The 121,896-nt window shown below is 49.0% G+C and overlaps 3 protein-coding genes across 3 annotated transcripts in view; 1 reads left to right on the plus strand and 2 right to left on the minus strand.

Moving 5' to 3' along the window:
* Positions 1-1,630, minus strand: part of DGAT2 (diacylglycerol O-acyltransferase 2) — a 23,590-nt gene extending 21,960 nt beyond the window's left edge. The window contains exon 1 of the mRNA XM_026097954.2: positions 1,497-1,630. Within this exon, the coding sequence (XP_025953739.2) occupies positions 1,497-1,536 (40 nt within the window). The 5' untranslated portion in view covers positions 1,537-1,630. The remainder of the gene's footprint in view (positions 1-1,496) is intronic.
* A 16,843-nt stretch (positions 1,631-18,473) lies between these two features.
* MOGAT2 (monoacylglycerol O-acyltransferase 2) lies at positions 18,474-43,613 on the minus strand. The gene is made up of 6 exons (XM_026097931.2): positions 42,996-43,613; positions 34,137-34,315; positions 22,583-22,787; positions 20,880-21,054; positions 20,527-20,726; positions 18,474-19,256 (listed from the first exon to the last, which is right to left on the minus strand). Exons 1-6 carry the CDS (start codon positions 43,159-43,161, stop codon positions 19,102-19,104), a joined length of 1,080 nt encoding a protein of 359 aa, XP_025953716.1. The 5' UTR covers positions 43,162-43,613; the 3' UTR covers positions 18,474-19,101.
* Positions 43,614-64,821: 21,208 nt separating this feature from the next.
* MAP6 (microtubule associated protein 6) lies at positions 64,822-114,247 on the plus strand. Its single transcript, XM_026097948.2, has 4 exons — positions 64,822-65,618; positions 98,831-99,044; positions 100,402-100,598; positions 114,070-114,247. The coding sequence occupies exons 1-4, from the start codon at positions 64,909-64,911 to the stop codon at positions 114,137-114,139; spliced, it is 1,191 nt and encodes a 396-aa protein (XP_025953733.2). The 5' UTR covers positions 64,822-64,908; the 3' UTR covers positions 114,140-114,247.
* Positions 114,248-121,896: the final 7,649 nt, after the last annotated feature.

A 121,896-nucleotide genomic window follows, 5' to 3' on the forward strand; every position in this document is an offset into this window, starting at 1 on the left:
GACCTGAAGAGAATTAAGACAGCTTTCCATCACTAAGCAGGATTAGCTAGAGATGAGGCCAGTCACTGTCCCTAAACCACACTCCATTTTGAATTATGCACATGTCCTAGATCCATCATTAACATGCCAGCTCAGACTGGGTGGCCACAGAGGTCTCAGGTCAGCCCTGCATATTTTATAGGTCCCATGAATGATTTATTCACCATCCTTGGATTGTAGTTCACTCTCAATTGAGCGGTTTGCACACTGTTAATTCAAACACCTTCACCTCAAAGCATTGTTTGGAAGTCTCACAGCTTTTGCTAGTTGTATAAACAAGCTTAAAAGACACACACACACACTCTACATGCCAGAGCTCAGTATAGGAAACTTATGTGGACCTTTTTCAATCAGTTCATGACTGATCCTACAATCAGGCCAGCTGGCACAGGTCTATAGTACTGGCAAATGCCACCTCTTCCTGACACAGATACCCACCAGCAGCTCTGCATGCAGGACTGGGTAGGACAGTGGAAAAGCAGGAGCTCAGGGGATACATTAACCAGGTTCAGGTCCTCTTAGCTCTGGTAATGATTTGCTTATTAACAGACTATTTCACAGGTTTCTTCACCTGACAAGAAACTAGCTATGTGCTCTTTGGGGGCAGAAAGCCTTTTGCAGCACAGGCATAGCATTCACTCAAGGACCTCCACAAGGCAGAGGGTAAATTGTTGTCCAAGTGCATTTTCATGCAAAGCCTCTGCTGTTGCAAGTCCTCCTGACGCACCTCTAGTCAAGCATCCTGGCAGGAGGGAGAGAAGGCTCTAGCAAGCGAATATTTACACTCGTTGGATTTATTTCTGCTAAATTGCCAGAGATGCTTTTACAATCATGCAAGGCAGCTGCAGCACCGGATTTCCCATACTGTCTCCAGCCTCTACAGCCCTAACCTGCATGTTTCAGCCCATAGGAGGAAGCGTTGAACAGCTCCGACCACAACAGGGTGTCAGCAGCTAAAAACCAACCTGCTCCTCTCACCAAGGAAGTGCCTCAGCAGGGCAGAGGGTCTGAAAAGCAGAGCCTCAACTGCACTTTCCAGCACAAAACCGCACTTTCAAACCGAGTCTTTAGCTTCCCTTTACAAAGCAAGCAGCAATACTTTTTTTTCCTGCTTTGGATGTCAGCGTGAGGACCACGGCATTACAAAGCCGGGCTGAATTCACTGCTGCAAACGACGCACGCAGCGCCGATATAACTCTTAGGCTTTCCTAGGCTTAGGCATTTCACCAGAGTGCAGACACCCGTAGGTCAAACAGCCCCAGCAAACCAGCCCCGACTTCCCAAAAGCAAAACCCGCCCGCAGCGCCGCAACCCTGCGCATGCAGGCAGAAACGGGGGAAGAAATAAAAATAAACCGAGCAGAGCTTTTTGCGGGGAGGCTCTTCCCGCCCTCCTCCACCTTGCAAGGCGGACGCTGAAGCTCTCCCCTTGCACCACCCCCCCGCGCCCCCCGGTACCTCGCAGGACCCCCGAGTAGGCGGCGATGATGGTCTTCATCGCGGTGGGGCGCCCGGCCCATGGGGCAGAGCCCGGCTCCGCAGCCCCGCTCCGGCGACTGGGGCAGGCACCGGCCGCGCCGCCCTATATAGCGCCGGGAGGAGGAGGAGGAGGAGGAAGAGGAGGAGGAGGAGGGCGGGCAGGACGCCTGGGTCCCGCCGCCCCCCTTCCCTCCGCGGAGCTTGGCAAGTCCGCGGCGTGGATGCGGCTCGCAGCGAAACTCCCCCTCCGCGACCCGCCGCGTATTTTTGGCACCGTAGAAAACATTTTCACCCCTGTTTTTGCTCAGGGGGTTTCACTGCTTGTTGCTAATCCGGGGCGGATTTGCGGCGGTGTTTAGACCTGTTTTTTTCCTCCCCCACGGTCTTCCAGCATCCCACAGCCTGGAAAGGACTGGGGAGCCAAGCCAGCTCCCCGAGCAAATTTTAGCTGCATTTCTGACACAAATGCAGCAGCCAGGTTTGTTTTAATCACCGTGCTTGTGTCAGCCTGTCCATCCGGTGACTTTTAACGTGCCGGCTCGTTTCATCCCAGCTTGACAGCAAGGCAGCGGTGGTGAAGCGGTCACATTCCTGGAAGCGTCACAAAATTAAGACAGAATGTAGAAAAGGGAAAATCCTAAGGGAAAATCCTAAAAATTATCAGAAAACCTAACAGAGCCCCAACGGCCGACAAAGCTGCATTTCGTTCTCCTGACTTGGACAGTCAAGCCCAAGAGAGATAAATCCGTTAACGAACCAGGTGTCATTAGGTTTGCTGCTTATGCATCAAGGTATTAAGGCAGCTGCGCTTGCCGAGAGATTTCTCTGTGTTTTTATGGATAAGCCAGATGGGTTTGTCCCAGCTCCCATGAAAGTAAACCACATTCTTTGCAACATGATTTGCCAGGCCCTGTGGTTAAAGGGGAGATTTGGCCATACTGCTGGGCAAAGGATCAGGCCTTCAAACCTCTCCAATCCCAATTTCATCTTCTGTAATTCGGAGAAAATACAAGGAACGTGCCTTTGAAGAGCACTTTGAGATCCAGCAAGAAAAGGCCCTTTGAAAGCAATGAGCATCTGGGGGCTCCCCATGTGTGGAGGACAGGTAGTAATCACCACCTAAGCACCCTCAAAAATGCTCCAACTCTCGCCTGACTTTCAGGGTGAGAGGGGGTTCGGGCCTTGCTGAGGCGGCAGTTTTTGCCCTTGCTCCTGGGGATGCCACTGCAACATCCGTTTTTTGGCCCAAGAGACATGTCTACTAGGCTCAGCCCACAGCATGTTTCGCAAAAGTTCCTATTTTCAGCTCACTATCAGCTGTGCGGAGCTTAAATTGGAGCTCCAGATGTGCAAGAGTAGTTTCTTTTTATCTTTTGTCAGTTCCCTGCAGCTTTATTGTACCAGTCTTTCAGAGTCATGCTGGCATCAGGGCTTGTTCCCTTCGCCTCTGGCCAAAGGGCTGTCTTCCAGCAGTTGTAGTGGCCTGTCGAAATACGTGTAAAAATGGAAAATTGCAAGAGTCTGTCTGAAGAATGTGTCTTGCCCAACAGCTCTTGGATATAAACTCCAAAGGGGAGCTCAGAATAGAAATAAATCGCGACTAAAATACTAGTGAGTGAAAGGGGAATGGTCTCCTGAATGTCTGTGTCCTCTGTTGGCTTAAAACAAGTTACCCAAAAGGGAAATAAGGACTGCAGAAGATTTTCTTACGGTCACTGGAATAATAACGTGCAAAATTATACTGCCAGGTCTTTGTGACAGGGAAAGATCGGTAAATACTAGATAGTTGAGCTGGTGGAGGGAGGTCAGAGGAGATCCATGGTCCTCAAAGGACAATGAGGTGTTGCGACCGAGCTGAGGGATTTACACCCATGGGTGCAACTCCATCGTCCTTCTCCTGAGCTATACCCGTCTGTTACGCCTCGCTGTACACTTTGGGTGCAATTTTTTGGGATCCTGATAGTTAGTCTTCTTGCTCTGTGTGTATATGGCGCCTGTCACAGTAGGGTCCCAAACTGGGAGGAAGCCTTACAAGTGCCCTGATACGCATTAATAAAGAATAATAATCAAAACTTTGGTGTTTAATGGAGGATCACAACTTGTAGGAATAGAAACACTACCACTATAGCTCCAGGCTGTGCAGTGGACTGAACCTGTGATTTGCAGGTACAAATTGTGACGCCGCATTCCTTGGGGGAAGTAAAAAATCCAGCCCCGGATCCAGCACGGCGTGCCTGAGCCCTGGGACGGCGTCTGTGTTCATGCAATCTGTGCGCTGGCAGGGAACTGGCCGCAAGCCAGAGCCGGTCTCACTCGCTTTACCAGGACTTGTCCTGCAACTTTGTCCTCTTCCTTTTGGCTCAGTGAAAGTCAGAAGGCAGAACGGGATAATGGGTGGGAAATATCTTGGCTCTGCTCCCTCCAGGATATTTTCCCCTCCACAGTGCTGCTTCAATAAATGTTTCTCCAAATTGCCGTGGTTTGTTTTGCTCGATGCTTATGCTCTTCCCTGGGCACAGGAGAAATACAGCCCTGTCTATTATTAACCTGCATGTCTGGCATGATTATCCTTGAACAATAACATCCTTTCGAATAACCTACTATTACTGCACTGGAGCCTGAAAAACACGGGTTGTGTACAGAATAATGCGGGCAGCCTTCCAGGTCCGTGCACCCAACAACAACTCACAATAGCTAAGGCTCCCTTATTTCTGTTTTTCTGAACTTCACTGCTGCCGTCCAAGAGAGCAACAATGCACTCCAAGGCCGTCACATTTCTTAGTGCATGTGCTGAATTTTTAAGACAATGCCTAGCGAATGCTAAACATCTAAAGCTCTGGAGGACACTGTTTTTTTTCCCTCATCCCAGTTCCATTTAGTGACTTCAGAAGTATTTGGAAGGCACGGGACTGGTATGTGGGGCTTTGACTCAGCAGGTGGTGTACAGCTCTTGCGATTTGTTTCCGTACAGAAATTCAGCAGTGGAAAATGCCATATTTTCAAAGCCTGGCAAGCATCGGTGTTCAGCACCTTCATCCAGGGATCACGTGTTTGGACATGTATATGAAACTTCCAGTATTCCACATATTGAGAGGCATGTGCTCAGGTTGAGCCTATCTGCTTTTATAATTCTCCTTCTCTAGCTTAAAAACATAGAGTTGTTTCCCTGCCTGTGGTAAACCTGCTATTTGTGGATTTTTAAGTTTTCTGTTTCTGAGCAGTATTATTTTTAGTAGACTTTTGCTTTCAGGACAGTCGCAAACCTTAAAGACAGACGGTTTACAGCTGCCAGGGCTGTCCATGTTAATCCAGGCCATCTCTCTCGGCCCAGACTACAACCATAGCATCTATAAAAGACCTTTTTATCTCCAATTTCTCCTCCTGGCTCCACTACCAAGAACATGCTGGGACTACCTCTACGGTGGCTATGAGACCGTAGCTCAGTTTGTCTCTCCTTGAGCTGGCCAGGCACCACGTCCCGGTCCAGCTCAGCATGTTTTTATTCTGACACATACAGTGCAGTGAATTCAGGTTGGAAATAAGAGGCTTCACCTGGTCCTATTGCAGAAGAGCACGTGTGGGGAGTCAGGAGCATCGTGGTGGAAAGGCAAAGCCTCGCACCCAACGGGAGGGCTCAGCAAGAGGTCTTTGCAAAGCTCGTGCTGCCAGATCACCGACGGGCTCCCACCAGCCCGCGGGCAACTCCAGATCATTGCTGCTTTCATCCCTGCATCTTTTCCTGAGCCATAACCATTCCCATACTTGGAATACTGCAAGCCTTACCGTCAGTGATGTAAGGGACAAACCGGATGATAAGAGCGGAGATCTAACGAGGAGTTTGGACCCGAGTCGGCCAGCCAGCAAGATTTGCTTTGTCAAATTGCCAAGCAGGTGAAAAAGGCAAAAGAACAGCTTGAACTGAGGCAAGGGCTGGTTTTCTACGTGCCGTGCGTGGGACTTGTCCTTTGCACAGCCTACCGCCATCTGCCCATGGCACCAACAGCCAGGGCTCTCTCTCCTCCCTCCAGGGCCTTGTGTCCTTCTCCTTCATGAGCAAATTTAGCCCTGAGAGCACAGGGGCTGCTCACATGAGCACGGATGTAACCGGAGCCCCCAGGTACCCCTTGGGAGGTACTTCCCAACGCTGGCTCGTAAGCCGCGGTGCTGGCCGAGCGCTTGGAGCTTGTCCGCACGTTCCCCAACAAAGGTCCATCCATCCACTGCCCCAAACGTATTTTTAGCATTTTGTGCAGAGGTAGTGGAAAGGCGCAGGAGGATTCATCTGCCTTTCAGCCCTTTCTTCACCTTGACACTTTATCCTTGGCGAAAGTTCGCAGTCCACGTAACTCCTCTGGAAGAGGTGTCACTGGCTCGCGTGCTGCCTGACTGATGGGCCTGGACTTTGAGCCAAGAGAGACACCCGTGCTGGGGAGACAGGGTGCATTTCCACACCCACATGTATCACACGCTCCTCCACAGAGCTCCAGGTCAAACCGAGAGCTGTGCAAGCCCTGGGTGTGGAGACGGAAACTGAGGCACAAGGGCAGCACTTGCTGTGGCACTCAACCATTCCCTTCATATTCCTTTGGAAAAATATTGCACTAAATTCAGGGGGATGCTGGAATGTCACACTTGTCCTTCATCCTTTTCCCTTGCACCCATCATCTTCGAAGATCCCCTCGGTCCCTCCCTCTTGCTGTTTGCAGCTTTTGGTGTGATCATATAGATCCTGTTTATAATGCACATTAGGAAATGTTTTGTGCCTGGATTAGATGTTCTGTGCATGCTTTCGAGTTAGGTGAATTTAGGAGACTCGTGTGGTCCTTTCCAATGCGCCATCTCCAGAGGAGTCTTTTTCACATGGGCTGAAACTGGCCATGGTTCAGACATGCAGAATGAACAGGGACCAGGGTATCTTTGGACCTGTCTGCAAACTTTTCACAGCCCGCCCCTCATTGCATGGGCTACAAACACGGAGCGTGTGTATCCAAAGACATGTGTCCAAGCCCCAAGGTATTTATCACGTTTGTCCTTCAGAAAATTTGCTTAGAAAAGGGGTATGGCAGAGTTTTGGAAAGCCTTTTCTGCAGGTGGCATGGATACCGCAGGTGCACATCATTGCATCCCCAGGACTTTTTTATTTAGCCGCCCCCAAGAAAGGCACCTTGAAACAGCACACATTTGGCAAATAGACAGCATTTATTCAGCCTGGGTTAAAAGCAAGTTTGAGCAAAGAGCAGCCCATAGGTGTGGGGACAGGGAGTGTGGAGGGCAAAGCCCAAAGGACAAGGGTTTTGCTCACAGCCTGGCCTCCCTCGTGGTGGTGCACCTGGGACAAATCTGGAAACCCCCCCGGTTCAATCTGAGCTGTGTTCACAGGGTTTTGCCTGGCCCTCGTTCCCCTATGGGCATCCCCCAGGTTTTCCTCGGTCCTTTCTGATTCTGTATGAACACCATGGTCCCCCATCCCATCTTCAGTATAGACACCGCCACTAATTTTGCTGCTATTACAGCAAAAAGTATGTCCTGCACGACTTGCTGGTTAATGGTACAACCTGAGCCCCCTTGGGCTCCTGCCCAAGCAGGAATCAGCTGTTTTCATTGCACTGGGTTTTTTTTGTTCACAGAGTTACAAGTTCTTTAACGTGACAGCAGTTTTGAAGTGGAGCCACTTCTTCTCCTTTTGAACTGCACTTGTACCTCTTTTTTCACAAGTGGAAGCAAAGTTCAGGCCAAAACTACAACAGATGCTTTACAATAAGCACTGTGTTGGAGGGCATTTTAAAAAAATAGTAAAAAAAACCAAATCCCCCCCCACCCCAACAAAGCAGAATTTATGCAAGCCCCTGGGCAAAGCCAGATTTTGGCTTTTGGCAGCTAGTCTGGGTCTAGCTGCCTAGTTACAGTCTAAAATTAGAGCACCTAAAAGTTAACTGTGCAGCTAACGAACTTTGGTCCTTGTGCTGAGCAATGGCTGGAGAATTACTGAGAGACACTTAACCAGCTCCACTTTTAATTCAATTGCAAGTTTCCTCAGAGCAAGACTGTGGAAAAAAAGAGAGGTGGTTTTAGTGTTTTTCTCAGTTATGCTTGCTTCTTTCTCCAAGTAGGGTGTGGGAAAAGGAGGCAAGGGGAAAATGGTTAAATATAAAGGGGGAAAAATGAAGTTTCACCATGTTGAAATTTGGGAAACTTCCATGTTCTTTTAGGAAGCATCTTATCAGCCTCATTTTACATTTAGCCCCCCCCCCCCCCAAAAAAAATGGAGCATTTTCAGTTCTCCCCAGTAACTAAGGCTGTATTTTTCTAGCAGTGTCAGAAAAGAGAGGCCAGAAAGGCAAAGAGAGCCCCAGCCATGTCCCTGGATTTGGCTGAGTGCAGCAATGACCGGACTCAGCTGCCCTGGTGGAGCTCAGCCCCTGGGAAATGAAGTTACTGCCTTTCACATGGGCTACCTCTGCTTTACAGGAAGAGTTTTCAGGCTTTCTCCTTGGACACAGACTCCCACCAGCCAATGGATCTCTGCTTCATGTGCTCCACTGCAGGTCCTTCCTTCTGCCTGGGGAAGAGCTGATGCTCCTTAGAAATTAAGAGGATGCTTCTAATCTTTCTAAGATCCAAGACATTTTTTAGAATTAGAAAGTAGGTTCTCACTGCTCAATGCAAGGGGATGCTCAACACTCTTGAGAGCTCAAGGATCCCAGCCCAGACATGTTGCAGCCGGAGTTTCCTCTGGCAGGGGGCTCTGGGAAGGGCACGAGCCAGCTCTGCCCATCCTCAGTCTGTGGGAAGAGGTGGGAGCTTGCATGAGCTGCTTTGCAACAGGGCAAGGTGGACAAGGAGATCTGCACGGCATCTGCCAAACAATTTTCCCTGCTATATGGCTGAACCCGCAGGATTAGGGATGCTCTGCTGTCCGCCTGGCTGGTCCTTGAGCCCAAGCTGGTCTGCCCAAACTCATCGGGAGGTCTTGAACCAAGTGGCTTCTGCTGATGAGTGGCTGGAGCTGACCAAAGGGACTCATGCGGAAGTCAGAGCAGGTGAGTCTCCTTTCTAAGGACGCCCCATGCTCACAGCACCAAACACGTTGGAGCTTCGGGCTCAGACCACGAGGATTCCCTGGCATGGGGAAACATCAGTGAGGTGGTCTTGCAGACCCCTCGGAGCTCAGCACCTCTGTTCATTGCAACACAGACAACAGGCGACTCTGTGTGCACGTGTCTGACATGAGTCCTCACAGGAAGCCTGCACTGCTGCTAAACCTGCTCTTCAGTGCTGGCAGGTCTCCCAGGCACGCAGCAAAGGGCTTTGGCCTCCTTTTCTACAGCAAATTTCACCATTTCTACCAGAGATCTATTATTTTCTCAATATTTTTAGAGGTTTTCCCACTTGACTAAAACTAGCTGCAACTTCTATTATTGGCTGCAAGTCAGAGTCAGCTTTTTTTTTTTCCCCAAAGAATCTCCAACTGACTGCGGTAGTCCTAAGACTACTGGTGTGTAGCTACTGCAACACAAATCAGTAATAACGAACTTGCACAAGACAGATCTTAAACTTACCAGGACTTTAAAAAGAGGCCAGATCTGCTGCAAATACTCATTTAGGAGCACTCACCTTTGAGAAAAGCTGCAGTCAGACTTGTGTGTGCTAATAATATCTTGCAAGCATAGTTTTGCCTCCTTTCACTCCTGTGCCAGAGTTTTTCCCCTGTGAAATGCAGAGAGAGCATCAAATACTGTTGGAAGTGCAGCAGAAGGCATGGATGCTCTTGCTCTAAGTGCCTCTGTGTGTCAAAAGCTGAAGTTTTTGCTTCTCTACACAGCTGAAATAGCTGAAGGAAGGCTTTAGGGGTTGTTTGCAATGTTTTGGGGCTGTTTGCAATGTTTTGGGGCTGTCTGCAATGTTTCAGTCTGCTGAATTAAAATGAGCGTGCTTACCAGCCACCAGATTTACATGAGTGAACAGTAAGCACAAAGTAAAATTAGAGTTGCTTTTGCAAAGAAAAGAGTTAAGTAAGTTCTCAATTACAAAATTGGAAATGCAGCTGCTAAGAGCAAAGGATAAAACCACTGGAGCAAAGACCCAGGACCTACCTGACATTTCCCCTCTTGCTCTTCATGCTACTTGGATTTTTCCTTAAGCACTTGTTAGCTAAGACAGCAGAGGACCCTGCTCAGCACTAGGGACACTAAACCATTTTTCTCTCTAGGACTTTTGACTCTCGTGTGTGCTTGGGTACTTTCTATTCACCCTTGAATTTCAAAGCACGTCTCCAGAATCCCATTGCTATTGATGCTTAGTTAAAAATACCTCCCTCTGATGGATGAATAAAGATCTTAGAATAGAAATTCATCTCCCTCCCTTGGGAAGCCAGTTGAATTGCATGGATAAACAATCTCTGCAGTGAGATGTAGGGCAGAAGGGGGTTGCAAACATCATGCAGGAGTCTGTCTTTTGATTGTTCTTGGCCCAGCCAATCTGAGTGATAACCTGAGCCTTTCCATGGTATTATAATAGCTTGCAATTTATGTGATAATGAAGAGCACATAATTTCTACAACACTTCCGACAGTCCTGCACTTCCAGGTATGCTCTGGGCTTTCTGTAGAGCTCCCACGTGACAGATCAATGGCCTAGAGGACTAGCTTCTCACCAGAGGTCCCAGTCCCCCATTGTGCTAAATTTAGGGGGTTGTATCACAGCCAAATATAGAATAACTCAGAATTAGCAAAGTCTGCAGGGAAAAGGTACCCGCCTTGTTTCATAACTCCTGCGGGTCCCGGAGGAGCCATTCCACAGATGCATGTGGCCAGTAGGCACCAGACAGACCCAGTCCTGCAACCCTTTCCTCACCCACGCAGTCCTGCTGACTTCAGCAAGACTGTTTGCACACACACACACATATAGAGAAAGAGAGAGAAGGAGAAACATCCATCTAGAAAGAAACAGTCCAAACGAAATTACTGATTATTTTAAAACAAGCAAGCAGAATTGCTAAGTTCCTATTTAAAAATGGGAAGTAAAGTGGTGATTACCAGGTTTGGCAGGTATTTAGTGTAAAACTTGCTTGCTTCCTTGACAAGTGCAAGTAATGCAGATAAAGCATGTTAGCCCTGTGGCTCGGTAGTTCCTGCAGTCTCCTCTCTTGTTTGGATGGGTGTCTCTCTTAGTCTCTATTTCCCCTCTCCCTCCTTCTTAACCTGCCAGTCTAGCTGGCATCAGCTCCCCTTGCAGAAGTGCTTGCAATCCTGTTGTGTCAGAGCTCCTTGTGTCAGGGCTGTCCACATCCTTTGGCTGAGGATGGAGATGGGATGGATTTCGGGTCTCACTCAGAGTGTCCGTGCTGCCCTGGCACACCATGTGGATGGTGTCAGATTCTGCTCCTCTTCCTCCCTCGCCAACCTTTAGGGCTGAATGTGGCTGACACAGCAGCACTGAGACGAGGAGGAGCACGGCCGCCTCTGCATCTCAGCCCAGATTCTTCATACAGACTTCTGACCATGCCCTGCCCAGAGCAGCGAGAGCAGGAGGCTCCTGCGATATGAAACCGGCAGTGGGGAGGGGTGTACGAAAAGAGGTAACGGAGAGCAGAGAATGGGCAGGTGAGTGTGGGATCCGCAGGAGTCAGGGCCTTGGGGTGATCCATGAGCGCTGCTCGGCTCTGCTGGTCACCTGGCCCTGTGCACAGAGATGTTTTCTCTTTCATTCTTTATTCCATTCCTAATAATTCCTATCATCCTATTTTCTTTTTTAACCAGCACTAGCCAGAGAGCTGACATTCTCAGAGAACAACCCACAAGAACCCTAAGATCTCTTTTCCACGTGGTGGAATAAAGTTTCTAACTTTGGAAATAGTACCAGGTGCCAACGTGAAAGATTTTGTAAAAGATGTTTTCTAAGAAAACTGGACAAAAGCATTCATGGGATTTACTGTTAAGTACAAAGATACCACCTGGTCAGGAAGATGTAGACTGTGAAATGCTGGGAAAGTGTTCTGGAAGAGCACTACACCATGCTTGTCCTTTCTTCCCAGACACACACTGTTGGTCACCAAGAGAGAAAAGATGCTGATGTAGATGGACTTCTGCTCTCAACCAATAAAATTGGTCTATGCTCCTAACCTGTGGATGGGAGGAGATTTTGGAGGAGAGAGCTGAAGCTGGAAATGCCCTGCATGTGCTGGAGAAGTAGCTTTTGAGTCAGTGTCGCCAACTCAGCTCATCAGTGGGTGGAGAACAGAGACTTGGACTCCAGACATTTTCTCTGTAGTCTTCAGAGAGCTGGGACCTGGGGCATAACTTTGAAAGACTTCAAACAGTTTATATCAGCCAAATCTTAGGGCAAGAGCTAGAGAGCTGAAGAGAGCAGTAAGTCCTCAAAGCCAGCTGCCTTCATCTCCCACACTGGGGCTGCCTGGAATCTGGCCCTCATTCCATAAGTAAACTCTTAAGTTTCACTGAAGGCCTTATCTTGGTGAGGTCACCTCACTTTCTTTCATATGCACCAGCCCAGAGCAGTAGAGGCACGCAAAACCCAGTGACAAGCAAAAATGTTGGATGTTGGTGTCAGTAGGAAGGAAGATGTATTGATCACTTCCTAGCAGGTCACGCTAAAGCCAGCCTCCGAAAGATCTGCCAAAGCATATTAGCTAAGGCACATCCTGGGGGAAATCCTCTTAGAGCAATGGAGGTGAGAATGCAGATGATATTACTGTTCCCAGTACTGCAATCATAGAAAAACAGAGCTGGGAAGGGATGTTAAGGGGTCAGCTGGGCCATGCTCTTTTTCACAGGAGAGGATCAAATCCATCTGGTTTTATAGTAACGGACACAATGCTAATACACTCTTAAAGACCATCGATCATGGAGATGCCACAGCCTTTCTAGCCAATATATTCCTGACCCAAATCTTCCTTGATGTAATTAGGCCCATGACGTTTTGTCCCATCCACCATGGACATGAAGATAAGATTATTCCCTTTTCTACAGCTTTCTGTTACCATTTCTCTTCTCAGTCCGCACTTTTGTAGACTGTACCATGTTCATTTGTTAAGCTGGATGCAGCATAACCTCCATAATCATCTATGCTAATATGTGTGTTTGTGTGTACATATGTGTGTGTGTGTGTGTGTGTGTGTGTGTGTTTGTGTGTGTGTGTATGTGTGTGTGTGTGTATCTGTATATTGATGATCATTTCAACTTCTGGAGCTGGGGAATATAGGGTTATCAGGACTGCCCTGAGTCAGAAAGCACTTCCAATAAGGAAGAACTGTTGGAAGTTGGCCCATCGGAGGAGTATGTACCTCTTCCTATTTATACCTATTATACCTATACGTAAGCTATTGGTCTGTTCTTGGGCATCCCAAAAAACACTAGTCCATTCTTGACCAAGAAATTTCCTATGTGGCAGATCATTGAAAAGACCTGCGACATAAAAATGCAGATGATGATTTCAGAAAATGACTAGGAAAGGATCAAGCAGGGCATACGGGGTCCAGTGGCATTTTTTCCACTTCCTTTCTTTGTATGTGTTTGTGAACCAAATCAATCCCCATCCTTGCTTAGAACAGCCTTGGGGTTGCTCTAATTTCCATCTTGCTCTCCCTTGCTCTCCTCTTCACCTGAGAAAATGAACAGCTGAAGCACAGCATGCTGCAGCTTTGCAGCTTTTCCTTCTCAGAGGACAGCCCAATACAAGTAAAAGAGCCTTATTACACAGGAAATAATAGAAACTAATTTATTAGTGTAAATTAACCTCCATCCTGGCTGCCTTGGAGTGACTTTCTTGCCAAGAAAACCTCTCTCTCTCTCTTAGGGCTCCATCCTGTAAGGGCGTAGGATCCAGATCCCCAGAGGACCTGGAAAAGCGCCTATCCTACCCATCTCATTTCTTTGCCAGGTCTTTGTAATTTGGGTGCCCTGGAGTCTGCGAACTGTGGTGCTCCCTTTGGCAGTGGAGGGAGCTAGGCTGATCAGCCACCATCAGGATGAGACCATAAAATCTCACTCAGGGCTAAGCAATGTCTCCTGCCAGAGCAGCCCAGAGCGGAGGATGCCTAAAGAGACGTATTTTGTAGTAGAAATGGGCCAGATCCCTGCCCCCAATCTTAGCTTTGGGGCTTAGCTGTAAGAGGGAGGTCAGTGCTGGCGTTAAGAGTCGGGGACACAGGATGTGGGATTCAGTTCTTAGCCGTGCTGCAGGCTTCCTGCGACCCAGAGAAGATCAATGGGGGCAAGATTCGCAGGGGATTTAAGCCATGGGGTCATGCTTATTTTTGCTTTCTGGCCCTGAGATGCCGCCGGTCTCAGGTTCATGGAAGCCCAGCATCAACAGAGGGGTTAAAGGAGCTCCTGCTCCCCAGCTCCAGGGATTATAGATCGTATTTACTTGTAGATTGCTTGGCAGTTCTTGGAAGCAAGATGCACCACGGGATTTGTAGGTATTGCCATGGGTCTGATATAAAATACAACATGAAAAAACTGTAACCTTGCTCACTCCTTCATCTGGGAGACAAACAGTGATGACGTGATGATATGGAGTCTCTGGAGTCAAGATTTTGGGTTACTAATGGGTAAAATGAGGTATCTAATCTTACTGAGAGATCTCACCACAAGGCAGCTTAAAGGATCACCTTTTTAGCTGATACGAGCTAAGCACTTTGTAAACTCTGTCTCAAATCCTGACCTTACAGTATTCCTCAGTGGAAGAACCCTATAGCTTTGTTTATGTGCTCTTGGCAATGCAGAGTTGCTTCTGGAGTTCAAAGTACTCCGTGATGTGGAGCTGAATTCCTCCAGGATGTACACACACCCTTGGCCATGAATCATTTGTTTGCAAAGAGTGCTGTTCTTGCTAATTCCCTGATGGTGGTGGAGATAAAAGCACTGCTTGCCTGCATTTGTTCCTCTTGAATTTTATATTATGGGAATAGGCTAGTAATGCAGATCAATGCCAGCCCTGCAAACTGGGCATGCACTGTTTTCTGGGCATGCAGGGTTGTTCTGTGCATTCATGTTTCCTCTGTGGATGCGTGTTTTTTCTGTGCATGCATTTTTCTGCAAGCATTTCTCACAAATGCGAGTTACTTCAGATCCCTTCTGTAACACTTTTAGTGCATAATTCTCAGCGCATGGCTTGCTCTCAAGGTGCTTATTGAAAAACAAGGAAGCTGCTGTCTGAAGCGTAGGAGACACCTTGGCATCCAAGGAGATGCGGTGGTTTAGCACAATTAAATGGCTTAGCTGCCGCCGAGCAATCCCCTGCCGGCTGGCTGCGATCTGGGGATGGGACATGGATAGGCATAAAAATGTCGCACGCCCCTGGATGCCGATCGTGCAAAGTGAGTCAGACATAGCCAGTATTTCTTCAAATCTGATATATACCCCCTTGCCTCGTGAAGTGTATTGGTCACCACAGGTTACATCAGACAGACCTAACTGATTACAAAGAAGTGTCCACATTCCTGGGGACACCTGTGCTTTTCAAAGTGATGGTTTTCAAAGCAATTTTATTTCTTTTCTTCAAAAGAAAAAAGCTCAGTAGCATAAGGGGGGGATGTTTAATGCACCACATATTGGGACTATCTTGAATTAAAAGCGGGAAGTCTTTCAGCGAGCCAAAAATCACAAATTTTCTAGTTGTTTGCCACAACGCCAAGCAACCTTTCAACCCTGTTCCCAAGGCAGTAAAACATTTTGCAGCCCTAGCATGGGAGAGCTACAGAAGGGCAAAAAAAACATTTTGTTCAGCTTTCCTTCTCCTGGGGAATTAGTCAGTATTTTGTATTCATCAGTTGTCGGAGGTTTTCTTCTGAGCCTCATGATCCGAACCTGCTAAGTATGGCAAATCCAGATTAAAGCCTCTCAAAGCAGAACTACTAGAGAGATGATGAGGGAGGTAGAGGAAGGAACAGACAAGCAGACAGGGAATGCTGAAGCATAACACTCATATTTCTTAGAGTATTTTCCAATTTTGAATTTCCAGAAGTACTGAAAAGACTTAAATCTGTTCATCCAACCTCTCTTGTTCTGGAAGAGAGGCATCGAATCCATCTGTTCTCATCAGGACTTTCTCAGATCAAAGCCAGCAGCAGAAATAGCAAGTGGAAATGCAGGAAGGAAACGTGCTCTGTCATTACAGCATTACATGGGCCTTGTTTTCTTTGGCTACAACTTGGTTGCCCCCAATTTCTAGTATTTGTGCTTCAGACTGAGCTGCCGCGTTCAAATCCAAATGTAGCTGCAGTCTGGGAGGGAACTGCCTGATTCGGGCCCTCCTCTGCATCCAGTTTGCTCTCCGTGTTTGTCTTCTCTTGTGTTTTAGCAGAGGAGTTTCAATCCTCCAAAAAGCTCTTCACAAGCCCAAAATAGCATAGAAACGGCTCTTCTTATGGTGTTTGGTTTGGAGGCAGCTCCGACCTCTTGAAAAAATGAGACTGTGCATTGCTCCGAGCCCCTGAATAGCTCCCAGCTGCAAGGGCATCTACAAATTATTATTAATGTCATAGTTAACAGAAGCCCAAGCAGTGATCTCTCCTAGTTTATATAGGTCCCTGCAGAATCAAGGGCACGTTCTGATCTTTGAGATTAAAAACTGACCTCTAATGAAGCTAATAATAGATAACCAATGCCCTCCTCTGATCTCTCGCCTCCAGCTGCAAGCCGCGCTCGCTCTGTCTGGTGCAATGCAATCGGCCAATGCAATGCTTTCATACTGAAATGGAGTTTACCCAATGAAAACGTGGCTTTTCCCCAGGAGAAGGGCTTTCTCAGAGGAGAGGTGGCTCTGCTATGGGTTTGGGGCTCTGGAGGGGTCTGCACCCACTTCTGGTTTATCAGCCAGCATCAGTGTTTCAGGAGCACGGGGAAAACCTGCCTGTGTGGCAATGTGGATGGCTCAGGGACCTCTGAAACACCTGAGGCACTAGGGCTTGGAAAAAGGCTCTTGAGATGATTTGCATCAAGCTGGGAAAATCACCCATATTCGGTTCAGGCTCCAGCAGCTGGGAGTGCCCAGTGGCATCAACCTTGGCAGGCAGGGACACCTCCACGCAGGGCCCGGCCCGGTCTAGGGAGCCTGAATTGGTGCTGGGGGCTGTGCTAGCAGCAGGGTCTTCCTCTGCCTTGGGTCTCGAGCTCCTGCTGGCCCCCGCTTTCGGCTGTCTCTCCCTCCCAGCCTGGCATCAGCTGTTGGGAAAGCAATGGGCCATCCCACCTCCCACGTAGCTCCTTCTCCAGCACGTGAGACAACTCCACTCAGGTCCCAAAAGGGGAAGACCAACGGGTCCATGGACAGTTATGGAGCCCATCTTCTACTGGGGCTCCTCCACCAAGCTGTGGCTGGGTCATGTCCCTCCAACAAATTTGATCCCGCTCCTCTTGTCTGTCCCAGGGCTTGTGATCCTTGTCCATGACCTGGAGAGGACTTTGAGTCCTGCTCCCTCCCATTCCTACGTCTACACCATGCAGTAGATGGTTTGGCTCCTCAAATCCTCTCCCTCTTGCACTGCCGATTTGTGCTCCAACAGTAGCACCTGGCTACTCTTCTCATTGCGAGAAGGCTGGGAGAGAATTATTTCTGTTTTCCTGACCCAGAAATCTCCCTCCTGCTTAGGCACCTCTGCTCTTAATTAAGGCCAAAGCAAAAAAATCTATTAATAGAAAGGAAGCAAGGAATGATGGCAGGCGACCTGCTTTATTTGACTGGGTTAAGCATGGGATTACAGGAGGAGCGCTTAGAAATGTCAAGAAGGGCTCCATCCTTTTTTTCCCTGTTGTTGCTTGTTCTCTGGGAATGGGAGAGATTTGCAGCGAGTCATCCAGACTGAGAAGCCTGTGGAGTAGTTTGATCGGGGCTGAACAGAGAGGAAAAGGAAACGAAAAAAAAGCATAGTAATGGAATTTGCAGTTTAGAAGCAGATCTATGTGTTTTCCCTCGCTACAGTAATAAAAACCCCGGATGCAAGAGATACGGTATGAGAAGTCCATAGGGACAAGGTAAAGCCGATCTGAGCAGATGGCTCCCAGCCACCTAAAACTTCCACGCTGCTAAATCCCATTAAGTGCAGAGTTTAATAAAGTTCTGGATATCAAGAAGCAGCTATTTAAAGCACTGATCACCTGCCAAATGGGGCTTTATGAGACATATTTCCTGTCCCAAATCACTTCTCCCATCTACCATCTTCTGACCGTGTTATCTACTTAAGAAATGGCCCAGTTTTTAAAACGATATAGCACTACCCCTTTTGTACCCTATTCTGCAGCCCATAACACTGGCTGAAACCAGGATAGGATGGTGGGAAGGGAAAGGAGAAGCACAGTTGTGGTTTCCCAGGATTTCTTCTAAAGCTACACAGGAAAGTGAGCTTCCTTTTTTCTTTAGGAAAGCGTATTTTCACGAAGCATCAGTGATGGTGTTGTGGTAGCTGGTCCAAAGCGTTCCCACGGAGACTGTCCGGGGTCAGATTAACAAAATTAGGAATCCTGAGTTCCAGCCATGCTTTGCCACAAAGCTTGGATTTATCTTTTTTGGTAGCAGTGTCGATGAGTTGAGGGGTGCCTAGTGCATGCACTAAAATACCAGGCCCTCAGTGCCTCAGCTAACCCAGTAATCCCTGTAATCCTCGCTATTTCACTAGGCCTGGAAAAATGAAGGTTGGTAAAGCCTGAGTCTGGGCACAGCTGTAACATGATGTGATGAAATGAGGGTAACGTGCAAGTCTGCGAGTGCTGCAAACACAGGGACTTTCTCCACCAGCCCAGAGAACCCTCTTGCAATAGCCCTTGCCTGTGATAAAGGTCTTTTCCTCTTCATTTTGGTGGAGTTCAGCATCAGCTGAGAGCCCTTTGTTCGGCTGCAGAGGGTGCAGGGAATATCAGCTTTCTAAAAAACTGTGGGGTTTTTTTTTGGGGGGGAGGGGGGGAAGCCTAGCTCCATTAAAGACACGAAGAGCAGCAAGCAGAGAAAACAGTGATCATTTAATCCAGACAAATGACATTTAAAATATATATATATATTCAACAGAAATTATGGCTTGTCATCCTGTTTCCATCAAGTGGCTTGAGCTGAGCGGTCAGATAGATATTCCCATCTGTTATATGGAAAAAAAAGCTGTGAATTTTTCTCTGAAGTCAGAGAATGGAGTGGGTAGCAAAGGCCTGGATATCCTGGTAGATATCTTTGAGGACTTTTCCCAGAGTGAACCTTTCCTTAGCCAGCCTGAGAAAATGGCACTTGAATTAAATGCAAAGGAAAGTTTTCATAATTCATTTCTATCTGGGAATAGCTTGGAAACCTGGCCTTTAAGCCAGACTCAAGTTTTAAGTTTTCTACAGGGGAGTTTTAATAGTGCTGGGTTGGGTTGGATGGGATTTTTTTTGTTGTTCTTTTCATTTTTGTGTGTGTCCTACAGAGAGAAAATGAAAACAGGCTCTAGACCCATGCAGACGCTGGGAAAATCAGGTCCTGCTCCCTCCACTGCATCAACCATATGTTGACTGTGACTAAGGTAAGGTTGTGAATTAGTCCCAGAGATAGAGAGAAAACTTGGAGCTTGAACCCTATGGCTTAAACTCACACGAGGAGCTCTAAATAAATTCGAGGTGTTTGTCTTCAGGGATGTTGTATTTTGCTTTATGCTCCTCAAAGAGCTTGGACAATTCATCTAAGTATTTTTGATGCATTTGATCAACATCTTCCTCGGAGGGGTTGTGCTTCTTCTGCACGGGAATCGGCTTCCCAACTGCAAAACAACAGACATTAAGAGGATCTGCAGCCTCAGCACTGGGCACATCTGGGTGCTTTGCACAACTTAGTACAGGTTTGGACCCATCTTTCCATGGGCAGATTAATATGACCAGTCATATTTGTTTGGGAGGCTGGAAGGCAGCAGATAAGGAGGTGGAAGCTCAAATCCCAGCTCTGCTGTTGGTGACCTTTCAACATCATCCTATCATCTGGGCTTGGTTTTCTGAGGCATTCCCATGTTGCCCTGGGAATCTCCATTGCGGATGGGGAAACTGAGGCACTGAGCCCTGAGTTATCTATCTTGCTCTGGATCTCACGTTAATCGTGTTTGTCAAGCGGCGATGGGTTTCATCACTGCCTAAGGCTGCTCTTCGTTGGACTAACGAAGAGCCCTTGTGACACTGTGCAGCTTGTAAAACCATCGAGACAAGGCAAACAGGTTATAAATTAGAAGTAATTGCTGGCTGTCAAACCTAATCAACAGGGATGAGCTCTGACCTTTCCAACCGGCCTCTTTAATTAGCTTCATTCAGAGCTCTGGCCACGCTCGTGCGCCAAGCAGAGCAGTGTTGAAGCCAGGTGAAACTTCTCTGAAACCAGTAAGTTTCGGGAAATTTGGTCTCCCCCAGGCATGGGAGCACATAGGAGTACATCTGCACCTCTGCTATGGGGAGACAGGTTTTATCCCCAGGGGTGGCAAGGCAGCTGCCTTTATGCTGGGCTTTCTCAGCCCTAAGCCGGGGTCCCAAACTGGCGCATGTGGGGGCCCACGTGTTGTCCACCCTCCGTGTTATCCCCTCTGCTTTAAACCAGCTCCCCTTCAGCTGATGTCCAGTTCTCGTGTTAAACTCAGCTTGTGAAGTCACCACACAGAGAGCTATGGTTTCAAGCTACCTGCAGGCTCAGGAAGTCATTTCCAGTCATATTCTTAAGTTTTTATTTGCATCTGCTGCCAGATAATATTGCTATCTTAATGAAAGCCAAGACCTTGCTCCGGGAGCCTTTAAACAGAGGCTATGTCTAGGCTGGTGAGCAAAAAAGGGCCAGGGCAGGGACACGGGCATATTGAAAGGAGGGAGAGGGTACAGATGCAAACCATGCTGTGCCGCTTGCCCTGGACCCTGAGAGCAATTTGTTTAATTTCCTGATGTGATCGTAGCCACGGCAGCAATTTAGCCAGGAGGAAAGCAACTCAAAACACATCTCTTCAGCTCCGCTTTCACGGTGGGGCCGCTCAAGCAACCCCGTGCCGAGGAGGGACTTACCCACAGTGCAGATGGGCCGGCGGTAGGGGATGAGCCCGAAGCTGTACTGGAAGATGCCTCGCGCGTGGAAGAGGGGAAGGGAGATGCGCATGATCTGCTGGAGCCGGTGCTGGAGCCGCCGCAGCCAGGAGCCCTTGGGGTTGCTGACCTGGTTGAAGAGCTCGTTCTCGCCGAAGGAGAAGACGGGGACCAGCGGGGTGCTGCAGGGAACGGGGGGCCAAGGTGTGAGAGCTCAGCCCCGGGGCGCAAGAATGGGTGCAAACACCTTCCCCCTCCCCAAATCAGCACGGTGACCCTCACTTTGACCAGCCTCACGCCAGAGGGTCCCTCCCCAGGTGCCCTCCCTGCGTCACCCGTGCTCGATGGCCAGGCGGACGAAGCCCTTCCTCTTCCTCAGCAGCAAGACGAAGGATCCCGGCCGGGCGTCCAGTGCCTCCTGCGCCCCGCCGACAATGATGACCAGCGCGTTGCCCCCCTCGGGCCACCGCAGCACGTGGGACGCGCTCTCCTTGTCAGAGGGCACCAGGCCTGGGTGGCAGGAGGAAGAAAAATGAAGATCTGTAAAACCCACAGGACGGTGGTTCGCTCGGTAACTTTTCCCCATTTCTCCAGCTCCGGAGAGATGTTTGACACCTCATTTTCACGGTTTTCCTGTGCTCTGGCAAGCTCAGCCCAGCTTCTCCGAGAGGTGCTGGGTTCATGCACAGCTGTGCTGTGTGCATATCCCGTTTACGCTTTGCTGTCTAGCAAGAAATGGGAAAGCAGAAACGGGAAAGAAGCAAGAAATGGCAAAAGTACAGGAAAAAAACTAAACTGAAAACTAGCTGCAGTCAGACCCTAGGGGAAATTTGTTTCTGTTTGTTGTCAGACAAAGCCATGTCCAGCCCTGAAGCAGTCCAGAGTGAAACATTTCGTTAGATCGAAACACACAGGGATTTCAGGAGATGTTACTGTTTTAAAGTGAAACTTAATGTAGATTTGGCCCCTTGGTGTTGTTTACTCAAAAACATTTGAAGTCTGTAATTCAGAAATGGCAAAGAAAAGTGGTTTTGATTTAAAAAAAATCCCTGTTTGGCGAGCTCCAATAATTTTATAAGTAACACCTCTGTGTCGAATGGATCCAATCAACCTGCAAATGAGCTATGCACCCAGCTCTCACATTAGGGATTAAACCTCAGTCAGTAACTGTAGTAACTGCAATAACTCTTTCACATCTCACTCTTTTGATTCTTCACCATCCGTGTAAATATTTTTGCAGCAGTGGGAGCCAGGGTTTAGGTGGAAAGCCGTGCGACAAAAGCCTGGGGGTATATCCGATGGAGCTTCATGCTGATATTTAGTCTCTTGAATCCTGCCTCCGTCTCTACCATGCAACTTAACAAGATCCCCATTCATTTTAGGCTAAAACAAAGCTTACCAGGGTTTATCTTTAGCATATGAATAGCCCCACAGTGTAGGGTTAGGTGCAGGCTTGGCTGCTCCAGGTCTGAAGATTTCTCTTTCTGGTTGCGAATAAATGAATAAAGGAGCAGCATTCCCAATGGAGAGATGATGGATGGTGGGAGGAATGCACCTCTGATCTCTCTGACGTCTCTTTCCCCTCTGTCTCTGTTTAATTTTTACCTACTCGTTTGCATTTCTTCTTCCTTTTCTACTATTTCCTTTGAAAAGCTGTGTTTTTGGCCTCAAGCATGCAACCTTGCTCTAATGCAAATGTTATATGGTGGAAAAGAAATAAGTACCGGGGGGCTGTAGGGGCTACACAGGCAATGCTGTTATACGATGTCTGGCACAGTGCTGCCCTCAGCTCTGTGGGGGTCTGGTATGTCAAACAGCAGAGAAAAAAGCTAGGAAGGCAGTTTTTAACATCAGCCTGAGTGTGTTCAGCCTCTGGTGCCACCTCCAGCAGCTGCGTCCATGCACTGAATTGGATCGGCCGCAGATGGAGGTGACCAGACCCTTGCTCCTCTTCCCAAGCCTCCCCTGGGGTGTTCAGTCTCCACTCCCCAAAAGGCATCCTGCTCCCCTGCCCTTCCCACGCGGCTGCCCTGCTTACCTCCACTCATCAAGTATTCCCTGAGGAAGGGGACGCGAAACCACAAGGAGAGCGTCATCAGGTGGGGGGTGATGCCTGGGAAGAGCGCGGAGAACCCCGATGCCTCTGTGCCAAAATTGAGGAAGGCTCCCGCCGCCAGGACGCCGTGGGGGTGACAGCCCAGCAGGTAGTTCTTCTGGGGGTCCAGCTCCGCTGTCTTCACCAGCTGGACACAGGGACAGGGCCAAGAAGGTGCAGCAGGTTAGTGCCAGCACCGGAGCATTGGCCATGAAGGGTTTCCCTGGCTCCTCGAAGGGAGGACTGGACCGACTCAAGTGTTTTTTACTGAAAGGCATTTCTTTGGCTCATTTCCCCCTCCCAAAATGGCGCAAAATGTCATTTCCAATGGCACAATTCTTTGTGTTGTTTTGAGCTGGCCTAGAGGCTGTGGGGAACCTAAAAAAAACCCCTCCAGTACATTTTCTAGTAAGAAAATCGCACATTGGTCAGCCATTCACTCCCCACCAGCAGCGAAGGCTTTGGGCAAGGGTAAAGGGAAGGGAAAGAGGGACAATGTTTGAATGTGACCCCTCCTGCCAAAAGTCTGCATTTGTACAATGCTGAATCAGACCAAGGCACTACCTAGCCCAGCACCCTGCCTTTCCTAGTAGCCATAAATGGACTCAGGGAAAAGTAACGCAAAAACATAAGAGAGATTTCTCCTACGACTGTCTTGAGGCTCCACATGTTTCCAGCTCTGCAGATTTGCTCAGCTGGACCTATTTCTGCCAGTTTAGCAGTCCTCAGCAGCTCTATCATTCAAGCACTCAGCCAGTCTCCTCCAGACCCCCTGTAAATTTTTAACAGCATCCTTTGTTAGGGAGCCCCATGGATCACTACCTGTTGTGTGAAAAGCTACCTTCCCGGTCCTTTTAGATCTGTCTCCTGCACAAGAGATGCTGTGATGCCCCCTGAGATCATCTATTGGAGGAGACAGTGAAGAACCAGCCTGACAACCCTCAGAGCAGCTGGTGTGACAAATCCAGCCTGACCTGCATGGCCGAGTAGACCTCAGCATGCAAATAGTGGCCAGCAAGCACACGACCCTAGCAGAAGCAGTCAAAAGTTGAACCCTAGCTGGTGCAGGTGCCTTTATACCCATCCTGTGGGTGCCGCGGACACTCACAGCACTGGGGAAGTCAGGACTTCTCCAAGACTGTTACGGAGCCAAACAGCTCAAAGGGGACTTCACAGAATCACAGAACAGTTGAGGTTGGAAGGAACCTCTGGAGATCATCTAGTTCAACCCTCCTGCTCAAATAGGGTCAGCTAAAGCTTGTTGCCCAGGACCCTATCCAGATGGCTTTTGAGTATCTCCAGAGATAGAGACTCCACAACCTCTCTGGGTGACCTTGAGCACATGAAGAAACAAGGCCTTGTGTATTTTAATGAGTTGCCCCATCCACTGGTGCCTACCATATTCAGGGAGCAGCTAATGGTGCATATGTTTTCCTAGAAGCCGCCAGAGCAGCAGGTTAATCACGAGGGTGTAATGTCTCATCTGTCCTAAGGCACTGTTGACTCTACACATGTGCCCATTCAAGCGCCTGTTGCTAATGAGGAGAACGGACAAACAGAAAGGCCCGACCTGGGTGCTGAGGTGCATGGCTGGAAAGAGGGGCAGATGGCTGAATTACAAAGTATCTGGGGCCCCTGCCACAATTTGCTCATTCTGCAGTAATCTCAGCTGGCATCAATGTTTCCTGCATTCATCTTCTGCTTCCAAGCAGCCTTTCATCTCTGTGTGATTTATAGCCAGGCAGGCGAGATGCTCGGAGGTGTCAGACGTCACTAAGTCTGAGAGCTTAGGTGGACTCTCAGAGCCGGACTGAGAATGGGCTGTGGGTTATGTTGGGTGAATGTGGACCCCAGATTTTTTCTGCATTTGCATTTTTGATCATTATGGCCATGCCGACTTGGAAGCAAACTGGAAGGGGAAGGAAAACATGTCTGGGGGATGTATTAAGAAAAGCTGTGCGGATGATGATTGAGCTAAATGGCAAGAGAAAGTCCTGAAAAAAATGTTCTATTCTGATTAATTCTGCCATTGGGCACAATTCTGGGTGAAAAATAACAGCCTACTGTGGCCATCTCTACCTTCCTCTGGCAGATCACAGCCAAGGGAGCTGTTGGCTTGGCGCTCACCTCAATGAAAGGAGAGGGAGGGCAGGAGAGGAAATAATGCAGAATTGCAGGAAGAGAAGAGGGAGGTTATTTTCCCTTAGAAAAGATTGGACACTCACAGACTAAGAATCTTCTCTATCAATTGACATTAAGGGTTCCTGTCTTCTTGCGGTCCTTTCATTATGCCGCTACCAAATTGGCTGCTTTGTAGCTATGCTCTGATTTATGCTGGCAGTGACAAACTAGCTTTTTAAACCATTTTTCAAATGAGCTTCTGGAGGCGCTTACAGGAGAAATAAGCAGCCTTTGCTTGGGCTACATATAATGAAACAATTCCTTTCCAGCTCTATTTCTGGTTGCTCATCATTTTCTCTTGACACTTGCCATTGAGATCACCCTGTAATGCATTTTGTTTGTTGCAGTGCACACCTCTTTCCAGCTACTGCATTTTTCGTCTTGCACAGCAGTGCCATATTATTTGCTGGACTTGTTTTTGTGTGTGTTTGTTTTGTTTTGTTTTGTTTTGCGTTTTTCTCCCAGGCTAATTCTGGCCACAGACAAAGCTAAATGCAACCCTAGGTGTTTTATGATGCCCCACATGGCGCATCTCTTTCTGATTAATGATTCCCTGTATCCCCCGTGGCCTTGATGCCACTGACGTCTAGATTCCTACCAACCTCAGTTGATCCTGGATTGGGCCTTTTGAATCAGACTCACAAATGCATTTTGAAGCTAAGGATGGTCTGTGCACCCAACTCCCTGCTCTAATCTATGGACAGTTACAGGTTTGGAGCCTGGCCACTCGAGAGTTGGTGGCTTTGGCCAATGCTTCTGCAAGGGTCGTCCCTGTGGCAACACTGACCTCATTCTACCAACATAATTGAATTCCAGGGCATAAGCAAAAGAGGGGAGGGAGGGCCCCAATCTTTGCCACAGTGTCTGTTCATGTTTGGGCAATACGGTCTGGGTGAGGGTTTTGCTGAGAAGTTCAGGTTGGAGCCACCTTGGCACGTTTTCCCAGCTAGCTTCAGCTACAGGTAGAGCTTTCGGCATGCACAGAGCTCCTTGTTTGGCTTGCACTTTCGTCTCTCTGCAATGCCTCTATTACCATGGGATCAAAGGCTCAGAGTCCTTCACAGGTTTGCTGTCACAACAACCCAAGGAGATAAGGCAGTGGTATTATCCCAATGTGGCAGGCATGAGACCAACACTCAGAGAAATCAAAGAACTTGAACAAGTCCAGCAAGGAAATCTGTAGCAGATAACAGACTTGAACAAAATCTCTTAAAACCTGGGTTAGGCCCCTGGTCACTAAACCACCCTTCTTCTGGAAACTGCTTAACGCAGTAACTCGATCCTCTGATCTAGATTGTTCCTGCTGTTTATTCATTCCTTTCCCCTCCTCTTGTCTGAGGTCAATTGGTCTATGAAGGGCTGCGAGTGCAGTGTTCCCAGACTGCGAGGAAAGTTAATACCTGACACTGCACAGCCCAGGTTTTTTAAAATCCAGCCTTGAACTACATAACTTCGCTGCTCCAAGGGCTGCAGGGCTGGGGCTGAGGTACAGTGGGGACGGACTCTCCTCCCTCCTGGATTGGCTGGGTTGTCACTTCCTCATCTGCGGGGTGGCATTTGCTGCTGTATTCTTTCTGGGTGAGTTGAACTTTTAATAATTATCAAAGCACTTAGGGGTCCAGCCAAGCAAATCTGCGCGTAAATGTCTAAGCAGGACAAGTTCTTGACCTAGAGTTTTCTTGGTAAAGTAAGACGAGCCTCTGATCTCAGAGGGGTCTGAGGGATGCCAAATTAATGTGAATGACCTGTGGCCTGAAAGCAAACAGCTGCTGTCTGCTCAGGTTAGGGCTGTGCTTTCCAAGCTGAGCTTTGGCTTTGCTGGCTTCCCCAAGCTTTCCCTTGGATGCGGGTTTGTGTCCTGGAGGCAGCTGCCAGCTCTTCAGTTCACCCTGAACCAAGAGCAGTGGTGGAGGGCACTGCAGGGAAAAGGGGGTGATGTGAGTCATGGATGGCCTGGAATCTCCTCCTCTTTTCTGTGCCCTTTTGCATTTGTGGGGTGCAGTGCAATTCAGAGATGGAGAGGGGATGAGATGGCTGCTGACAGAAGTAGTAGCCCCTCATCAATGGTGTTTTGAGGCCTGGCTGCAGGGTGCAAAGCCTTCCAGTTGGGTGACCTTGGCTCTCCTAACAAATAAATTTAACCTTGTATTTTAAAGGACAGGGTCTGCTTTTTGCTTGGACCCCAGTGCACGATTTAAAGTGTAACTCAAGGTTCATGAAGGGTGTCTGCAACGGGACAGAGAAATTCTGCCCTAAAGGGCTTGGTATGTCTCCACAGATGACAGTGGGAGCAGAGGGTAACTAACTTGAATACTGCTTTTTTGCACTGCAGGGGTAAAGGCTGGGTGGCATGAAGGTCTCCCTGGACACCAAAGGACTGTCCACTGCTGCAGGTTGGGAGGGACTGGGATACCCTCAGGGCTAGGTGCAGCTGTGATGTGGGGGAAACCTGGGAGAAAGCTTTCCTCTGATACATGCAAAAAAAGTGACGCAGACTCTGAAGAGGACAAGAAGGAAGCCACTGCTTGAGCCGTCACCAGAAACAGGCCAGAAACAAGGACACACTACAGCCTTGAGTGCCTTAGATGTCTAAATGTAGATGTAGAAATCTGGTCCTTCAAGGAGAGTTTGATATTTACATTTGTTTAGCCTTCCCAGTAGCTTCTTGGTAGCTGAAACACGCTTTGCGCTGTCTACTTAAAGTGTAGGTCCAAGACATGGTGAAACTCTGCCCAATTCCCCTGGCTACGCCCCATAGCGATGTGGATGAGGCCTGCTCCACGCGCTCATCAGCCGTGTTAGCAAAATGCACATGCCTGCTTTCAGGAGCTGTGATAAGAGCCCATGTACTGGTGAGGCTTTCAAGCAAATTAATCCAAATTAATTTTAAACTGGATTAGTTAAACCGCATTAACATCCCAAGTAGATGCTCTTAGCTGGAATTAAACCGGCCTTCGGTTGGTGTTTGTTTTGGTTTTTAATTCATTTTGGAGTGGAATTAAGCTAATTGGAATTAGGGCTTTGTCAGTTCTGGGTGAATATATCAGCACAGGAGTTCAACACCAATTTAACGAGGCTGCTTTAATTCACCCCTTGTGATGGTTAGGATTTGCTGGTTGTCTCCTGTGCACTGGTCTGTCCTGCCCCAAATCCTGGGGGAAAGGAGGAAGTGTCATTCCCTGCATAAGGCTGGTGCACAAACACTTGAAGAAAGTTAAATTCTCCCTGAATCTGAAGAGCTGGAGGGCTGCACACTCTACACCAGCATATCCAGGAGATGGAGCAATGGCCAGGCCCCAGCCAGCCTCATCTGTGGGGCTGGAGGGATTCAAAAGTGGCTAAGCAGGGAACTAGAGCCTCAGGTTGAGGTGCTATGGGCATCTCATGGTACCTGCATACCAGGGTGACCCACAGTCGGGGAGGGCATTGACATGCCATGGCATCACATCCATAGGGACGAATGACCGTGTTGTGATAGGACACAGGGGCTGCATGGAGTTACCCCAGCAGTCATTCACCGAGCAGAGGAGGATGTGGTCAGGACAGCTGGTCAACAGGCTTGTGGCTTCTTCATTTAGAGTCTCCCAAATTCAACTGCTATTGCATTTCTCTCTCCTTCTGGCCCCAAACTCCTTTTCCAATGATGTTATGTTCCTCAATCCACTCTTAAGTGATGGCTTGAGCTCCAGGCTGTGCTGTTCGCTGAAGCTGGGGTAGATGTCCTTTCAGTTATGTCCTAAGCAAGTCACTCAGATGCCTTGCCATTCACACAGGCATCTCCAAAAAGCATCTCAAGCAGGATAAAACACCCAGTTTCTCCATGGGAGAGCTCACCAGATGAGCCTGGTCCAAGGAAAGGGAAATTGCCCCTTGGAGCAAAGGGCTGTACTAAGGAGAAGGAAAGTTAACAACCCACTTAAGGGCCTATCTGGCCAGGACTCCAAAGGAAGGGCAAGTATCAGGGCACTGCCAGCAGCTGCCCATGGAAATGGGCTGCAGGTCTCAACAGTGGAAAGAATCTGAGAAGGACAGACAGAGAAAAAGAGAGCTCTGAGCACCGGAGTTTTCTCCAGGTGCAAAAATACCAGATTAGAGCTGTGTTTGCAGCAATTATGGGGCAGTCTGACCAGGCAGGTGGGGTTACATTGGGCAGAATGGCACTTCATCCCCTTCACTCCCCAAGCAGGGGAAGGATGGCAGCCCCAAACTACCTGAGTCTTTCCCAGTCTTGTGTACTGCTGCTTTGGGGATCTTGGAGGTTCTCCCTTATCCGGGAATTTAGCATGCTGCTTGGCAGCGCTGATGGTAAGACACAGCTCCTCAGGCCTCTGGTGGATCTGCCCTCAGCTATGGCCTACCTCTTACTCAAAGCAGATGGTAAAGTTACCCAAGTGCAGAGAAGTAAGGTCATGGGATGGAGAAACTCCTCAGGCGGAGAGAAGTGGCTTTGGGCCATTTGGCTATGTGCTGCTATTGCCCTAATAATCCCTCTGAAGTGAATAGTGAATAGCCAAGACTGTCAGAAATTAAAAGTCATATTTAACGTCATGGGCCATGGCACAAAATCCCCAGTTACAAATAATACTACTTTTCTATGAAAACAAACAAAATATCCCTGGCAGGGCTTGGTTCACGTGCACTTGAACCATCCCAGCTGTACAATGTCAGACGCTCCCCCAGAACCACAACACACTCAAATAACCTCAGTCATGGTTTATGCAATTTTGAGAATGAATGAGATATAGGATGGAGCCATCCCAAACTAGAACTTCTAGGGTTCAACTAATTCTCCAATGAGACATTTTATTTACGCTAACAAAAAAAAAATCCAGCAAGTCCCTAAGCACAATGACAGAGGTTGGGACTCTGCCAGCTGCTATAGATAAAAAGGTCCAGCTGGCACTTAGATAACCCCAAGGCTGGTGAGAAATGTCCTGTGACTCTTGACAAGGAGAAAACAGTGTGGTGAAGACCACAGGGACCTTTTCGACACAGTAGGCACTTTTCAGGTTGCCTTGGGTGAAGCTGGTAAGACAGTGCCTGCTGTAGCTTTTTGGGGTTGTTCTGGATGATCACAGCACCTGAACACAAGATTTGTCCTTCTACAACCCCAACTTTAGCTTCCTGTTGCTAGATTTAAGATGTAAACCTGCCTGAGGGATCTGAAGGTGAGATGTCTAGTCTAAGCCAAGCATCCAGCCTCCCTCTGTAGTCAGTGAGGGAGACATTAACTTCTATTTGGGACAAAAGTAGGGACAACTCTTGTCAAACTTATACCTTCCCCATTTCACCCCAGGCCTCACCTTCTACATTTCTATGGTGCTTCTCAGCTGAGGTCCCCAAAGCACCTGGGTTGTATGAGTAAGGTCAATGACAGCAGTCTTATACTGGCAGGAGAGGACAGGGATGGGGGAGAAGCTGTGAAGATGTGCAATCTCAGCCATGTGATGGATGAATTCGTGATAAGAAGCAGTCTCTTACCGTGATGTGGGGTGTACTGCTTCACACGCCACAATGATAAGTGATACTCCTTCCAGAGGGGAAGGAGCTGTGCGAATGCAGATAAGGGTTTGAGCAGAGATCTGACATTGGCAGATACACCATTAACTGCTTTCTGAACATAGCATAGGTAGAGCAGTCCAAAGTATCCAGATATCTCTCTGGAGGCACCATCTACCCACAGCAGACATCGCTGGATATCTGTTCAACCACAGTCTGCCCCGAACAAATTCATTCTTCACCTTTTGGGATGTTTTCCCCACTTCTAATACCCAGCTGAGCTCACCCATATATTGCAGGCCTATCATGAGGGTATGCAGAAGAAGACTTGAATAATGTTAAAATACAGGGAGATGAAGCAAAAATAGCTTTCCTGGGCAACGTGAAAGACTCCTCTTGGATTCTCTCTGCTTTCTTCTATCCCTTTTAAAGTCACCCAAATTCATCGCAACATTCCCAGGACCTGTCTGGCCCAATCCCTAATTAAAATAGGCTTAAGTCTAAGAGCAAAAAAAGAAAAGTGGTGGAGCGGTAACTCTGCAAGGGTGGTATCAGCAGAGGGTGCTCCTTGCACGCGCTGTGGAGGCGATGCTCGGAGGCTGTGTGCTCCCACATGACAGATATTTGCTGCAGCGAGCAGTGCCGTGAATTCACCCTGCCCAGTTCCCTGGAAAGCAGATGCTTATCCCATCCTCTTGCTGCTTCCACAGCACCAAACATGCCCAGGAGGCCTTTAAAGGCAGCATTTAAAAACCACTTCCTAAAATAACAGAGGGCAAAGCAGAGCAGGCAGCTCTTTCTGCCTCCTCACCCCCAAGCACTGGCACTTGAGCACGTTAAGTTTGGTGCAGGGAGCTGGGAGGATTAGGAGCCACATTTAATCTTCCCAGAATGACTAATCCTCCGAGGCTAAATGAACTCAACAAACACACAAATGCGGCTGATGGTGCCCACAGCAGCTGCCGTGCCGCTTTTCCCACCCCACGTGTCCCCCATTCCCAGCTCCACGGGCTCGTCCCAGCTCCCCTTGGTAATGCTTGGGGCAGAGGCTGCTTTTACTGGGCAGCAGGACGGCACCCAGCACAACAGGGCAATGCCCTGGCTGGGTCTTACCACGCTCCTGGACTACAACTATCATCCACCAGCTTCTTACATCTCCGGACTTGTGCCTCCTAATATATATATTTTTTAGTAAAACTCTTTTCTGCCTGGGGCTTTGGTCAAGTCCCCTCGTGGTCCAAACAAAAGCCCAGCTGAGCTCCTGAGGGCAGCATATAGCATGGAAAAAGAAGTATTTACAGAATTTAGCTTCCAAGATGCTACAAACACATCGGCTGGTGCCCAAGGTATGATAAGAAGTGCCTTCCACCCAAGGAACCAAGCAAAATTTGGTTTTTCAGTTGGGAAAAAAATGTAACTGATTGGGGATATAGCAAAGTATAAAATCATGCATGGCATGGAAGGAGGGACAGGATTTAGCTGGGCTGCCTAGGGAGGTTTCAAGTGAAACTAGCGGGTATTAGGTTAAATCGAGGCAGGGAGCTCTTTGTGAAGCTTGTGGCTCATCTGAGGGACTCCTTGCTGCAGGAAGCTGTGGATGCTAAAAGTTTGCCTGGGCTCATGTAGCGATAAAGCATAGCAGATACACTGATCAAGAGTTGTTAAATCCTAAAACATTATTCTGGCTCAGGAAGTCCCTAAGCAAACAAAGCATTAAAGATTGAAAAAATATTCTGGGAAAATTTTTACACTACATGATTGCTCAGTTCTCAAACCCTTTTTGTTATTTTTGCTTTCCGCAGTCCTTTTGTGGAGCCCCCTCCAATTTCTTTCAGACCAGCAGTGAGAAGAGCTCCTCCAAACCCTCCCTCAGTACCAGTGAGCTGCAACCAAAACCAGCAGTAATGCTCCCTCTACTGGTCTTACTGGTCCCTCACGTCCCTGCCTGGCAGTGACACCTTGCAAGGGAAGGAGGGATGGACAAACCAGGGTGGCCAGGGCTGCCCCTAACCTGGTCCAGATGCCACTGTGGCATTTAGGAGAAGGGGTTATGGCCTTATAGAGGGATAGGCAAAGAGGTGTTGCTGGATTTAGCTGTGTTTTAGCAGAGAGGTTGGTCCAGCACTGCCCAAGCTGAGACTTACAGCCACTGATTATTTATAGAATATATATAATATAAAATCATTATATCCATACAAACAGCTTATAGCAATAGCAGCATTTTCTATGGCAGTCTTGAGGCTGGAGAATATTTTCTTGGGAACCTGCTTGGTGTTTCCTATCAAACCTCATAAAATTTTACCTGTCCCTTACGGTAAAAGTCACCACTAACTTTGCTGGGATGTATTCCCATTCTTCCCCAGAAGACCATGATATATGTTTTGGAAGCCTTGCTTTGAAGGCCAGCCAGAAGCCCTTTAAATCACTGTGAAAGCTCTGTATTAGAGCTCCAGCAATGAGATAAGCTATGACATAACTCACTGCAGGAACTCGGCCTCCCTCTACTCCCAAAGAAAAGCGATGGGGCACTAGGACACACGGGGACAGGCAGTCTTGCTCTGGAAGATGACCTTGTAGAGGCTAAGGGAGATGCTGTTCACCCAGCTGAGACATGGGAATCTGTGAGAGCATTTGCTAGCTTTAAATAGATTTATTTAAATCATCTCCAGCGGTGGAGAGGTAGGGCAATGGTCTAGTTCAATCCAGCAGAGCACATTTATCTTCTCTGCCAGTTGCACCCAGGTCCAGCGAGGCCAAAATGTACAATGCCACTAACAGGACACAGTCGCAGCCGTCCCCAGCCAGGGCTCTGCAGCACTGCTTGTTGCTCCCTGGCCTCAGGTCTGAAATGAAGGTAGGATGCCCCTTGCAGCCCTCACTCTCTGCTTTGCACAGCAGGCTCTCCAATGCAATTCACTGCACCAATAGGTGCAGGGATGCAAAGACATTTCCAGTTCTGCGCATCTCTGGGGAAAAGTAAATCACGGTAGGCACTATGAGACCAAAATTCGCAAGCAACTCATTTTATGGCATCCTGGCGAAGTATGGGCTGATGTACAGGAACATGGCATGACAGGGATATACATGGAGTGTATTCCCACTCTGACGAAAAGGAGTAACAACTGCTGGGACACACTGCCTATGTAACAAGGTTGTGGCTTGGCAAAATCCCCATTTTGCCTGAAACATTAGGTTTTGCTGCATTGCTCAGATTTGCATTGACTTGCAACTCCTCTGAGGCAGAACTTCGTACCGGCCCATGCACCAATGCCACGCCAAGGGAGTACTAATCAGAGAATAAGGGCAAAGACCAGCCACATGCATTAAAGTATGCCGGACAATGTCACAGAACCCTTACTGGGGGACAGCATATCTGTGAGCCTGCCCAGTGCACAGTCAGCTTTACCCATCCAGCCTCTTCCCCAACAGAAGGAGATGCTAAGCTTGCAGGGAGCCAGGAACTCTTAGATTTTGGTCAAAACTCAGCTCTGTATCTGCTGGGCTAATGCCAGGCAATGTGAAGAACATTGCACATTGCAATATATGCATGGGAAATGGCAAGGGGAGGCTTCCCTAATTCCTGGAATGCGGCAAAGTTAAATGAATGCTTAAAAGGCAGATGATTAGAGGATGTGGTTGTGAAAATGCTGAACTATGTTTTTGCTGGGTCATGCAGTAATTTTGAGAGCTGGGCAGACAATCCTACCTCCTGTTCAGACATCCAGGCCTCCTCCCCATGAGAGTACCAGACCCACTTCCAAAACACAGAAGGCAAAACAGGTCCCTGGATCTCACAAGAGGGACTGGTGATACTTACCGTGATGGGGAAATAGTCCCTCATGTATCTCCAGATGACACTGTTCCGGACGATGTGAATCCGCCTCCCACCTTTGTGGGGTGTTTCCCTGTCTATTAGCCACCATGCTGCGTAGAGGACACTGACCAGCCAAAAACGTGTGAAGAAGAGGCAGATGAAGAGAGCTATGCAGCACAGTCCTGAGAAAAAAAGAAGATGGTCAGTTGGCAGCCTGGATTAGACAGGTGTTGGGAGAGGAAATATCTTTTTTGCCCTTGGATGGAGCCCAAGCCTTCATTGGGCTCACTGCTCAATTATGTTGTCAGTATAAAGGCACCCCTGCTACAAAGAGGTGGTTTCTTTCCTATCTGCCCCAGGAACCTGGAGCGCAGTTGAGCACCTTCCTCCTTGTAGCAACCATCTGCTTTCCCCAAGGCTGGTGCATCCCCCTCTTCCCTCAAGACTGATGGACCTTGCTCCCTGTGGAGGTTCCTCATGGATCACACCTTCATGCCTTTTCTTGTCTTTGCTTTTCTCTGGAGTCACTCTGACTTCTGCAATGATGCCCGTGTTTGACCCCTATACTCCTGTTCATGCTCCCTAGTGATACCTGCCATTCTGCAGCAGCAGCAAACTGTGTTCTCTCTGCAGAGTCTCCTGATCACTTTGTCCCTAGCTGCCCACCATCTGTTTTGAATTAGTGCTTTTGATTTTTAATTTTTTCTTTTCCCATGTGTAAGATTTTGCTCTTTATCGAGTTTTGTCTTATTGATTTGGGACCATTTCCTCCATTTCTCAGGTTCACTCTAAATTTTAGTCCTGGCATCTAGGCAATTTTCAATCCTTTCAACTTGGTGTCATCACAGATTTTATGAGCATGCTCTATTTCATTCCCTGAGTCATTAATGACTTGGGACATCACCAAGTCAAGGCTTACAGTCAAGGCTCAACTTTGTCCTTTACCTCCCCTCTCCCTCATGCACCGTGTTTTGGCAGGGGGAACAAGAGGAGAGAAGAAATGTCTGCATGAAAACACACAGCACCTGGCACATCAAATCCCACCCAAGCCCAGCATCGTCTGTCTGCACAGAAGCCGGGAAGCGCTGATGACCAGCAAGCTGCCACGTGGCAAAACAGATGCCTTAAAAAGCAACTTGGAAATAGCAGTCAGAGCTGTGTCTTCTCTATCTGTCCCTCTGGAAGCTGTGGCTGGCCCTAGTCCTCGGGGTGTTGTCCTCGGGTGGAAGGGGTGAGACTGACCGAAAAACACATTCATCCAGGCTCTTTGCCTTCCCCAGCTCATGGTTGTATCGTGTGTGGCAGGTTTTACTTTGCTCTTCTCGGGGTCCTCATCACAGATCCAGGACCAAGGGCTCGGGGACATGGGGCTGGAGATGCTTTTGTTCAGACTCCGCTCCGGTTGTGGGATAGACACATCAATGCCGTTATCTGAGACCTGGATTTTCATCTTTGTGGGCATCACGGGGCATCTACCATCTCCCATTCATCTCAGCTAAGGCTCATTAGAGAAGAGGCACATAGTGCCCTTATCTGAGACTTACTTATACCTCCTATTTGCTTTTATTTAACAAGAAAGCATTGCCTGGTCTGGAGTCTTTCTGTGTGCTAAACATGCCCACCTGCAATATGTCACCCTGACCCCAGAGCTTTGTGTTTGAAAACAAATCCCTGCCTCCTTTTTAAAACATTTATATGATGGCACTAAGAACTACTATGGAAAAAGCAATACTCTAGCAAAATCTTAAACCTCCTCAAAGCTGAAATAAAATCTCATGTCTTCATGCAGATAAACACGCTGTAGCAAGCAATATTTTAGCAGAAAGGCAAGGCAGCACTAGTACAGCTCATCGTAAAACACTGCAGCTCCCTGCATAGCAACAGGTCCAACGTGCCAGTGCTGTCCTCTGCAAACCTCCAGGTCAGAACAAACCACTGCGTCCAACTTGGCACCGCTCTTCTGATGTGCCACGGACAAGTCTTTCTAATCCTCAAGGAAAACAGCATCCAACATTAAAAAAGCTCCAGGGACCAGAAAAAAAATAATTGCTGCTTCAGGGAGCTCTACATAGGTTGGACTTTTACTGCACCTGTGAGCAAGGTCATCAAGTCTGCTGCAAAACTGTGCAATATCTAGTTCTTTTTTTATCACACCATGCAAAGCCCAAAGTACACTCTGAAAGGCGAAGGAATTGTTCTGGTCCAAATCCATGCACTCATCCTCCAAGAGAGGCTTTATCTTGTGATTATATAATTATTATTTTTTTCTTTTGACTCATTTGTAATTCAACTTTATGTGGGACACATAATGACCTTTTGCACATAATGACCTTCACGTATTGTGCTTTCAAAATCTTATGGTGGCCTGGCTGCTGTGGGACAGGAGTTCATTCCCGTCACAACACAGATCCTAAGTATGAAAGGCGCTGTGGATGGGATCAAAAAAGCGGGAGCATTTCAGAAAATGTACAGTTAAATCCTACTGCCTGCATCCAAGCCAATCCCAGTCCCATCTTCCCTGCAGACCTCTATGAGTCTTGCCCTCAGACTCTTAGATGAAAGCATAACAAAGGCAGTGTGATGCTACGGTTAGATAACGAGACTTTCCAGACCACCGGTCCAAGCACATTTGTCACGGAGCTGTATGGCTGCTTCCTAGGATCTGTGTCCAGTCCCCAGGCTGAGCTCCAGCATCAGACCTGCTACCTGAGACTTCTTCATGCTGACCGCAGGGTTCCCTTCACCGGTGCCATCTCGGCCTCTTTTAAGTTGCACAGATGACTTCTTAAGTCCTCGAGTCTCCCTGTTTTCCAAGCCAGTGAAAAAAGCCCCTCCCACCTGAGAAAGTGCCAAATCCTACATCCGTTTAAGTTAAGGGCTAGAGGGATGGATTCAGAAGCTTCAGGAGCTAAGGTCTGTTTGTATACATGTAAATCCCAAGTCCTTCCTGAACTGGTGTAAACAAGACCAGTATCTGGTGGGAAACACACTCTCCCTTCCCTCCATGGTTCATCTTTGTGTTCCCAAAGACAGAGCAGCAAAAACAGCTTAAAGCCATCTCCTTGCCCCTTCTGCTTCTTTTCTGCAGGACAAGGCAGAATGGATTGGTGACAAATAGAAAAATGTTCTGTGTCGTGAGCCTATTTCCAATAATCATTGTTTTATTCCTTCTTTTCTTTGCTTCTTGGTCCCTTTACAAGAGACCCTATGCACAGCTCAGCTTTAACGAAGAGACACAGAGCAACGTGGGTCTCTGACCAAAGATGTAATCCCCTGTGTCTCAAAGGCTTTGATGGAATAAAGCTGCTGTGGAGGAGATGAAGCAGGAAAATGCTGGGACCTCAAATTGCAAAACCATGGGCGTGCTTGGAAGGGTCCTTCTGGAGTATCAGTAGAAGAAACTGCCATGTCTGGGTCTTGTGAAAGCTCAGGGAGGACTAAGAGGCATGGAGATAGAGACCAAGCTGAAGGTAGTTTGGGCTCTTCCTCATGTAAGCTGCAGAGGAGAAAGGGTGAAGAGCAAACAGGAAGATGGGACTCCTTTGGATGAAGTGGCCCTTTTCTAGAGGCTTGAATATGTCACTTTCTGCCAAGGCATCTGCTGAGACCAAGGCAAGCTGCTCACAAAGCCACAGCTGATACAATAGTGTGGTGGTACCAGAATCTGGCCCCATGCTTGGGAGTGGAGTAAGCCCAGTGCAGAAAGATGAGAATTTCTTGTCTGTCCCTCTTTGGAATGGGGAACATTTCAGAGCTGCCCAAATGAGAGCCACATTTTCCTCAGCATCTTTCCTACAAACAACTGTCATTTTCTGGGCTACCTGCCAGACAAACACTTTAAAGGATATAAAGAACATGGCATTAGGCCCTTGGCTAGGGAAGCTCAGCACATCTCTCCCTTCTGAGGCCAAACCGCAGGCTATGTACAACCCACTGTGCCTGTGAAGCAATTCGTGAAGGGTTGTCGGGTCTCGGAAATGCCACTGGAATAGAGGACAGTCTGGGTCAGGAGGGGGAGAAATCTGCCAAGTCTATCGTTCATTAGAGACTGGTCTTTGAACACAATTAGCTGCCAGGTTTCTGCAGTGCTGAGAAACACAGGAACAACTGAGTTGTCACTTGACAGGCTCTATGTCATGGATGGGGACTGCAGGCTCATCAGACACACGAATGGCAGTGGGATGTGGTTATAATACTGCTTCGCCTCACTGCCTTTGCATTGCTGTTTAAGGGACCGGGAGGGGAGAAGTACCTGCAGTATTCAGTGGTAGCATCGCTACCATATCTGCCTTCCACCTTCGTGTCCCTATAACCCCTTGTTTCCAGTCCCAGACTGAAATCTCGCAGAGTGAAGTTGCATGTACAGGAGAAACAGTGAGGTTTGGGGGTGCAGGGGCATGCGGTGCAGCTGGAGCAAACAGACATGATCCTCATCTTCTCCCTGCAGAGGTCTGGACTCCAGTGAGGGAGCCCAGCCACGCATGCTGAATTGTTTAAAAAACTATGGTCTATGCAAATATTGCCTGGTGCTCAGTCAGAAGATTTAGTGTTAGAATATAATCTCCGTCCATGTCACAAGGAAGCCCAGAACTGACAGGGTACAGAAGAGGCTGAAGCTCTTACACTGAGCCTTTCCAAGGCAGAGGGCATTGCTATGGGCCATAAGAGAGAGTCTGAGGGAATCAGGCATGCCTTTGCAATCACATCAGTTCAGCTAGCTGAAAATGGCCAGATAGTCCCAGGCTGGGCTGGGACTGTCTGGTGCATTATCCACACTGCCATGGAAAGTGGAAAGAGACCCCCAACAAAACCAGAACGAAATGGCTCTTAACAAGAAGGAAAGTTCAATACAGACCCTAATCTTACACTTTCTGTTCAGGCAAGATGCCAGGAGCTTTCTCAGAGGTCATCCATGGTAAGGACTATGTGACTCTGGATGGGGCAGTCGTAGGATGCTCCTGGATTGCTGGGCTATGAAGGTTCATGCCCAGCTGTTGTCTGTGAGACCAACCAGCCTATCGACCAGGGATGCTCCTGAAGCATCTCACTGTTCTTCAGGACCTGGCACCTTGCATCTCCATGGCCATAAGAGAGACAGCAAAGACAAGACACATCTGTGTGTACACAATGGATTCCTTCACAGGCCAGACCATTTCCTGACAGCAAAAAGTAAAGCATCTTGTGGGAGATTCCTCCATTGAGTAGTTTCTTTTCAGGCTGCATTGTCTTTCCTGAATGAAAACAATCCAAGTGGTGGAGGATGCTCTCCAGGATGTGTCTGTTGAGTGGGTAGGCACAGCAGCTTTGGAATGCATGGGCCAGGGAGAGGAAGAGTTCCACAGACAGAGGAGATCCTTCATCTGGACAACCACTTGTGCCTTTTTTGCAGAGAGGTCAACCTTGCAGCACCAGTACCACGGGCATTTCACACACTACCCATGCCAGGGATTCCAGGTGAGCCGTGAGCTATGAGCACATGGAAGAGTCTTCTGGCCAGGTCAAAACAGGGAACATGTCCCATCAAAGGGGTGCTGAGCCCCAAAATTTCTGCTAACCCAGTGTTTGCTCATTCAACTTGAAGAAGGGAAAATAGCCTTTGAAAAGAGGTTTTTGCCTTGGCAGCAGCCCCAGAGCAGGGCAGACTCGCACTGCAGTTGTCAGGAGGGTTTGCAAGACGCAGGTTGCTGAGGCTGCCCACGCCAGCCTAGACCCTGGGGACAGTGAGAGCCAGCGCATATCCCGTACAACTCAGCACAGCCAAGTCCAGCAGCAAGGCCAGGCTGCCACAGGCTGTCGACTACACTCCATAGCCCAGGGGGACTGACTCACATTGGTACAGTGTGCCCTTTGAGCCAGCCCTATAGATCAGAAGGGTTCAAAGGGTGGGTGCCACATGCACTGGATAAGCTGGGTCTTCAAAGACAGTGTGCACATATCTCCTGCCCCTCCAAAGGACTCGATAGCATGGGCTCTGCCCAGATGCAACCAGATCCATCCCTACGCCTGAGCACACAGAGCCAAGGGGTGAGAGAGGCTGGGGGAAGCAGTGAACCAGGCACGGACACCAGCATGCTGATTTTGGTGCCTGCAGCAGCCCAGCCCCATTGCATCAGGAGGGGGCACCGCTCAGTCCTGAGATCCCACAGCAGATGGGGAAGGCGATGAGCTCGCTGCCCCATTGCCTGCATGCTCATCCTTGCGCCATGTGCTCTTCCAACCGCTGTCAGCATCTGAAGCAAACAGCACCTTTTGTTTCGGCCCTTTTCACTGGTGCCCTTGCCGGGGGCATCCTTGAGAAAACCGGCAGCGTGGATAACGCCTGCCTGCTGAGAGAGACAAGCGAGGTCGAGCTGCTGCATTCATCCAGCGCCCCGCGGAGAATGAACGAGCCCCTCACTCCGCACGCCCCAGCTGCCCCTTTCTCCTCTCGCCGGGACGCAATTGCACAACCATAGCAACAGCTGCCCGAAACGGCGGGGCCGAGCGGCTGCCAGCAGGCTCTTCAGCCAAAGACACTGTGTTTTCAAGAGCCTTTATCTAGCGGCAGAAACATGAGTCCCTCTCAGAAAGAGAAGAGCAGCTGGCGAGCAAACCCTGTTTGCAGAGGGTCTGATTTTTGAGCCTGAGGGTTGTCACCAGCTGCAGCACAGGGTGAGTGCTCAGCAGCTCGCAGGATAAAACCGAGGGCATCCCTTAGCACTGAGTTTTTTTAGTTGTTACAATTGAGAGCTTTCTGGTGGAAAGCTCCAGGCTTAAAGAAACTTTATAAAAAAAACAAACCAGATGGAATCACTCCACAATATTTGGTTATGACCTTGCTCATGCCTTTCCTATGGTATTTTGTAAAACTGCTTTTGGTTTCAAAATGTGCCACAAAAGCCAAAATCAAAGCGAAAATGTTCCAGAGGAAGACAGCAATCCCTGGGAGCCCACTCACCCAGGAAAGCTCATGTTGGGGGTTCATCCTTGCTCGCAGCAAGCTGCATCTCCCTGCAGGAGGCAAAGCCTGTGTCTTGAGCGGCTACATGTTACTATCTGACCATGGAGAAACTCCAGAGGATTCCTCTCTCCCGTTCATTTTCTACCTTTCAGCCAACTCCAACAGTCACTCCTTATTTTCGCCACTGAAAACTCAAGCAGCAACTTGACCCAGCACCAAGAAAGGACAAAACTGTGCCCGCCTGAAGTGCAAGTTGTTTTTCTGAAAAGCACCATTAAAACTCCTGAAGCCCAGGCTGCATCCATGCTGGGAACAGGGATGCGTTGTCGATGGCCTGGTTGAACACCATGGCCACATCTCAGCTGCACCCCATTGCTCCCAAGTGCTCCAGAAGGAAACCCAGGCACCAGGGCTGGGAGAGAGCCACAGGACACCCCGTGTGTCTCTGGTCTCTCCATCTGCTGATCCTGTGGGCTAACAGCATTGCTCAGCTCATGTCCATTTTGCTAATTCTCTTCTCACCTGCAAAGAGCAGCTTCACTCATCCTCACTATTAGCAATGGTCCCTGGCCTGTGCCAGGAACAGTTTGCAGAGTGTTACTCAGCATGGGCATGCAAACAGCCACACCATGATGGCCCAGCGCTCTAGCCCACCAGACACTGGTGCAGAGGTAGCCGTTCAGCCCCAGATCTGCAGCAAGGTTCACAAAGAGCCTTCTCAGAAACTTAATGAGGCTTCAAAAGCATAGCCTATGCTTTTTCTGCAGTTGTTGTCTTGGGAATACTTGTGTGCCAGGACCTGTATATGCCCAAAGACCTGCTGCCCTGATGTGTCCAGCACTAGTTAACAGCTGTCTCACGACAATAAGATGAAAGCTTTCCACGGACACTAAAGACCAAGTGCTCTCAGATTAAAAAGCCAGCTGGCATGAGTGGGGGGACAACAGCAACTTTGAGGATGTCACCTTCTAGCTTAGCTGTAAATCACCCTGGACAATTTGCACCCTCTGATAACCTGGCCCCAGATTTCCCATCTTCTGATTGCCTGGTGCCACCTATCCAAAACTGCTTCTCTCTCATTTCCACCAGCACTCACTCAATGCCCTCCATGCAGAAGCAAGTTTGTCAGGGTCCCAGTTTGCTGACCTGCTTGGGTTTTCCTGGAAAAGAACCCTTTTGGGGTGGGCAGTGGGGATCTGTGTAAAGGGAGTGTCTGTTCCCAAAGGTGCAGAGTGGAGTCTCCCGTGCTCTTCCCACCGCACCATCCCTCAGACATGGGAATGCCATTTCTCATGATGATGCCTGAGCAAGGCAGAGCCTTAGACCAGGAACAGATTAAACTTAAAGAGCAGGAGAAGCTGAACCTCCACCACGGGTTTAGCTTCTGCGTAAGACCCGCAGACGTGCCCAAGCACAGACACACAGACGCGCACTTCCCCACTGACACCGCAACCAAAGCAAGTGGTGGCAGATGAGGAGAAGGAGCTGCTTTAGTGAGACCGAGCCGCCCACACTGCTCTTCCTAAAAAAGGCACTATCATACAGCGAGACGAACAGGCACGTGAGAAGAACTCTGATCTGCACGGCTGATGCTAATTGCTTGTCCTAAAGTGGCCTGGGATTCACTGCAGTATCCTAGAAAATGCTTTTACTGCCATTTTCCTTCAGTCCTGGCTTGGGGTTGGGGCAAAAGCTGCTCTGATTTCTCCCCCAGGCCTCCAGCCATGCCCTGGCCTGGTACCAGTCCTAGTCTTGCATTGCACTAACCTCCTCTAGGGCATCAGGGACTGTTCACCCCCGACTCAGTTTCCCTCCTCAGTCCAAGCTCTTGTGGCTTTTGTGACACAAATATGTGGTGCAAGGGGGAAAATACTTCTATAAATAGCTAAAAAAATTAAAAAGCAAGTGAAGAAATCTCTTACCTAGAGCTAGGAAGCTGAAGACCCACTGAACCACCGATGCAGTCTGAAGCCTCCTTTGCAGTGGCAGAGAGAGTGGAGCAAACTCGACCTTCATCTTGGGCTCGGCGCGCGCGTCTTGCAAGGAGAAGGAAGCTCCACAAGTGGCAAATGCAAAGTACAAAGTCATCCGTCACTATTTACCCAGTCTTACAGTACAGGGGGTTGTGCAACATACAGTGCTGGCAGTGACTGTGCGCAGTGAACTTCCCACGCGGGGAGGAAAGGGACACTGTTAGGCAGTGTCAGTGATTTCATGCAAATGTGGCTCACAGCATGGTTTGGTGGTGAGGATTTCATGCTTTTACCTCCCGTATCTGGGAAGGAAGCTCCTTTTAGGACCCCAATTTGCCTTTACATGTGTGTCTCTTCACCATAGGCATTTCTCCCTTCAAATTTTTCAGTACTTGGATGCTCCCAGAGAGGATGGGGGCTCTTCGGCACTCCTGCGTGTGAGCCAGGCATGACCACAGCTGATTTATTCTTCCTGCTCCCCGAAAAACCACTCTGCACAGCAGGAAGGGACGAGCACGAGCAGGTCACTTGTATATGAAGACCAAATAGAGCTGAAAGTCCCCGTGAAAAGTCTCCTCCAGCATTGCAGCTTAGGAAGAAAAACCCAGCTGACCCTTGTGTTAAAGTAAGCACAGGGAGAGAGCAGTGCAGCAAGGCAAGGAAGGAGTTTTTTGGGAATGGTGCCTGCAGGGGAGGGAGCAAAAGGGCTTTGCTGAGGAGCGGCTTTGTGATTCAAAATGTGCAATGCATAGATAAGGCGCAAGGTTGGGCCTGCTGCTGTTTGCAAAGCTAGGGATGGAGTTCAGCCTGAGCGGAGGAGTGGCATGAAGAACACAGGGGTTTCAGGGCTGAGCCCAGGGGTGCACGAACCCCTCACACCTCTGTCGGGGCTGGATGGCGGGGGCAGACGATGTACGTGTGTCCTTGCAGACGTTTATGAGTGTATCTAGGGGCACATCAGAAAGTACCACCTCCCTTCTGCGTTTGGACCTCACCTCCGAGCAGATGCACGGGCTGCAGCTCTGCCTGGTCACATTTAAAAGGCTGCAATTTGCTGGTTGGCAAAAAATTCAGAAACTTGGGAAAAAAGTCCGCAGGGAAATAGCAAGCCACTCAGGTAAACAAAGAAATCATCTCGTGAGAGGCCTGAGGAAAGCAAGGGTCTCCTTGTAACCAGGCTGCAGAATAATACAACGACAGGCTGAATTAAACAATAAGCTGATCTAGTACAAAGGAGCCGGCATGCATACAAAGGCACTGCTCGCTTGTCCGAGGGGCATTTCAAATCCCTGAGCTCACCGTGGCCACGAATGGCAGAACAAAACTGAAGACAACCCTTGGCAAAAACAGATCAGAGGTGCTAGTCAAAAAATACTCCCTCCTCTTCATAAGGCTCTAGGAACACACCTGACTATATTAATTTACATTGGTTAGACTCCCTTTCCCCGAGTCACCAAAAACAAGCCAGCTTGGATGAAACCCCAGGGGTTCATTTCCTAAAGTTGCTTTAATTGGCGTAAAACTGGCTTAGATCCTTGCTACATCTCTCCCCATCACCACCCTTTGTGTTTGGCCTCAAATGTTGTGCTCCGCGCAAGCAAAGAAGGCTCTTAACTGTTTCAGCTCTGTTGCCTGGAGACACGCTGTTTCCTGGTGACGAGCTGCTAGTGATTTCCAAAATGCAGTGCGGAGGTGCGTGTCCTGGGCTCCTGGGTCCTCCTGGGCTGTGCAAGCCTTGGCATAGCCAGGGAGGCACACGGTGGGACCGAGGAGAGGAAAAACCTTGCAGGGGCATCTCTGATGCAGAAATGGTGGTTGGAGGAGGTGGTTCATTTTGCAGATGTGTCCTCACTGGAGGAAAGCCCTTACCTGGCCATGCCAGAGGCTCTGTCAGCTTTGTGCCAGTGGACAGGGTCACAGCTGAGCCTTGGGGAAACACCAGCACATGGGAAAAGTGTCTCACTCCCATAAATTTCAGGCTAAACTCTGGAGCAGCCGTTTCACGCCAAGACATGTTGCTGGCTCTTCTGAGCAGCTCTTCGCTTGTGGCAAGAAGTAAAATTGAGTGCTGCCAGACCTCCTGAAGCCGTTCAGGCTCCACAGGCCCCTTCCAGCTGCCCTCTGCTCTCCCCAGCCCTGGAAAGCATTCGGGGACCCCCGTTTTTATCTGCCTCCTCTCACACCTCGGAAATGAGTAAGGAAGCAACCGACTCCATTCCCACACCACAGCACCAGAGCTGATGCTGTAACAAATTCTCTGGGGTTGTCCAGCTTAAAACCTAGAAGAGAAAATGATTGCCACAGTGAGCAAAAAAGGTGATAAATATTGCAGTGGGGAGTGTGTCTAGCCATCTGCAAGACCCTGGAAGAGGACGGTCTCACTGGCTGCGAGGACCCATCAGGCTTGTGATGAAGGCTGCGGAGCAGCTGGACCCCTCTGCCAGCCTCCCGAAAAGCCTTTGCCATGCCGAAGTGCATCCCAAGGTACCGTATAACCCGGAACACAGCGGTACTGAGACACAGTAACCTGGTGGCTGGTGAGCTTGATGGGGAATCTACCAAGGCCGTCAACGCCTGCGCTGTCGTGGCATGGCCCAGGCATCTTACCCAGGGCTGTAACACGCATGGTGCTGTGAGTCCTTGCTGTGTCTCAGGGTGAGCTCAGGATATTAAGCAAGGAATAAATACTGGCGTCAAGTCCTCAGAAGTCATGAATTATGGACGTGCTCTCCAGCGGCAGGCTTGAGCTTTGGGACCTTACTCTGTATGAGGAGCTGAAAATGTTTGGAAGGAAAACATCAGCAGCAAAATCGTTGTTTATCTTCCATGGCCCCAGCCAAAAAGGACCCATCCTTCACCTCTGGCGCTGCTTGGCAGATAGGTCCCAGGTTAGCCATGGCCACCCCATCCTCACGAAAGGGTGTTTTTCCTACTGTTGAAGCACACTTCATAACTCTTAATAACCATGACATCATCTTTGAGGACTGGAAAACAGTTAAAACATATAACCCCAAAACAATCTTGTGGCGGAGTTGGGCTGGTATAAAACCCACCAGGTCAAAAGAGCAAGCAAGAGTTTAGCTTTAAAGTGGCTTGAGCCAAGTCTGGGTAGGAAATGGAGAGGTGAAGAGTCATCCTGCTGGGGCTGTGGAGGACCAATATGCTTCGCAGTGTCCATCTTCTAAAAAGGAGCATGCTTTGTCAATGCACACAATCCTGTAAATAAAAAAAATGAGTACAATCTTACACTGCACCTATCCATCCAGTATTGCAGGCCCCTCTGTCCTGCTCTGTGGGAAGCAATTATACGCTATAGGAAGAATGCTCTGCTTGGAAATGAGAAGATACATATCCATTTCCTGGCTTTCTGTGTGACCTTCAGCAAATCATTCAACCTCTTCACGCCTCAGCTCCCTGTCTGGACACGGGTGACGATTTGCTGTTTGTGGAGTACTGAGAGACCAGAGCAACGACAGTGGTAGAAAATCTTCCCTGGCCCTCAGGTGAACCTCCCCATGCTAGGAGCTACCTACCAAAAGGACCACCTCGCTTCTCCTGCTGCCACATGTTGCTCTGGCTCATTTTACATCTTCCTTTTCCTCTTGGTCTCTTTGCTGAGTTGGGTTTTGGCTGTGGGAAGGCTAGGGTAAGAGCTCTGGGAGCATCAGAGGAAGATCAGCGCTGAATTACCACTGCAGGCTTGGCACAGACCGCTGGGATCACCCAGCACTGCTCACTCGTAAACTCTGCAAACCCCAGAGTAGCACCTCCTGGGAAATTCTGGTGCTGCTCAGTTTATCCTTATTGTCTTAATTCTCCACCACCATGGCATTTAAACCCCAATTTTCTCCATTTTTGTAAGTTGCTCCCTATTTCTCCCTATTTCCTAGCATGCTCAGGCACTCACACACATGTGCTCCTTGATTGACCTCCACCTGTACTCTCCGTGGCCTTTTACTTCTCACGTATTTATAGCCATTTGTCCAATCTCCTATGGCTTGTGTTCGGTCTGGGAACACGAAGTTCCCTTAATCCCTCAGTAGGTCGTCCTCTCTAATCCTTTTATCAGCAGCCCTTGCAGCTCAGTTGATCAATGTTCACCTCTGAGTACAAGGAGGAACCCATAAAACACTGAGTCACGGAGCTGCAGGCTTTGTCAGGACCGCCAGGCCTTCCCAGGAAACCTCACGCTCGGAGCTGAGCAGGTTGCACATGGAGAACTGGCTACGCTTCAGTGTCGTGGCTGAGCAAGCCCGATGCTGAGGACCTGACGGGATGCATGCAAGGGGCCATGCCGGAGCGTGCAGGGGTGCTGAGGACACTGGCTAGCTGTTCTGATTTGTCCTGCTAGCAGAAGCTGGTCATGGCCTGGGTGGCCCTCATTGAGACCCTTGTTGAAGCCCCATCACACGTAGACCCTGTAGCATGAGGTGCCCCAATGGTAGAGCTGGAAGCAGAGCTGGGCTTCCTCCCCATCACTGCTCCTCTCTCCTAATCGTGAATAACCCTCTCTTTTTCTCTAAAACCACTCAGTCCTTCATATGTAATCCTAGAGCTCCCCACCAACCTAATTTCCACTTCAGGAGAAAAATGAAGGTATCTTTTCATAAATGTTCGGTGGCTTCCCCAGGTCACACTCCTTCCTGGCCCATCACTCTGTCAGCAGAGTGATGTTATCTCCTCTGTGAGGTCCCTCTTGCTGCGGAACTTCCCACCGCACCAAACCCACGCGGTGCCCTGGCACCAGCTCTGTCTTTGCCGGTCACCAGTTTCCCACTCCAATCCCTCCCCACACTTCTTGGTCAAAGTCTCCTCTGTCACATATTTCTGAGCTGGTTTTCCTCCTCAGAACCATTCATTTGTATTATGAGCCTGCTTCTACTCTCACTACAACCATCCAAGGACTCAGAATATATCTGCTCTACCCTACCTTTCCTGTCTCGGTCTCATCCAGAGGGATACATCCTAAAATCAGCACCCAAAAAAACTTGATATACAATAACTTGTGGCTTCCTGGAGCTTGGGATATTTATGGCAATAACAACTGCCCTCCCTAAAGGGAAGCATTCTCTGAAATGAGAGCAGTGGGAAGGCTGCTGACAGTTTTAACGTTATGACAGTTTTAAGCTATGCATATACACATGCATGCAGCTGTGTACACATGCTTTTCCGCGTGTTTGTGCAGCTGTGTATGTACCTGTGTGTGTACACGTGTGTGTGTGCATGTGCATATGTGCAAGTGCATGCAGGCGTATGTGCATGTTTGTATGCACACACGCATCTGCATATGTGTGCAGGTCTGAGTGCACACATTTATGCACGTGTTTTGCATGCGTGTGTAGGTGTGTGTGCATGTGTGGGCATGTGCATGCATGTTTGTGTGCATATGCGTGCACACTGGCGTGCATGTGCTGGGAGGCCTGTGTGCATATATGTGTGCACACGCGTGTGTGCCTATGCACAGAGCTGTGTGTAGACACGTGTGTGGACACTGATGTCCGGCCCCTGCACCTTCTCGGGGTTTACAGCCCACCCCTGCTCCTGTAGGGTCTGAATATCTCTCCCCAGTAATAAGTCGATCCCCAAGAGGTAATGAATTTTTTTTTTTTTTGGCCAATTGTTAACGTAACTACTGCCTGTACCGCTTGGGTGCCGATCCTTTCAACCCACATATACGGATAGTGGCCTCCCCGGAGCTACCGCACCATGTAGTACGGTAACTTCTGCCCCGGTATCTGCTGAAGCAAGCACAGCAATTTCTCCTCCAGAGCACCAGCGAATTCGCAGGGTGCATAAGGGCTTCGGTCCCCCGGACACCAAGCCACAACGGATGCTCGTATTGCAGGGGACCCGCCTCCCCCTCATTGTCTTTTGGCTGGCAGCTTACGCGCTGTGGCTGGAGCGGTAGGCTGGCTCTGATATTGCTGATTAGCAGGTAACTGCTGCTTAAATAAGTCAGCAGTAGAAAGACCATTTTTCTCATCATGTAATACCCCTACCTGCAGCAAATCAGTCCACATCTGTCACCTCGTTAGCTTTCCACTCAATTTAGTAGTCCCTGCCAAGCTTCTCACCTTGGAATTCCAAACTGCTCTCACTTGCTTAGTATCTGGTTCACCAACAAGTGCAAAATTCCTGATATTGTTTACCAAAGCCCCCACTGTAGCGGCTAACTCACCGGTGGACGGGTAAGCACCTACCACAGCAGCGCACAACCGTTGATATAATGTTGGAGCTACAATAACATTTCCTGCCCCATCCCCTGCAGAAGTTAATTGGGTAAGATAATATTGTAGTTGGGCATCAGTTGATAAGGGGCTCATTGAATTCAGCTCCTCTCTTACAAGAGTAAGCGATCCAGCACCTGCATCGCATGCTCTCACTAACCAGGCTAACAAAAACTCCCTGGGCTGCTGCTGGAAAGTAGTTAAAAACTCACATAACTCTTCTGGCGTATAAATCCTTGACTGCTCTGCAGTAGCCCTGTCTATTTGTCTCTCCTCCTTCAATTGCACAAGAGGTCAGAGCTGGGGAGTAGTCAGTTCTCCTTCTAATGCAAATTCAACCTCCAAGTCAGAGGAAGCACTCCAAACATTGCCATCCCACTCCTCTGGGTCCCAAGAGGGTCGAGTTAGAATCGCCCGCACCGGAGAAACAGTAGTGGGCACCTTCCTATAACGCCCACAGCGCCATCCGCAAAGCTAATCGCTCTACTCTATGGGTTAATTCCCGACTTTTCAGTTTGGGTCATAATCAGCTCCTGTGCTACCGCCTTTGCATCACGTAAACCTCCAGTCTCCTTCTCCAGATCCTTTACTCATTGCTGCAAAGACGATACCTCGTTATCTAAGGGACGGATACACAAACACAAGGCATACGACGGTCGATACGGAGCATTTATCACCTCTGCGTCTGAACGGGGGTTCCCCCGCGTTTTCCCGATGGAGGCAATAATGGAGCGGGGGATCCCTGGCACCGCTGAGCGTCGGTCCAGGCTGAGGAACACCGGCGGGGGCACTAGATGAAGTTTTTATGGACCACACACATGCGCAGTAAGCATGTTGAGCTGGCTGGTATTCTCTATCCAAAGCCCAGGTGCAGGGCCACCCTGGCACAGGCTCAGCTCCGTGACTAGGGGTCAACATGCCCTGATGATGCTCCTTTTCCCACGGAAGGGTCTGGCGAGCTTCCATCGTCTGTCTCCTCGACATTCTTCCGCACTTTCCCATACAGGGGGCTTGCCCGAGAAAAACCTGAGGAAGAAGCGAGGCGGGAAGGAGAATCCCTGTTGTGCGGATTACAAAATACCGGAGAGGTCTGAGTACTTCCTCCCGGGAAGTACTGGGAGTCCTCGTCTGTTCCTTCTGAAACCGGCTTCTCTGAGAGAGCTGGGAGGGAGAGCAGTGAGGAGCCAGTGCATCCCGTAGGTTTCATAGAGCAGCCTGGTGACGGAGCGTTCACCTGTGGGGTGGGAGACCCCAACAGCCTGGCCTGGTGAGGCTGGCAAGGGGCTGAGCAGGAAACTGAACAGGCAGGATTTCGCCCATGCGCTTTACTGCTCTTAGGTTCTCTTTGCTAAGCACCTTCTCAAAGTAATCCCAAGAGGTTTTCACCTCCAGAGCTGGAGACTCCAGGATCCCAGGGCAGCCAGCCACTTCCCTGCAAGATGTGTGTGCCACAGCCCACAGCTCTGGGCAAGGGGAGGCTGGAGGAAGGGCTTTGGTGTTCAGCCCCAGCACAAACAAGGTGGAGGGGGGGTCTCCCTTCACATGCTTCCTTGTGTCCAGCGCCGGGGCTGTCCCGAGCAGCAAGGACAGTGTTCTCTGAAGGGACTGGTAGAGAGCAAATGCGGGGCGCAGCCCTGCACCACCTCACGGCTGCAGAGATGACAGTCTGCCTGCCGGGCTGCTGCGCTGGGCACGGGCTGGGGACCTCTTCTCCGTCGCTGGGAGAGGCGCCCAGCCTGGGGCTCTGCGCGAGGGCTCTCACCGCAGGCACAGGAGGCTCTGCTGGCTTCTCGCAACGTTTCTTCCGCCAAAACAAGTCTACTGCGTGCAAAAAGCAAAGCCCTCCGTGACTGACACTGGCTCTCCCAGCTCCGACAGAAGCGTGCTACTCTCCCTGGCCCGCTCGGACGCTTGGACCAGGAATTCGATCCTGGCCGTTCAAGTGATTCCTTTCAGGAAGAGAGACGGCACCGTTCTCAGCTCCCCCAGCCTTCCTCTTCCAAGTGCTTGGATGACCACGTTGCGCTCACCCACGTGTGGGCTCTCTGCGCGCATGGAGACTGGAAGTGCCTCAGGGCACTCGGGACCACCTCTTGGCTTGTCATTTGCACAGCCCAGAGCACAGCCAGGTTCTGCTCTTTCAGAGGGGCTCCAAGGTGCCACAAAAAGACCAGTCAGAACACAAGCAGAAGAGGAGGATGTGGCCTAGCATCTGACTGTTATGCCATTCCAGCATAATGATGTAGCACTCCCTGTTCAGCTTAAAAAAAGAAAAAAAAAAGGTATCCTTAGCCGGCCCTGGAAATGGAACACTAGTGTGAAGTCAGTATAAATGAGAAACTTCTCACCTAATCCCATCAGTCCATGGAGTGCCAAGAAGGTCTTTGTGCTGACCACACTCGAGGACTTGTGGCAGCAGTGCAACTAACTAGCCAGTCTCTATCTCCAGTGTCTGTCTGGTTCTCTTCTGGTTGGACAAAGAGTGCAAACGTGTTGGAGGAGACAGAGAGAATGACCCAGCCAAGCACGCACAGGGGCAACGTGATGGTAGGTGGTTCTCCGGAGATCAGGACAGGAAGCAAAGACAGACAAGAGGCAGGCCAGCCACTTGAGAGCACTCCGTCTCTGGTGGCTGCAACATGCTAATTGAGCAGAAGAGGAGGGGTGAGGAGACCTTCAGACCAAGTCAAGAGTCCCCAGCATTCTAGCAGTGAGGCCCAAATAGGAGTGACTGGAGACCCGGGGACATTTGGCTTTCTTGGGGATGGATGGAGCCCCTCAGGGCTGTTTCCATAGATGGTGCTCTCCATCAGAGGGAGGGGCCGCAGGAGGCACAAGCCCTCATGGTCAGGACACCTTTGTGAGGTGTGCACGGGAGCCCTGGGTGTCACAGTAGCCTTGGCTCCCCTGGCCTGCGGTCTGTGCAGGTGGGGTCTGCAGTGCCTTGCTCCTCCAGCTGCGAGGAGGCTGTTGGAGAGAGCGTTGCTGCCTGCTAGGAATTACTTCCAAGATGAAGAGATTCCTGTTCTTCCGGGGTAAGGGCCACTCCTCAGTTCTGTAGGTCAAGTCTGCAGGACTCCTCACACGCAGGGTTGTCCTCTGCTGGCTTCCTATTTGACTAATTCCTAATTGATCTGGATCTGGGTCCTCCTGCTGTCAACTTCTCAGCCGAGGAACTCATCCACAAAATCCCACAGCAAAATAGGAAAGGAAGCAAGCAGTGCAGAGCCATTTCTCTGCTGCATGGCTCCAGAGTCCGTGGCAGACAGCTTGAGTGCTGTCTCAGCAGCCATCGGGCCTGCCTGCCTGATTCTGGGGGCTCCAATGCAGCCACAAGAGAGCCACCAGCTCTGAGCCAGCTGGTTGCTTGGTGTCAGTAGGGAGGGCAGGAATTTCTCTGAAGGCTGAGGAGCCCTTTGACCCTCCAACTGATGCTAGCACCGCAGGGCAGGTCATCCTCGGATTGTTTCCTTCCAGGTTGCTTGTCTAAAGCATCTTCCCGGGAGAGACCGGAGGAGCCGGAGGATGGAGGCAGGAGGACAGAGTCCCTCCCTGCAGCCACCATCCCCTTGGCTGCCTCCGTGGCCTCTCTGCTAAGCCGACTGCAGGAGCACGAGGTAAGGCGCTGGCAGTGTCCATGGACTCCGCCTGGATCCTAGTGCTGTGATTCCCAACGTGCCTGGCTCCCGTCAGGTGCCGTGGCACCGTGCTCTTGGCGAACGGAAAATGTGCTCTCGGGCAAGCACCGCATCGCAGAAACCCCAGCTGAGTTCTGAACTCGAGTAGATCCTACCATAGCAATAGGTGGCTCCTCCGCTGGGTGAAACACCTTCCAGTGCAGCTGCTCACTCACCTGCTTTCTAGGACTAGATCCTAGGAGTGGAGCTGTCTGCGGGATGCCATTTTGTAGGCTGGGTGCACCAAGTGCTCAGAGCTCTGAGACTTTGCGGACATCAAGGAGAAAGGAGCTCAGGTGTTCCCTTTTCTGACCGGTCCCCAGGGTAATGGAGTAGAAACTTACCGGACACTGGAGAGAGTCCTGCAGGAAGATGGTGACAATTTGGAGAGGCATCTTCTAAGGCAATTGATACTAGTGGCTTCAAGGGACATGAGAGGGCTGCAGGTAAGCTGCTTCTCTTGGAAGCTAGTCAGAGAAGCGTGCCTGGAGCCCAGCTCTTTGGCAAGCTAGAGGGCTCCCAAGATTGCCCCTTTGCCTGAAGAACTAGGGACGGTTCCCAGCTCCTGCTATGGCCACATGTCTGGCTGCCTCAGCCCTTCCCGTCTTGCTTGTTCTCCATCATGGCTTTTTTGCAGGGTGCAACGGAGGAATTGCAAAGAGCAGCGAGTGACATCCTGCTGTGCCTGGCCCAGTCCCACTTCCTGATTGTCATGGATGAGCTCCAGCATCACCTGAAGCCTTTGAATACAATGCCTGGGGAGTTTCTCTTCATCACCCTCGGCAAACTTGCCACAAGCCACGGTACCGCAACTTGTGCTTCATGCTTTGATGCTGGCTTGTTGGAGCAGTGGGAGGAGGCATTCTGCTGTGGAAGCGGAGGCCTCCAAGGTGGTGGCTGCTGTGTCTTTTGCTGCCTGGCAGCAGCTGGGAGCTGTGACTTCAGCTCCGGAGCGGAGTGCCCTAAGGAGGGGGCAGCAGGGAGACCCAACCCAGCGGAGGTCTGCTCCGCTGGGCTTCCAGGCCCACCCTGAAGTGCTTCCCAGCTCCCAGGCCTCTGGCGGAAGGTCAGCTAGCACGCTTGCGCCCTGGCAGGGCACTCTCCCACAGGCGCCAGCTGCCCAGGGACTTTCTGTGGCAGCTCTTGAATCCCCCTTGCCCTGCTCAGGGAGTCCCAAGTGGCCCGGCATCCCATAGGCCTGGCCCATCAGAGGTGCAAAGTGCTTGACTCCAAAGTCTCCCAAGAATCTCCCTGACGGCACCTTCTTTTCTCTCCCTCTGCCCCATCCCTTCTCGGTAGCTCTGAGCTGCATCCCTTTCGTGCAAATCACCTGGGCTGTCCTGCACGTGCTGCTGCCTCTCGCAGATGACAGCAGGATGAAGCGAGCTGTCTGTGGGGGTGAGTGTCACAGCTGAGTTCCGGGGCTCCATCGGCATGCAGAGGGAAGGGCAAGCGAGTGAGCACAGGTCCACAGCCGAGGCTCTTCTCTCCCAGGCTCTCACCGCAGGTTCTGAACCTCTAGGGAGCTCAGGCCCTTTTTAGCTCCAAACAGGCTGCGCAATGTCAAAGCAGCGTCTGAAGCTCGGGACACTGCTGTGGCCGGGAAAGGAAGGGAGTTGTGGGAATGTTGCTACTCAGCCTCCTGCAACAACCCTTGGAGGAGGAGAAGGGCTAGCGGGGACAAGGAGGAGAAGAGGGAGGAGAGAAACAGCTTAGCATTTCAAGGAAGACATTGGAAAACATTCCACACCGGCCCCAGAATCCCAAACTGCTCCAGAGCTGAGCACCCACGAGCCGGGCACTGCAGTTTGCGTCAGGCCGGCGTGATAATACAGGAGATTCCCCCGGCTGCACGCTTGACAGAGTGACCTTTCTGGCCTTCTTTTCTGCAGTTCTGGAAACATGGTCCAAAGCGGTAACGCTTTACTTCCAAGACTGGGCAAGATGCTCCTTCCGTCGCATAGAGGAAGCCCAGCTTTGTGACAGAACATTCCCGTTGTACCGCTTTGTGACCGAAACCTGGCTGCCCTGTGCAGAGCAGGAGGTAAGAACGGCTGCCTTTGCGGCCCTTTAGCAGCAGCTGCAATGCTGGAGCTCCTCTGCCTTCCTGGGTAATGGTGGAGTGTCAGGAGACGTGCTCTGGGAGGAAGCAGGTTGCCCAAGAAGGAGTCGAGAGCTGGAAGCCTGCTGTGCCTAAAGAGCATGGAAATGCTGTGGGCTCAGAGACAGTGTGCCTGGATTCCAGCTTTGCAACCCCGCAAGGAGCTAGTGAGGCCAGGCGGGGCCGGGAGAATCCCTGCTGGGAACCAGCCGGATGCCAGTGGCCTCTGAGCCAGGAGGGTTGTGGGCACAAAAGCAGGGAAATACAGTCCCTCTCTGCTCGAGGAAGACAGTCCCTGCAGAGGAAGAGGGGCAGTCACAGTCGTCGTGAAGAGGGAAGACTGTGTCTGGGGCACGCGGCGTAGCAGAGCAGAGCTTCACTTGGAGCAAACCGATGCCTTCTGCCTTCCCTGTGTACAGCTCAAGCAGGCCATCGTCAGGGCTGTGGCAGCTATGATGGGCCTCCTCCTGCACAAAGAAGAGTATCGGGAGCATGTGGGCAGCCAGCTGTCCTGGCTCCTGGGCCAATACGAAGAGGTCCAAGACGGTTCTCACGTGACCGAGGTGAGACATCCCCCAAGACACTCTGTGGCTCTGTAGGGCAGGGGGAGGGTGCGCGGAGAGGAGGGAGCTGCGCGAGTTCCTAGTGCAGCTGGGCATCTGCTAGGCAAGAAGCCTAGAGAGGTGCACAGAGATGGAGGGGGAGGTCTGATGCTTCCTGTTGCTTCCGAAAAGACACTAGCCAACTGTGGCGGCATGCAGTCCTGCGTTCAGGAGCTGCTCCAGGTCCCAAGCCACCCTCTTGTTTCCACTTCCTCTTGTAGAGCCTCAATCACTTCTTGGAAGCTGTGGCAAGAGCCCAGCTCTTCCTTCCCAAAGGAGCAGCGTCTGCCATCTGCGCTGCTGTGCACAGCCAGGTAAGGGCGGCTGAACGCCTCGCACTTCCCCTTGGCTTGAGCGCGTCTGCCTCGGGCTGGCAAGCAAGACCTATGGGGTGGCGGTGCAGAGCTTCCCCGTCCTGGGCTTTTCTCACCCCTTGCAGCCAGGTGCGTGCAGCTGTGGAGGAGCCCCACTCCACCAAAGTGCCCACAGACCTTCCCGGGCCGCAGTCTGCCTCCTTGGGAGGGACTGCAGGGGCAGCTGAGTTCACCAAGGAGTTTCCCTCTCAGGCAGGGAGCCGGAGGAATCTGGAGCCCAGAGATCTCCAGCTCAGCCTTGGAATCCTAGCCAGCCCTTGCATCCCAAGTGCCTTTTGCTGCTGCCGACCCCCTGCCTGCAACTGCAAGGCTGCCTGTTGCCTCCGGGCCAGAGCCTTAGTGCTGTCGGTGGGTCCTGTGCTGTGGGCTCAGGCTCCTCTGGAGGGTTGGAGGCGAGTAGGCAAGACACTCGGGAAGGTGTTCGCCTCTGACTCCCGGGTCCAGAATTGGTCTGTCTGAGCAGAAACACCTCTCCCTGGGCTCTCCGTCGAGCTGTAGAGAGAGAGAAGGGTGATGGAGAGCGGAAGGCGGCTCTGGGAGCAGCAAGCAATGTCCTTTTGGAACGGCATCTTTGTCTCCCTGGCAGTTCCCAGGGAGACAGGACCGGAGAGGAGAGCTTCTTTGCAGTGCCTCTGAAGACTCTTGCTAAAACGTACCTCCTTCCCACAGCTCTCGGATGAGACCAAGCAGCACAGCCTTGACCATAAAACAGAGCTGCACTACTGCATGCTGCTGCTGGGTAAGGAGAAGAAGGCCGAGCTGGGCTGTGGTTTCTCTGTCTCTCTCCTGCAAACCTCTGCAATGGGGGAAGAGGTTGATCGCTAACCCGGAACATGATTTCTTCCCTCCAGCCCAAAGTTTCCCTGAGGACACCATGCAGTTTCTCTTCTCACAGCTGGGGATGGAGAGCGAGGCTTGTAGAACAACGTCGCTGTATGTGCTCGGATCTTGGGTTCGCTGTGTCCGTAAGTAACACCCGGAAGAAAGGGTGAGGAGTGCTGTGGGTTTGACCGCATGCACGCTGAATGTGGCCCAGGCTCCTTTCCGTGTTTCACCTGAGAAAGGTCACTGCAGTGGTGATGCACAGAGGTGCGTGCGTGCTCACAAAGCTTATGTTACCCAGGTGAGCTGTGTTCTGCTGAACTGCACTGAAGCAGCTGAAGAATCTGTCTGGGTAGTTATAAACCACGCTGCCCCAGGGATGATGTTGGAGGCTCAGGAACGCTCCAAGCGCAAACAACAGCGAGTTCCAGGGCAGACCCCATTTCTCGAGCTCTCTGTGTGAGGCAGTCCCTGCCAAAGAGCGGTAGAAGTGGAGCTGCTCGCGGCTTCCGCTGCTTCTGCTGAAGCCAGACTTTTGCCCGTGCTTTCTGTCTAGTTGTGTGGGATAGGGCCACTTTGACCCCGTTGCTTTTGGGAGGGGACTCTGGGGCAATGTACCTGTATTTCTTCCAGCCCTGAGAATAAGAGAGAAAATGCACCTGGTTGTGAAGGCGGTGGAGTCTGTGTTTGGAGACCCCCGGAGGAAGGTGAGGTGGTTGGGGAGGGATGGTGGCAGAAAAAGCCTTTCCCTCTGTGTGGAGCCTGGCAAGGAAATAAGAGGAGGCTGCTAGTTTGGACCTAGCCGAGGTTCCCGGCTTGGTCCTGTTAGCAGCAGAGCTCCTGCCAGGAGGGGCCTTGGGGACTGTCTCCTTGCCATCTCGCCAAAGACCCAAAGTAGGGCCTCCCTGCATATGCCAGGGGCAGGCAGCTTTCCTTGAGCTTCCGCAGAGAAGGACTAATCGTTAGCCTCCTTTGCAATCGCCTCCCTGGCAGGTGAAGGCCGCGGTCCTCTGTTTCATCAAGGAACTGTTCGGCTCTGGTGTGGAGAACGGTTCGGCGTGGGGTATGGTGGCCTATACTTTCCGGGAGTTCAGCCGGGCCACCAGCAGACTGGTAAGGGGGCAACTTGGCATTTTGGACTGTGTCCTGTGCCCTGTGCATGTTGACCTCTCCACTGGACTTCCCCGAGGATGTGGAGGCCCCCGAACGGCAGCTCTTGCGCCCCTGGTGACCTCCCACTTTCTCCTCCTCCTCCTCCTCCACCCTGGGGCCAGTCATGCTGTATTCCCAGGGCAGGAAAGCAGCGTGACCCCTCTGAAGAACACAGTTCCTTGCATTTCCTTTGGTGTCATTGAAAGAGAGCTCGCGCCTTGGAGCACCTCCTGGGCTTAATGCACACTTTACGTGCGTGGGTTGCGCTCCCAAACGGGCAGTGGCTCTCGGGTGCCATTCTGTGTCGTTCTTCCTGCAGCCTGGGACCTGCCTCCAAGCCCCTGCCCCTCCCCATCCCCCCCACAACACCCTCCAAGGCTTCCCACTCTTGGCCTTTCTCAGCTGACCCGTGCTCCCAAAGCAAAAGCCAAGTCTCCTCCTGAAGCCTCGAGCCTCCTGGTGAAGAAGCAGGAACTGATGGCAGCGTTTGCAAACTTCTGTCTTGCAGGAGACAAGGAACCTCTCTGAGAGGGAAGTGCGGGAGGAAAGCACACTTCAAGCTCTGTGCTTGCAAGTCCTTCACTCCCTGGATGTCTCAGTGAGCGGGATGGCGAGAGTAAGTCATCCCCCCACCTGGTGCTCCTCGTTGCCTTGAGGATCCTTTCTTGTAGCCCTCCCGCTCTCCACTGACAAGCTCTGCAGAGCCCGAGGCTACCAGAATGTCGTGTCCGAGGAGAGGACTTGGAGGGATGGGAATAATGACGCCCTGCTTTGCTCTGTTGTCCTCTGCAGCTCACAGAGAGCCCACACCTGGAGCACAACGTGTTCATCCAAGCACTTGGAAGAGGAAGGCTGGGGGAGCTGAGAACGGTGCCGTCTCTCTTCCTGAAAGGAATCACTTGAACGGCCAGGATCGAATTCCTGGTCCAAGCGTCCGAGCGGGCCAGGGAGAGTAGCACGCTTCTGTCGGAGCTGGGAGAGCCAGTGTCAGTCACGGAGGGCTTTGCTTTTTGCACGCAGTAGACTTGTTTTGGCAGAAGAAACGTTGCGAGAAGCCAGCAGAGCCTCCTGTGCCTGCAGTGAGAGCCCTCGCGCAGAGCCCCAGGCTGGGCGCCTCTCCCAGCGACGGAGAAGAGGTCCCCAGCCCGTGCCCAGCGCAGCAGCCCGGCAGGCAGACTGTCGTCTCTGCAGCCGTGAGGTGGTGCAGGGCTGCGCCCCGCATTTGCTCTCTACCAGTCCCTTCAGAGAACACTGTCCTTGCTGCTCGGGACAGCCCCGGCGCTGGACACAAGGAAGCATGTGAAGGGAGACCCCCCCTCCACCTTGTTTGTGCTGGGGCTGAACACCAAAGCCCTTCCTCCAGCCTCCCCTTGCCCAGAGCTGTGGGCTGTGGCACACACATCTTGCAGGGAAGTGGCTGGCTGCCCTGGGATCCTGGAGTCTCCAGCTCTGGAGGTGAAAACCTCTTGGGATTACTTTGAGAAGGTGCTTAGCAAAGAGAACCTAAGAGCAGTAAAGCGCATGGGCGAAATCCTGCCTGTTCAGTTTCCTGCTCAGCCCCTTGCCAGCCTCACCAGGCCAGGCTGTTGGGGTCTCCCACCCCACAGGTGAACGCTCCATCACCAGGCTGCTCTGTGAAACCTACGGGATGCACTGGCTCCTCACTGCTCTCCCTCCCAGCTCTCTCAGAGAAGCCGGTTTCAGAAGGAACAGACGAGGACTCCCAGTACTTCCCGGGAGGAAGTGCTTAGACCTCTCCGGTATTCTGTAATCCGCACAACAGGGATTCTCCTTCCCGCCTCGCTTCTTCCTCAGGTTTTTCTCGGGCAAGCCCCCTCTATGGGAAAGTGCGGAAGAATGTCGAGGAGACAGACGATGGAAGCTCGCCAGACCCTTCCGTGGGAAAAGGAGCATCATCAGGGCATGTTGACCCCTAGTCACGGAGCTGAGCCTGTGCCAGGGTGGCCCTGCACCTGGGCTTTGGATAGAGAATACCAGCCAGCTCAGCATGCTTACTGCGCATGTGTGTGGTCCATAAAAACTTCATCTAGTGCCCCGCCGGTGTTCCTCAGCCTGGACCGACGCTCAGCGGTGCCAGGGATCCCCCGCTCCATTATTGACTCCATCGGGAAAACGCGGGGGAACCCCCGTTCAGACGCAGAGGCGACAAATGCTCCGTATCGACCGTCGTATGCCTTGTGTTTGTGTATCCGTCCCTGCCGGGAGTCCAGGCGGTGCCCCCGCCTCACCCTTACAACCGCTTTCGGCTTTCCTCTTCCCCACCCAATATTTCGTCAGCCTTGAAAATATGCGGCCACTTCGAATGGCTTCTGTGATTAACTCCTGGTTCTCCTTAGTTGAATCCATCTAAATCACTGGAGAGATGGGTCTAACCTCACCTTCTTTCCAAAATGTTGGTTCCCTGTTTTGCATCCCCCCTGCAGCACTTCCAGCATCGCAACAAACTTCCTGCTCACTCCCAGGAGCGCAGGATTGAGCCCCAAGCCGGCCCGAGCCCTGGCTAAATGCAGAGGGACACCTGAGCCCTTGGATGTCCCCAAGGTCACCGCTTCGCCCCCCCCCCCCCCCCCCACGCGGGGCCTGCTCCATGATGGCCTTTTCCCATAACAGGCTGGAGGAGCGGAAAGCTGCTCCTGCTTTCTGCCACGGTGGCCGTAATTTAAACACAGAGGCATTTTTATTTATTTAAACTCCTGTCCTCTCCGAGAGAGGCTGGTAGCCAGCAAATCAATTTGGCTGATTGGAGCTAATGGACTTTACTTGACGTAAGCGATGAAGTTATTTCCATAGTTGATTCCTGAAAGTGAATGGGCAGCCATGCTCCAAGGTTTATATATATATATGTGTGTGTGTGTGTGTGTGTGTGTATATATATTTCACTGCAGGAGACATTAAGCAATTTTTTCATTATGCAGCTTGTAACTCCATCCAGGGCTGCCTGGTACCTGCAGAGCAGCGAACGGATGCTCTCCCGATGCTGCAAAAGCTCACAGTGCTGTTTTGCCCCTATGTCATCTTCTAAAAGAAAGGTTTTGAGCCACGGAGGGTTTTACGCCCTGATAAATCACTGCAGCAGACTTCAGTGAAATGGAATTATAGAGAGTGTTTGGAAAAGAAAAAAAAAAAAAGGTTGCAGGCTTTGGGTGGCCTTTTCTTCTCGTATGGTCACAGGGTGGTGCCTCTCGAGCTGTGCTTGCTTCTTCCCCTTCATTTTTCTAACAGCAGATGCAAAAAGCCATTTGGTGTCACGCTGGGTGCTGCAAGGGGGGGCTGGAGACGGGCGGTCGGACGCGGGCGTTTAATTCAGCCGGCTGTGCTCACATGCCCCCTGTAAAATGGGCTAAAAACATATACCCGTGCAGGAATTACGTGGATGCGCTGAGCAAAGCCTGGAGACAACTCGGGGCTGGGAGGCGACGCAGGGACGTTGCGTGGATGAAGCAGCCCCATCACAAGCAATCCCGCTTTCCTCCGCATCCGCAGCAATCTCAGTCTCTGACTTCCTGGCAGAAAATCCTTTTTCTCATCATAATTCACTATTTAGCTGTAAAAATTCCTGACAAACCTGCTTTGCCATGTTTTTATGGGAGTTATTTTCCCAGTGGAAATGCTCACGGTACGGGGATGCTATTAAAGACCCGCTCACTTAAACGTTTGTGGGGTTATTAGTGTGCTTAGAGCAGAACGTGGATGCAACGAGGCTGAAAACGGATGTTATTGGGTTCGGTAGTACAAAAAGACCACAAAGAGATAAGATTTTGTTAAGATTTTGTGAGCTCACTTCTAGGATAAGAGTTAGGAGCCAGCTAACCCTGCTGCAAACACGGTTTCGGTGGGGTTTGGGGTTTTTGTTTTCTAGGGGGAGTTGGAGCCCCTGCAACCAAACATGAAAAAAAAATTAGCCAAAATAAAAGCAAAATAAATAAAATGCCCAACCACCCCCAAAATGCTGTATACAGCAGGGTTTCTCCGTTAGCTCCCAAGGGGACACAGCATGGGAGTGACATGGATTAATTCACTATTTCCTGCCTTTTGTGTGCGCATTTGGGGTGCGTATCTGTGGCTAGGTCTGTGTGCACATACGTGCGTGCATGTCCGTGTGCCTGTGTGTGCATGCGTGTACCCCTGTGTGCATACATGTGCACAGATATGTGTGCAGGTGTGTACATTTGTGCGTGTGTGTGCATACATGTGCATGCAAGCGTGTGTGCGCATGTGCATGTAATTGTGCATATACTGTGTGCACGTGTGCCAAAGTGCATGGGTGCATGTATGGGCATGCAATTATATGTGTGTGCATGTGTGTGCCAATGTGTGTGCAGGTGTGTTTATGCGTGTGAGCACATACGTGTGCATAAATGTGCATGCAACTGTGTGTACATGTGTGTGCGGATGTGTACATATGTACATGCAGGTGTGTGCATGTATGTGTTTCTGTGAATATATGTGCTTGCAAGCATGTGCACGTGTGTGCTTGTGTACATATATGTGTGCCTGCTTGCATATATGTGCGTGCAAGTATGTGCACATGGCTGTGCATGTGTGTGTGCCTGTATGTGCGTGTGTGTGTGAACATATGTATGGATATTTGTGTGCATTTGTGTTCCATGTGTGTGAACGTGTTTGTATTTGTGTGTGCCTGTGCGTTTGTGTGCACATGTATGAGTGTGCAGGTGCGTGTGTGCATGAATGTGCATGCATATGTGAGCATATATGATTGCATGTCTGTGTGCACATGGGTGTGCATGTGTGTGTGGTGTGTGTGCATGCATGTCTGTCTCTGTGCATTTGTGTACATGTGAGAAGCCGTGTGTGTGTGCATTTGTGCATGCATGTGCATGATCATGTGTGCCTGTGTGTGTGCCTGTGTGTTCATGTGTGCGTGCTTGTCAGTAGGTACGTTTGTGCACAAATGTGTGCGTGCATGTGTGTACATTTGTGTGTGAATGTGTACATGTGCCTGCGTGTGTGTATGTGTGTGCATTTCTGTGTGCACATGTATGTGCATGCATGTTTCTATGTGCATATGTGTGCATGTGTGTACATATGTTTGCAGATCTGTGTGCACGTGCATGCACGTGTGTTCACGTGTGTGCATCTGCATGTTTCTGCATAGGTGTTTGAATGTATGTCTACATTTGTGTGCATGTGTGCATGAGTGCAACGACGTGTGCATGCATGCTCATGTGTGTGCATGCAGGTGTGTGTTCATGTGTGTGTGCATATGTGGACATATGTGTGCATGCATGCATGTGTGTGCACATGTGTGTGCATGCCTGTGTGTGCATGTGTGCGCCGCTGTCTGCACATGTGTGCGCATGTGTCTGTGTGGGCAGGTATGTGTGCACATGTGCGTGGACGTGTGTGCGTGCATGTGCAGGCAGGTCTGTACGTGCAAGTGTACGCACATGTGTGTGCAGACATGTGCATATGCACATGTGTGCAGGTCCGCAAGTGCATGCCTGTGTGCACACATGTGCGGGCACGCATGTGCATGCAGCTGTATGTGCACGTGTGTGTGCATGTGCGTGCAGGTCTGTGTGCACATCTGTGCACAGACATCTGTGTGCGTGTGCACCCAGGGGCTTGTGCATATGTGTGCAGTGTGTGTATACACATGCGTACATGTGCATTTGTGCATAAGCGTGCAGCTGTGTATGTACCTGTCTGTGTACACGTGTGTGTGCGCGCCCGTGCATATGTTTGTATGCACACGCATATCTGCATACGTGTGCAGGTCTGAGTGCACACATTTATGCACGTGTTTTGCATATGCGTGCAGGTGTGCGCACATGTGTGGGCATGTACATGCATGTTTGTGTGCATGTGTGTACACACATGAGTGTGCATGTGCTGGGAGCCCTGTGTGCACATGTGTGTGCATGTGCCTGCAGCTGTGTGTGTACCTGTGTGGGCATATGTATGCGTGCATGTGCATGTAGGTGTGCGTGTGTATGTGTGTGCACGTGTGTATGTATGTGCATGCAAGTCTGTACGTTTGTGTGCAGGTGCATGTGCACATGTGTGTACGTGTGTGTGCAGGTGCACAGAGGTGCATGTGCTCGTGTGTGTGTGTGCATGTGCGTTTGTGCCTGCGTATGCAGATATGTGTGTGCACACGTGTGTGCCCATGTATGTGCCTGTGCATGTCGGCATCTGTGTGCAGGTGTGGGTGCAGAGCTGTGTGCACGTACCTGTGTGCAGGCGTGTACTTTCTGTGTGTACATGTTTATGCCCCTGTTTGCATGTGCCTGCACATGTCTGTACCCACGTGTGTGCATGCGTGCAGGTGTGGGTGCACTGACGTGCAGGTGTGTGCACAGGTGTGTGCACACGTGTGAATGTGCCTGCAGATTTGTGTGCACATGCGTGCATGCGTGTGCACGCATGTCCGTGCACAAGTGCATGCAAATGCGTGCATGTGTGTGCAGGTGTGTGTGCACGTGTAGATGCGCGTGCGCACATTCGTTTCAGCGCGTCCATTTGCACGCAGGGGTTTGCACAAGTGTGCACACGTGCGTTCACATGAGTGTTGCATGAGCATGCACGTGCGTGCGTGCATGTGCCTGCCGCTGTGTGTGCACGGGTGTGCACGGGTGTGCACGGGTGTGCACGCGGGAGTGCGCATGCGCATGCGGGTGCGTGTGCACCCCCGTCTCGGTGCGTACCTGCAGGCGGCTGCTTGCACACGCGCGTCCCCACGTGCGCGCCCCCGCGCAGGCCACGCCCCCTCGCCTGGCCCCGCCCCCTCGGGGCGGTGGAGCCGGGCGGCACCGCGGGGGCGGGCGCTGCCGCTCCCCCCCCCCCCCCCCCGCCCTCCCCGTCCGCGGTTCCCCGGCGGCAGCGGCGGCAGCGGCGGCGGCGGAGCCGCGCGGGTGCCGCCGCCATGGCGTGGCCGTGCATCACCCGCGCCTGCTGCATCGCCCGCTTCTGGAACCAGCTGGACAAGGCCGACATCGCGGTGCCGCTCGTCTTCGCCAAGTACTCGGAGGCCACCGAGCAGCAGCCGCCGCCGCGGCCCGTGGAGACGCAGCCGGGCGGCGAGGCGGCGCCCGCGGAGCGCGACCGGGAGCGCGACCGGGAGCGGGAGCGGGAGCGGGGCCCCAGCCCGGCGCGGCCCGGGCCGCCGCCGCCGCCGCACGCCTCGCCGCCCGCCGACTCGGTGATGCGGCACGACTACAAGCCGTGGAAGGTGCAGCGGCCCGAGCCGAGCTGCAAGCCCAAGAGCGAGTACCAGCCCTCGGACACCCCCTTCGAGAAGGAGACGCAGTACCAGAAGGATTTCCGCGCCTGGCCCATCCCCAAGCGCGGCGACCACCCCTGGATCCCCAAGCCGGGCCCTTCGCCGGCGCCGGGCCTCGACGGCGGCTTCGCGGAGCGGCGCAGGAAGGCGCAGCCGGGCGCCGAGCGCAGCCAGGGCGACGGCGAGGCCGGGCAGGAGCCGCCCAAGGGCGGCGAAGGCCGCGCGAAGGCGCCGCCGCCCGCGGAGCAGCCCGCGCCGACGGGCCCCGACGGCGGCCGGGGCCGCGCGGCCGCCGATGCCCTCAACCGGCAGATCAAGCAGGAGGCGGCGGCCGGCGTCAGCTCGTCCTACAGGTGAGGCCGGGCCGCGGGCGCTGCTCGCCGGGGCGCGTCTCGTTGGGGCAGACCCGGGCCGAGCTGTCCTCCCCTCCGCCCGGCCCGGCATCTCCGCGTCGCCTTCCCAAGCGCATCCCGGGGCGAGAGACAAAGCGGGATGCAGGGGATGCTCGGGATGCGCGGGATGCGCAAGATGCGCGGGATGCACAGGATCGATGGGATGCCCGGGATGCGCAGGATGCGTGGGTCCATGGGATGTGCGGATGCACGGGATGCACAGGGCGCATGGGATTCGCAGGATATACGGGATGCGCGGGATGTGTGGATGCACAGGAAGCGCGGGATGCGCAGGATGCACAGGATACACGGGATGCATGGGATGTGCGGGATGCGCATGGCGTGGGTCCAGCGCCGCTTGGGTGGGGCAGGTGCCGGATGCTGCCATGTTTAACATGATGGCGGGGGCCCTGCTGTCCCCAACCACCCCCGCCCCCGTCACACTCCCCCGTCTCCCTCCCTCCCTCCCCTGGCATGGGGCTGCAAAGAGGCGCCCTGATTTCATCCCGGAAAGGGTCACAAAAGCCTTCACTGTGGGATGCTCATTGCATCCCTCCAGGCACCCGCGCAGAAATCCAGGGATGGGGCGGCTGAAGCCAGGGCTTGCCGCGGTCGGGTTTTCCAGAGCTTTCGCCGGCAGAGCCCACCGCTGCGGGGCCGGGGTGGGGATGCTGGAGAGCAAACCCGGTTGCGCTTCATGTGACAAAAGTATAACGTGTTGTGCCGTGACAAGGGCGGTCAGTTTGCTTCCCGGGGGGGTTTCGGAGGTGACACCCCGCTGTCAAGCAGGTAGTAAATTTGTGTGGTTTTAAAATGCAGCTGTAATTTTACTCCTCTGGCCCACTGTTGACCGCGAGTCAAAGCCGAGCTGATAACCGTCTCCTTTCCCCCGTCTCCAGGTTTGGTGGGAGATGGTTTAAGCAATGAGAAGGTTTGGGGGGGGTTGCTTTGAGTCTCCATAATGGTGTGGGGGGGGAACCCACCCCTATCATGTCTTTGATTTTTGCTTGAGTTTGGGGCTGATTCGGCTTTTGGGGTGGACATGTGTGATGCTGTGGACTCCCTTGTGCATCCAGGTACCGCCAGCAGCTCTCGGCTAAGATGTGACAAAACAGCCTGTGATTTTCAGGGTGTCTGTCCTGCAAGGGCAGGGGACGTAGGGTGAGGTGGGGGCTCCCGAAAGGGCTGAGTTTTCCAAAAGTGTCACACGATCCTTTAATCTGCTTTGGAAAGCCGTGATCTTTGACCGTGAGGTTCTTCTCCAGTCGTCTCGCAAGGTCCGTGTTTTTATCCGTGATGGCAGGACTAAAGCAGAACGGTGGCCTGGACCTGGAGGACTGTTGTGTTGCTGTTGTGGGCATAACGTAGTGGGTCTGATGTGGTCCAACCCGAAAGGATGGGTCCGTGGCTGCCTGCCACGGAGGGAGGGCAGCCGCCAGCCGATGCATACTGCAGCCGCTGCAGCGGGGCAGGCTGGGCTGTGTTGGCTGTGCGGGGACGTGGCGAGGTTGATCGGAGCTGCCAGCTCACCCCAAACACGTCTAGCTGGTGCCCCAGAGGCTCTGTCTCTAATTTATTTGCGACCAGCGATATAACCTGGTTGGTCCAGGAGGAAGTCTGGGAGTGAGTCTGATGTTGTAGACCTGTGATCTCTGCTGGGAGATCAGCCCGAAGATGAATACCTGACTGCAGCTTTAAGCTGTGGCTTCTCTGTGGCTTCTCCCTCCGACGATATGATGCAGCCCATCAACCACGTCCACTGTCCTGGGACATCTTGGGGGGCCTCCTCTTTCTGTTAGGAAAGAAGCTTTTGGAGAGGTCCTCCAGCCTCCCTAAGGCACCCGGACATGCTCTGCTGAGCATCCTCCAGGTGCAATGAAACCCCATGCTTGGAAAGGTCATTTACTGTCTGAATTTTCTCACCTTTCTCATGGGAGTCCTGGGACCTTCCCACATGTGTCAGTGTCAGCAGAGAGCTCCGGTCCAGAGCCAGGCAGCATCTGGCCTGTGAATTTTAGCCTCCTTACTGCAGGTATTAAAAGCAAGAGGAACTCCAAGGCCTCAGTCTTCCCTGTCTTGCTCCTCACTTTCAGCCTTAGTGTATGAGGGTTTCTCCTTCCCCCGGGTCCTCATCTGCCCTCTCGCTTCCATGTTTTCCTTCTGTGCAGCATATTGTACAAGGAGTGTTTGCTCTAATGCTGAGCCCTGAAACATGAGCACCTCTTCATTAATGCCTAAGTGATGTTCTGGCTAATTGTTCTCATTCTCTGTTCAAATTAAGTATCTTTAAAATGTTACTTATTGTTTGGGTTGTTTTAAGAGCCAAATTCTCCGCATGCCTATTATCACTGAAAATCTTTCCTCTCACAGGAGTCCCCGCTGGGTGTATTTAATCCCCACCTTGTCCTGTGAGATGAAAGAGGAATGCAGCTTCCCCAGATACCTGAACAGCTGAGCTGTGGTGGCTCTGTCCACTTGAGGGCATCTGCTCAAAGTATCTATTTGTGGGCACAAAATGCTGATTTAGGATTAAATCTGCATAAAATTGCAGACTTAAAGAGTTGTTGATATTGGAAGGCACCTCCTGCATGCATCTAACCCTCGCTCAAGCAGGGTCAGCCAGGGCAGGTTGCCCAGGACAGTGTCCAGCTGGCTTTTGACTGTCTCCAAGGATGGAGACTCCACAGCCTCCCTGGAGACCCTGGTCCAGTGTTCAAAGTACGTAAAGAGATCAGGTTGGAGACTCTGCCAATGGTGAACTTCGCTTTCATGGGGCTAGGTGAGGAAAACTTAAAAACCAGGTTTACAGCAGGACCTAAGACCCTGGAGAGAGATTTAGGGTGCCTAAATCCAGGCACATGAACCTCATGACTTGCACCCCCAGAGCTGCAGTGCTGGCGGGACCCAAACTGCCCCCATAGTGTCCCTGTGTAGTGCACACGTGCCCTTTGCTTGGATTTCCCAAGCCAAGAGTCGCTCTGGTTGCACCTTCTGCAAGAACCCATCGCAGTGGACACGCTCTGAGCACAAGCTGAAGGCCTTAAGGCAGCTCAAAGTTGTGGTGATACAGAAATAACAGCGGGTGTTGGTACTACCAACCTTTTATGTGATCATCTGGAGGTTGGAGTCCTCTCCTGACCCTGAGGAGCTTATGGGGGTTCAAAACCTCCGCTCTTCCTGCAAAGGGTGCTCACATCCCAGCCTAGCCTGAAAGACACTCCATGGGTGATGGGAGGTTAGGGAGGACAGTGAGGAAGGAGGGAGGTCCCGTTTCCTATTCCCACACCCCACAGCCAGAATTATCTCCTCGTTACCATTTGCCAGAGCACAGCAAGGGTGGCTAACGTGGGGCTTGTCCTCCCTGCCCTTTGCTGCGCTTCTGCACCGGTGAAGGCTCCTGGCGAATGCTGGCTGCAGACGACGGGGGGAGATTTCCTTACAGCCCTTCACCACCGCTGCGGATCAGCGTAATGTGATGCCCTAGGGCCAGGGAAGTGATTCCCCAGCGAAACCGAAGAACACGCTGGTAATGGTTTTTAAACTCGCTCTGTCCCCGCGAAGCCAGGGAGTGTTATTTACAGGTGTGGAAACAGAGCATGGGATAGACTCAGCAACTAGCCCAAGGTCATCGGGGCAGCCTGCGCGAGAGTGAGGAATTCCCCTTTAAATCCCCTTTATACTGAGACAAGCGAGTATCGCAGAGCCCGTGTGCCTGTTACCTCCTCCCAGGTCTCCCAGGACCTGCGAAGCAGAGACGGTGCCTGGCAGCGATGGCCACGGAGGATGGAGGCTTCTCCCAGCTGGGGACGGATCCATTCGCGTGATCATTTTGGCCCCAAAAGCCTTCAGTGAGGTCAGGCCAGCTGTGCCAGGACTGTGCGTTTGTAAGACTGTCCGCACCCCAAAGAGCCTATAGAATAAGTGGACAAGACCAGGGAAAGGGTGGGAGGGCGTGCTTACTGCTCATGGCTTTCGGGTGCTAAGAGCCCTGTGGCTCCCAGGGCTGAGTGTGCTTTGAACCCCTTGGAAGCGAGTAGGTCTGAGGACGATCAAGTCATGCATGATGGAGCCTGCTTGGCAGCCCGTGCCCAGTGATTATTACTCCTCTTCTGCAGTGGGGAAACTGAGGCAGAGATGCTAAGTGACCTAGCTGAAATGATAGAGCATGTCGGGGTTGGGGTTAGAGCAGAACTCCGGGGAATCGTTCTCCTCCTGGTTGCGTGCAGGGCTAACTGCTGGCAACAAGGCGCTGGAAAGTCCCCGCTGCGACCAGTCAACACAGGTCCAGCATCAAGGTAGCCCTCCTTGCCTCGGTCTTCCTCCCCCAGGCACGTGCCACCCAAGCAGATTTAGGGGGGCAAGCTGCACCCACCTTCACCTCCTCTCCTCTCATGGCCTGCAGCCCCTGAGGGACTGAGGGAGGAGCAGAGCATCCCCGAGCAGCCCAACGTGCCAGTGCGAAGCTGGCGCAGGGACACCTGCTCAAGGTGTTTATTTGAGCTAATGAGCCCGTAGCCTGCAACGGCATCAACCAAATCGTAATCAGAGGGTAGGTGAGTGGAAAGCAGCTCTGCTCGTTCCTCCTCACGTCCCCTCCTGCAAGGCAACCGCAGAGAAACAAGTGAGCCGAAGGGGCTGGCGTAAGACAAGCCCATGACTGACGGTCCCAAATCTGGTAATCCGGCTCACAGGGAGATTATCCTTGATTTAGACCCAATTTTGATCACCAGCCGTGCAGAGAGCAGCATTTGTAGAGGGCGGAGAGTGATGGGGCCGTTTGGGGCTCCCTGCTGCCCAGCCTGCTGCGGAAAACTCGGTTTAGGTAGCTGATCTGATTTTTAGGAGTCAGGACCCAGCTTGGAGAGTTTTCAGCTCCTTGGAAAGCTGTTGCTGCTGGATGGAGCCCTTTCTTGTTCAGTTATACAGTGTCATGTAAGAGGATCTGGTAACATCGTTACAGGGTTTTACCTGTAGCAGGTACACGGGTGGCCACGGTGACCCTAGTGTCTGAGAGCTTGGAAGTGGGTTTTTTCCCCTAAACTCCTGGCACGGTTAGGTAGGGCTCTTCTCCCGCAGAAGGGTGGAGGGAGATGAATAAACCACACGGCCAACGTTGCCCAGGGGTTCTGGGAGCAGAGAGAGCAGGTGATTTAATGGGCAGACATTGGTGTTTCCTAGTGTACGTGGAACAATTAGAAGCATGTTTGGCAAAAATGCAAAAAGGGATGAATGGTTTTCACTTCTGTTTGGAAAATCATGGAAAATGTTAGAATTAAGGGTCTTCTGTTTTCTCTTTGTCTTGCTTTCTTCTCCTTTCATTACATTTTTCTGCAGGAGATAGGTAAAAAGCAAGGGAGAGATTTTGCGCCCTTTTTAGTGTCCGAATGAGTAATAATGGGACGAATTTTCCCCAGACAAGTAGTATTAGTTTGAATTTCTGTATCCAAAAGGTATGTTTTCTGACCAAAGCAATTACTTTTTAACCAAGGAAATCGCTTTGGTTGACAAGCCGTTTCCTATCAGTGGAAGCAAAACAAGAAAGGCTTCAATGGAAAATTTTGGACTGCATCTAGTATTAATGAAATGCCTGTTGCTAATGTTATGTCATTCATCTCAAGCCCTAGAGGTAGTAAAGATGTGGAACAAATGGGAATTCGTAGTAGCTATAGAGATGAATGACTCAGGGCTGGGGACTCGCTGTGTGTTTCTCTGAGAAACAGAGGAACCGATTCTGAGAGGGATGTTTGCAACACATCCATGCGCGAGCGCTGGAGCAAGCTACACTGGGGTGGTGAATTCATCTTCCATCGTGGAAGTCATGGAAATGCAGGGCAGGATGACCTCCAAGGTCATCTAACCCAAATCCTTATTTTGAGGCAAGGGAGGGTATATCTAGACCACCCCTGGTAGGTGCGTATCTAACCTGTTCGTGAAGATCTCCAGTGAAGGATACGTCCCACCTTGCTGAGATACCTGGTATTCTGCTCCTGTCAAGCGTGGAGGTTGGTTTGACGTCCAGCTATTGCCTGGAGCAGAGTTAGTGAAATCTCCTGGGTTTACATTCATATGGCTGGGTTGTAGATCCTTATTGAAACTGTTTGATTGAACTGTTCTGCAGTGTCTCTCCTGCAGATTAGGCGGGGTGGAGGGCTAGTACCTAATTCTTTTTCTTCATGGTGGAATAAGCAACTGATACTCAGTTGGATAGATGCCAACGTTATCTGGCGTGCCTGTCAGCCTGAAATTTTCCATTGTCGCCTGAGATTTCTGATCGGATCCATAGGCTGGGTCTGTATTAGTAGATCAGTTATTAAAATGGTCCCTAGTACACTTCCCGGGCTCGTTTTGGGAGCGGGTACGAGCCAAGGGCTGATACCAACAAGCACATTGGGTACAACCACCTTGTCTTGGGGGTTAAAAGAGTTCAATAGCGTGAACGAGGGCTGTTCCAGGCCTCAGTGCAAGAGAACAGTCCTAGGCATATTTAATTTATCAGTATAGTTGTAGTTACTAACTCTCTTTTTTGGATGTTAGTGTTATTAAAGTAACCCATATAGGCAAATAGATCCAATTTTGCTCCCTGGTGCAAGGAAGGGAAAGGTGCAGCAAGTTTTCTTCCACTCAGAAAAGGATGTTCAAAAAGATGTTTGGCAGCTTTAGCTAAGGAGTGAGTGCTCAGCAGTTACCTGATAGGTACCTTTGGTGGCAGGAAGAGACACTATGAGTCTGCCGATACCACAAGGACCTGTCGTATGAGTATATAGTAACTGTGCGTGCATGAAACTCTCGTATTTACTAAGACATGAAGAGGACGGAGATGGGTGTTGCACAGATAGCCTAAGGAATGATGATTATTAGGAAATATAAACCTTCCACACAGTAATTTCAGAGGGGTGCTCAGACAGAAGACCCTTTTGAGAAGACCATTTCAGTGTCAGCCAGACTTTATGTTGATGAATTTTCACAAAGGTATGGAGGTGTGAGCTTCGCATGAAAAAGCTGCAGAATAGCTTTTCCAGGAAAATTTGTTCCAGAGTAACTCTTCCTCTGTCTGGGGGACTTATTCCTCCCAACTGAAACCAGATTGAGTTGAAGCAAAGCAAGGGATCATGTTGCACGAGGAGCACCTACATTAGTATAGGAATAGCTGTTGCACTTTATATTTGCTTAATGCAAATGAACTTCCAGTTATAGATGAGTTTTTGAGTTCCAGAGAAGAGACGGAGCTGGGTGTCAGGTGCAGAAATAGTTTCCATACTTTAGCAATTTTTCCTCTGCTCCTGCTCTGCAGGAGTCTCTGTGACCTTAGCAAGGATCTTTAGGCACACAGGACTGGAAGGGACCCTCTGAACCACTAGGTCCTATCATGGGCACCCTGTTACTTGGTCTTATTCAGTAATGCATGAGACCCTGTCTCAGAAACAGGGGATTTTTAGTTGCACGGCTGCAGCTCGAGGCATTCCTAGACCTCAGTCTCCAGTGGTTTGCATCCATCTTCTTACTATGTTCCTGGCCAGCCTATAGCTGCCATCAGGTTAGTTAATGGTTTTCTCCTCCCTGGTGGCCACTGCCCAGTGTCTCTAGTCACAGTGTCCATGTCCAACTCCTTGGCTCTGTAGCTAGCGAGTCAAAGTTTTTCAGCCTGGTGATTAGTACCCAATTTGGTACTAATATTTTTCATGCCATTTCAAACACCGCAGTCAAGGTCAATCGCTTTCTTCCTCTGTGATATCCCGATCCTCCTATGTACTGGTTCTGCTTACAACTTTGTGTCATTAGCAGATCTCATCAGCGTTGTCCTACTTTCTGTGCCAAAGTCAACCTTAAAAATGTTAAACACTGCTAACCTCCTTCCAGCCTGCGGCTCAGCCTTTCAGCACCCGGCATTTTCATTTCCCTCGCCCAGCTTCCAGCTCTGCTGATGCCCGTGTTCCACTGGCTTAATTAATAATTTCCCACGTGGCCCTGTATCAGATGCTTTGCTGGAGTCCGGATAGATTTTCCCATTTCCTTTGTCTGCAACGTCAGGTGTCTAAATAGAGGATGTGTCAGATGTTTCTCCTCCCCTCCCCGTCATTGCCTGGTCTATTTAGACCACCAGCTTCTTGGGCAGAGACTTGCTTTTTCCAGATGCAGGAGCGGAGGCACAGAACAGACCCCAGTTTCACCTGGCAGCTTCAAGGTACTGCTGCAACACAAACCATGAATAAAGATAAGAGGAGAGGGATCGGCTAATTTAGACAGCAGGACTCTCCCTCTCCTTCCTTTGCCAAGTAAATCATGAACAGCCACTGTAAATTTGTCTTCTCTCACATTCAGAGCGTGACCTTTGCTTTTCCTGTCTCCCACCAGCTGAACAAGCCTTCGCTTTCTGAGTACTTCTGCACTTTATCTAACATGAATCTTGCTTCTCTTTGCTTTTAGCTGGACGTATTCGTAGCACTGATGCTGATGTTCAGATAAGTCTTGCTGCCTTGGTCCAAGAATATGGATGCCCTCCTCCTGCAGTGGCAGCCAGGAGTGGAAGGGCAGTCTTAGGGGAGCTTTATAGGATATAGCAAGTTTTATCTCTCTTGATTTGTAGCTCCGTGTTCTGGATATCCTTCCGATGTCCTTTACGAGTGTGCGTGCAGGGCTCTTAACCAAGTAACTGCTGTAATCTCTGACTCTCCTCCCCTCCTCAAGTACAACATTGCAGGTATTGTATAGAGAATACATTTTACGTTCCAAATATAGCTCCTTTTGCTTAAATGGCACCTTCACCTGAAAAGACCCCACAGCACTTTGCAAACAGGGTGTGCGTGCAGAAAGGATCGAGCAACGAGCAGCAGCTGCTTCTCTGGGGAATCAATTGAAAGCTTTGCTGCTGAGACTACAAAACAGGATTTTTTGGTGCTGGCAAGGTGGGGAAGCTGCTTCTTATTCAGAGGAGCTGTAATTCAGTTTTGCAAGGGAGGATATATTTGAGGGAGGCAGATGATGTTCTCTGGTTGATCGAAGAGGTAGTGAATGCTATAGAGGGGCTTTCTGATGCTCTGCCAGATGTCCAGCAATGTCCCTGTGAAATGTTCATGCCTGGCAATAAAGGGGCTGGATCCAGTGGTAAAAATCACTGCAGTCCCTGTGACAGTCCCGTGGGGGAGGATGTGGCCCTTGGAAGTTGTCCCCATCCATGAGGATGCTAGTCACGCGGAAAGACGCCCTGGGGAGGGGGATCGAGCTGGTGGTCCCCGAGTGCCCCGTGACGTCCAGTGAAGTGGCTCCTTTCGGAAAGTGCCGTGCGCTCAACGCTGCTGCGATTTGGAGCGGGGATGCAAACATTCCCGCTTCACAGCATGTCCGGGATGCAAAATGAACCGGGCACCTGGGCAATGGGCTGTCCCTTGCGCAGGGCTGGCGGAGGATGCAGCAGGGACCCCGGCATCCCCGGCCAGCCGCGTCTGCGGGGACTCACCATGGTTCCTCTCCCAGGCCATGCTTAAAGAGCACAAAATAAAATCCCTCGCGGCTGCGGGACAGGAGCATCTCCCGACTCGTCGTTGCTGCCAGAGGATTTGTAGAGCCTTGCTGTTTGGGTGGCGCGCGACTGCTTAACGCCGGGCTTTGCATTTGTATGTTTTTAAGGCTAAAAATATCCCCCCCCGAGACAGACGGAAGCTGAGAGCGAAGCGAACCGTTTTGGCATCTGTTACTCCATCTCCGTTGTAACGACTCGGGAAAGGAGGCTGCCGCTTCCCGTGCTCCGCGGGAGCCGCGCAGCCGGAGGACTCCCGCTGACTGCAGTCGGACTCTGCCCGCATAGCAACGTCCTTCCCATGCCAATTAGCGCTTGCACGTTGTGCGGCCGTCCAACGTTGCAGGTGTTTTCTTGGAAGCTGGCCAGAGATTTCTTGCCTAAATGCTTTGCAAGGTCGTTGTTGCTCTGCTAACGTTGTTTTGCTGCTGCTCTTCTGTTATTATTCTTTAAGAGGGCTGAAGGTGTGTGCGTCTGCTCAGGTGTTTTGCTGCTCCTCTAGCTCAGAAGAGGAAAAATGAAGGTGTTTACAGAAAACAGTGGCCTTTTGGAGAGGGGGGAAAGGGTTCTGGGGCTATTTTAACTACAAGGGCAAGGTTATCTCCTCGGGTTGGGAGCAGCCCTGATATGTCGTCGCAGCAGAGACATGAAGGGTCCAGGTCTTCTGCTTGTATAAATCAATAGAGCTATTCCTGAGAGTGCCGGGGGTGGAACTGTGTTTTTAACTTAGCCCAAACCCCTGATTCGATCTCCTTTCTCTCCCCGGAGCTCTGGAGAGCAAGTCTTCCTGCAGGATCCCTGCTCTCCCGCGGGTTTGCCAGGGGATTAAATGCTCGTGTCCTGGCATTAATGTCTCAGATTTCCTTCTCCTGATCTTGCTCCCCTTGGTGGAAGGGGTAAGCAGCGTGACTGTTGCGGGACTTCTGGGTATAAGGGTTAATTGTCAAATAAATGATGTTTATCTGCAGTTACTTATTAGGGGATTAATTATCCAGTATTAATGCCGTCCTCCACTTTGTCCTTTTTCTCCCGATTCCGTCCCATTAATCAGGCTGCAGGCGGTATTGTGACCACACATGCAGAGGGGGAGATTGGCAGAGAGCTAATATCCCCAGAGAAGGGGATGCAAAATTTTTCTTCCAAAACAAAGACAAGCAACCTTCTTAGCACAAGTTTTTGGATAGCTGTATAGCTCTGGACCTGTCAGAAATCCATTTATACCAGCTAAAAGCTGGCCTTGGGAAGGCTGGAGCTGGCCAGGTCAGTGCGTATCAGTAAAGAAGCCTCAATTTTGTGTATAGGTACCGGATGAATGACAAGGGGAGAAGTTATCCAGATATAGCAGGGATGGTGCTGGATCTGGATGGCTCCAGCCATTCATTGGGAAATGCTTCTCCATAGGTGCTTTTCTCCTAACGCCTGCACACCCATCGTGAGCATGTCCGTGGTAGGTTGAAAGCAAAGATCGTCACCGCTGTTGAAATTCCTCCTTGCTTTCACGGGCACTGGAGGCAAGCGTGGTTTTCCCCCTGGGTTGCAGAGGAGAGCACTGTGATGACGCCTGAGGTCCCTGGGACACGTCGGTGCCTGGAAGGTCTCATGTTGGTGAACCTGGGGGCTTTGGAAGGCTGAGGAAGAGAATTCCCCAATTCCCCCTTTTACCCTGTCCTGAGTTGTGGCAGCAAACGCCACTGAAATCCTTCAGGATTGGCCTCGACTGATAAGCTTCAGCTCAACCTGAGCCCCCAGTGTGAGACTGAAATGAGGCTCAGTGTCTTGCAAACGCTTTTGCAAGCCTGAGCTGCCCTTTAGTACCAGTGTAATTGAGCAGCATCTCTGCTGGTGGAGCTAGTAAAACTGGGGAGGGGAGGAACTAGATGCAAGGGTCTGATTTTTCCACCACTTTGTTGGACAAGGGAATTGTGGAGGCCTGCACACTGTGAACCATCCGGATGGTGAGATCATGCTTTGTGCTCTCTTTGGGTATAAAATGGATGCATGGAAGGTGTGAGAGATGGGGAAAAAGGGGGAGATCTGAGGTTGCCAAGCTGGATACCCACGAATGTCTGTCCTATAAAGGTTAGTCACTACTGGGGAGCACAGGGAAGAAAAAATGGGCATGAAAAGAAAAGAGCAGAGAGGGTGAAGTGCTGCCAGGAACCCAGGACAAGATGCTATCAGGGTACCAAAAGCACTGGGCCAGATTTGCATGGGGCTGACGTGCACTTGCTGGGAGACGGCCCAGCACGCCAGGTACGCTGCGCGTCGGGGGGATAAATGTGCCCGTCTGAGCCGAGCGTCGGAGCTTGTCACGGAGTCGGCGAGTAGCTATGGCAACTCGCGCTGAGGTTCCCGAGAGCGGGTTGCTGTTGGCAGGCGGCCAGAGGGAGAGATGACACAGTGGCATGGAAGGAAGGAGAGGAAACCACGTGGTCCCGCCGGGGTGCCGAGGAGGGTTTCTGCAGGGCAGTCATGCCGAGAGGCTGCAACTCCCTGATCCCAAGCAACTGGGGCCCATCACAGCCAAAAGGTGCTGTGCTCTCTCCTCCATCTGTTGCGATAAATGCTCCTAGATGCTAAAATAGCAGTCGCTCTGGAAGCACCGGTACCTGCTGCGGCACCAGGATGGATCAGTGCCACGCGGTTACGACGCACAGCGGCTCTGCTCTGCTCCTCACCCATCGCGGAGGCTTGGGGCTGAGCCCCGTCTCCCAGGAAGGGATGAGGTTGTTGGATGCGACATTGCAGCAATGTTGTTGCAAAGCTCAGCACCAGATGCTGTAAGAGGGGAGGTGATTTCCTTCCTTGAGGGTCTCACACCTGCATACTTGCCAGCACTAAAATGTTTCTCTCGGAGTGTTTTCCCAAGGGCTCCTTCCCAGAGGAGAAGGCATGCCAGCAGAGATGCCTCCTCATGTCTCTGAGGCTCCACTTAGGTTGGTGACCTTGTGCTGCCTGTGGGTGAGCCTTTCGTTCCTTAGGAGCTGACAGTGATTGATCTCTCTGTCCGGTCCCACCTTTATATTTGTCAGGAGTTCACTCACTGTCCCTGGTCTGGGTGTCCCAAGCAGCAGCACGTAGCTGTGCTCGGCTCTCGCTGACCTGCCCATCCAGGTGTCATCGACACCTGCCTCTCCTACAGCCCTTCTTCTGCCGTTCACGTTTCCTGGTGCCTCCATGCCTGACGTCTCATCCATTCCCCACTCACACCAGTGCTGTCATTCCTCTTGCAGTTCTCTGCAGAAGGGTGGAGAGGTGACCTCCCTCTGGCGTTGGTGCCTTCTTGATAACCAGGCAGCTGTGCTTCTGAAAAAGGCGGAATTGGGGAAATGCTCCCAAGGCTCCTTATAACCTTCAATCCAGTGGGAGGGGACTGCTGGACTCAGTCAGTCTGATCCGTGGTAGTGCATAGGGCGGATTACTTCAGCCATCGTCTGGCTATAGCACCTCCAGAAGGGTAGCCAGCCGCCAGAGGAGATGCAAAGAGACTGGTGGCCCGTCCCTTGACCCTGCCCCAGAGCATGGGTTGCATTCGATGTTTTCTGAGATCCTTCCCAGACCCCATTTGCCGTAATTCCTCTTCTTGCCTGTTCCAGGTGTAGTAACTAACCTGCTAATCCCTGTCCTCTGAGGAGAAAAAGGGTTCCGTTTTCTGACCATTTGTGATTTGTCTCTCTCCCTGGCCAGCTCTGTGCATCTGTCCCCACTCGGAGATGGAAACCCTCAGAAAACACAGGCGGCTCTGTTGGCTGTGAGAATGGTTTTGCCTTTTGGACTTCTGCTGATGTCTCTAGATGCATCTGACATCTTGACAGCCCTTATGGTCAGCTTTTGCAAAGCCTAGCTCCTGCAGATAAGTGGTTGTGGGAGGCAGTCAGCTTTGTTTAGGCCAAGGTCTCACAGTATAGTGCAGTGCTCGCTGTGATGGGTGAAGCTCACAGTGAACAACTAAAAGAAGTTTCTTTAAATTTGGCATGACATTGCTGTGATTTGCAGCCTGACAAGTCTGCCCAGCCTTTCCTTTCTCAAAAGTTTGGTCTTCTAGTGCCTCTACAGGTAAGTCTAATGGTCTTTCAGCAGCAACATACATATTTTCATCTTTTTCACACCCTCATGAGGAGGAAGGATGCTCCCATGAGTTCATGCTGGAATTGAGAAACTGGGATTTTGACTGTGTCACACTGAGGTGTGAAGTAAAGCATCACCAAGTACTTTGTTTACTGAGTTGTGTGGGAAGTCAAGCTAGGTGATCAGTGGAAATTGGAAGGGTGTGAGAACGTGGTGCTTTTAGAAAATTGGGGAAAACGGAGGCCTCCACTGTCATTATGGTGTAGGAATGGCTAGGATGTCTGAAGGTGGTCACCTGCGTTATGGGCTGTTTTCATAGCCTTTTTGCTCTAACGTCATGGAGAAGTATAAGCACTTGAAATACAAGTTAGTGGATTGTTTTATATTAAGCTCTCAAAATGCAGGCAAACAATTTTAACTAATTTAACTTGGTCCCAGTTCTGGATTTCATCAGACAGCGTGTTCAAGCCCATTATTGCCCAATGCGAGACTGGAGCCTTGTAGCATCCAGGTTTGGGGATATGCCCTTGGTATAAAAACTGTATGGATGCATTATGCAGAAGGTCAGATGAGGGGAATCAGAGCAGTCCTTGATTGCCATGAACACTGCATCCCTCTTCTGCATTTGCAGGAGTGGAGATATCACTCAGGAAGCCCTTAGAGGTGCTGCAGGTGTGTTCAGGACTTCTGCAGTGATAAATGAACATGCCTCAGCGCACTAGAAAGCAAAAGCACAGCTCTTGTGCTGCAGCTGCATGGCCCAGGTGATCATATACTTGTGAAATAGGATACTGTAGGAAATTAGTGTAATAATACTCAGTGTAAGACCATATGGAAGACCCTTTATCTCTAAGAAAGTTGGTTTTATATGCTCTCTTTCTGTCATAGATTTCTTTGCCTTACGCGCTCAAACCCCGTACTGACAAGCACCAAGGTGTACACGTTCAGGTGGCCTGGCCATGATCAGTTATGTGCTGCACAGGCTAAGAGACACCAGCTACGGAGTCTCCATTTCATCTCTTGGGTTCTTCCAGGCTGGTGACAACAAACTCAATTTTGGACAGATCTTTTATATTGTTTAGGAGTCAACAGTTGTTATGGGTGGGCCTTTACTATAGTCCATCTTCCTGGTGGGATAACAAAAAAAGGACTGGCATATGTGATAAGCTGCAGCCTCCGTGCTAGCCTCCTTTTGTAAGCGTGCAGGGTCTTCTGCTGGAGACTCAGCTGTCCTTGGTCCTACCAGAGCCTTTGGGCTTGGAGGAAACAGCCCATTCCTCTCTGATCGACTGGCAAAGGTGACCTCTGTTATCAATACAGGCCATTCTTGTAGCTTCCTTCTAGTGCTTCTTCTGGTACTTACACACACATTTCCATTTGTATGTTATTCACACCAATCTTAACATTCTTATTACAATTCTAGTGGTGTCATCCTTGATAGCCTGTTGATAGGGCTCTCTGGAGCTCTAGAGACATCTCCCAAGAGCTTGATCCAAACCTCAGTGGAGTCATAAAGAAATACTATGCTCAGCTTGGAGCCTGGATCAGTCTCTGCATGAAAATCACGGTTTCAGCTTGGCAATACTGTTCACTTATCTAGGCCTCCTGCATCACACTGACCCGGCGTTGCAAGGTAGAAGGGCTCAGGTCTTCTTGAGCTCACACATCCTTTTTGTGTATAATGTGACCTCGCTAAAGATCTCACAGGCAGTTTAAATTTACAGCACTGCTTCCCTCCACTTTTTGTAACTGGTACCCTATTGCACAGAGATTTTTAAGGGCAGAATAGGGCATTAGGACCATCTCATGTGGCTGCCTGTACAATGCCGCATTTCATCCGTGTGCTCCTGTGTTGAGTCCATTACTTGTGTTTGGTTAAATCATTCTGCTTGCTGGAATTGGCATTCAAAGACATCTTGACAAATTGGAAAAACAGCCTGAGATAAATAGGATGCAGTTCAGGAGAGGTGAGGGCAGAGTATGACATACAGGTAGAAATCATCAGCTGTACCAGTGCAAGATGGGAACAGCCGGTGTAATAGCAATTCTGCAGTGAATCACAAGTCAGATGTCAACTGAACTGCCAGAAAACAAAAGCAGATTTTTGTGTCAAGTTACATGCTATAAAGTATGTAGAGCAAAGTTACGTATAAGAAGTGACATCCTTCCACATTAGGAAAGCCTCAGGTAGAGTCTTGTGTTGATTTTTTGGCTTTGTGCCTCAGTAGAGTTGTGGACCAAATGGTGAAAGTCCTGAGGAGACACCTCAGAGAGGCCAGAAATGTAGAAAACATGATCACTGCAAAAAGCTGTAAAGTACTGAATTGTTTTGTTAGTGAATAGAGCACCACAGAGAAATGGATACTTGTCTTTGCATATATGAAATATAATGGTCCGTTGGGATGCTCCAACCCACTGTGGTCACAGTCAAGAGGAGCAAGGCTTCGATGTTTAAAGTTAAAAATGTAAAGTTAAAAACGTACTAAGTGCTTTGCTGGAGCAAGTCCGAGGTCTCAGGGATAGTGTGCATCTCTGGAGATGCCAGCCTGATAGCTCCACAGTCCCTCTCTATGAAACTAGAGAAAAATAAATAGATTGCCATTCATTCCCTGCATCGATTTTCTGTCTGAAGTGACCTTGGTACAACTTGCTTTTTTTTATGCTCCCCAGGGCACAGGTTGGATCAAGCAATTACAGTTTTAATAAACAGTGTCTCGGTGTATGCGTGGTGATATTTGATTCATATTATCTTTATGCCTCCTGCTGATCCTCAGTCCTTACCCCACTGCCCTCTCTCCTTCCCTGCCACGCTCACGGTCCTGTAGCACATCTCCGAGTCCGAGTGTCTCTCATCCAGGCGAAAGTCAGGCACGTTCCCTTGGCTCAGGAATTGGTCTGAGGCACCACGTCTGGCCCTCGTGTGCTGGCGGGAAGTCATGACTCATAACTGTCCGTGGTTGGCATTTTCAGACGTGCTTAGTGGATTTGGTCATCTCTCTTTTGTGAGACCCAGCTAGGGACTCCTTTGAGGGACCCGCTGGGTTTTTTCTTTTCTCATGACGACAGGATGGATGGATGCATGCCACTTGCCCAAATCCACCCTGTTAGGGCGACTTGAAAGAGCATCTAGAAATGTAGAGACGCAAAGTGAGACAGGAGCATTTAGCAGCTCTGTGCACCCTTAGGATGAGGCGGGACATTAGCGCAAGGGACCAAGCCATGGTGATGTGAAGTGAAAATGGCCATGGAGGTGCAAAGCCTGAGTGATCCAGGGAGTTAGCCTCTCCCAAGTGCACAGCGAAGGAAATAGGGCTGTGGATGCAAAGAAGAACCCCTCTGCCCTGCAGAGCTTGAGACTCACCATAGCTCAATGGCAGAGGTTGAAAGGAGACCCCTGACCCTGCCCTGCATGCCTAAAAAGCACACCATGGTTGCATGGAGAGAGGGAAAAACCCAGTGTACTTCCACACGCAAAAGCAGACTCCATGCTCATCTTGCCGAGCTTGATAGAAAGCGACCTATGGTTTGGGGTCAGACAGGGATTTGAAGAGACAGAGCAGAGGGAAGACGTGGAGTAGCAAAGAACCGCATCTTTTAACTGCTTTTGCTTTGAGTTGTTTTCAGCAGAGAAAATCTTCTTCCCCACCCTCATTTGGGATGATATTTTTCTCTTGGCTGCAATGCTCGTTTTTTTTTTTAAAGCAATATTTAATTATTACTTAATATAAACATTTTATGAACTGTTACAAGGAGTGAATTATTTATGGGAGAGGAAGGAGTGCTTCTTCTGAGCCTTTCTGCTCTGTCGGTTGCAATAAATATCAATCTAGGAGTGTGTTTAAAACATGCATGCTTTGCCTGGGAGACAAGAAAAGCGTTGTCTTCTCCCATCTCCTCTCTCAATTAAGTACCTGTTTAATACATTTGTCCCTAGCATGTTTTATTTCTCGATTAAGATTGGAACGGCTCCAAAGGCAGAAGCATCTGCAGAGCAACTCATTTTTAAATGCATATTATTTACCCAGTGGCTAGAAACAGCTCAGAGAGGCTGTAAACATTTGCTGTGCCTACAAAAATGCATAATAATAAGTCCTCCATCTAGTTCTTTACAGATGAATTGCAGAACTTGTGCTTTTTATTTTTATGCCCTAAATTTAATACCTGGGAGGCGGGTTTTTTTGCTTTAGACAAGGGATTGCAATGCACACTTGCATGTGCTGGCAACCTGGCCTGAGTTTTGGCAGGTAGGTCTGTGATTGCAGATCCTTGCAGAGAGAGTGGGGGGTTGCTGGTAGTAGAGTGAGGACAGAGATGCCAACAGAAACAAGGCACATAATTGGGGATATTTCTGTTCAGTTCTAAATTAACAGTATCCTTTTCGAGAAGCAGGTTTCTGTGATCCAGGTGGGGTTTTTTAGGGCCGCTATGGCTTATTATGATTTTTTTTTAGGGAAAAGACATTGCTATGCTTGTGAAACAGTCAGGACAACTTCGATACCTAGCTGAGGAGAGGATAGAGTGTTTCTCCATCACTCTCAAAGCCAAGGGGACACAAACCTGGCCTGGTCCAGGAGCCGCGCGGCCACATTATGACAGCACTGTCCTCTGTGCTCTGTGTCTTCAGACACATTAGCTTTGGCGTTAAAGCCCCCAGGCTATTTACAGGCTCCATCAGATGCCCAAGGCTGGGTCTGGAGGTGCCTGCAGACCCCTGGACGTCAGGCCCTTGGGTAGCCGTGTCCCACTGGCTTCCAAAACCACGTCAATGCAAGACACGTCTGAAGGTGGGAAGAGGCTCCAAGTCTTGCAGGCGTTTCTGCAGTTTTGCCTGCAGCTCCTAGGGCTTTGCTTTTCTGTGTACAGCATCAGTAAATCCTCTCTGCTGGCACAGGCAGCCATTTCGTGTCTCTCGAAGGAGACGCTCACACCCCGTGGTCTCCTGGGGTTTTTCTTGCATCTGGTCTTGTTTTAGCTCCTACTACATCACACACAGGCTTTTTGTGCATGGAAACAGAAAACTACATCTCTACTACATTAAATCCTACTCTGTATTCATCGAGGCCTTTTGGCTTCATGCCTCCACCCCGTAGTGGAGCACCAGCCTCGATCACTCGGGGCTACGTTGCACGTGTGAGAACGGGGTATTTCCGTGATAGTTTCACTGTGCGTAATCCCGGGGGCAGATGCTCAGAGTGACACTTCCCATCAAACGCTGGAAGGGGCCTCTGTGAACGTGAGCACCTTTGATGTAAAGAGACAACCCGTTTTGTCTGTGCTTCGGTTTCAAAGCTTTCCCCTCCTTGCGGTGCAAGCTTTGGAGAAGCCCTTGAAAGCAGCAAATTCATTATAAAATAACCTTCTTCCAAAAGCTACTTTTGCACTGTCTCCTGTATAAAGCTTTCCAACAGTTCTGCTCTTTTATTTCGTAGCTGGTTTTGTATGGGCAGCATCCATGTCTCTGGTACCAGCAGCAACCAGTAATTGCTTCATGCACTTACATCGTGCGTTACCTAATTAGGAAGAGATCTCACAATATAGCCATCTGCTCCTGTGTCTTGTGCTGCCTCTTTCCCAGACACCCCTGAGACAGCTTTGATGGTCCCAGTGTTTACTGGTTTGGTACCGTGGGACTAATCCAGTTGTTTGGGAGCCAGAGTCGGTGAGTCCTCCCCGTTAAATAATTACTGATGCACAGGTGATGCTGATGGTTTCCAAAGCTTGCAGAGACGGGGTGGTGAAGTGGAGGGAAAAGGAAAATTACTCTTTTTTTCTACAGTTCATCTCCTTTTGTGCCTTCTGCAGGCCTGGGTAGCTTCTAAAGAAAGCAGAGTCAACTGGAGGCAGAGTAGGCAGAGTAGTACTCTGTTGTGTTAAATGTGATATACTTGAATGGACCTAATTCTGCTCTTGTTTGCACCCATGTAGCCCCAGTGAGTTGCTGTGATAGGTTTTATGGTTTCCTAAAGAGCCACATAGGCGTATTACTAAACTCTGTACTGTTCTCATGCCCTTTTCAAAGAGGCCTTTTTACCTTCCCGTTCTTCCATGCTGTCTAAATCGTCTGTCTGCTTAGCCCAGTTCACGCTTTCTGTTGTCCTTTCAATCAGCCTTCAGCACATCACCCAGTGTAGTTTCAGTGTAATGCCCTTACATTTCCTCCCCAATAATTCTGCGTATCTTATGCAAAGTCTCCCCTGATGTGTTAACTCTGCACCTTCCTGTGGAGCACAAATCAAATTTACTTCTAGATTTTGCTGCCCTGAAGTAAGACAGCATTAAGGATAGAGGTAAAGAAGTGGGAAAAAACAACTCGGCATTTCATTGCTTTTTCTAAGCTCAATAATCCTTTAAGTCAAGATCCTTGCTCAAGACTCAACTCTTTTCTTCCATATATGCAGTTCACACCCATCTCTATCAGTTCTTCTAGTTAAAAATAATTACAACCTTGTAATTTCAACCTAAGAAGGCTTCAGTGGGTGCATTTCTTGGTGGTAATGAACGCAGAATTTGGCCTTCTCTGCCAAAGCCAGCAGCTGTCTAGTCACTTTTGCTTGCTAAAAAAAAATGCCTTAGTTTCATTATATATAATCTTGTAAATAAATATCACAAGCTTGAATACATATAGACATGCGTAGGCACAGCAGAGACAAGTGATCAGACCAAATCTGGGTTAATCTTGGCTTCATCCACTTTCTGGGCTGCATTACTTGAAGTGGCATTGCTGTCAGGCTGCGTATGCCGTGTACAGCCTGTCTCCCTACGCCTGACTTCACTCCCTTGTTTAACACACTTGGGGCATGGTGGAAACGCAGCTTATCAAACCCCAGAACCAGTCAGGATGAAACATTCATCATACTGGATCTAGCACCCTGTGCTGCCAGCTGAGGGATTCAGGGGTTTTCTGCTGGAGCAGTTCTTGCAAAATATCTGCACAGGTCGGTGGGAGACTGCAAACCAAGCCACAGAACTGCACACCGCATCCGGCAAGGATGCCCCTCCAGAGTTTGCACCATAATAAAATGTGGACATGGATGGATGAAGGATAAGGTGTCATTGGTTCGAATTTCCTTTCCCTTTCTGAGAATATGGTGTTACGCATCCAAACGTGTACATATATATATACATATATATATAACATGTATATATATAAAAGACATTTGGATTATTTATTATATTTTACTTTGTAGATTGAAGTAGGTGACATAGGAGCCATGTGGCTAAGCGTATGCATGTGCTTAGGTCTTGCAGATATTTGAGCTTGGAGGAGCTGAGCTGTGGAAGTGTAAGATCACTTAGGAGCTCAACATGCTTGTTACTACACACAGGTTTCAGTGGTCTAATAAAAAATAAGAGGGCATCCAGATTACAGCTTGTCCTCAAAGCTGGGCTACAGGTTTCCCTATCCCATATGCATCCAGGAAAGCTATCCATTAGTGTGAGCGGCAGTTCAGGCTGTGACCTTGCGTCAGTGTCTCCATCAGCTCTACTGGAGCTTTGAAGGCAGAGGGGATACTGTCAGGAGACTGCAGGGTCAGACACGACGTGTTTGGCTGCCATGAGCAGTATAGACGGAAGAAATATGTATTTTCTTTGCACTAGACTTTTGTCAGTCTGTTACTGATCCAGCTTTAGTACTGACGGGGATTGACCACGTTGGAATGGCAGGTCTGGCCACAGGAAGGATGTGGAACAGCTGGCTGGCTGGAGAGGATGGAAAATGCTGAGCAGATTGATGCATTCAGTTATTATCTACACTGAGAGTGAAATGCCTACCTTGTCGATAACAGATTAAGGACACTATCCCGCTCCCACTGAAATCAATAGGCATTTTCTCATTGACTCCAGCAGGGTAGGGAAGGGGCTGAGAGCATCCCACCTCCGTGCAAACCAAACCTGACTGCACTGAGTCCCTGCTGCCATGGAAAAAAGGCTCCATGGTGTTCAGGCTTTTGGGTGAACTTCAAGTCTATCTAGTAGAAAACTGTCTTCAGCGATGCCATAAATGTTCTTCTTTTACCGTGATCTTTTTCGTTAATGTTTTGCAATGCATGCTACAGCGAGGTGGAGCGGTGTTAGCCCAGTGTGTGTGCATGGGGAGAGGGTACATTTGCACTGAGCAGGATGGGAGGAAGGTATAAAACTCCTGCTCTGCCGAACAAGAGCAACCAATTCAGCAACGAGTGCTAGCAGGAGGCTGTAACCACAGCCAGCAGCAGTGCACCTTCTTGGGGCTAAATTCACTATAGGTCTTGGTTTACTGCTCTTCCACTTAGTGGCCAGGGTCCTTGTTCCTCAATGACTCCTCCATGAATGTGCAAGGAGACCCTGATCCAAGCTCTCCCTTTTCCTAGGATTGGCACACAGCAGTTGATTTTGCCTTATTACCGTCTTGGTCATGTAAACCTTTTGAAATCAGGTGACTAGGTCTTATATTAGAGCCCACACCAGTATTGCATTCTTATATGAACTGAAGCTGAGAACATGCCTAACTAGTTTCTTAATTTTTCATGTGTATGTTTAAGCGTTAGAATACCTGGTGCCCAATCAGTGTATGCAAGAAAGTCAGACATACAGTAGACACTACGGTGATGAGTATATAGTAATGACCCAGGTCATCGATGCAATGGCAAAACAATATCTACTATTTAAGTTTCACCATGTTCCTCCTCTGCCCCCTTTACTGCCGATGCTATTTCTACTCTGGTGTCAGGGCGAGCAATTACACTGTTGTGCAGGCTAGAAAGGAAATCAAAGAGCAACATTTATTTTTTTAAGCTCCATTAGAAACACAGAAAGGAGAGAAAGTAATGAGTCCCTAAAGGGAGTAGAAAAATACATCCTGGAAAATCATATTGCAACAACAGAGAGCCAAGGCTTCTGTTTTATGTCAGCCAACCATTTCCTGACCTTGCTTTGGAGAGGTGCATCGTTCTGCATCTGTGATTTGGATGACAGTTTGAACAAATTTGGACAAAATCTTACCTGTCATCTCCATCTTATGCCTAAAGGACAAACCTTGCGGTTCGTATGCAGCTAAACTGCAGTATCATTAAAGCATCCCCCCACCTTGGACCGGGGCCAGGATCTGGGGAATGAGAGCTGGCAACAAGCTTAAGCTGCTTCACGTCAGAGCGTCCAGGAAAGTCGAGACAGTGGGTTTTTCCCCAGCAGTCACTGCGCTCACTATGAGGGTAAATGGTGTTTGTGAAAACGCCTGAGAACAGGGTTATTACAGCAGAGCAAATGGAGCAATTTGGACCAGAAAGCCTGCCAGCTCTTTCGGGGATGTTGATCAGAGAGCAGCACCGTCCTCTATCTCCTTGGGCAGCATTTCTTCATTTCTGTCGTTCATGAAAGGCGATGCCTTTGGATGCTCTCCCTATCCTGCTGTCGCATCCCTGGGGTAGTCTGATTGAACTAGGAGTTTGTGAAACATAATTGCTTCGTTTGACCTAAAAAGCTTCATTTTCCTCAGCCTTAGTTAGTGCACCTTGCTGTGCTGGATTCTCCTCTTAAAATCACGTTGTCAGTTCATGTATAGCTTTTTCAAAGTGGTCAGTCCAGCTCTGACTGAGGAAGACATTAATGCCTATATTTACATGGGAGGAGCTGCTAAGAGGGAGCGTTATGCATATGCTGAAGTGTTTTACTGAACTGGACTAACACAATTCTTAATTCATCTCTCGTTCACGCCTTCAGACCCTCGAAGCTAGATGCTGAAATCATCTGTCCGCAAAGAATCCCACTGAATCCCAAGGCAGGGCTCACAAGGCCACCTCCTGAACACGGCTTTGACGTGCTGCTTTGCATGGGGATGGGCACAGAGAAACTTTAGCTGGAGACAGATCCAGCATGCAGCATCACTGCAGGTGGCTGCCAGTGTCTGTGTATCCCATTAGATGTCTGAATAAATTCATTGCACTTGATAAGAATTGCACTGAAGAATATTTGCACTTGAATAAAAGCAGAATTTTCTGTGTTATGTTGTCATTGCAAGTTGTTCCAGCTTTTCCTAATATGAAAGCTGCTTCTTACGGGTTTTTCCCTGGGACCTTAAGATGTGTTAGTGGGTGAACCTCATTGCTTCATGTGTCTGTACCTTGCTAGTGCACTGGTAGTTGTGCGTGTGCTCTTGTGAGGCAGTCAGACACATAGTGCTCTGTAGCCCAACAAATCCTTGCAGGAGCAGTTGGGCTCCCCTAGCTCTGTTCAGATTTCTGCAGCCTGTTCAGATCAGGCTATGACAGCTCTTTTCCCAACCCTTATCTTCCTACAGTGCCTCATCAATAAAGATTTTCCTCTACCAAAGCATCCATGTGATGAGCTGTTTTGTTTGTTTAACTTTGTGGCAAATTTTACAGTCATCTGCCCATTTTGGAGGATGATGGTGCTCTTTCTCCAGCCAAGTGGAGAATAGACATACAGGACATTAAATGGGGTGTTAACAGAGGTTCAGGTTGGCCCTGACCCATTTCCCAGAGGTGAACATGACATTTGCCGATAGGTTATTTCTGCAGACACGCTCAGAAATGTCAGGCTGTGATCACCCTGGGAGTTTCCGAGCATCAGTGACACTGGTGTTGCGCTCACCAGCGTTGCAGGCTCAAGCCTGTACAAAGACAGCACAGCAGCTTCCATATGGTATCGCATACATAGGTCCCACTAGCTTATAACATCAAGGGAAATTCAGAGAGGTAGTCTCAAAGGCTGTGGCAAGTCACGACAGTAAGGATTTGGTTCCTGAGGTCTCACTGCCATTGTGTTTAACCTCTCTCCGGATCTCCGCATGCACCTTTCCCTAATTTCTGGCATTTCTGCACCAGGAGGAAGGCAGTGGTCATGGGGGTGTTTACCCTAAGGTCCACAATTAGGTGGACCGTGGCTGCCAGTGGTGGCCAGATGTGCCACCTATTCCAGGTGTGGGAATTTATCTCACCCTTTCCTTTCACAGATGGACCTCTCCAAACTGCTTCATGCATGTGGAGCCTCCAGAGAGGACTATTGCATTATGCTTCATAGTGCAGCTGGTACACCTTCATAGTGGACCATTGAAGACAACCCTGAGTCTACAACTAATGCAAAATAGCTCACTGGGAATAGCTGCAGGGGCATGTTGTATGCCCTGGACATTGCCTTTGTTTCCTCTTTGATGCCGGTATTATTAAGGCCACTTTCAGTCAACCTTCAATGTTATAGCACTGCTCCAGTAGCTGGATGCTACTTCTCCTCACACAATACTGTTTCAGCTGTTGAGATCAACACAAGCACGGTTACTGCAGCTCCCTCAGCCTCAGTATCCCAGTGGATGGCTATTCCTTATGGATGGTCCCCATATCTCTTCTATTTCTCTGTCCTGAGACAGGAGCCCTGGCAGAGCTGGTATTCTTGGGAATGCTATTCCACAACTCCATTGCTCTCTCGCCTACTTGGACCCCTGTCATATTCACCATCACCTTCATTCATGTATCTGTGATGCTTTGGGCATAAAAGCATGTGCAGTAGTTCTGCATCCTTAGAAAGCTACATGGGTAACACTGACCCTAAGGCGATGCAACATCCATGTTTTATGGGCAGCTGATTCGAGCACCTTTCAGAAATAAATCGTGATGTGGGATCTTCTTGCCAAATGACTAGACTCCATCCCTTTCAGCATCTTAATCACATCTCGCTTATAGCCTGGTTGAATCAGTGCTGCAGCCACCCTGTTGAAGGCTCAACACATTCCTCCTTTTTACACCACTGCTATACTTGATGGGCCCCAGCTAGAAGTGTCCATAGCTACTGTGTCCATCCCCTGCCTGCTCGCACATGGTCCATTGTGCATTGTTGAAGTTTCAGATTCATACATAAATATATCAAATTGTTTTAGTCTCTGTGCACGACTCATTAGGTATTGGCTCATTGATTTGCTCTGTGTGTGTGTGTGTGTGTGTGTGTGTGTGTATGTGGGCTAGAGTTTGCTTATTAATGTTTGGAAGAAAATAGTCGTGGGCACCAGGAACTTCATCACACCATTCACAGCCTCAATACAGCTTTACAGTAAATTACTGTTTACAAAATAATAACAAGGGCGTTAGAGAATAAAGCTGTCTTTAAGCATATACATTGGAGTCAGAGACAGGAGCACTTCTGTTGAATGTAGCAGAGAAAGAGGGGTAGTTCTTGTGCTTGTGCTGGCAGATCTTATATGTCAACAAGACAATTGCAGTAGAGTTGGTTGGAATTGACGTTTTTATTCAAAGAGGGTTGGGAGATGTGCTGAAGTGTTGAAATCCACGTCTTAGGGTGCAGAGGACACGCTACGTGCCAGTAACATGCCAGGCTTTCAAAAGCAGCAAGGAATCATCTGGGTCCAGGACTTCAGACTGATCTCTCTGGAAGGCAATAACATATTGTGCCATTTGTTGTTGAACGCCCGAGATTGCTGGTGATTTTTTCACGCAGCAGCCAGACTGGAAAATTGGAGGGGTTTTATCCATTTGATATGAACTAAGCAAAACACTGTGGCTTGTCTTTTTTCCTCCCCCAAATTAAAAGATAAATATTCCAGCCTGGGAAGCATTGTGGGGGCAGCTTTGATTCTTTTATGGATGCTATTTCAGTTTGTTTATTCGCTAACTCAGGGACTGAAAACAGCAAATCACCAGGTACAGGTATCGCTGTGGTACATGGCATACGTTGCCGTAGGGTCATAGGACAATTTGGGTGAGAGGGACCTCAACATGGGGCACGAGTCATATGTTGTCTCTTGCTGAGCAATATCCTTTGATTTGGCTTATCTTCAAAATCAGTTGTACTTGTAGGAGGATACAGGGACTGTTTATATTAAATCCAAGTGGAATTTTACCATTAGAAAAGAGTGAAGAGACTTAGGATCAAAACGTGTGTATGTTCCTCATATGATCCTCAAAGGCTGCACCAAGCTTTGCTCATGGTCCAGTTAGTCTAATATGTTCTGTCTGATCATGGCCAGCACCAGACAACTTGAGACGGGAGATGCCCACAGTGTCGATAGCTCTTTCTTTAGCCCATAGTTTTGAGAGAACAGCTAAATGCTGAAGAGTGGTGTTAATTATTATCTCAAGACTGCTGCAATTGCTGCAGTTTCCTTTGACAACTCTGAATATTCTCAATATCCATCAAATAGCCATGACTTAATTAAATTTCACTGTATGCTGGACTTCAGTGACCTCTTTTAGAGGAGTTCCAGAGCTTGACCAGGCATTATCATTGATTTTGGGTCTCCCACTGTTTCATTTCATTGAATATCTCTGTTCATATGTTAAGAGAGAGAAGGGAGCTGGAGAATATTTGGGAGCAAATAATACATTCTCAGAAACAGTAATTCCAGAAAGTAATAAGTTGTCTGAAAATTCCAGTCAAAAGCACTATATAGTTTCACCAAAGTGTATTTATATTTTCATTTTTGGTTTTTTTGGAGGAGTATTAAAGAGGAATATGATGTTTTGAAATATTCCTTCTAAAGCGGTTTGACTTTTTGCTTCATAAGGGGAGTTCATAGTCCTTTCAGATTGTCGTAAGTAGAATAAGGAAAAAGTTAACTTTTCATTTTAGAATGAATGAAACATTTCAGGCCAACCCCAAGCATTTCCTAAGTTTTTTTATTATTATTATTTTCTCTGAAAAATATGAATATTTTCCTTCTTTTGTTTGACCCATCTTTTTTCAGATTAAGCTAGAAATATCCCTTCTGTGCAGAGCTCCACCATGAAACTCCCAGTTTCCCTTTTCTGCAGCATTCATTATTTCATACTTGTACATCAGGATCAGGGAATCAGGCTCGGCTGGTGCCAGTAAAACTGCCGTCAGCAGAATTCGTTTAATGTCCTATGCTGATTCTGAACAAAAGTAACCTCTCTTTAAAGTCCTTTAAAGTAGATGGAAGCTTTGAAGTGGTAAAAGCTGGCTGCAGCTCCCCCTCAGCTCTGCCCTGGCTGCAAGAGATGAAGGCAATCAATGCCTAAGCGAGTGTCCGTGAGCATCTCCAGAGATGGCTGCACACCATAGCTCGGAGCTCACATTAACCCCATGTGCCCCAGCTGGGGTGAAGGAGGATGTGGAAGACAGCATTCAGGTCACCTTCACCTGCAGCCACCTGTAACTATCCTCTGCCAAGGAGAAGGCACAATTAAAGTAAAATAACCAGGATGAATTCAGTCCCATGCAAAGCCTCTGATGCACATGGAGAGCAACTCGTGCCTTTGATATTTATAGATCATCTTGCAAAAGGTCTGATGTTACAAGGAGAACGCACACGTCTGGTACCTATTGATTCACAAAACATCTACCCATCCTATGCAGCCCTATGTTCTGGTCAGGTCTGTATCTGGCCAAATTCCCGTTATCTTCAGTCCGAATTTTTCCTGGGTGACTTGGTTTGCAAAAGGTCATCAGACCTTTTGCAAGATTCAGCAGAGAATCAGGAAACCTGTAATTTGCTTGTATGACAGCCCGGTTTCTCCCTGTCATGCCAAGACAGCGAGTCTTAAAATCTTTTGCAGCAAAACTAAGAGCAATGAAAATCTCTTGGATAAGAAATACAGAGCTAGACTAAGCTGTGCGTGTTGAGTATGTCCATGCTGGTGCTAGTCCAGACTCGTGACTCACTCGGGCAGTGTGAGCGAAGACTTCTGCTCAGGTTTTAGGTGAGCTTTGAGGCTGAGCTCTTTCGCTCTCCGGTATGGAAGAACAGGCTGGGCTATACCACACTCCTGAAATACTTTCAGGGCTAATTTTGTGCGGAACAGACTGGGAACGGTGGTCCAGAGCCCTCTCTGACTCTTTCTTCTCAAAACACACGGCAACAAGTTTTACCAGCCTCATTTCAGATTGTAGCCAGAATTTTTGACTTTCTGGCACCTTCCCTTAAGGTTGGCCTTAAGTAATAGGAATGTTAAATAGTAATGGGGGAGGTTTCAGAACTGCAGGGCCTTTTTCCAAGACAGGATTAGTTTTGGTGTTACAGGAGCAACCGATACGGTACCTTAGAGAGCAGACATCTTTGCTAGTCCAAGAATACCAAAAAAATCAACTCTTAAATGTGTGGCCTTCTCTCTCGCTTCTCTACTGGGTGCAATTGGTGTATAATTTTACAGAACAGCATCCTTGAGAGACATAAATATCCTAGAGCATGAGACCATTTCCAAATAGCACGGCACAACTGCTAAGAGGGTTTAGCTGTGCTGTACGCTGTTTGGAGAACATGAGCTTGTGCTCTCATAGGACTGTGTCAGACAAACTGAATATTTGACAGTCACCAGGCTTGGCAGGGGGATTTAGATCACCTTCTTGAGATGTTCCCCTCTCCATACAGTCAGTAGAGAAACAGACCTGCAGCAAAGCACCTGCCTCCTTCTGTGGGACGAGGCTGCCTTTCTGTTAGGAAATTCAACGTGCCTGGCACTGTAATGTGATGATCCAGGCTGTTAAATTGCTAGCATACTCCTGCTTGCATTTTTGGCCCAGGCTAACTAGTATTTTTTCAAACTGCTGCTAGGCTTGGTTCAGGAGGTAGCATATTCCAAGGGCCGTTCCCAAGAAGCAGTTTTCCCTCACTCATCTGTGGTGGAGGCTAGGAGATTTAGGAACCTTACGCTACCTTCATATTGAGGAAACCAGCACAGAGAAGCCCGTGTCTTTTCTAGTACCCCATTTTACAATTTATATGTTGCCTAAATGCCAAAAATAGGCACTGAGATCAGCCTGCCACATCAGACATGGCTTTAGTAAAAGGTCTACGTTTCTTTCCTCCTTCCATTGCCTCTGGAGGCTCTGGATAGTGGATGTGCAGAACTGAGCACATGGAGCCCTTGAGTGTGATCACAGCAGAGAGTAGCTGGGTCCGTCTCAGGTATGGCAGGCCACCATACGAACGTGGCCCGTGCTTGCTCTTGCTCTAAGGGACTGGCTCTCGTGTAGTAGCTGGGGATGTGAAATCAAGCACTTTGGCCTAATAAAGATTTCAAGATGTTCAGCAAATCCCTGTGCTGTTCTAGTTCTTCACACATCTGGTGTCTATAACTTGTTCGTCAGCACTGAAAAGTATTTCAAGATCAATAGCTTTTTAATGTCTGTTTCCGGAGAAGATCCTGGCTGAGCTATTGAAGAGCTGTTAGACATAGTATGTCAGCGTGCATTTGCCCAAGAGCAGCTACCAGTCTGTTCTTTGGCTGCAAAGCCAGGCTCATCTCAGGAGATGCAGGGAAATCAAGGGTCCTTTTGCAAAGTACCATGGAGCTGAGTACTCACAGAATTGTTACTTCTGCATTAAGACCAGCAAAGCACATCAAAGATAGAGAACAACAGAGGAATTCACATTCATTTTTAACTGCCAGATGAGATTTGTTGTTGTGTCAACAGGTATTAGAGCCCAGCTCTATTGCACGATCTCTTCTGTTCACATTTTGGGGACCAGCGCAAGGGGGTTCTGAGCGCCCACTGCTCTCGAGGGGAGCGCAGAAATGCATTTTCTGCCAGCCCACAGGTAGCAGGAGGCTGTTTTTCCTCCCTTTTTTTCTGCCTCATGTGTCTGTCTCATCTACAGAGATCACAGGATTCTCAGGGACTAGCCCATCTCTTGCTGCACGTTCGCATAATGCCGCACGTAATGAGGTTGCTCGGCACTACGCTAACAAATATTGCTTCAAAGCTCACCTCCATATAAACGAGCATTTTATGAGCAGCGGAATGAACAAATCTTGATTTGTGTCCTCCGTCTTTAAAGTCCAGCCCCTGCACGTGCAGTACTCCAGGCTCCATCCTTTGTTGCTATTTGTTTGGCTGCCTAAATGATGGCTTGTGCTTATAACTTGACTCTGGTTTGCAGGTTGGCCTGTCAGCAATGTGGCTGGTGGGGCAGCTAGCTGTGGCCTAGAGTGATTAAAAAAATGTATTGTATCTGGCTTTCCCTTAGGTGAAGAACACCATTTGGTTGTTCCTCCTCTACCCAGTCGCTGATTTTGAGGGAGTGTGTTGGAAGTTTTACCTGCAACAAATCTGACTGAAAACAGCAAATGGGTTCAGAAGTTGCTAGGGAGGGATCCAAGTGACAGATAGGCATGGACAGAGAGAATAATTGCATAATCTTGTTTTCTTTGGAAAGCAGTTGAGAATATAGAGTCTACCTAAGGAACAAAACTGGATCCTAGGAAGATGCCTCCTGTCTTCTGACAAACTTGGGATGAGCTTTGAGTTTATCAGTATTATGTCCCAGTGAAAAAGCATATATTTGCATCTTTAATCCAGGTCTTTAAAGATATTTCCAATTCCTTTTTCTCAAGTCTTCATACAGAGGGGATATTTTAACGATGGACAGCAGAGAAATTTCTATGGAAGAATGGGTGACATTTGGTGAATAGCAACCAAGGGGACACAGATAAGCCTGTTCATGTATTGCCCATTCAGTGCAACACAGTCAGGAAGAATAGCATCCCTCAAACAGGCAGCATCCCTGGGTCCTTGACAGAATTATTTAAGCCCACAAAGGGCTGAATCGTAAATGAGGGGGAGGGAAATGAAGAAATATGGGGAAAAGGAAAAGTAGATGTAGCTGGGATCAACACGAAGGAAGGATAGAGAGATGGAGGTGGTATTCAGCTCACAGATTGAGATACCTACATCTGGATGTGTATGTGTGAGGGTCTTCGCGTAGGCTGTGTTCCCTTTAGGGGAGATCTAGTTGGTCAGCAGAGCCCAAAGAGCCATTCAGCTCACCGTAAAGCAGTCACCTGCTCTCTAGGCTCCACTGACCGTGTTGATTAGGTCTGCATTGAGTGCAGTGATGGGAGCATAATCACATGGCATAAAAAGTGAGAACTAAGTATAATTGTCTTGGTGTCTTGGGAGTACAGACACACCCAGGAGACTATTGCAACCAGCGGTTACCTCAAAAAAGACAGCTTTTCCATCACTTGTAGTGGGACTAGTAGGTGGACAAAATGTGGTACTAGATGGGCAGGGAGACTCACTGATCCTGCACATGAAGGGTGCAATTTATTACTGATCCCTGGGGACAGCAGCTGAACTTCTGCAGCCTGGCCTGCCTGTCCAAGTGGATCATCTGGTGACTAATGAAGTGTGCATGCCCAAACTGGAGCTTTCCTGAGCCTCTGGCTTTTGTCTGACTGCCTGTTTTCATAAAAGTAAAAACTGAGTGTCTTTGAGATCTTTGCCCTTTGTCAAATCTGACTGATACTCAATCAAGATGTTCAAAGCTATTACAAGAGGGAATTGGCTGGCAGATACATAGCACCCTCACAGGAGGTTCAATTCCCTAATAACCCAAGCTAAAAATGAGTAACACAACCCAAAGGTGGTTGGGTAAAACAAGGCAGGAGGGAGAGGGACTGCAGACCTCCCATTGCCTCCAAGGTCCCAAAATCCAGACAAGGGCGTTGTTCCCTGAGGAAAATTCATCCCTTTGCAAAGGTCTTGCATCAGCATTGTTAGGATAACTCCTGGCTTGCGTTGGAGTGTTTAGGATCTAAACTCCACCCAGGGCTATGTCTGAAAACGAGACAACCCGTCTAAGGTAGCAACACACATGGGGTTTCTTCTCCATTTCCATTCTCATCAAATAGAGGTTTTTTTCTCAGATGAATGGCAATTTTCAGTGAGGAAATGAAACATTTTGCTTCAAATCTAGAAATATGTTGGTTCTCTGTTGGGAGGAACTAAAAAAATCAAGCCTTGGATTCTGTGGATGGGAAGCCAAATGTGTCCATCAGGTGCCGAAAATCTTTAAAATATATCTTTTTCAAGAAGTCACTGCTCTGGACAAAAGAAAAGAAAGGTAGTGTCATTTTTTTTCAGTAACTCTGAAATTCACCATCAGCAGCTAATAAAGACAGACCATAGCTTGATACTTGATAAACACTGCGTTTCCCAGTCTGTTTGGGTTTAACTCTAAGACAGCTTTATTTTAAATTGTTCCTTTACAGAATTAACAAAGCTGTTGTGCATGATTTGGTGCATTAAAGGAGGAACGATATAATTCACTACTTACAGGCAAGGGTGGGGGGTGCCTATGGGGAATCTTGGCTCTTTGCATCTCCGAATCGCCCAGCTCACTTGCATACGAATAAGTTTGCTGTCAGGCATGTGCCTAGTGTTGAGCTATCAGGCGCCTACTGTGGAACATAAATTTCCTTTCTAAATATTCACTTCTACCCCTAATTGCGAGAGTCAGGAGCTGTGTGCAAGTAGTTTCAGCACTGAGGTGAAGCTGTACAGCCAAGAAAGGACCTATGCTTTCAAAAAGGCTTTATAACGACATCTGAGGCCAGCTTTTCAAAGGGTACCTGACCATTGACACAGAAGGAGAAGGCTGTCTGGTGCCCAGGACTGGCTGATTTTGATAGATTTCATTTGAACCTTTCTTAATGTGTTAGATGGTTTTGGATGAGGTCGAAAATAAGCTGTTGGCAGTCAGGGCTTTTTGTAAACCTGATTGGATAGAGACAAAAGCCCTTCCTATAAGACCTTGTTGACTAATGGGGGTGAGTTTCATTCCTGTATTGCCTCTACTCTCCTGTTGGTTTAATTCCTCAACTCTTTTTCTTTTTTTCTTCAGAAACGAGTTCAGACCTTGGATAGATGTCAAGCCTGTGAAAGCTATAAAAGCTAAGGCCCAGTACAAGCCGCCAGAGGAGAAAATGACCCACGAAACCAGTTACAGCGCTCAGTTCAAGGGGGAAACCAGTAAGCCTGCTCCAGCCGATAACAAATTCCTGGAACGCAGAAGGATACGCACTCTCTACAGCGAACCCTACAAAGAACCTCCAAAGGTGAGAAACGCAGGGCAAGGAAACGAGGGCCACATCATGGGATCCCTCCTTGTGGTGGGATGTGTCTAAGGCAAAAAGGCTGGGCTGAACACTGCCTGCTTTCATTTCCCTTACGTGCTATCTTCATTGCCAACCAGTGGGCACATCTAGGGATGCACCTTGGAGATGGACTTTAGTACAGGTTGATGTACTTTGGAGTGCCCTACATCAAACTGTCAACAGGTGAGGGTAGGGCCCACATTAAGAGGGGTTTTTGCGTCGTCATTTCCCAGGTCATTTTTCTAGACTGCTATCTCTTTACAACTCCAAAAGTATACACCTCCCATATCATTACACTTTATCCCAGGAACAACATGGTGAGAACCATATCTTCATCTGCAGTTAATTCAGAGAGCTCCACAGGTTTTGGCAGTAAGCTCTTTTGGCTTTGATTAAATGGACATGTGTCAAGAATGGCCTGGACTGAAATCTCTACTAGCCTTGTTTTCTAGGAGCAGCTGAGGATCTGCATCTAAATGGAGCCAGTCTGTGCAGTTTTTGAACTTAGGACCTTCAGCTTTCCTAGAGTTTGTAACTGCTTAGATTTGTGAAGTCTCAGAGGGATGGGAGGGCCGGCAGGGAGGAGCTGAAGGCTTCTTTTCTGCCTAAAGCAGTCCTCTATTTTGGGGGCTACAGAAACAGGTGGATGCAAGACACCATTCTGGACTTTCCTCAGGTGCCACTCAGTGTCCTGGGCCTCAGCTATCCCCAAGTAATTTTCCTCCATTGTAGCCATCCATTAAGGAAGAGCAGGCTGAGGAGTCATGTCCTACAAGAAGGAGGGGGATTTGTACCAGCCTCTTTGTCCTGAGCATCATTTCTCAGCTTTTAATCCAGAGAGATACAATCTCACTTGGGCTTGCAAAGCCCCTCCTGAAAGCAGAGAAAGATGGAGGAACTGATAAAATGTTATTTATCCTATTGTATCCTGGTCCCAAATCTGCATTCGGAGATGTTAGGACCAGAACAATTCACGCTATTTTATTTAAGCCCCTATAAGTGTGAGTCAGAGGCCAGCTTCTTACCAAGAGTATGCCTTAGGTTTCGATCTCAGCTGATGTACATGGGCATGGCTCTGCTGGCTTCAGGGGCACCGTGTCCATCACCACTGTGAAGGAGTTGGCCATTTGCAACTCAGCATGTACCCTCTGCTCCCTTCCCTTCATGGCAGAGCATAGCTAAGTAAAGAAGTAACATTCACTGGCTCTTGGATGATGATTCTGATCTAAATCCTATTTTCCACCTGTCCTTGTGTGTGTCTCTCTCTCTTTCTCTCTCTCTCTCCCTTTTGGTGTTTTGCCTGTTGCCCTCCATGCAGGTGGAAAAGCCTAGCGTAAAGCCTTCTAAACCAAAAAAGACCACAACAAGCCATAAACCCCTGAAAAAGGCCAAAGACAAGCAGATTGCATCTGGCCGGGCTGCCAAGAAAAAGAGCGCCGAGACCTCCAACACAGCAAAGCCAGAGGACAAGGAGAAAAGTAAAGAGATGAACAATAAACTGGCTGAGGCAAAAGAGTAAATGTCACTGCACTTTCCTTTCTTTCTCTTTTATTTTCCTTTTCTTTCTTTCTTTCTTTCCTTCCTTTTTTTTTTCTTTGATTAAATAAAGGCCACAAAATTAATTAGAGGCTTCTAATCTGCTTTTTGTTCTGACTGTATTAGAAGCTTTTCTGTTTTATTTCCAAGGAGGATTAGGAAATCCTTTTTTCTGAGGTCAGGTTATTCTGCTTTGCCTGCACAACACAGCTCTACACAGAGTGAGGGGGATCGCAGAAGGGCGGTGGGAATGCACAGAAGAGGTCATAGGATACGGAGGTTTGGATTAACTGTGCGCTGTGAATGTGTTAAACAGCCCGTCCCTTTCCTTGGGCTTGATCCTCTGGTGCTTTGACGGCGTGGAATTGCCCGTCGATCCAAGGATGCCGGGGATGGGCTGTTTTCTCATCCTACGAGGCCCTTTTGGGGGTTGCCGTGTTCGGTCACCTCCCACTGGTGTCAGCAGGCCGAGGGAAAGGCTTCAGAGGCGGAAAGGATCAGAGGTTAATTCACAGTGCCGTGGATGTGCCATAAATCCACCAGCATCAGTGGTGTGATTGAGAGCAGAATTTCTCCTGGTGACACCAGTGGGAGTTTTGCTTCAGGAAGGGACATGGAATGAGATCCCATGTAAATAAAGATGTCGAGCCAAATCCTCTACAAGGGTAGCTCTATTCGCATCAGGGCAGCTTCACCCATCAGCATCACTCAAAGGCCTTGATTCCAGAATAATAAGGAGTGAAGGAAGGCACAAGGACTTCCCAAGCATGCAGCAGGTCAGGCTAGGTTATCTGCAGGCTGTTCTTCCCTATTGTTTCCCCTAGGATATTCATCTTTTTAATTACTCCTGATTTGTTTTGAATCTTGGTCTTTTTTCTTCACTTCTGGGGTGCCAGTAGGCAAGAGTGTGCAACAAGAGCTAGATTTCAGAAGGAGCTTCAGTTTGCAGATGTTGCCTTCCAGGGGGTAGAAGGAGGTGAGCCACCAGGGTTGGCTAGAGTTGTCAGCCCCCGTTGTTTCGATTCCAAAGCTTTGGAGTTCATATTGGTTCATAAGCATGGTAACGGGGCCATAAACCAGTTGTCGGGATCCCCAGACTCCCATTCAGGCAAGATCTCAGGGTTTCAACGCTATTTACTGTGCTCTACGAAATCCCCATGTTCAGCAAGATCATTTTGGAGGCTGTATTTGAAGGCTGTAAATGGAGAGGAACCATTTGTCAGCGAGTATAACTGGCCCAAAACCCATACATGATGGGATTGGGCAGATTTCCATGAGCTGACAGGCCAGGCTGGCGTGCACACTTCAGAATTTGGCTCATTGATTCAATGGGAGCTGGGAGAGTTACGGTCCCAAACCAAAATTAGGTGCCCAGCTCTTGGATCTAGACCTAAATATATCAGGTTAGTCCTGGTCTGACCAAACCGAGCTGTTAAACTCTCCTGTGTTAATTGTGAAGATGCAGGGTCCTTCTTTATTAATATTTCTGTCCCAACACACTGTCCAGCTTGATTCTTTCAGAGAGCAGACAATTGGGAAGAACGAGAGAGAGATGGGAAGTAGGGTAGGGAGGTGATGTAAGAGGAGAGTTTCAGAACTGTGTTGCCGTAGAGATGTTTGAATGAAGAATGTCTTGCTGCTAGGATATTTTAGAGATGTGGAACTATATAATAGAAAAGAGATGAGCTGGGAGGGTGAAGAGCCTTATTGTTGGAATCTCACCCCATTATAACTGGGTCTCTTGGAAACATAAATGAGTGCCGGACTATAAGGCTGAGAGAAAGTTTCCAAAGATGAGGAAAGCTCTGTGGTATACAGATAGTGACATTTGCTGGCCTTAGTAATGAATAAATGCCAAGTTCAGTGTATTGTGTAATGTGTCCTGTTTGCCTTGCGCTAACAGCCTAAAGCTTTGAGTATAAGTAAGTGTAGTGTTCTGAATTCAGTGGTGTATTTCCAAGCTTAGCTGTGTTAGAACTGTGTGCTATGAGCTAGTCAGGTTGTGTATGTGGAAAATATATATTCATATATAGAAATATATATATTTAAACCTCCGATGTTTAGGAGGAAACCAGGGAAATCCTCCAGGAAGTAAAACTGTGGAAATCTTTGCGAATGTAATGCATTTTTGATGTGCATGCTCCATGGAGACGCTGACCTGTCCATAGTGACCATTGCTTTTCTGAGTGCTCAGAAGCCCCTGCAGCACTGCTTGAGTGCAAAGCTCAGCTCTGTCTCCAGAGTAGCTCAGCGAAAGGCTTGCGCTGAACTCGCAAAGGGGAATGCCACTCACAGCTCTTCCTGCCCCATTGCACAAGGGGTAACCGTCCAGAGAGACCTGAGCTTCCAAGCTGTGTGATTTCTTGGAATTTGGATGCTTCATCCATCTTCACATTCATCAGTAATGTCCTTTCTTATCTCAGGATATAGCAACAGCCAAGAAGATGACATGTCACAGCAGGTAGAAGATGTCAGGAAGGCACATAGACAGTTAACAATAGCCCAACACACCGATCTCAGTGTAGTGGAAGACCATGCAAAACCATTCTCCCAGTCGTTTTTGGCCCTAAGCTTTGCATTCTAAGAAACAGTGCACTTAACACCGTATCGCCTTGAGTTCAATGGGAATTTAGCCCTTGACTTCAGTGGGAACCAAATTTGGCCCAAGCAATGTCAGTAGGAGCCATGCTCAGACCACCTGCTCTAGGCATCTCAGCAACTCCGGATCAACCAGCCACTATCCACAGCTGCAGGATTGCTTCTTCTCAAAGGAGAGCATCCATCAGGGTGTTTGAATCAGCCACACACAGTGAGTGGTCAGAATATGGCCTTATATGTCCTTAATACATCAAATTTTAGATGGCATCTAACTACAAAGCTAGATATGGAGTGCTAGCCAGTGGTTTAAGCTCCCACTTCAGTGGGAAGAGAGAGGAACCTCCTAAGGACCATTTATCTACCTGTTTTTAGACACTACCCTTAGGATGGGATGAACATTCCTTGGAAGGTTTCACTTTCTTCAGAGAGAACCTAGGAGACTGGCAGGATCTGGAGGCCTCCCTCCTACATAGCCAAAGTCAAGGGAAATAAATTCTGGCCTTTGCTCCATGTGAGCCGTGCCCTTGGCCTATATCTAAGTGCACATTTTAGCCTTGCATTTAATGCCAGGAACAGCTGTAGAGTCAGGCCTTAGGGTGAAATCCTGCATTGCTGTATGTTCCACAGACTTTATGCCCACCCAACCCACTCAGGTTATCAGAAAGGAGACAAAAATCTCTGCTGTTTCAAGTTCACTTTGGACTCTGAGCTTGTCAATCCCATTGGGAAAGAGTGCTCTGCTGTTCTGTGTTTTCAGCTACCACAGTGCTGATTCTGTTTCACCGCAAACTTGTAACATGTTTTGCTTTCCTTGTAAAAAGAAAAAGAATGATGTTTTGCTTTTTACCCTGTCAAAGTTCCTATGCTGTCAATTGCTTGCTTTCTCATTTTCACTGTATTGTATTGTTACTCCTTTCTGCAAAATGGTGCTAATTGCTTACTGAGCTCCTATTTTCTGACTGCTTTGCACACCGATCACCTGCTTCCTCATTTGCAATGCGTCTGTTGTAAATACATGGCTCCCATGAATTCCACAAACTCTTGCCTCTTGGAGGCAGATAGGAAGTGTCTAATTAATATTTTGTGGCCTGGGTTTGGTTGCATATCACAGATTGTCTCTTGTAATGTGTTAAGCACACCTCCTCGTGGTGCTTTTTCATTCTTGCTGTTCGTATGAGAATGACACACACCCACACATACACACACGCACACACACACACACACACACACACAGATTAATGTATAGCCAATTGATTGTGACGTGCTTGTGATCTTTGCTTGCTCAAAGGGTTTTTTTTCCAATGATAAATAAATGCTAAAGACGAATACCACCTCCTTGATCTTGTTTTCTCGATAAGAAGCATATTTAAGTGAAAAAAATACCCTTCCAAGTGTAATCAGATTTGTGTTGCTAGAGCCGCCAGTTCCATGCCTACCATAGGGACAACTGAGCTGTCACAGTCTGACTACCTTTAGATGGCTGCTCACCTAAGACTAGCCTGACGTGAGAGCTAAGCCTTTGCAAATGTGAAGATGGACAGTGAAGTCATGTGAGCGGAGCAGGTAGTTTGATTTTATTTTCTATATACGATGTGTTGAGCAGAGGGTTCGTGCGGTGAGTTCCCTGCATGCAGGCTGCTGCTGAACCAGCTTCTGCACCTTGCTAGTGTCCACGTTGCACTTGATCAGGGAGCAGAAACTGGGCCCCGTGAAGAGCTGGAAGGAGGCAAGGTGCTGTGGCCCGAGGTGGTTTAGTTACACTCCCTGTCCCAATTACCTACAGCTTTTGCTTTTAACCAAAACCACCTTAAAGGCCCATTAGGGGTCACGAGACTCTAAATCCTCCCTGAAAAGAGGTGACAAACGCTTGGGTTGACTATTTTCATCGTAGAGCAAGCCTAGCCACCTTTGAACAAGCACTTGGAGTCTTTGTGTGGCAGTGTCTGTGGAAGTGGAAAGCACTGATTTATATATTAATGAAAATGTTTGCTATCTGGAGAAAATGATGGCTGAGAAGAAAGCAGGGCTGAGGGTACAATTTGGTTTCAAATGGTGAACCATAATCTTAGTTTGGTCTCTTTTTTGTTTTACCCAGCTTGTAAGCTCCTACCTTCAATTGTTATTTTTAATTATGTTTTCTCTTTTAATGAGTATTCCAATAACATCCCCACCAAGTCCTTATCTGGAAAAAAAACTGTCTGTCTTTGGGTTATATCTTTTAATTTCTCCTCCAGCATAGCTCTGTTGACTTCCATGTGGCATTAACCTTTTTTTGCCTTATTGTTTCTGGGTGCTATTTCTCATCCCTGCCTGAATTTATTATTAATCATCCACTTTCTGAATTTATTCCATCTACGACTACATGCCAATAACAGTGCTGCATCCTGACAGCCTGCCATATCACTCTGCCTTCTCTGTCCCTTCCCCACCAGCTTCATCCATCCATACGCCACTCATAACAACTGTACAAGTTTTAAAATGTTTTAGCTGAGCTATAGGTCCTGGGATTTGTCTTTTGACCCATCCGTAGCTGGTATTGGAGAAAATGTTCATTGTTAAAAGACTGGGCATAGATTGGGCTTATCTGTGAGAATCCACACTGGCCAAGAAAATGTTTCCCACAAGGACACAAAGGTACCAGGTCTTTTCCATAGTTCAGCATGGACATGTGCTCCACCTGGTCCCACCCAGCTGCTCACCCTCAGCGCTGGAAAACATGCCATTGCGTACTATTGCTCTTTGAACCGGCTCTAAATTGCAAAGCCTAAACACCCAGAGGGACAAGATGCATTTCTAAGAGACAGTAGAGCCTAACGGGTTGATTACAGTCTTAGGATCCTGGGCTCCCTGCTCTTTAACCGTCACTGCACAAATCCTCTTCTATGACTCTATAATCTCAGCCAAGTCATCTGTGACTGGCAGTGCCCGCCCAATTCCAAGGGCTGTTGTGACAATGATGTCTGTACAAAGCGCTGAAGGTGAGTTACTAAAAATGAAAGGGTTTGTTTTATAAGAGCACTTAGTGTGGAGGAGCTGGCTGGATTAACAATAGTCTTAATGTTCACTGTTATCGTCTGGGTGAGGGGAAAAAGGAGAGAGAGAAAATACTGAAATGTTGAAGTTAAAGTGTTGAGTCTGCTTCTTGCACTCCTAGTAACTGAGCATCTGAGCATGACTTTGCATAGGTGTTGCCTTGACCACATAGACTGTGAGCAGACAGATGATGGGTGGCTTGCAGGTTTCCGATTTTAATCAATTGTTTTCAAATGCATTGTTTGCTGAGGGCTTCAGCACTCATACCCTGGAGAATTGTGCATGGGTGGATGAAGAGGTTCATGCCTGATGCTCTCCATCCCTCCTTTTGTGGGAAGTTATCATTCCCTGCATCAGATGGGAACTCGGAGCCAGGCAGTGCTGAATGTCCCAGCTTAAGCAGCTTGGGCATTGGACTGAGATTTACCTTTTGGCACTTCCAAATCTCCGAGCTTCCTTTGAAAACCTCAGTTACCATTATTACATCCCTGACTGGTAAACCAAGATGCAAGGATGTGCAGGGACATTTCAGTCAGCTGATGTGTCAGCCCTTATCATATGAATGCAGCCTCTTGCATCACGATATCCTTTGGACTTAGAATTTATTTAGGGATGTGCCAATGCAGGAGAGAAAGGGACTTTCTAGGAAGATGCCTCTGCTGGTACCTCCCAGCATCCTAGGAATAACCGCTACCCCCAGCAACAGCTGCAACATGAAATAATGAAGAGGATCTGTATGGGAAGAAGAAAAATTTCCCTAGTGTGAATGTGAAGACGTGGCCATGTTCAGCACTAAGAACAACTCACTTTTGTGTTGCAAAATATTGCAATTTTCAGACATCGACTTCAACTCTCCCCATTTCCAGCAGTGTCTTGGTAAGTCTGATTCTGTTGGGGATTTAGCAGCTACTTTTATTTGTCCTTATTTATGTGAGCCTTCTGGGTTGGGAGCAATTCCACTAATACAACTGGGTCTACTCAAAAGCCCAGATGTCTGCAATGAGGAGTAACACAGCTCTGAGTACTTCAGGATGGGTGGTTTATCATGAGCTATGGAGATTGCTTGTAAACAGTCTTAATTTCTGTTGCAGGATGCCTTGGAAACAGCTCCCTAATCATGACCATCAGTGTGGAGGAGATGTGAGCCCAAGCGTACAAGAAAAGCCTGCTAATGGATTGAAGAGATCGTTATGCATTCTAGATGCCAGCTTCCCTGCAGGGAGCCTGCTGCGCAAAGCCAACAGCAAAGACCAGACACCAGCAAATGATGGCTAAGGATTAGTGACAGATATCAGGGATGTGTCAGTGCACTGACAAGTAATGACCGTTCCTTCAATGTCAACAGTTCAATGGTGTGAGAAATGGACAAGGAGAAACATTTCTGAAAAAACACTGTTGTCATCTGCCCACCTTCCATCCCACCCTAGTCCGAGCCTTGCTGAAACCTCAAGTCCCTGAGGAAAGCTGTTTCTTCACATATTTCCCTTGAGTAGCCTGAGACCTACATGTCCTGCCTGGCTTTTTCATCAGGAGGAGCATTGCCTGGGTGGCCATGTGCTGCTCCTACTTCCTTTTAGACAGTGTCTCAGCCGTGGGTGAGTATATAGCTGGGGTCAGCAAGCAGCTCTCAACAGGGGTGGCTGTAGAGAGAAATGGCCTGGTGCAGGTAGCTAAATGCAGGGCATTGCACTGAGGAACGGGGTCTTCTTCCTGCTGTCACATAGCAGGAGGAGATGGGCCTGGAGCCTGGGTCACAGGAGAGGGTGAGGACTATATGCTCCATGGCACATGGTAGAGGGGAGCTCACAGCACAGTGCTTGGGACAGGCTGGTGTGTCCTAGTCTGTTAACAGCACCCAGGAATGGTGGTCAGTGTTGGGACCTGATCATCCAGACCAGGAAATTCTCAGGTCAGTGCAGGCCATGGGACTGAACTGCTCCCTGCCTGGTTCAGGAATTATCACCCAACTGAGGACCATTCCCAAGGGCAGTTTATCTGTGGCCACCTTGTTTTGAGCTAAGAGATCTTAGGGATATGACGCAGCAGGCATCCACCACAGGCATATTTAATTTACTAAACAGAGCTTTGGAGTTCAGGGCTGGAGAACCAAACTGGCCCTGCTGCCTCTGCCTCCTACCCCGTCCCCAGGTCCCATCACTGATCTGACCTTTCTGTCCATGTCGGCTCCTTCCCACATGTCCCTGTGGGTTCACTGCAAAACGCAAGGGCTGCCCTCACTGCCCCACCAGCTCGCCCATCTCCACCTGCCACACTGCTCTTCCTTTTGGCCTTCCAAACCATTCATTTTCCTTCCATCTTCCCTGTCAGTTTTCAAGTGTCTGTCCCGTAGCCCCTTTCCCAACCATTTGCTTTCTCCCCCCTCCTCCCCCTTTATCACCTTTTCCTTCAGAGTCATCCTAAAAAGCCAGTTCTACCAGGAATCTTCTCTTTCCCATCATCCCCGAGTTGCTGTCTCATGTCAGGTCCTGTCTCTCTTGGACTGTAAGCCTTTTCTTTGCCTGTACTGTGCTATAACACTCACTGTTTAGAATAAACAATATCTCACCTATCGACTGTTCTTTCTCTCTCTTTTCTTTGTATTGCTTCAGTAGCTGTGTCCTGTCTGCAAGTGCACTGTGTGTCTGTCCTCATTGCCAATTCAGCAGTTGGTCTTGCTGCCACAGCTCTATCTATAGTCTTTTGGGATGGCTCTGCTCTTGTTTTTGTTCCCCAGTACCCTTCTTTCTTTTTTACAGCCACAGAAACAAGCTTTATTGTCTAAGTAGGAGCTGAGCATATTCAGAGCTACACGACCTCCTGTCCTTTGCAATTCTGGTGCGTCTCATAAAAGGCTGGCCTTTCTCCAGCTTCATGCAGAGATGTCCTGGGCTGGCAAGTGGCTGAACAAATGCGGCAGCTGAGGAGAATGAAGGAGAAATCTTGTAGCCAAGAATGGAAGCAGATGATGTTAAAAGATCTGCATTTCCTAGTGCAATACAGAAAACATGGGCAGAAGTGTGTCAGTGGAAATCCAAGCAGATGCACCTCTGAGGGGAAAGCACAGAAGCTGGCTTAGCAGCAGGACACACTTCAGAGATGGATGCCCAGGAGACTTCTTCAAGTTGAGAAGGTGCCCTGAACATGTCCATCCCTTGCTAGGACTAGACCTGCCCATGGTCCTTTCATCCTGTGAGTACAGCAGGGCCTCAGTTCTGACTGACCAAGTCCCAGGTGGGTCCTTACTCCTTCCTGGCTCACTGTCAGCCATTCTCATCCTAATTTTTTGCTTGAAAGTGCTAGCTTGGTCTGTGTTGGTTGGTGCTATCAGTGTACATGGTGACCATGCTTCTTCCCAGCTGCTCCACAGTCATGTGGAAGTTACAGGCTGAGCTCAGTTTCTCCACCCTTACCGTGACCCTCGCTGCAGGTGGTGCGACACCACCCTGCCAGAAAGCAAAGGAGACTCCTTTCCATGCTGGATGAGCAGCTAAGGTCACATTGTTTTCGTGGGGCATTTGCAGAAGTTAGGTCTGGAGACAAAGCTAAGGCCAAATTGTGGCTGGCTGGTGGACAAGCCTGGGAGGAGGATCAAACAGGTCTCAATCCCTTGGGCTTCCTGCAGTGATACTGTGCCTGCCCTTGGGTGTGCAAGAGCAGACGGAAGAGAGGAAATGGGTGGGGAAGGCCAGTCCTCCTCAATGAGGAGCCTGGAGTTTTCTTTAAAGACAAGCGAGACCTGCTTCTGGGTTGTGCTTGACATCTCTGGGCTCTAATAATTTGAGTGTAGATACTGGAAAGAAGAGGTGGGAAAGAGGGTCACATAGTGTAGGTAAAGGCTTTCATCCCTTTCCATGTGTCACCACAACCTGCTCCCGCCTGCCATGCTTCCATGGTGCCTCCTCCTCCTCCGAACTCTTATTTTAGCTCTAGAACAACCTAAAATAACACCCCATATCTCGACTGCAGAGTGTTAAGGACTGAATAATATTTAAGACAAGATTCCTGTATGCCGCTGGTGTCCCTAGCTGACCTTGGAGGTGCCTTGAAGTCTTTTATCATCTAGCAAAGTCTTCTGAGTGCTTGTATATCTGCTGTTTGGCAGATGGGCAGTTTTTAGGTTCTGAAGTGCTGAGCTGCTTGTTGCTCATCTGAGGCCTAAATCGGGTCAGATTTCACCACCAAACTTTCTTCTCCTTAGGCCCTTGCTGGCCCCTAGCTGGTGCACATTTCCAGGACATATCCAACCTACGCAAGTGATAACAACCCCTCTGCTTGCTTAGATCCAGACCCAGGCTGAGAGCCTTCATTTGGCTGAGGGAGGCTGAAGCTTGCATTTGCCGGTCTCATGGGAATGCACTAATTCGTCACTTCTTTTTGGAAGACACAAGGCTAAGCTATAACGTACAGCTTTCACTGTTTAATGCTGGTGCCTTTTCCAAGGAATGTAACTGAGAATAGTTTTTGAGTATAATGTTAAGGCCATTTACCAGGGCAAAGAAGACTTGTATTTCTGTCTCTATTATCACAGAAAGCAAACTTTGGTGCACAAAGGGCAATAATACATTCAGAAGAGAGAAGTGACTCAACATATCCTATAACTTAATTGTTAAAGCATTTGCCAAGAAATGGATGAATTCATATCTTCTGAGGAATGTGAACTTGCCATTGTCCTTCTGGGTGATTGTCATCACTGTGAAGGTCACTTCCCCCAAGGAGGAGAGCCGTGTCCTCACTGGAATTTTATGGAAAAGAAAGGACAGATTTCTTGTGTTTCTTTGTGAAAAATGGTCTTTTGGTGCTGAACTTCAAAGCTAAGGAGCCTATCCAGGGCTGGGTTGCTTTTCCTGAGCCACCAGAAGATTCCTGCTGCTTCTAGTTGCTCTTGAAGGCAACTTTTTATTTTCCTTACACCAGAAGTTGGCTCTGTCTATTCTGATTCATAGCAGCTCCCAAACAGTTAAACTGCTTTGAATGAAGGTAATTTTGCACAGAAGGGTAAATATTATCAGCCATGTTTTGATATGAGGCTGCCAGCAAACAGAGTCCTAAATCCACAGAGGAACTGGGATCAGAGACGAGCAGGTCCTGGGCATCTGTGAGGAACAGGGTAAACACTGCTAAGGCCCATTGCCATCAGAGGCAAGTTTAGACCTCAAGTCACAGGACCACAATCCTGGTGCAGGGAGTCACCCATAAGCACTAGTCTGAGCTGGTTGGAGTATGCACTGGGATCAGCAGTGTGCTCCCTGCTTTTGCACCAAGACGAGAGAAGAGGAGGCTGTGTTTCATGTGCTTACGATGCACAGAGCATCAGCCAGTCATTTCGAGACGCCAGATGCTGTCTGTGAAAAACAAACCCCTGCTGAATTTTTTATCATGACTCTTTCTGCAATCCTCTCTCAGCTGTAACCTGAGTAATGATCTGTCACCTCCAATCCATCCATTCTCCGTTTTTCACCTTGTCACGCCATGTAATTAACCTCTCCTACACACAAGTTGAGACCTGCGTTTCATCAAGTCAATGATTTGCCACCGACAGTCTTTTTGAGTGCAAAGATCTACAAATTCACTCCTTGCTTGACTAAGACAACAATTTGTGAATGCTGCTACTTATGCGCTAAGACTTGTTATGCTTCAGGATCCAACTTTCCTTTCAATCCTCTGATTGCCCTGGCAATAGATGCTGCATCCTCCCACCTCCCTTCTCGCAGTGCTGCTGTGTGCAGGCAGACCTTTCTGGGCAGCTCTGGCGGGGGACAGCTGGGGCTGGTCCTTTCCTGGTGAGAGGCTGTGCAATGCTGCTTTGTCCCTAGGTTCCAATTTCAGGGGGAAATAATGTAATTACCTCCCTCCCACCCCCTCCAGTTTAAAAGAGGTTCTGAATGAGCTTTACTGGGAAGGACAATCACACAATTATCTTTACCCCGGTCTCTCCTGAAATGCAAACAAAGAAGAAGCCAGGGGATGGGGGTGGCACACAGCTTCTTTCTCCTCCAAGAGGCTGGCTCATAGCCAGCCTGCGTTACGTGGCTGGAAGATGCGCACACTCATAAGAAAAGAGCCTGTATGTATCCACCATACAAATATGCACCAGCTTTCATGGCTGTCTCAACAGTGACATACTGCACTGAGGCTGCTGAAAAGGGTTAATTCCCCTGATGATTTTAGCAGGGGCTAAGGGAAATGTTGGTGAAGGGCAATTTCAAAGAGTTTGTGTTGCTCTGGGGAGAAAAGACTTTGGCTTTCAAGCTCAATATTCTGAGATGCAGAGCAGCAGCAAGAGCAGGATTGGACACCAAGCTCAGAGAACTGCTGGAATTAGTCTGGTCTTGACCTGCCTACAGCTTGGGAGCATCACGTCCACACTGTGCCCAGGAAGACCTGAGTACCCCGTAGGTACTGCATCATCCCTTACTAGATATGGAGGCCTGCTTGGAGAGTGCATGTAGCCTTGGGCATGTCTCTGCTGGTGAGGACATGCAGGCATCTCCAGCCCTCTCCAGAGACCACTATAAGCATGAAGGGCAGGAAGAGGGTGAGTATTTGAGCAAAAGTGGTCCTGCCATGGCTCTCCACACTGTCCTGTCCCACGAGCCTTTCAACAAGGAAGGTTAATCTCACATGTCTGGGTTGCCCTTGTTTTACGAGCCAGGGAAATGGTAACTTGCATCTGTTCTCCTGGTCAGGCTGACTGTTCTTTCCTCCTGTCCTTTAAGCTCTGAGCTGGAATCATTCCTGACATAAAGCCAAGGCCAGGCTGGGGGAGGAAAGTTATCTCCACAGCCCCTTAATGCAACTGCCATACAAAACTGCCGTTTCAAAGCTGAGCAGGTTTCTCTTGCCTCTCCATCTGCTTTCTGCAGCCTTACAGATCCCTCTCCATCCATCACACTTTTCTCCTCAGCCCTGGAGATCTTCCTTCTCTATCTTCTGATGAAGGTGGATTCCTTCACAACCCACAGACCTTTCCTTCATGGTCTCTGCTGCTCTCCGACAAGATCCATCCTTCTCTCCAGCACTCATCCAGAGATCCTCCTAAGAGCACCCACCCTAACTCCAGGGCTCTGTCCTCTTGTGCTCCCACCCAAGCCTAAGCCAGATCTCCTCTACAGGAGTTGTAGTTTCCCTGTAGCGTGTGAAGCTAGATCCTCAGCGATTGAAATGTGGTGCTTACACTGATGCACGTCTGCTTGTTTGCCCTGGGAAGAGAACTAGCCCCAGAGCTGATCCCAACAGGGATCCAGTGCTTTGGTTCCACCATCACCTCCTGGTGTCCCCTGGGGACACTGAGCAGGAGGGGTGCTCTCGAGTGAGACCTCAGCATGTGTTAGCTGGGCTCTCTGTCCTCTCGGTTGCTTTAATAGGCACCGGGCACTTCCTGAGCAGCAGGACGCAGCTCTCCTGGGTTGTAGGGCATTGACCACCTGCCTTGAGGGAAACAAACTGCTTCTTTTTGAGACAATTTTACAGCGAGGTGCTCTTTCGATGCAGGTTATAATCAATTGGCAAGCATTTTTCATAGCTGACCAGTGGGCCTGATCCTGGTCCCGGATGAACGAGGGACTGAGGAAAAAGCCAAGAGCTTCAGCTCTGTGGACTTCAGCCCCACGGCTTCCATGGGTTTTGGACTAGTTCCTCATGGGGACCAGAACCAGGCTCACTGACCATCCTGAGAACATACCAACATGTATGGGCTGCATGGGGAGCGTTCCACAGAGCGTGCCACGGGGCAAATTCCAGCTCGGGAGATGCATTTTGCTGTCTTGCGCCAGCTGATTGCTCTAACAGCTTTGCAATAATGCTCTTTCTCTGCTTACAGAACCCCTGAGAAAACCACTGGTGCTACAGACCAAGAACCGAGTACCTTAGAGCAGGACCAGCGCACATGAAGTCGAGCATTTTCTTCTGAGTGGTGGTTGGAACAAACGTATAGTCTGCATGAAATGTGTATCGTCTGGCTGGCATACAATAAAGCTGATGATCAGAGTTGAACAATATTTTCTCTTGTCTCAAGCACTGAGAAAGTTATTGTCACCAGGATCTGTATGATGCAGTTAGCATGACTGTGCCTTGATTTATATTCAGTAAAGTCAGACAAAGAAAATGGGTCCAATTCTCCCTTTTATTCATAGCTGTGAAACGCCACCAATTTCAATGGTCTCTCTCATGTGCTCTGGCAACAGGGAGATCAGATTCATGTCCATAACTCATGGAAGTATCATATTGGATTTCATAGCTTATCCTGGATGCCTAACTGATAGGATCAGCAGCTCTTTTCAAAATCCTTGGAAGGTTTAAATGCACTATCTTAACCACCATCAGGAACACACATTTGGATATCACAAAGTTAAGCATGCCCTGTGCAATATTTGTCAAAGAAACTGATCTCCTTGTCTTCATATGGTAGCTAAGAGCACCTCAGGCATTTTTTCTGAGGCATTTAACAGTCAATTTTTTCTGCCACTTAAAGCAAATCCCAGGCAAGACACCAACACTTGCTGGAAAGTTAGTATTTCTCCTCCATATTTTTCAAAAATGTTTGGTTGAAAAATTGTAAAATACAAACTAGAAATGTCTCAGGAGACATGCAGCCAATTCATGGGATTAGTTAGTCTGATTGTTTTATACCATCCTCTTTTCTGGGGGAGGCTTCTTGTGTCCATACAACGTATGCAGCACATTATGGGAGATGTAGTCCAGCCCTACTCTCTGTTCCCTGTAGACGGACACAGGCATGAGGCATCCAGACTACAGTTCCAGCAAAGCACTAGCCCAGCACACTCCAATAAATATTTCTAGGTTTAGTTTGAAGTGTTGTAACACTTAGTGCAGAGATTTGCTCTACTTTCAGCAAATGCTAACGCTAAGCAGAAGGCTGCTTTTCTCTCCCAAATCGATTACACAAGGCAGCTCTTTACTGAGTTGGGGAGTGCTGGGCAGCTTCGATGGACCATAATGGTGGTGGGATCCAAAACTAGAGGGTCTGGTTTTCTGGATCTAGTTTACAAGGAAACTACCTTGGGTCTGGAGAAGTTCCAAGTATTTCAAAGTGAGAATGCAAGGCCATGGGTCTGATATATCCCCTCCTCCTATATATGTACTCCTCATATACATAGATTCCTGATATATACAGGTGAAAATCAAGAGTGATTCCAGCCATGGCTGGACCCATTTTAAAATGAGTGCATCTTTTAGAAGATTCAATCTCCTTCACTTGCAGAAACCCTTGATTACTGCCTCCATTTGTTATTCATATTGTACCATTGCTAAGGTGCCCTGTGATGGCCAGAATCCAAGGGGTGCTAGGAGCTGTACAGACACAGGACAAAAAAGCTGAGTCCCACCCAAAGGACCTTGAAGCCAAAGTAGGAACCAAAAAATCCCTCAAGCTTTTGGCGATTGCAATGTAGTGATTTCTCTCTGAAAATGGGAAGGCTGGAAAGAATCTCCTCTTCTTGTTAAAGGGATAAAATACAGTGCAATATTTGTAATGACAGAGTTTGTACAAGCCAAGAAGAAATTAGAACAAATCCAATCACTGAACCATTGCAAAGCACCCCCCAAGAAGATGTGAATTGTAACTAATGAAATATTCAATACAAAGGGAAGTAGATTATATGCCTGTGAATAATTGGACTGAGTGTGTGCCTAGCTTAGTAGCTAAAGGGTCCTTGTTACACACAATTAAGTAATTAACTTTTTTTTGTGTATAATTACCACAATTGCACAATTATTAGAGAGGAGCGCGGTCCAAAGCTCCAGAGCCAGACACTCGTGGCCTGCAGGAGTCTTGCTGCAGATTCTGGAGCTGCCCATGCCCTGGCGAAGTGTGGCCTCGCGGGCATCTGGCTGTTGCTTCTCTGATGTCTCAGGGCCAATGGCTTGTCTCTGAATCAGAGGCTCCCGAGGAAAAGATTCAGTCTGCCAAGGACCCCTTCTATAAGCACTTGTTCATAGCAACCCAGATATCCATAGGGGAAATAATAAGAAAAAAGGCTTGTTCTGCAGTAGATATCCATAGCACTACCCACATTCCTGAGCCACTCTGGATCAAGAAAACAGACTCCTGTCCAGTCTGCAGAGGAGCTGTGATATGGTTTTGGTCTGACAGCTTAGTTTGCTCTGCTTTGCACTGCTCTGCAGAGCCTTCTCCTCCCTTCAACTGGCACGAATGCACTTCTGGCTTCCAGGAGGGGTGTGCTGGCAGAAAACCCAATGCTATCGTTCACCAAAGCTCTGATTTGTTTTCTGCCTGTTCAGCCCCCCCAAACCAGCTCAGCACACGGTGAGAGGAGGAATAAGTGTCCTGGGCAGGAACAGAAGCGGGACCATGCATTTGGGCAGCTGCTAGCTCCTAGATTAGCTTAGCCATCTCATAAAAATCACACCCTAATAAAAGCGTCCAAGAAACTAGAAAGTGCAGTGCTCTGCATATTTTAAAAATGTATGCATTGCATATGGATCCAAAAACTAGAGTTGGAGTTTGGACGGACTAAAAGTACCTGTGAAATCAGACTGCAATTAAAACCGAGAGGAAATGTTTCCAAAATGGGAATGCAAAATTTCACAGAGATTGGTTTTGAAACAGCAGAGTGGATTTCCGCGCTGATCCAGATCAAAGCAGAAGATGCCCACTTTAGAAAATACGCATGTAACTCATAAATAACCACGTTTTTTAACCAGACTGGGCAAAATATTTCAGACTGACCAAAGTGATTTTTTCTTTTTCATATAAAAATGCATTCTTCTGATTTAACTCAGCATCTCCCCCTTCTCATTCCCAATTTCTCACTTTGCCACAAGCTGGAATATTTACTGTTTATTAAGAAATGCTAATAAATCTCTGTATCCTCACAGATTCTGTTCTGCATTGCTAATATTCCCCTCTTCTTCCTCCCTAAGTCATCAACTGCTGCCCTCCAATTCCTGCTGCCTTTTATGTCTCTTTGCATTTAGCCTTTCTTCCCCTATATAATTCCTCCCATTCAAATTCCTCCCACTTTCACAAATAATACTACCAGCCATCGTATTGCCCACCCAGTGCATTATACATGATTTCCTACCCACTTTCGATTGCAAAGTGTTTGGGGCAGCGAGTTTCCCTCTTTCTTGCTATTCACCACCCTGCCTGTCTTTAGCTTATCCTGATGTATTACTTCAATAGACGTGATTAATGGGTATTATCCTCTCACCAGCAAGACTCATTCAGTGCAGCTGAATTTCACATAACTCCTTTCATCCATAGCATGCTTTATACATCATTAAAGCCTTGCCCGCAATGTGTACCAGCAATGGTGCAAATCTGTTTGCAAGGCTGAGGGAGGGAATCCTCTACGCAAGCAAAGCCAAGGCTGAAACAGGAGGAACGTGGGACGCCACGAATTAGAGCAAGATAGGAAATGAAATATTTGCAAATCAGAAATGAAACACAATGGAGGGAGATAGAGGCAGGGGGGACTTTTTGTCCCCCCGGGAGCTGGGTAACAAAAGCAGGCCAGGGAGGACGTTTCTCCCAGAGAGAGGAGGAACAGTATTGGAAGAGAAGAGGAAGATTCACAGAAGTGTGTTTTGAACTGGATTTCACCCTTTGTAGGTCCCAGGCTTCACAGCTTTGAGGGCTTCCACTGATTTTCAGGGAAAAGCATGCCCAGAGCTCAGGAGAGCTGCAAAATTCATGGGAGGAGCTTTGCCCACTGGAGGCACTGACTGCATTAACATCAATTAATGCTGCAAAACTCCTGATGTGACAGGTTATTTCCATTTAATGAGTTAGCGACTGAAGGAGCTCGGTGGCTGGGGAGAGCTCCCAGACAAAGCCATCAAGCATCTGCAGACCCGCCTGGTAGTCTGAACCAAGGGGAGATTCAAATCGGATTTGAGACCGACAATGCCCTTGGTGTAAAGTGGGCAAAACTGCTGGAGTTACAGCAGCTGGATTTGCCTCTTTGATTTCTTTCATGGGACACTTTTTCAGGAGAACATAAATACACTCAACTGTACTCACTCCTTACTCATTTACACAAGTGGGGGTCTGGCTGAAGAAAATCGAGTAGATCTTTCTAACGCTATGAATAGACAGCTTTGTTTTGGTTCCCCCCCCTCTCCCCAAATTCCTAGGTGACTTACGCTCCCTTGCTTCTTCAAGACTCTTGAAAATCCTGACCTGAATTATTTAACCTCCATTCACTCCCTCTTTCCTCCACTGTCTCTTCTCTTTTGCTTCCTTTGCCTTGATCTGTTTATCACCCACTCTGTCATTCCAGTCACTTAATTTCTCCTTCCATCCTCATGCATCTTTCATAGCTTACCCCTCTTTGCTCTGGTGAGGGGCAAGATTTCCTATTTGGTGGCAATCAGTTTTTGTGACATATCTGGGTTACTGTCAGGACGCCTGTCTGTGTAAAATATCTTTCATTTTTTATGAATCTGCTTTAATAATTTATCCCCCATCAATGATGTATAATGAAACCACCGTCCTGAAATGGCTTTTCTATGTCGAGTTAATGGAACAGAGGTGGGCTGGAAGGTAGTATTCCCAGATGGGATTTTGATGCAAGAGAAGCCACAAATTTCAGGGGAAGGAGAGGGCTGAAATAGCTGAGAAGACCTTATAGTTTGGGGTCTGGGCCAGAAATGAAAGGAATGGACCTGCTTCTCCTTTGTCTAGAGTGGAAAATGTCAGGAATCAAGTGAAGTGAGTTGTGATATTCTCACTGGTGATTAGCAGCTTTTGGCTCAGAATTGACAGCCATGAATCTGGACCACCACAAATACCAAGACTAGAAACAACCTTTCCATGGAGTCATAGCATCACATCTCAGGATGCTCAATCTCTTACCTCCCTGGGCTGCAAACCTCCCCACCACTGTGGCCCAAATCAGGTCACCAGATGTAGCTGAGGCTTGTGCCCTCACCATATCGTGAATTAACAGTGGCAGGAGAGCTGAGGTAGCTCTGGTGGTCTAGGGATACTCATAAGGCAAGATTGGTGGGAGATGTATTATCTTTTATTAGACCACCTGAGACTGCTGGAAAGAACAAGCACCCGTTTTCAGCAAAGAGACAGTAGAGAGAAACAGAGACTTTGTAAATACGGCTCTTTTGTCCTGTGCTAGGTGTCTACAGTAGGAGGAGATAAGTCACACCCTGAGAGTACTTGTTACCCTCTGTGAGTGGTGAGGGGAGCTTGGGGTGAATAGCTCAGGTTTAGGTGTCTGTGCATGGTCTGTACACTATTTCCCACCAAATGGCACTGGATGCCTGAACCTAGATACCTGCCCTTGGCCAGATGAAGGCCACCCCATGCCTAGATCTTCAGAAGCACTGAGGCGTCTACCGCACGTCTGCAGGCAGTGAGGACGACATACATGTGAGGGGCTCTTCCCCAGGTCGCAAGGGAGGGCTGCGGAGAGCATGAACCTTGAGGCACTGCCAGGCCAGTGAGGTGGCTGCTAGATGGTCTTTCAGTTGGCTGCAAATCCGCACAACATCCTGCCTTTTAGTCCTAATTTATATTTCCATATAGTAGAACAATTTACCATGGTCCTGAGCACACAGCATGGATGGATTAATTAAGGAGCTGAATACGCACATGCAATATTCAATAACCACAACCAACTACATGTAAGGTGCAGCCAAAGTCCTCCTAAGCTCCAGAGGACGTGACAAGAAAGTGTGGGGGCCAAATCCTGGTGTAAAATAGCACAGTTAGCTTGTTTTGGAACTTGGATTTGGAGCAGTGCTGATGGCTTAACGCAGCAGAGGGCCTGGGGGTGTCCAGCCGTAGATCCAAATGGTGCAGCCGGTTCCTTCCTGACGTTCAATAAAACCAAACAGCCGTATTCCAGCGATCCAGACCAGTGTAATAACTTAGCCTCAGATCCAGGCTTGGCAGCTGGATCCATCCCTCAGGAGGCCTGCATTCAAAGTAGAAGCACCAAAACCCCTCAAGTATTTAAAATTTTTATCTCACATGTCCAACATTCATGAGTTATTAAAATAATTAAATTAAAGTTGATATTGGCTTATTTTCTGTGATTTCATCCTTTGTTCTCTAGTCATCTTTTTAAGCTTTCCTCTGTAATCACATTATTTTTAGCAAATGAAGGCAGAGGTATTTCTCAATCCAACTGAGCCCAGCAGTGGCAAAAATAAAGGGTCCTTTAAAAATAATTTCCCAAATTGCCCTAAGAGAAAAATATAAAAGAATACTTTTGCATGGAAGTAAATACAAAAGGAATGCCTCTTTTATGCCTGGTTCCTTAGCATTTATCATCCGAATATTTAAATCCTCATAGAAGTCATTAAATAAAGCAGCTCAAGGAAACATAATTGATTTTCCTCTGTCCTCTGTGGAGCACATTTCTGGTTTACTATTCCTTGCTTATATTTCTTAGGGAAAAAAAGATGGATATATACTTCTGAGACATAAAACTACAAAATCACAACTCCCAGAACAGCAGTTTTTACAAAGGTGAGCTCTTTTCATATTGAACAAGAATGTATCATGTAGGGCACTTATGATAGCCATGACTGTCCAGCAGGAATTACCATGATTATGAAAAAAGAACTCAATTTTTAATTCACATCTAGCAGAAATATGATAAACCAGCTATTCAATCCAGGAAATAAAACCCAAAGCAGCAACAAAACAAAAAGCATCTCAAAACATTGCAAACTAATAAAATACTAACAAAGCTCATGACAAGATGGGTGCATTTTAAGAAGAAAAGGACATTCTCCAGAAATCCATTTAAACTTTAATAATCCTTATGGCTTGTTATAGAAGGTGGAAAAGAGATGGAATTGTCTTCTCTGAGTCAAATAAACCACTCATATGAACGGAGCTAAAATCTCTGCTTGCCCTCAAATGCTAAGTCCACTACTTTCAGTGACATGTAGACTCCTAAGTAAGTTTTGAAAATGGCCTTTAGTGAAGCATTTAAATCGCTTTGTCCCATGCACACTATTCCTTTATCTCACGTTTTCCTGCTGACCCGTGGACTCTGGTCTCCATCCCCAATGCACAAATAGATGCAGTCAGAAGGGGCTGAGGTCTTTTGAGAACATGACCCAAAGCCACGTTTTGTTCCAATTCTTCTTCTAGGCTTCCATCAGACGGCTTTTCCAACCTCACTTGGGATTAGCGTGACTGAGGACATCCTGAAAGGCTCTGTCCAGGCTTCCCCTAGAAGGAGGTGAAAAGAGAGAGACAGTGCAGCAGGCTTGGGCACTTCTCCTGACAGTGACCGGGGGATGCAGGCAGCATGGCAATAGGGGCTCTCGGCATCACGTGGCCTGGAGAAGCACAAGCAAAGTGCTCCTTTGTGGGTCTGGCAACATCTCAGCTGAGGTTTGCTTTGGTACCAATTCTTGCACAAAGTGGAGGAAGCAGACTTGTTATAACAGCAAAGTGTAGACCCCTCGTGTCCAAATTTAAACCTCCCTCCCCAGCCCCGAACGATGCTAGGACTGTTCATGCAGCTGTTAACACAATATTGGACCATCTGCACTGATCTTGCAGAAAAGCAAGATACTTTTTTTTTTTTTTGCTTGTTTGCAAATAAGAAGCTGAAGTACAGAGAATTTTAATAGTCTTTTCCTAACAATTTTGTGATTTTGCAACTGTAGCATGTCTGAATCTTAG

The sequence above is a fragment of the Dromaius novaehollandiae genome, chromosome 1 (genome assembly GCF_036370855.1).
Source record: "Dromaius novaehollandiae isolate bDroNov1 chromosome 1, bDroNov1.hap1, whole genome shotgun sequence".
NCBI classification, from domain to species: Eukaryota; Metazoa; Chordata; class Aves; order Casuariiformes; family Dromaiidae; genus Dromaius; species Dromaius novaehollandiae.

Bases quoted from the DNA above. Each gene is read 5' to 3' on its own strand.
- MAP6 (XM_026097948.2), top strand. From the start codon at position 64,909: ATGGCGTGGCCGTGCATCACCCGCGCCTGCTGCATCGCCCGCTTCTGG. The intron at 65,619-98,830 runs GTGAGGCCGGGC...TTTTTTCTTCAG, and splicing joins GGCGTCAGCTCGTCCTACAG to AAACGAGTTCAGACCTTGGA. The intron at 99,045-100,401 runs GTGAGAAACGCA...CCCTCCATGCAG, and splicing joins CCTACAAAGAACCTCCAAAG to GTGGAAAAGCCTAGCGTAAA.
- MOGAT2 (XM_026097931.2), bottom strand. From the start codon at position 43,161: ATGACTTTGTACTTTGCATTTGCCACTTGTGGAGCTTCCTTCTCCTTG. The intron at 20,727-20,879 runs GTGACGCAGGGA...CGTTCCCTGCAG, and splicing joins CGCCTGGCCATCGAGCACGG to CACCCCGCTGGTCCCCGTCT. The intron at 19,257-20,526 runs GTAAGTCCCTCC...GTTGTTTTGCAG, and splicing joins CCGGCCCATCTGCACTGTGG to TTGGGAAGCCGATTCCCGTG.